The 144179-nt window shown below is 40.7% G+C and overlaps 1 protein-coding gene across 2 annotated transcripts; it reads right to left on the bottom strand.

Moving 5' to 3' along the window:
* Positions 1-59065: 59065 nt before the first annotated feature.
* On the bottom strand, positions 59066-133249 carry ENPP2 (ectonucleotide pyrophosphatase/phosphodiesterase 2). Of its 2 annotated transcripts, XM_040979378.1 has the most exons (26): positions 133128-133249; positions 132809-132911; positions 122158-122313; positions 118564-118689; positions 116972-117032; positions 115257-115354; positions 114959-115038; positions 114010-114129; positions 106438-106493; positions 101944-102009; positions 101270-101342; positions 96722-96877; positions 94677-94785; positions 90056-90181; positions 86227-86258; positions 85393-85520; positions 83318-83405; positions 83074-83161; positions 81799-81983; positions 78907-78958; positions 70304-70440; positions 69206-69341; positions 68455-68532; positions 65469-65601; positions 64239-64395; positions 59066-59667 (listed from the first exon to the last, which is right to left on the bottom strand). In XM_040979378.1, the coding sequence occupies exons 1-26, from the start codon at positions 133158-133160 to the stop codon at positions 59497-59499; spliced, it is 2748 nt and encodes a 915-aa protein (XP_040835312.1). In that variant the 5' UTR covers positions 133161-133249; the 3' UTR covers positions 59066-59496. The 2 variants fall into 2 exon arrangements, with proteins under 2 accessions (XP_040835312.1, XP_040835313.1); XM_040979379.1 differs by lacking the exon at positions 96722-96877 and having other exon boundaries at positions 133128-133247.
* Between the last annotated feature and the right edge of the window lie 10930 nt (positions 133250-144179).

The following is a 144179-nucleotide window of genomic DNA, read 5'->3' as shown; positions in this document are numbered from 1 at the left end:
CGGATTAAAAATGGGGCTAAGGTAGTTGAACACTTTAATCAACCCATTTAACATATTTGCTTTAACAAAAAACTAAATTAATAGCTGAGCCATCAATCTTTCAAATGGAACATTACTAAATACCCTTTTTGGTAGCCATTAAAATCCAAGGATTATCATCTTACTAAGTATGCTTTTTGAGTAAATCTATTTAAACTGCTAGATACATAAATATGTAGAAAATTAATGTACTGGGAAAGTCAGCATGCATCGCTTTGTAACAAATTTGATCAAGTGACAAATTACAAGGAAAACTAAAAAATAGTCCATGCTTGAAAATAAAAACATGACATAAAAACTTCAAGGTTGCACCTAAAGCATTATTTTATTTTATTTTTGATGATGTTTACATAGCTGATCAGGGTGGAAAGAGTCGAGGATCAGGGGAAAGTGGGCAAGACATTGTTTATACATTTGCTTTTTCTTCTTCCTGTATCCGGGGGAGGGGAGGATACAATGGGAGAGACCACGCCCAGCCTCCCCAGTACCTGATGTCATCACAGGCTCCCTGGGTGGAGCATGTTCTGAGGGTTCTGCTCAAGTGTTTTTGATAGTTCTGAGATGCTATTGATATCACCAATCCAAGGATGAGGAAATCTTCCAAGGTCAATTGGCTAACATAGTCCACCTCAATTTGTTCTGCCCACCTTCCTCTGCAAACAATTGGGTGCTGTGGCCCAGCCCAACTCTGCCCACCAAACTCTCAGTCCTCACGTCCACCAGGGGGAGCTGAAGCTCCCAATAACCCCCGATAACTCCCTCTGAACTGCCCCCCAGCTCCTGTTCCCATTGTCCCATATGAAAAGTGCAGCATGTGCAGGGCTCTGGTCCAGTCTGTCCCACATCCCGTTCAACTCTCTTGTACTTCACTGGGAGTTGAAGCCTAAGTCAACTGACCACTCATGCCAGTGGGTGCCACCAGCTGTCCAGCCTGGCCCACCCTCAGTTCTGGTTCTCATATTCACCAGTAGGAGTTGCAGCCCATCAGGGAGGTACCCACAGCCTTCCCACTTGACCCACTCCCTTAACCCGGATCTTGCACTATCCGAGTGGTTCTGGAGTCTAGCTCAACAGTATTTGCCTCTAGTCCCAGCACTTACCAGCTGATGCTGCAGCAAATCCTAACCCACCTGCCATTACTCTGGCTCATGCCTGTACCAGTGGATACAATCAGCCCAGCCTGGTTCTCCGCCTCACCCAGTTCACATGTAGGCTAACAGGTGTTGTAGCCCTGCCCAGCCTGATCTGCCCCCAGGCACAGCTCTCATGCTCACCAGCAGGAGCAGTGGCCCAGCGGGAGTGTTCCCACTACTCTCCCATAGGGCTCACACACCTTCCTCCCCCCGTCCTCCCACCCCTTTGCCCCATCCCTTCCCACCTCACCCCATGGTCTTGTGTGTGCTGGTGGATGCTGTGGCCCAGTCTAACATGGCCCATCTAATCTCAGCCTTTGCCAGCGGGAGCCATCGCCTGACCCAGCCAGGTCTGCCCCATGCCAGATCACACTGACCTAAAGCATTTCGTAAAGAGAAATATACAACATGAAACCTTTTTATGAGAAAAGTAGTATGGCATCGATACTTCAATGATCCATGCTTCCTGCCCAGTCAAGACACAAGCACTCCAGCTGGTACCCACTGCGACTCTACAAGAAATCCCAACTTCTCCACATGGACTATTTCTAAGTTCTTAGAGTACTTATGAGCATAGATCACTGTTTGACTTAAATTTTGTGATCATTTGTGCTGTAATATTGATAGTTGAAAGAAGAAATATACAAAATCATGGATCTAAAGTTTTGACCACAAATTTTAGAAACAGAACATCAAACATTCTTGAATAGCAGTGGTTTTCGAAAAGCTCTTTTGCACTATCACTTTCCTTGAACTTTTTGAAAACTGTCTTTGTGGTAACTCCCTAGCACTTAATTTACACTATGAAAGACTACTCTTAAAACACTCTTGGAAAAAAAAAATCTGGTATCTAGTATATTATTTTTTAAATACAGGTAAAAAAAGATATTTCCAGAGAAATGAAAATTAAGAGATGTTGTTCCTAGCAGATCTACTACACACACCAAGAAAAAAAAATGCTAATGGAAGTTTTCTGGCTGAAAGCAAATAAGCCCAAGCAATAATTGAAACACAGAGAAAAACAGAGTACCAGTACATGTAGTGGCATAGCTACTAAACAAGGTGAGATTGTCAATTTCTTCTCATTCCTACTGATTTATGGACTGTCAGAAGGAGATGTAGTTTAGAATCAAATGTATAGTATGAAAGTAAAAAAGAACAAGAAAATTATATCAGGCAAGCAGCAACCATAAGAAAACCGCCACTATCCTAATTTTAAGCAACAGCAACAAAAGACTTTAAAACAAATATGGTAGTAGAGACAAGAGTATTTCGTAACAATGACAGGACATGTTTATCAGGAAGATGCAACAAAATTCTAAATGTATTCACACCTGGTTCTAGTGTCTTCAAATGCAAGCAATGTTACCTAAGCACTGATATAATTGTAGACAGAGATTAAACAATCAAGCAATGATAGTCAGAGAGTTCACATCCAACAAAGAGCAGGAGAATTAGGCAGAGATCAGCAAGGAAGAAGTGCTGAACATCATCAAGAACTAAGGACAGACATTTACAAAACACTCCACCTACTGAGAGCAGAGCACACAGTCTTCTCAAGTTCCATGGAACACTCTAGAAGAACAGTATGTTGAGCCATAAAGGATCAAAACCACTCAAAATATTTTCAAGCGACAGCAGAGAAAAATTGAAAATTAAACAATGTACTCCTGAATATTCAAGAGCTCAAAAAAATTATAAAGGAAATCAGGAAAGATGTGATAAATGGAAATGAAGACACGAAATACCAAAATTGATGGGATACAGCCAAGATGAGTGCCTTCATCACAAAAGAATTATCTTAAATTAATGTCCTAAATTTCTACCTTAGTGACACAGTAGAAAAAGAAGTGCAAATAAAATACTAATCAAACAGAAGCAGAAAAAGTAGAGTGTAAATCAGGAATCAATATAAGGAACTAGAATAAAGAAAGCTACACTAATATCACATAATTTAACTAAAACAAACAAATTCTTAGAAAGTCACCAGCTACCAATACTAAGGCAATAAGATACATAAGATCTGAATTTACATAAAAAGAAAGATTGGATCATTTTTACAAATACTCACAAAGGAAAGCCCAGATCTAAGTGGGTTGTCTGGGCAATTCTACCAATCAAATGCACAGGTTAATAACAACTCCAAAGAATCTCCAAAAACAAGTAGAACTAGTACATTGAATTCAGCCGAGTTGTAGTATGCCACACAAACATATACAGACCAATTGTATTTCTAAGTGCTGGCAATGAACATGTAGAAACCAAAACTAGAAATACAATGCAATTTAAAATTGCTTAAACAATGAAAGGTAGAAATCTAACACATAGATGATATATATGCTCAAGTCTACTGAACACTATGAAAGAAATCAAAGATCCAGAGAGATGGGTTCATGGATTGAAAGACTCGGCATGGTAAATCTGCCCATTTCCCACTAAGTAATATAAAGCTTTAATGAAACTGATATCTGAATTCCAGCATAGGGTTCCGTGCTGTGGTTTAGTGGCTAAAGCCACTGTCTCTGTGATCAGTGTCTCATATGGGCACAGGTTGCCTGCTAATGTGCATGGGAAAGCAACCAAAAAATGGCCCAAGTCCTCGGACCTCTGCACCCACATGGGACTTCGGGAAGAAAGTCCTGGTTCCTGCCTTCCCAGTGGTACAGCTCCAGAAACTGCAGGCATTTCATGGAGAGCAAACCCGTGGATAGAAGATCTCTATCTTCTTCTCCCCTTCTCTCTAACTCTGCCTTTCAAATAAATAAATAATTCCTTTTTAAAAAAAAAAAATCTCAGTGAGGTCTTTTGACTGGTAACTAAGATATTTTGACAAATAGCTTATATTACTCTAAAATTTACACAGAATAACAAAGGTAAAAGAGCAGCTAAAACAATCTTGGAAAAATAAGAATATTACTTATTATATAGTAACCATAACAACACTACGTGGTGTTGCTGGCAAAAGTGGAGGCATATAAATCAATGGAGTAGAATAGAGAATCCAGACATAAATCCACAAAAATTTGCCAATTGCTTTTTACAAAGATGGAAAAGAAATTTAGCGGTAGAAAGAAAGACTTTTGAACAAATGGCACTAGACTAAATGGATATCAAAATCAAAAGAATAAACACTGATCTCAACCTCATGTCTTCTAAAACATTAACTCAAAAAATAATCACAAACATAACTTTATGGAAAATAGTACACAAAATAAAGTCCTCAGATTATAGAGTTGGCATCAAAAGCATGACCATAAAAAGAGAAAGTTGGTATTGTTGCTCTTGTCAAAACGTAAAATATTTGCTCTGCAAAAGATCTTTACAAGAGAGCAAAAAGAAACTCTACACAATAGAGTAAAATATTTGCAGCATTATTTGTCAAACAAAGAAGTCTCAAAATTGAACACTTAAAAACAGTCCAACTGGGGCTGGCATCAACCTGTGCAGCAGGTTAGGCATTTACTTATGATGCTGGCATCCCACACTGGAGTCCCTTACCTTGCCAGTGCCATGCACCCAGCTTCCAATCCCAGTTAATGTTCCTGGGAAAGCAGCAGAGGGTGGCTCAAGTACTTGAGTCCCCGCAGTCCACAGGAGATACCAGGATGGAATTCTTGGCTCTGGGTTTTGTCTGGGACCAGTCTGAGCTGTTGTGGCCATTTGGAAAGAAAATCAATGGATGGAAATCTTTGTCTCTCTGATGCTCTACCTTTCAAAGAAACAGAATACATCTTTTAAAGAATAGTTCACAGCAGCCTTATCTATAATAGCCAAATCAGGAAAAAGTTTGAAATGTAGTATTAAGTAATTGGCTATATTAAGTATGGTATGTTTATTCAATGAAGTAACAAACTAATGGGGGAAAAAAGTGTTCTCCATTTTACTGCTGTGGTTGTCATGTGGCTAAAGTATTTTTTTAAAAAAAACTAAGACAACTGTATTCCAATAAAAGCAAATTTTACTGCTTGAAAATCTCTTTTAAAAATGCAACCAAGAAGGGAGAAGCTAAAATGGAGTGTAGACCCTAACTTAGTTCAATTTTCTTAAAAATAAATATGATAACCTAACCAGAGAGTATAGAGAGAAATTAGTTAAACTGTTTTTATTAAAAAGGAAATATTTTGACTATATTTGCAAGGTTAAAAGCTGTAGCTAAACACTGCATTCTCAGTAGTGAAATTTGCCTTTTAAAGGGATGGAAATAACACCATTCTGAAACTAGTTTCAGGATATATTCTAGAATAAATCGGAGCTCATGAGAGCCAGAGGGCAAATTACAAGTGAAGGAGAAACATTAGAATCAACCTTACGGCTTTACTAGGATAGAGTCAGAAGTAGCAATGTGGCCACATAATTATGCTAATGTGTGTTGTATATATATACATATATATGTGTTGCAGAATCTACACTGATCCATGTGTAAGTACGTTTACTGGTTATACAAATAGATACAAAAATGTAGATTTACGTATGCATGTATTCATAGACCTGTCTGTATTTCCTAGCTTATTTGTCTGCAGCTAGTGATACCCCAGCAGCAACAAATACTTTTGTGACCCAGAATTTGGTTTCGGAATACCACTGTCTCATACAAGACACCAGGATTCCCAGAAGAAAAGTTTGTTCCAGAACCTGAATGGAGAAAATACAGGTGCCAAAAAAAAAAAAAAAGTGATAAAAAGTTTTAATGGGGCCTCCTGCAAGAGATTCTAATAATCAAAGCAGATATAACATGAATAGCAAAAATAAATAAATCACAACAATTTGGAGCACAACTCAAACAATAAGATGCAACTGGCCATGAGCTACTACTCATATAAACAAACAAATAATTGATAAATGGGAAACCGGAACATAACTACTGCAACACTGGAGTCAAAATTCACTGGTGAATGCTAAACTCTGGTCAACCAAGCTTTAAATCCAACCTCTACAGCCTCATTATCTCCCTGGAAATATTCATTACAATAAAAATGAATATATACACCCAAATCCTTCCTTTTTTACCGAAGGCCAAATAACTGGGTGGAGGAGAAGCAGGGAGAGAAAAGGAAGAGGCAGAGGGAGACAGAGGGTAGGTATTACATTTCCTGATCTACTCCCCAACAGCTGCCAGCAGGCAGGACTGGGTCAGGTTGAAGCCAGCTGCCTGACACTCCATCTTGTTGTACTGTATCTATGTCAGAGGTCCAACCATGTGAACCATTTCCTGTTGCCTTCCCAAGTGAAACAGCAGAAAGTAGAGGAGCCAGGATCCAACTGATACTCCCACATAGGATGCCCATGTTGCAAGCATCAGCTCAACTGGCTATGCCACAAAGCTGTCCCCTGCCCAGCAACTGTTTAATGCCATCTCTCCAGGGGAAGAGCCTAATTGCCCTCATCTGGAGTATGGAGTGACTTAATTGTGTGTTCCTAAAATGGAATAACAACAGGGAGGTTTATAATAGCTTCACAATCAAGAAAACTCACAGACACCATCTGAACAATGGCCAGAGTTGTAGTAAGCTATCTTAAGATCTAGTAACATCACACACGCACAACATCCCCTCCATGGTTTTCCTTCCCCCAAATACAGAGTCCCAATTCAGTCATGAGGAAAATTCAGTCAGCATGCCTAATGGGAGCTCTTCAGAAGTGTCAACTCATGGAGGACAGAGACACAGGAATTGACTGGGACCATGGCAACCAAGCTCAATGTTATATCAAGGTTTGGAACTTGGTATAGAATAAAAGAAGTGATCACTTTTAAAAAAAATAGGTAAATGCAAACACAGTACATAGTAAAGTTAATAAAATGTTACAATACTAATATTCAGTTTTTATCATTGCATTATGGTTCTGTACAATGCTCAAATTGGGGGAAACTGGATATGTAAAAATAAAGGCAAGATAAAGACATAGATGAAGATCAGAAACATTGTGCTAAAAAGCTGGGAGCAGACGAGCGTATGCTGTGTGATTCTGTTCACATGCACTTCTCATCCATGTGAAAGCAACGGTGATAGAAATCTTAGCCACAAATGTCTCCAGATAGGGAAGGGCTGACTTCAAAAGGAAAGAGCGAAACTTTCTGAAGTCATGAAAATGCCACATATCATCACGAGGGTAATGTTTACACGGTTGTTTATGTTTCTGAAATCTCAGGGAACTGAACAGATAAGTCACATTTCTTATATGTCACTTCTACCTCAAATGAAGCTGCTTTTCCTACAAAAGATTGGAACGTGAAGACAAAAATATTTATAAAATACATGGGATATAAATAAAAACACTAACTTGATCAGGGAAAATATCCAAGAACAGGCTTAGGTCTGTTTAAAACTTTAAAAATAATCATAACCCCAGCGTTGACCATAACCTTCTGAGCACTAAAACTGGGAAATGTTCTCAATTTCCAGGAAGCAAGACTGAGCACAGCCTGTTCCCACTCCTTCAGCTAGTTCTGTACTTCATATATATTTGAGATTAATTTATAGCTATTAATATGCTAATAAATGATCAGAACTCATGGCACCACGCAAGGACTCACTTTGAAGTTGAGGCCATTTCCTTCGTCCGTTTGGAAGCACTTGAGGCAAGAAACTGCTGTGTTATCCAAAGAGCCTGTGAAATTGACCTGAAATAAAACTGGGCAGCATTTTCAAAGAGTTAATCCAAGCAAACCTGGCGTCGCCATCATCCACACCTCTAGTCCCAAACAAAATCCCCCAGGGACAGCCAAGCACAGAAACCATGGGCAGAGAATAAAAGATGTGGGACAATTTCTCTCATTGCATTTATTGACTTGATATCTTTGGGGAGAAAAACCACATGAAATTCTTAGTATTCTTTTGTCAGTGGGTATAGAAATCAACTTGGAATAGTATCTGTTGGTAGAGCCTAAGAAATAGGCTTGAGAATAGTGAGAATAGTGAGAATAGTGAGTGCCCACCTCTGATGCCATAGCTACTCCTTGGGACCAGCACATCTGAAATGTAGCTTCCATGAGTGCCCACCTCTGATGCCATAGCTACTCCTTGGGACCAGCACATCTGAAATGTAGCTTCCATGAGTGCCCACCTCTGATGCCATAGCTACTCCTTGGGACCAGCACATCTGAAATGTAGCTTCCGTGGAAACTGTCACAAAAGGTCACAGAGGGGCAAAAAGAAGAGACAACCAAGAGAAAAGCAAAACTGAAATGCTCAAAACAGCAGAGGGATGATAGACTATGATGAAACTTATGACAAGACCACCCACTTGACTTATCATTTCTCCGTCACCAATGGTTTGACTATCTGTTCATCAAAACACAGCATTTCTGAATCTCTTTCAGTCCTGTTAACCCTTTTTGTCAAATGAGAAGGTTCCAAAAGGATTGTAAAAAAAAAAAAAAGAAAGAAATTTAAAAATATATTTATTTTGGGTAGAGAATAATGTTAAGATCAATGTACAGGAAAAAAAAAAAAGATCAATGTACAGGAGACTTTTTAAAAATTTAAGAAAATGCAAATTGTGAAACTTCTGCATGGGATTCAAAACTCTTTGTACCCAAATAACTTTCAATTCTATGCTTCCTAAATTGAAAAGCACTTTGATATAGTCCTTCCCTTGACATTTATCTCTCTCATTCCCTTAAAAAAAAAAAAAAACTTTCCTTTTAAATTTGTTTTATACTTGAGAGATAGAAGAAGAAATAGACAAAGCCCCCATCTATTTGTTTACTCCCCACTACAGCCAAGGCTGGGCCACACCCAGATCCTGGGCTCCATATCTCTTACCCAGACACCAGGAACCCAAGTGCCTCAACCATTATCTGCTGCCTCCCAGAGTACGTATTAACAGAAAGCCACAACACTGACTCAAGAACTAAAACCCAGGCACTGTGATAGGAGATTTGGACATCGCAAGCAGTGTCATAACCTCTAAGCCAAGCACCCACACCCCAGACTCCTTTCTGAAAGGAGTTTCCATTTTCTCACCTCTACTCACTTTTCTCATTTTTGAGCCAGCTTCTTCCCTCACCCTCCCTAAAGCTCTCATTGCCAAGATCAACTAGGACCATCCTGTTGCTAAATCCAACAGACAAATATTTATCACAGACTGCAGATTCACCTTCTCAGCAGCCTGGGGCTCTGGATGCTGCCTCCTCCTGGCTGACATTCAGCCGTTGGCTTGCCTGTCCTTCCTTCATTGCTTGTTTTCAGTGACCTCCACACGGGCCTCTCACTCTCCTGTAAGGCATTCACTGGGTTCCCTCCCCATCCTCCGAGTGCTCCCACCATCTCATCTCCCTGCCTTTCAAACATAGCCAGTGAGCCTCAATGGACAACTCCCACCTGCAGCTTACTCTTGAAACCAGTTTTCTGGATAATACTACCAGGAATGACTCTGTTGTATCTCTGAGCTTTTGCATTGTTCATCTGAGATTTATGATATCAACACTTGAACTCCAGAGCGTCAACACAAAATCTTTACCTCTGACCCCTTTCTATTTAGTGTGTATGGGGTGGGAAGATACCTTCAATGCAATTTACAAAGCCAAAGCCTAGGATGTTCTAGTCTCATCATTTCTCCACCTTTGCATCAAATCTCATTGAAAATAAATCTCATTGAAGATAACTCTGAAATATCACTGGAGTCTCTCTTTGGAATTTCTTCTGTCATTGGCAAGTTCAAACACAACTGAGTCTCTGAAAAAAATGCTGAATGTGTCCTGGCTTGGTGTTTTTTTTTTTTTTTAATCAACCTAGTCTTTTTGACTCTCCAATTAGATTATTTGAATCATGTGCTTAAACGTTTACTCAAAGACTTCCTGTGGCCCACGGAATAAATGGCAAAGTGTCCAAGGTACTTTATGAACATTTACCAATCTCTCAAACTTCCTCCCTCTAGGTTCAAAACCTTGTGTGTAATGATTTAGGATCTCTAAGCCTTTTCCAGCTCTGCCAACAGAGCATGCTTCACACAGTCCCTGGCTTACTGAAGAAATCATACCACTATGATGGGTGTTGGCCACAAAGGTTAAGAATTCATGGCACATTACGCCTTCCACTTACTAACCAGTGTTATGCAGACTTGGTCCACTCAAATGTCACCTTCTCCAGAAAGCCTGTTCTGTGTTCCCCGCCCAGGCTAGATGCCTTGCCTTTCTGCTCCGACACCACCCAGCCTCCCTCTCACAACCATTAAATTGCTTTATGAGTATTGCTCTTCTTGCTTCTCTCCATTTGCAATTCACAAGATAATTTCTCACAGTCTGTATCCAACCCACTGAATCACAATTTTACCCAAGCAATGCTTTAAAATAACATTTTAAATTCATTTCCCATAATAAAAATCAGGAGACGTTCTGTGATATAAGACTTCTGTAATAAGGTATCAGCCTTAAACTCAAGATGTCTGATGTTACATGAAACATCGGGACACAGAGTTCATTTTCCTGAATAGTAACACTTTCTCAAAGTGGTGTTCTGTATGCCTCTTAGCAAAGAGAAATTATTTCCCCAAATTCCACAACCCTCATACAATCTTCTTCCCTCATTGTTCTTACCTGCCCGGTCCCTAGGAAGAGGGGAGCATGGATGTTTGATTTTTGCAAACTCACAACGATGTGCTCCCTAAGAACAGGAATAGCATGTTGTTTATTTTACTATCCTTAGCGCCGCTTAATAATTTTGCTTTATTTTCTGCCACTCACCACGGTGAGCCCAAAAGAGCACTCTGCCTTCAATGGCTGCTAACTAAACAACAGCTGGTAATCACCACAACCACTGCAAGGAACCCAGATGACTGGGTCTGCGGCCCCACACCCACCCTGGCAGATGGGAAAGAGAGGAGCTAGAGACATGTGGGAGAAGTGCATAGACAGGAGGTAAGCCACTGCCTTCCTGCGCTGGCAACGCTGGGCATTCGGTGAATGAACCATGAGCCTTCTTTTCTAAACGCGATCTGGAGAAGGAAAATCCATCTAATGTTTCCCATACCTAGGTCATGGCATTTTTCCTTCTCTTTGGAGAAAAGGTCAAGCTTAAAGATCAGTTTTCTCAAAGAGCCGAAGAGTTTTATAACTGGTTCATACTGAATGTGTGACAGCAAACTGTCTTATTCCAGTCCCAACTTAGTCACTATTATGCAAGAGCAATACTTAAGACTGTGGTTTCCAGAAAGAAAAAAAATTTTTTTTTCCTAAGAATAACAGTGGAATGAGGAACAAATGTTATTTCAAAGGTGTCCCACCTCACCCACCGTACATGCCAGGTGAGCACACGGGCTGACTGGCCGAGTCCAAGCACGAACAAGCCTAAATCTCCCCTGTTTGTCTAAGGGGAGGAGGCTCCCCAAGCTTTGAACTTTCAACTGTGTTGAAGACTCAATGCCCAAATAAGTACAACTCCCAACCATCTTCCCTGACTCGGCCAGCCCAGATAAAACCTATTTTTATACCTTTGTTTTTTTCCCACACCCAACACACACACACACACACACACACACACACACATTTTATTTTTTTCTAGTTCAGACATTTATAATTTTAAATTTATGCCCTATCCTGATAGTGTTACATTTCATTCTTTATTTTTCTTATGTTTCAGAGATGGACATTTTAGATAAACAAAGCACAGTCATTTTCTTTCTTAGGCAAGATTGTCAAAAAGGAATAAACTTTGATGCCAAAGAGAACTGTATTCATATGCCGATCTAACTTTTCCTGAGTGACTCAAGTCCATGCAGTTCATTTTACATCATAAGCTAATTATTATACATCAGTTTGGAAGAAATGTTATACATTCAAATATTATGGAAATTATGAAATAAGAACATTTACAATATTATGAGAACACAAATTTTTTCATCATCAGTAAAACTAACATTTGTAGAATATCCTTTTTCATGTATGCAAATACAAGGGTACCTCAAAAAAATTTGTGGCAAGGTGAATGGAAAGGTAAGCTTATTCTGTGGCAAAACAATTTGAAATCCATATGTGTGATTATGGTGAAATATCAAGGTGAACACAGAAATGAGAAATGGCAAATATCAAGCCTATAGATGCAGCTAGTGATATCTTGGCAGATGAGACAGAAAAGAAGAAAAGGGAATTAATCCATCTCTCATCACATACTGGCAAGCACAGGAAGCAGGGCTGGGGTGGGCCTCGTGGGAGTTATTGGGGTCACTTGGACTAGACTGCAGTTCCCACTGGTGTATGTGAGGGAGCTATGGTTCAGCCTGGTATGGCCCGCCTCACCTCAGCTGGGCTGTAACCTGGCCTAGCCCAGTCTTCACCTGATTCCAACTCACGCTGGTGGGTGTTACAGCCTAGCCCAACTCAGTCAGCCCTTAGTCCTGGCCTTAATGTGAACAGCCTGGTATAGTGGCCAGACCCGGCCCCTCCTGCTTCTCATACTGTCAGTAGGTGTTATAAATTGGCCCAGCTGGCCCTCCCCTAGACCTGACCCACACATATGCTGGCAGGTACTGTAACCTGGACTGATCCTGGCAGCTCCCTGCCTTGGTTCTTGAGCTCAGCTGCAGGGACTGTGTCAGGATAGAGGAGTTCCCCAAGCTCCTTTATGACATCTCCTCCCAGTGTTAGATCTCATGCACACTGGTAAGTCTTTGACCCAGGCTGACTTAATCCACCTCCTGTCCTGACAGGAAGAGTGTCCTTGCCCAACAGGCCCACACCTACTCTAGTTCTTACTGTTGGGTGTAATAGCCCAGCTACACCTGGTCCATGCCCTGACATAGCGCTCACAAAGCTAGAGACCTAGCCCAATCCATCCTACACCCACCCTGATTCTCATTAGCACCATTGGGTGCAGCAGTCTAACCCAGTCTGTACCACGCCCCCCCCCCCCAGACCCAGTCCACAGCCAACCTGAGGAACACTGCAATCATGTCCAGCCAGGCCAGATTGCTGCCCCCATTCCAGGTCTCACGCTCACCATTTGAAACTACAGCCCAGCCAGGGTGTCCCCTTGGCTCCCCAACCGGGCCTGTTTGCAGCCACAGCTCTTGTGCATGCCGGTGATTACTCTGACCCAGCTCAGCATAATCCATCTCCCATCTTGGTCTTTGCCTTCAGATGCTGCAGCCTAACCTGACCTGACCAACCTCCAGTCCCAACTCCTGCTGGCAGATGCTGCAGCCTAATCATTTGCAATCTGCCCCCATCCTTGGCTCACACAAACTGGTAGGTGTGATAGCTTAGGCCAGCATGGTCTGCCCTCGAGCCTGGATCCTGCACATGCTAGTATGATAAAGTTTGGTTTGGCCCTGCCTGGTCCACCACATACTTGCCAATGGGTGAAACTACCTGGCCCAGCCTAACCAATACCCGGGCCTGAATCACATGGTCTCCAGTGGGAGCTACAGCCCATCAGAGGAGTTTCCAACTTCCCCCACCAGGCCCATTCCCAGACCCAGATCTCACACATGCCAGTGGATGCTAGGCCTTTACCTGGCATAGTATGCCTGCTCTGTCCTGGCTTATGTATGAGCTGGTTAATGTTGCAACCCTGCCTGCCCCACACCCTATTCTTAGGTATGCCTGCAGTGTAGCAGTCTGGACCAGCATGGCCTGAACTCAACCCCACTGCCCTTGAGTGTCGAGGGCTCAATGGTCATGCCTAGCTCAGCCTGTCACCACCCCTAGCTCTCAAGCAAACTAGTCGAAATTACAGTTCCACAGAGGTGGATTTTCATATTCCCCACAGAATCTGCTTCCGGACCTGGTTAGTGTTGTGGCCTATCCTAACATTACCCTGTTCCAACTCTCATTGGCAGGTACCAGCCAGCCCTAGCTTTAGTGTGCACCAGCGAGTGGTATTTGGTGGTTGATGTTAACTAGCCCAGCTCAGGTCTCCCACATGGGCTGGTACATTGGTCTGACCCATAAAAGTCTTCCCATTCCCCACCACCAAACTGCTCGGTCTCAGCCCCCACACTTACCTGCATGTACAGTGGCCTTGTCTATGGAAGCCCTCTGGAGTCATTCCTCACCTACAACATACTCCTTCAGTGATCCTCCCTCCCACACATCTCCTCACCTCTTCACTGGGCAATCTGCTCTCCATCCTCTGCTATGGTATCGGATGTCCTCTGCAATGTTTTCTATGTGCATCTGGATAGCATCTGAGTATGCTATCTCCTGTTCCATCTATGTCACTGAGGAGGATCAGATCTGCAGGAACAGTTGCTTTGTTGATTCAAGTCCCTCAGAGGTCATTCCTCACCTTGACATGAGCCCGTAGGTCTCTGCATGCCCCCACCTGTGTCATCCCCAGGTGCCCTGCAGGTCCACATCTCCAAACCCCCATGAGAACACCTCCAGGCAGCCCCTAGGCTAGTCCAGTGCCATTGGCACCTTGATCCACCCGACCCAGGTGGGGCCCCAGTGGGGGGGGGGGGCACCTGGGGCTCATAAGCCTGGCTTTCACCATGCATTCAGGCCAAAGGACCCAGGTCAGGCACTGGCAAAATTGCTATTTCTGTACCTAGTTTAAATCTTGATTCCTCTGTTTTCTGGTTGGGGACATCTATAGGTCCTTAGTTTCTTTTTCTCATATTTTAACCTGTTTCTGAATGCACTGATCTCCCAACTTAGCCTCTCCCTTGAATCACTGTTTCCTCAACTTTTCATATCTCTTCCTTGTTAAACATTCGCTGAGGTTCTATTATTTTCTAAATTATGGTAGAACATATAATATGTGTTACATTCTAAATGGGTTTTGGTGCATACAGAATAATAGGTCTCCAGAATTCATTTATTTTGCATATCTTATATTATATAGCACTCAACAGCAACTCCACGCTCAACATCATTGCACTTTCTGTTTCTATTGAGTTTGACTATTTTACATACTTCATGGAAGTGGGATAACCTAGAAATTCATTTGTAGATGAATAGATAAAGAAAATATGTAATATATACATATAACAAAGCATTATTTATAACAAGAAGGCAGTCCTGCCATGTTGTATGTGACAACAAGAGTAAACATATATATATCTTCAGTATATACTAAGGATTATTATCCTGTCATTCCTCCAAAATTCTTCATGTGGAAATGGACCAATGTAAGAGATGGGGGCTGCTCAACCAGAGCTGCTCCCACTGTAAAAGGGCTTGAGGAATGGGTTCTTTCTCTACAAAATATTTGTCCCCACTTACCCTTGCCATCTCTCCCGCCATGTGAGGTTGCCACAGTAAACACCATCTTAGAAGCCAAATCTACCAATATTTGAGCTTGATTTTCCCAGCCTCTAGAACTCTAAGAACATACGTTTCTCTATTTTGTCAATTACCCAAGCTGAGATACTGTGTCATAGCAAAATAAACAAGCTAACACAAAGACTTTCCAGGAAGTGAAATAGACAGGTTCCATTTCTGTAACACACAAGAGACTTGGAACATGGAAAATCAGCTGAGAAAGTCTTTGCTTCAGTTCTATGTACCCAATATATAGAAGACACTTGCATATATCATTGCATATATCACAGAATAAAAATTTTGTTCTACTGAAATTCTGACCATCAGGACTTTGTTAAATACTAGCCACATGGTGACATTCCTTGCATCCATTCCTAAGTAAGTCCTTATTAAATGGCCTCAGGTATTGTTCCAAATCTTTCACATACACCTCACACCCATTCCCCCACCATCATCTCCCTTCTTTTAGTCAGCCCATTCTCTCCTTTGAAGCTACCTGGTGGGAATAATCTTTGCATGTGATCATTTAAATTTATGCTTCACAATTTCCATTGGCAGAATGCTTTTTCCAAATCACACTATTATGATCAAGCCCACACTTTTTCCTACAAAACTTCTAAAACATGTTTTGAACCACATGGAACTGTTTTTGAGCCCAGTGTTTTCTCACAGAAGTCTTTATTTCTCTCCAAGTTAGGCAGCCTGCACAATGTGCTTTATAAGAAACCAGAGAAAAAAGAATGAAATGCCTATACAAATATATCAGCCAGCTTTAACCTGAAAATATTTTCTTCTTAAAGCCTCCCAGTTTAAAAAAATTTGAGCTATTCCACATCAAAAAATCTCACACATACTTTCTAGGCTCTAAATATCCTCTATTTACCTAACAAACAATAGAAAGGTGGATGCAAGGAAGTATTCACAGAGGGCACACATCAGTCTTTTAAGCAAATATGGAACTGATTTCTTTGGGTGAAAAATTCCTGGCCATCAAGATATTTCCCTGTGTCGTGTTAGGATGGAAGAGGCTTGGGCCAATTCAATATGGGAAAAGGCATTTAAGCAGTTTCATTAAGAATGGTTCTCCAAAAACAATGAGGAGAATTATTTTTTTTTTAAAGATTTATTTTTATTATTTTTTCATTGGAAAGGCGGATATACAGAGAGGAGAGACAGAGAGGAAGATCTTCCTTCCGATGATTCACTCCCCAAGTGAGCGCAACGGGCCGATACTATGCCGATCCGAAGCCAGGAGCCTCTTCCGGGTCTCCCACACGGGTGCAGGTTCCCAAAGCCTTGGGCTGTCCTCAACTGCTTTCCCAGGCCACAGGCAGGGAGCTGGAAGGGAAGCGGGGCTGCCGGGATTAGAACCGGCGCCCATATGGGATCCTGGGCGTGCAAGGCGAGGACCTTTAACCACTTGCGCCACCGCGCCGGGCCCGAGGAGAATTATTTTTGCCAAAGGCTCTTTGCTCAGGTCTTGTTCTCTAGAAGCAGGAATTGGGGTGGCCAGAGAAGTGTGATTTGTTGAAGAAGGAATAATACACAAGGAAGCAAAGAATGTACAGAGGAGACAAACAAGAACACTCAGTAAGAGCTAGCCTTGACCTGACCCTCCAAGTAAATTGTTCTACAGAGTCACAATGCATCAAAGCCAGGGTCAGTCTTTCGTACCACTGAATTAATTAGTTGCTAATTATACCACTGTGTGCTATTCTAGGCCAGTGGCTTCCTTTACCGAAGAGCAAGTAGCTATAAGTTACTAACAGTCAATACCCATACCAGCGTTCAATGAGCAGATGGGAGAATGGGAATTAGTTTATGCCAGCCATCTTTTGCTTAGCACTACACTGGGTACTTAGTATATCTGTAAGCAACTTCCTGTAATCTTCCTATGCCTTTGAGAATGGTATTCTATCCTCATTCTATGAAAAAGTAAATTGAGGCTCGTCTGGATTATGTTAACATTCTGACATTATTTAAGGAGTAGGGGAGGATAGCTGAGCTTGCCTTATGAGGAATTCCAGAACCATTCTCCTCCCCAGAATCTAGGATCTAATCTAATCATCTACAAATGTATGAGAAAGCCTGAAATAATGCTGTGGGAGCCAGTTTTATTCTATCATACACCTAAAAATTGAAACTTCCTGCACTAACAAAATGGGAGTGTCATTGTCCTGGAAACAACTGGGAAGTACATAAACCCAATAAGAAAGAAGAACTCCAGGTTCAAAATGTACAGAAACTCGAAGAATGGTTAGAACTCAAACCGTTTTACTAGCTTATAAAATTAAATTGACCCCTGTGCATAAGGGCACTGACTTAATGCCTCTATCAATAACTGAATTAACATTCTCAACTCGGAAAATTTTGCTGAATGGTTTCTATCAGTCAAACTTGACATACACACTGCTTCACTAGTCCTCCCAATTACCCTATGACTTATATGCTAACATGATCCAAACATGTTCAGTGTGGTATGAAGTTGTGTTATGCCAGTGGGATAATGAGGGCACAGAAACATCATGAGAGTTGCCCCAAATCAGGCAATAAAAATAATGGTAATATCAATTAGCAATAAGAGCAGCCAATCTATTGCAGCTCACTTAAAAATTTCCTGGCCTGTCTACCTACTTTAAGGACTACACAAAAAATGTAAATACTTATTCTGAATTTGCTGCAAAGCTTTAGAAAGTCAACATTGCACTTGCTCTTCATGGAAGCAGTGTAATGGAGGTGATTCCCGGTCAACACCAAACTCTAAATTCAGTTCGGCTATGGGGTTGGGTGAAGGGAACCCTTAGTAGCATGGTGGTTACTAAGGGTACCTGAGCCATGTCAGACTCAATGCCTGGGACTCTGGCCATGACTACCGCTGCCACGCAGTGAGTCCTGGGCTTTGGGTAGCCAGCATGCCAAGTGGCACCAGGCTCCACCTGCTGGCTGCCCAGTGGCAATCTCTAGGGTTTTGGGAGTATGTAATTGATGCCTAGGGACATCCCATGGATAAGGCCAATGGGCGTGTAGGTGAGGAATTAATCCTGTGTGACTCCCAGAAATGGGATCACTGAACTTGCAGGCAAGCATGGGGACTGAGCCCTGGTGGTTTGGAGGGAAGAGTCTGTAAGATCTCTTTGGTTCAAACTGATTCACCAGGCCACATGGGAATCCTGAGATGGGTTGTTACTACAGAAAATTGCTGACTGCCACACACCAAAAGCTAGGCCTGGGGGACCCACACAAAAGCTAGGCCGGGGGGGGGAGGGCTATCTGGCAGGGCTAGATCACAGTACCTGACTGTCAGAACAGGGGATGGGCCACATTAGGTAGGGTCATGACACTAACCAGCACATGAGAGAACCAGGTCCGGGGGTAGATTCCACTGGTGCTCATGAGGACAGGGTAGGTATAGGGTAGGTTTTTGACCCTGCTGAGCCGGATGTGAGCTGTGTCTGCATGTGGACCAGGATTTATTGGGCTTTAACACACAACAATAATTATCAGAATGATTTGAAGGCCAGACAGGAAAGGCCATTGTTTCTGCTAGGTCAGGAGGTGGACTGAGTAGAGCTGGCCCATGGACTCACCGATGTGCACGAGATTTGGCATTGGGAGAGGTTCTGATGGAGAAGCCTGGGAAACTTCTCTGTCAGGACACAGTCTATGCAGGTGAGCTCAAGAACCATGATAAGGAGCAGCCCAGACCAGGCCAGGAAACGGTACCCAGCGGCATACCTCTGGCACAAGTGGGGGGCGAACCAGGCAGGGTCAGTTCACATCACCCACTGGTGAAACCATGCACCAGAATGGAGAGTAGGTCAGGCCGGTTCAGTCACAACACGCACCAGTACACATGAGGGCTTGGACTGGCTTGCCTGGACTAGGCTATAGCCCCCACCAACCTGAGCTGGAACTGCAGATGGGCCTGGCTGGGCCAGGCTACAGCATCCACTGGCAAAAGCTGAGGTGAGGCAGGCCATGTCAGACCTGGCTGCAACACCCAACCAGCACACACAAGACCTGGTGGGGGGAGGGGGCAAAGCTGGAAGGGGTATGTGGAGGGCTCCCCTGCTGGATCACCACTCCCACTGGAGACTGTGAGTTGGGATGGGGGCAGACCACACCTGGCAGAGCTACAACACGTGTTGGCCTCATGTGAGCTGGATCAGGGAAAAGCCAGGCTGGGTTGACTGTTTCTACCAGTGCAAGTATAAGTCAGAGTCAGTATGGGTTAGTTGGGCTTTGCCACAGCATCAAATAGCCATAGAGCAGCTGCTAGCATGGGAGGCTAATTCTGTCAAGCCAAACTGCAGAACTACCTGGAGAGTGCATGATTCAGGAGTGGGAGTAGGCCCAGGAGGGAAACAGTGAGAATTTCCCTCCGGGTTGCCACTCTGTCTGGTGAGCATGAGAACCAAGACTGGGGCAGGCATGGCTAGACAGAGAGTGGCACCCATCAGCAGGTGTGTGGGCTGGACAGTGGGGCTAGTTGGGTTGAACTAGGCTTCAATGCCCATTGACATATATGTGAGCTGAATGGGATGTGGGACAGACTGGACCAGTCTGCTATACATACTGAAAAGCATGGGAACCACGGCAGGGGGTTATAGGGAGTCGCTCCCAACTAGGCTGTAGTTCCTACTGGTTTAAGTGGCCAAGGGTGTGGTGAGCAGGATTTGGATGGGCTCCAACATCCATTGGTTTGTGAAGAAGATGGGGCTGTAGACAGAACTGACCCAGCAATTGCAACTACCAGCATATGAATAGGCTGATGGGGGTGACGGACTGTGCCAGACCCTGAACTGACAAGCACACAAAAGAATTTGGTCTGGGATAACTTCAGATTACATTTCTTTGGGAATCCCCCCAATCAACCTGTCGGACTCAGAACCCTAACCATGAAGAGAACTACAGATTTCATGGTCTGACCATGGAGTACATGTGTCAAAGCTGAGCCTCCTCATTGGCTCAGATGGAGCAGTGGACAGCATATCCAGGTGCATTTGGAAGATACGGCAGTACAGTGGAGTCTGCAGGGGACACCCAGTACCATAACAGAGGATGGAGGACAAAACAAATTGATCAACTACCCCAGTCAAGTGTTGACAGTGAATATCTGAGCAAACAGAGACTCTAAGTTGGACTATGTCAAGTAGTGTATTTGTTAAACTCATCTTCTCTCAACTCCTTCTTGCTCCCACCTTTTCCTTGGTTCACCCTACATTTTGTCTTTAAAAACCACATAGACATCTGCTGAGCTGTGCTGGAAGTAACAGAAGCCGTGGCTGGAGAGCTGGAGCCTAGAGACACTGGAAAGTCTCCCTGGCAAACAAGCACCTACATGCTCCTACATAGAGAGTTTGGTTTCATGGTTTATGCAAAGGCCCTCCAGAAAGTTCATGCAAAATCAAAGTAAAGGTCAAGTTTATTTTGATGCAAAATAGAGTTGTGAAATCATACATATGAGGGACTTGCAAAAAAGCTCATGGAAAAAATGCATATGATTAAAAAAAAACTGTGCATGGATTTCAAACTTTTCTTGTACCAAAATAAACTTCTATTTCCATTTCCCACAAGCTTTTTGAAGTGCTTTCATATGCATTCTCTCTTTCTAGAGTGAAACACTCCCAAATTTCAGTATAGGCATGAGGCACCAGCATTCATGGTGTGGCAGGTTGGGCTGAAATCTGTGCTTGGGCCTCTGCACATCCATGGGAGACTTGGAGAAAGCTGCAGGTAACTCACTTTAGCCTTACACAATCCAGGACATTGCAGCTATTTGGGGAGTGGACCAGCAGGGGAAAGATCACCCTTTATCTGTCTCTCCCTCTCTTTTTCTTTAATTCTGCCTTTTAAATAAACATAAAAATATAATATATGTACTAATATGGCACATGTGTGTGTCTCTAGCCTTTGCTTTTTATCCATTCTGGGACATCAAAAAAGTTTTAATATTGTTTTTATGCTTTAATTGACATATAATAATTGTATATATTTTTGAGGTACAGTGTGACATTCCAAAACATGTATGCAATGTGTAATGATCGAATCTGTGTATATATATATGTTACATATATATATATATCACTTCCAATATTTATCATCTCTCTGTGTTCACCAATAGCATCCCAAATCCTCCCTACTGATCATTTATTTAGCATTGTAAAAGTGAGAGGGCAGACAGAGGGTAAGAGATATGTTCTTTCCTCTTGTTCATTCCCCAAATGGCCACAACAGGAAGATCGCAGTCAGTCCTAAACCTCGTTTCAGGAACTCCATCCTGGTCTCTGAGGTGATAGGGGTACTTGGACCATTGTAGGCTGCTTTCCCAGGTGCATTAGCAAGGAACTGGATCAGAAATGGAACAGAAGGGACTCCAACTGGCACTCTGACATGTGACACTGGTGTCGCAAGAGGTGAATTAGCATGCTAGGCAAGAAGGCCGCCCCTTCGACTGGTTATTTTGAAATATTAAATCAAAGGTTGGAAAAGTGGGGATGATAATGAACACCCAAATCTTAGGGTGATAAGGCCAAGGGATTTCCTCAAGTCATTTAAGAGAACTCTACAGGTCCAGTACGATGGTCTAGTGGCTAAGTCTTTGTCTTGCATGCTCTGGAATCCCATATGCGTGCTGATTTGTGTCCTGTATGCTCCACTTCCCATTCAGCTCCCGCTTCTGGCCTAAGGATAGCAGTAGAGGTACCAAACCTTGGGACCCTTCACCTGCATGGGAGACCAGGAAGAAGCTCCCGACTTGGCTAGTGAACCAGCAGATGAGAGATCTTCCTCTCTGTCTCTCTTTCTCTCTGTAAACCTGCTTTTACAACAAAAATTAAGTAAGTCTTAAAGAGAGAGAGAGAGAGAGCTTTACAAGCAGGTGATATGAACTGTAGAGGTGTTGGGAGCAGAATAATTAACAATAGTATTGCTGGTCACTTCACAGAAATGGTTCAGGTCAGGTAAAAGTAATCTCCAGATGAAGAACAAGGAAGCAAGGAATACAGCATTTTTTAAATTATTCAGCACTTACAAGGGGTCTGTACTGAGTATTGTAATTTTTTAGTCTAATACTTTGCCAGTTCTTTCACATTATCAATAATGACTTCACCCATTACATCTGTAAACAATCAGATCAAGGACAAAATCTTTCAGCCCAAGACTGGGGACTTTCTTCTCCCCTCCATCAGCATGCTTAGATTGCTTTTCCAGCCCTCTAATACCATAAACACATGCACTCAGACTTACTGGGATATATTTTGTGTATGAGAGTGGGAATAAAAAGAAGAAAAAAACATAATTTAAGATCAAACATTGTTTTCAAGTCTAGGTTAGCATTCCTGGAAAATCCATCCACCGTATTTTTCATGCAAGTTAAAATCTCCAAACTGTGACCAAATAGTGTGCCAAGAATATTGTCAGACAGACAAGCTTGGAAAACTGGAGAAGAAAGCTTGTTTCCAATGAAAAGTATAGCGCAGTCACAGCTGGCATCCCAGCATGAAGGCTCTGAGATTAAGACCCTGTCTCAGAGATGAATTGGGGCCTTGGTCACTACCAGAGTACAGCTTGAGTGCTGTGTGGTTCATTTAAGGAGAAAGAACTGTGGTACATTTGCCTCCACCAAAATATTGTCAAATTTTAGAGGTGGCATAATTATGTACTGTATTATTTGGTTTTATGTTTTCTATTGCAGTTAATTTGATTCCCATGACAAACATTGTCCCTAAAACCTGTGAACTAGATAATACTTTTCAAGTGACAGTACGCTTCCTCTTTGTCCTGGGATTCCTAGAAAAAAGGTGAAGAGCTGGACAGGCATATCAAGAGCCCTTCATTTTCCAAGAGCAGTCACAGAAAGGAGTTGGTTTTAGATTTGCTAAGTGGGGTAAGTTGGGAACAGAGGGCATCTAGAGCAGAAGTGAGGAACATCCCTAGACAAAAGAAAGTATCTCATCTGCTGATAAGAATGTTCCCTCATTATTGAACAGATAGTTATTTGCACTTACCCTTAGTCAACACTGGTCTAGAACCTAACACCTCGACCTTGAAAGGATTGTAACAGGTTGGGCTTGCCAGGAAGCCAACTTTAATAAGGAGATTAGTATACAGGCTACCCATTGCAAACAAAACCTGAGTAAGGGAGAAGACAGAAGCACGATTGAGCAAAGGGAGGGGTCTAGCCTCAAGGCACACACATAGAGAACCTCAGCAAACCCACAGGTATTCTCAGAGCTACAGTGGCCCACCCAAATGGATGTCACTTTGGCTGAGACAGCCATGTGGGCCAGTCATCAGATGAAACCACCCTGTGATATGGTAGTGGGCAGGGTGGCCCTTTGCTAACCAGACAGTCACAAAAGGAGACGATAGCTAAAGAGTATCTACCCATAGCACTACCAATATCTGTGGAAACAAGCACATCGTTGGTCAGAGATTTAAAAGGCATCACAGTGCTTACCCCAAGGAACAACGCAGTCCCAGCTTCCAGTAGGATATACACTTCCAAGGTAAAGATGGTAAACTATGAATCCACCAGGGGGCAGTCTCATGATTCAGGTCAGCCAGATGAAAGTAGAATTTGTTGAGTCAGGATGCTTTGTTGCAAACTGCAAGGGAATGCAGCTACTCAAAATTCAAAGGGGCTCCAAATGAGAAACTCAGGTAGGAGCATCTGCTGGGCAAGCATTGGCAGATGCCCACATTCCACCTGCCAAGGCTGAAGGTAAAAATGGATTTGGCCTTTCAGCCATTCACAGAGGGAGGTGAGGGCTTGCCTCCCACCTCAATTCAAGCAGATACGGATTCTCAAGCAAAGATTGTTCCATTACTGCATTGCCTGAAAACAGATAGCAAAACGCATAAGAACAAAGACTTAGTCTGCAGCTTGGCGTGGCAATCCTGGGAAGGGTTAATGAGAGTCATGCAGGTGATGGGGTCTCCAAGCACATTAAGATGATTGAAACAGTAGACTGAAAAAAGAAGGTAAAATAAACACTAAAAGTCAAACTATCACTTGGGGTCAGCACCCATGAAGGAAATTAGTACAAATCATGTAGGTGCTGGGCCCAGTTGGGTAAATGTGGGTCTTGACAGAAGACTGAAATGCACTAGGGAAGCCAAGGCTTAAGCCTGAGTTGGGAAATGGATATTCACAAAGAAACTGAAGCTGAGAGAATGGGCAGGTGCTTATGGGGCACTCTCCTCCTCCCCGCCACCCCCAGAACAGCCTTGGAAGCAAGAAAAATTCCAAGGGCTGGGTCCTTAAATGTAGTCATTTTTGTCCTGGACTGGCTAAAGCACCAAGACTCACAGTCTTTGAGTTGAAAATCATCTAATCCAGTGAAAGAATGGGACTGGCCAAAGTAACACAAGGATGATAAGTAACCCAGAAAGAGGTTTGGATAGATTCCTTCTATTTATCTCTGACTCCTCCAGAGCCTTCCCCCAAAGAGAGGAAATGGCAAGTAATGTTTACTTGGAGCCCATCATACTAAACACTGTGTTACTTTAAAACCTAAGAAAAAGAAATCTGTTATCCTCATTTTGTTCTCTGTAGGAGCTGAATATCACAGATGTTAATAAGTGCCCTAAGTGTTAGGGATTTGGAACTCAAACTCAGCCTTCCCCTGAGCAAAACACACTCACGTTCTCTTATCTGTATTCTCGTCCATCACTTAACTAATTCTAGATTCCTTATCCTAAACTTCTGTCCTTCTTACAATTATGCTTCTCAAGGTGAAATTTATACTCTCATCATAATATGTCAAGAAATATTTGAGGTCACAGGGTTAACATAAAGCACACTCAGGAGAGTAGGGTGTTTTTCAAGATAGAGGTAGGTAAAAGATTCACTTAATTGGTTCAAATTTAAAGATGTTTTGTATTGAAATACCCATAGATGCATTTAATGTGTGAATATTAAGGCAAAATTGGCAATGCCAGGCAAATATAAAGTCATTTTCAGCAACCCTAAAACCTTTCTGAGACACATGGTCATGTTTCTCCATAATTCGGATATATGGATAACTAGCTTAACTGAAAACTAACTGCAAGGAAAAGACCTGGAGAAAATTCAGGTAATGTTACCACCCCTTCTCTAGAGCACTATCAACACCAAATTCTGGGCTTCATTCTGAAAGGTCTCATTTTAGAAGAAGGTAATGTGCTAATGACCATTCAGAAATGCCCAGGTACAAGATAGCTGTGAAATGACCAGCCTTTGGAAAACAGGGACATTTCTAGAGACAGTAGAACAAGTCAAAAGTCCAAGAGTAGAGGAGAAATACTGAGATATGAGATGAAGCAAAGGAAAACTTGAATATGGGGTTGGGAAAATGTCCAAGCAGTAAGACCAGTTAGATGACCGATTCATCAAAATGGGAATGACAAACCCCTGCCAAGGAAGGAGTTCATCGGATGCAGTAGGATTCAGGCAGCCTCCCCTGCAGGGAACACGTAACCCGACTGCAGAAGGTAGCAATGAGAAGACAGCTCATTTTCAGCTCCTATTTCAGTTACCCTATGGAACAGGATGATTCAAACCGCATGGCTTTAAAGCCACTCTTCATTTTGGTGGTTTGGTTGTTTGGGTTCTTTTAAGATATCACGTGACAAAGGCCCTTGTGACAAAACAAAGGCCTCTCACAAACCAAGTTTGCTTCAAACCCAACCCTCTTATCTTCTCTTCCCCATGCATGTAAAGTAATGTGCTTTCTTTTAGAACTCGTTCCAGGGTAAACGGGATTGATGTAGTGCTTTATGGAAAATGTGTGCCAAGGAACAGAAGAATAATGAGAGCTCCCACACTGGGTCAGATCAAATTTCAGGGCAGCCTGGGCTTCTGAAGCTGACAGTGGTGCCCAGGGATATGTGGTTAAAAACACAGCAGTTGTTGTTAACCTCAAAAGGACAGGGAAGAGCCCCAAGTGGACAAATATGCCTATCTGTGGGTAGAAAGTTTTACAATGTCTTACTTCATCTCCAACGTGCAGTAAAAACGACCTCAGCTTCGGAAGCAGAAGAAACTGGATTTTGGCTTACCCCAAACGGACTTGGATGAGTGACTTAATCTTTTCTGAGTTTCATCTGAAAGAACGACATAACAAAACCTACCACAGAGCATGGCTGAGAACCTGAAATAAGATGTGAAAGGTGCCAGTGTTATAGTGCTGTGGGTGCAATGGTAGCATCCTATACAGCTGCTAGTTTGAGTCTCAGCTGCTCTACTTCAGATCCAGCTCCCTGCTGATGTGCCTGGGGAAGCACTGGGTCCATTCCACCCATGTAAGAGACCCAGATACAGTTCCAGGTTACTGGCTTTGGTCTGGCATAGCCATAACCATTGCAGCTATATGGAGAGTGAACCTACAGATGGAAAATATTCTTGTCTCTCCTTCTCTCTAGTTCTTTTAAATAATAAATAAATATTTTTTAAAAAGCTCAAGGACAAAATATATCATGTGTGAGTGCAGTTGGAGACTGTTATGTTTAGTGAAACAGGCATGTGGTAACCAATTTACAGAGTTCCAAAAAATGCGATGGATGAGTGAAATTGACATTTTTGAAATTTGATTCCTTATAGCCCTTATCTGTACTCTTGAGTAACAGTGTTTTTCCTACTTACTAGTTGTTGAATTCTTTATTTAGTGGCAGGTTAAACTTGTGATTATAAAATAAATTGAAAATAGTCATTCTGAAATTAAAAGTAAAATAAGGATGGAAAGAAGAGGGAGGGTGAGAGGTATGGGGAGGCTAGAGTAGGAAGTATTACTGTGCTTTTACAACCAGGCAAATGAAAAACATGAAATTTGTTCCTCTAATACAAAAAACATACTTAAAAAAGAAAATGTGCAATACAACGCACAACGTCTGACACTTAGCAAGTGCTTAATAAATTATAACAAGTATGGTGGAAGATGGAAGTTGTGTTTAAAATCCCTAAAGACTCTATGCTGTTCTCTCAATTTCTGCTGCAATAATACTACATCTTATGCCTGCATAAAGATCCAAGCCAGAGTCAGCACCATGGTATAGCAGGCTAACCTTCACTGGCAGCACTAACATCCCATATGGGTGCCAGTTCAAGTCCCAGCAGCTCTGCTTCCAATCACTCTTTGCTAATGGCCTGGGAAGGCAGTAGAGGATGGTGCAACACCTTGGGGCCCTGCAACCTTGTGGAAGACCCAGAAGAAGCTCCTGATTCCTGGCTTTAGACTGGCTAAGCTCTAGCTGTTGCAGCAATTTGGAGAATAAACCATCAGTTAAAAGTTCTCTCTTCCTTTTTCTCCCCTCTCTCTATAACTCTGCCTTTCAAATATAAACAAAGTAAAAATTTTAAAATATATTTTTTAAAAGAATGTTGAGGCCAATATTAGAATTTTGCTCCTTTGATGATTTCCCTATTAACTAGGAGATGGCCTACCATAGAAAGAGAAAAAGAAGTCTTACAACTGTCAATTCATTATCCAAATGGCCACAAGAGCCAGAGCTAGGCTGGGCAAGGCCAAAGCCAGAAGCTTTATCCATATCTCCCCTGAGGATAGCAGAGGTCTGAGTACTTGGGCTATCTTCCACTACTTTCCCAGGTACTTTTTCAGGAAGCTGAATTAGAAATGGAGCAACATGGGCTCGAACTGTAGGTCATTTAAGATGCTGGCGTCAGAGGCAGTGATACAACCCACTGTGACATAATACTGATCCCCTCCACTCAGTGCAGTTTTAATTACTCAGACTTTTTTTTCTCTCTTCCCAGCTTCTAAGGGATTAACATATAAACTAATCTTCTAGATGTTACAGGCTAACCTTCCTCTTTCATGGATTTACCTAGATTTTTTTAAAAAAAGTATTCTTTTGACATCTTCTATTTAAAGCAAAGATTGCTTTCTTGTTATGGTGAAAATGCAGCAAGAGTGAAAAGGGAACATGAAACAACATGGATTGCCTGGCAGGACGTGGGTCATCATCAGGGTCAGCCAAGCAACCTCTTTTCTAACATTAGTAAAGGTGTTTCCGGATCCCACATAGAATTTCAGAATGCATCTATGTGATTAAGTTAGAATCCTCTCTGATAGGGAGAAGGGCTACAGCTCCACAGCTCCCTACCCAAAGAGGCCCACAAGCTGGTTTGTTTCCACTGATTTTATAGCTGCTGCTGACTCTGAAAGGGATCCTTCAAAATCATCCCAAGCCCATGTCAAAGCAGACCCTTGGTGGGCTCCTCATCTTTCATCAATACAACTGGGGTCTTGTTCATCTTGGTCATATTCCTGGCCACACCAACTGTGCTGATGTCACAGGTAAATATGGAAACCTGAAGAAAAGGCTATGAGGCATGGAGCTGGGACCACAACAGAACAGTTAAGTCCCTGTTACTTACATTAGGAGCTCCAAAATCCATACAGAGAAATGCTTACATGAAAAGATAAGATTATTTCGGTGCAAAAACATTTGAAATCTGAATGGCTTTTCCATAACATGGGTTTTCAATGAACTTGCTGAAGACTCCTTCTATTTATCGTTTCTCCCACTAAAAGATCTAGGGCAAAGGACATGGAAGTTATGTCATCTGCAAATTTCATCTGTATCTGCCTTGCACTGATTGGCCCTGGAATTTAACTAGACACTGGCAACTATCTATACTTCTACGAATACCCTGGAGAATTTGTGTTCTAGGATTTAGGAATTGAAACTAGAGTTATATTCTTTGGAGAACTGAAGCAGAAAAGGAATTGACTTCATAGGTACTATATAAACTTTACCAAGTTGGTAAGAAGTTGTAACAACCAGACTTTGCAGGAACCAAAGGAAAATTTAGCCAAAGTCCTGCATGAACTACAGGTAATTCCACCAATATTCTTCAGCCACCAGATAATGGAAATAATTCTTCCATAGTCTCAAGGAGTAGTTTTTAAGTGGCCATGCCACTCATTCTTCCAGTATTCCAATTTTGATGTTAGGGGCTCTGTGGCTGCCTATGGGTCACATGACATTGCCAAACCCCTAGATGGTTGTCTAAGTATAATGTCAGTGGGGTGAAGCATATAGTGCTCCCTCTCCAAACCAAGCAGGAATAGTGATATCAACAGGCAAATTGCTCCATGTAAAAGCAGAATGCCTTTTAGGACAAGTTACATGTAAGATTCCAGACTGAAGGCCTGGGCTCTGGGCTTCCTGGAAATGGTTGAAGAAAGGCTTACAAGCATTTGTAGGTTTATAAAACATAAAGGAATATACGGGTTGCTGTATGAGATTTATTTACTATTATGTAGAAATAGCCCTTGGGCATCTTGCTGGCCTGTTCTGATAAGCACTTGAACTTCAAGGCTGGAGGGTGGTGCTGATTAGGCTGACAGGTGATCAATTTCATCCTGAGTGAGAGCAAGACTCAATTTGGAATCACTGTGGTTTGTTGTCATACAATAGCTGCGTGAAATTATTCCCTCCATTTCTTCAGAGAAAATAACTTCCCATCAATCTTGGAATTCCACCTCCCAATGTAAAAAGAACACAAAATCCCAAGGAGTAAAAATAAATAATACCCATCACAATCTGCCAGTTTGGCTAATCATTTCCCAGGTCATCCATTCATCCATAACAATCAAAACTCACCAAACAATAACTCTAAAAACAACCATGGCTACTAAAGACAATTATCTTTGTCTTCAGCTAAATGGGATTCTATAATCAATGAGCAAACAACCCAAAATTTTTATTCCTTGGGATATAAATGTCCAAACTCACCCTAAATTCTTTTTATTCTGTAGCAGTAACCATACCTGCATAGGTTGGGCTGTTATTCTCAACAGACTATTGCATGGAAGAAGAAAGATATGGCCAGTTACATCCCTGAAGCATTGTTGGACTCAAATCCATTCTTAACACCTTTATGTTGAACAGGTTTCTTGGTCAGAAGCAATGTTGTTGAAGATTCCACAACACTTTATCAATGTCCACAGGCTTATAAAAGGTAACTCCTGCACAGGGCAGGGAGGCTCAATCATGCCCGTTCTGAGAGGGAGGCCCAAATCAATCAACCTGTTGTCACAGCTCTGGAAATACCAATGTCACCAGCAATCTGGCTAACCCATAGCGACAGATCATGTCCAGGTACGGTGTTTAACCTAACATTGCCACTGACCCTAAAAGACCTCATGGCCTGCTGTTCATCTGTCAGTTATCAACTATCAGGATAAATTAGGAAACACTCCCTGACATCTTGGTTCCTAGATTAAAAATTTCATCCACAGACAAAGTAGTTTGTTGGCAATTGACAAAACCTAGAACTGATTTTTGATACACTATGCTAATATTTAAATTAGTAGACACTGCTTGTATAGCAGTTCTACATATCCCCAAAAATTGAGTAGAAAATACAGGGCTTCCACCCAGATGCCTAGTATATCAACCTGAAGATATAGTTTCTCCTTGGGCTTCCTAAAAGGCAGTATAGTCAATGGCGAAGGTAAACTTTTTCAAACAAGATTATCTGGGTTTGAATCTTTGCTCTGAAACTTACTGGCAAGTGTTACTTTTGAGCAACTTAACTCCCTGTGCCTTCAGTTTTCTCAGCTTTAAAATGGGAATGATAATAACAGCCCTTATGTGCATAATTGCAAGCCGTGTAATTAGTAGACCTTCTCTTCAAAAAGAAGAAAATACTGATTTCAAATAAGCACTAATGTGCCATCAACTACAGATGCACTGTAACTTCAGAGATGGTTAATGGCTCTTATTGCACAAGTCAGGAAGACATGCGAGGATTTTTCACATGCTTAAGGATATTTTTTGGCTATTGGAATGCTTTTAAGTGTAAGACTTCTCCTCTCATATTTAACTCCCCCCTGGGTGTTCCAGAAGCAAACTTTATAGACCTTGAGTCAATAAGGTTTATGTGAGGAGGGAAAAATAAAGGAGAATTGGAATTTTGTAGAAATTAGGATCTCTGACAAGGCTACAATATTTTATTAGGAATGGAAGAGCCATTTCAAGTGGCAATGGAGATACAGTGGAATCATGAGTCAGACACTGATTTCTTCCACACATTGGCATTTTAATCCATAGGGCCTTATGCTATTTTACCATCCCAATGTTAAAATAAAATTAATCAAACTTTAAATCAACCGATTTTGTAATTTGGCAAATCACCGATTCAAACTTTGTATGACTTTTGGCCATTTTAGCCCACAGGCTCTGAAAGATAAGATTTTCTTTCCATAGTCAGAGAAAATAGTTCTACTTCGGAAGACTGTGAGCCAAGAATGCAGGAATTTGGGTTACTCAATCTCTTGAAATCTATCTAGTGCCAATAGTCCAATTGACTCACCATGATCTGTAGGTCCACTTTTCTCACCTTGCTCCTAAACACTGACATCTAAGTGCTACATCAGCCAGTTAACCTTAACCTTCCAGATTTACGCTGGTGAAGCCATAGGGTGCCCAAGGAAGAGTTCATACAGAGAAAGACAATGAAGAGTTTATCCTGGCCCCTCCCTGCAACACTAAGTTAGCAGTGGCTACATTCTTTTACTGAAGTCTGCAGCTCCTATTCTAAAACCCTCTTTCATACCCACAGCAATTGTTGTGTCTGAACTTGGGCTAATAGCTGCTTACCCTTGCTTTATCAGGCACAGAGTAAGGGACTTCGTAGTTCAAGTCTCTAAAGTGCTTCACCATCCTTTAATCCTACCACGACATTGTAAATAGACCATTTTTAAGATCTCAAATGCTTCATTTGGGTGTATCATCTGTTTCCAGCTGAGAACTCAAATAATACACATCCTAAAGCGTAATTCTCCAGTTACTAGGTTCTTCATTCTATACTAAACCACTCAGTGGACCCAAGCCTTGCTTTGGAATGCATGCTTCATTCTAACTTACCAAGAATGATCACTTAATTGAAAGACCTCCAGATATGTGGCAGGGAAGAGACAAAACAGTCAGAACACCATCACATGTATCACTGATGTCATTGCCACTGTTTACTCAACTGCCAACATCAGTGGCACCTGCACTACTGAACTTCAACCCCTCTGGCTACTTAACTCCACTACAGTTGGGCTCCCACATCCTCTAACTTTGACTTTTCCTTCTCTAATCCACTGGCAGCAACATTTTCACACAGCATAAATCAACCCTGGAATTAGGGTCAACATGCAGTTCGGGTCTTTTTTGTTTGATTGTTTTGTTTTGTTTTTATCCTGTTTGGACTCAGAACTCTGTTTCTTTTCCTATCCTCATTCTTTTCATTTCTCCCCTTTCTTAGCATTCCAGCATAATACAGTTTATTCTGTTCCCTTTGACATTGGAGTGAAGTATAGCTCTTATAAGCATTTGCAAATCTGATGTTTATATAGGTATAAACTCATTGCTGCTACATGAATTATTATTAAGACTTCTTTATTGGTTCCATTCAGTATCTAAATTCCAAGACAAATTTGTATTCCTATACAAATGCTATCCAAATATTCAAGCATCACAAAAGCTTTAAGTTTTTTAGTCATCTTGGACACTGTTTATATGTACGTTGAATCGTGAAGACATCAGCTTATTTATAGCCTTTTATAAAAAAGATGAGGAAGATATATGCTCTTAGTTGATTGTTGATGAAACCAAGGAGTCATTTTAAAGTGTTTTCTGCACTAAATTGGATAAAAATAAGGCAAATTCACATTAATTGCAACTACTTGGGGGTATTTATCAAGGCCTGTCCCTGATAATTTTCTTTGTGGAAATAAAGACATTGACTATATGGTAAATTTTCATAGAAGTTAGGACTGTTTAGAAGTCTTTGGTAGAGGCTCCAATGTTTCCATTCTGATGCTCAACGCTGTGTTCTTTTGAAAGAGCTGGGATGACCTCAGTTTGAGTTCACCAAAGGTCTTCTAAAAGGGCCTCACAATAAGCAAAGATGGGGTGAGTACAGAAGACCCAGGTTCAAAAGTTTACTGTTTATAGGAAAGGAGGTGATTTCAGTCAAATGTGAGGTTTATGTTAAAGTTCTCCCTGTTCCACCAGCCATGGAAACACCTTGAATGAAATGCATGGGAATGAACCAGAGACCTGTAACAGTGACAGGTCATCCATGAGACACTTTGGCCCTACACAAGAATAAGGAAGTATGTCTCCCCTGACCTTGAATGATCACTGTGGCAGGCATAAAAATTGGACCAGCAACATCGTTATACTAAGGCAACTAATGATATAATGAGTTTCATATGTTTAAATGAGCCTAGTTTTTTTTTTTAATCCTGAGAGCGTTTTATTATGATTGGTAACAGAATTCATAGAATTCCAAGAACAGGAAACAAAAGAAGGCTAAATACCTCACAGACTACTGGTGCAGGTGATCCTAGAATGACTCTGACTCTTGAGATCAATCTGTGGCCCTTCCCTCCTCAACTGCACTGAAGAACTGCTTTGTTTTGTTTTGTTCTGTTTTTTGATAATCTTACACAGTTGATTAGGGCACAAAGGGTCAAGGACTATAGGAAAGTGGATAAGACCATTGCTTCCACATTGATATTATCTTTTTTCTGTATCCAGGGTAAGGAGAGAAACAAAGGCAGAAGTCCCACCCAACCTCCCACCCATCCCAGGTGCCCAACCTGGGGCGTGCTCCAAGGGTCTTGCTCATGTAGTTTTGATAGTTCAACAGCTCTGAATTGCTATCAATATTGCCATTCCAAAGCACGATGAGCTCTATTCAGAATCCACTGGCTGACATAGTCTCTTCATGGTTGGGGTTCTGAGAACAGCAGTTCAGTTGAATGGATCTCCAAAGGAACTTTGCCTGAGGTGATCCTAGACCTGACTCTTGTGTGTGCTTGTCAGTACAGGGTCCAGCACAGTCTGTTGTCCCAATCAGCTTATGCACATGCTGGTCGTTGCAATTGCTGGGTCAGTTCTGTTTGCAGCCCTGTCTTCCACATGAACCAATGGTTATTGCAGTGCAGCCCAATCCTGTCCACTTCATACTCGGCCCTCATGCAAACCAGTGGGAGCTGCAGCCTAGTTGGGATGACCCCCTATAACCCTCACCAGGCCTGCCCCCTACCCTGATTCCCATGCATACCAGTCTGTCCCACATCCCATTTAGCTTAACTTGTCAATGGGCATTGAAGCCTAGGTTCAATCCAACCTTCCATACTCTCCAAACATACTGGCTGGTGCCTTTCTGTCTAGCTACTCCTGCCCCAGTCCTGCTTTTCGTGCTCTCCAGTGGGAGTGGTTACCCACGAGGGAGGTGCCCACTATTTACCTACTAAGCCACTTCCACTCCCACATTATGCACTCTCCAGGTGGTTCTGGAGTGTAACTTGACAGAGTTAGCTAGCTAACTGCCAGCTGATGCTGGGGCAGAGCCCAACCAACCCTCACCCACTCTAACTTATGCTTTCACCAGTAGGAGCAATTAGCCCAGCCTGGCTTTTCCCTGATCTATTTCCCATGAGGCCCACAGGTGTGGTAGTCCTGCCTGTTCTGGTCTGCCCCCATCCCAGCTTATGTTCTCCAGTGGGAGTGGCTGTCCATCAGGGGAGCCCTCCACATTCCCCCTACTACCTTTGCCCTCTCCCTCCCGGTTCTCAGTTGTGCTGTTTGGGCACTGCAGCCACATCTGATATGGCTCACATCAACCTGGCATTCCACAATGTGCACTGGTATGTGTTGCAACCTAACCAAGCCCGACCTACACTCTGTTCTGGTGCTCAGATTCACCAGCAGATGATGTGGACTGGTTCAATCTGGTTTACCCCTGACCCATGCCTAATGTATGACAGTGGGTGTCTTTCCCCGGCCTGGTCTGGGCTGCTCCCTATGATGGTTCTTGCACTCACCTGCAGGGACTGTGTCCTGCCAGAAGAGTTGCCCAGGCTCCTCCATCAAAACTTCTCCCTATTCCAGATCTTGCACATACCAGTAGGTGCCAGCCCTCCTTAGTTCACCTTTTGTCCTTGTAGTAACAGTGGCCTTTCCTGACTGGCCTTCAATCCACTCCGATTCTTACCGTTGGATGTTCCAGCCCAGCCAAGGCTTGTCCATACCCAGACACTGTTCACACTTGGCTCAGTAGGGGTGGAGACCTAGCCTAGTCCATCCTACATCTACTCTGGTCCTCCAGAGCACGAGATGGTGCTGGAGTCTAGCTGGCCTGGAGCGTCCAGTCCCAGTCCACACTTGTGCCAAGTGAAGTTGCAGCTATATCCAGATCAAAATGCAATCCCCACTCTAGCCCCCGCACTCACCAACAGGAAGCCCAATCCAGCCAGGGTGAGCTCTCACAGCTCCCCAACCTGGCCTATTCCCAACCCTAGATTATATGCATGCATGCCAAAGGTTGCTCTGTCCCAGCTTGGCATAGCCCCTCACCTGTCTTGGCCTTTGCCTTCGATGCTGTAGCCTAGTATTCCCAGCTTACGCAGACCAGTTGGTGTAAGAGCCTAGCTCAGCATGACCTGTGCTCCATCCTGATTTCTGTTCTTCCTTGTGAGTTAAAGTTTGCTTGGCCCTGCCCAGTCTGCTCCCTTCCAGTTGAAGTTCGGCCCACCTCACTTCTTGTTTTAGGACGCACACTTAAGCTGTCAAACTGTCGTCAGCTCCTTTACCCATTAAGTGATGGCAGGTTCCATGGTCACACCTAGCTCAGCCAATCACCACCCCAACTCATGAGCTAACCAGCATGACCTGTATTTCCACAGGGTTTGGCCCACACTTCCCCCAAAGCATCTACCCCCAGACCTGGTTCTCTAGCGTGTTGGTTAGTGTCTTGACCCTGCCAAGTGTGACCCATCCCCTATTCTACCACTCAGTCAGATACTGGTACCTAGCCCTGCCATAAAAGCCTCCAGCCATAGCTTTCATGTGAACTCTTGTGTTGCAGTCAGTGATGCTCTATGCTAACAGCCCATCTCAGGATTCCCATGTGGGTTTGTGAATCAGTGTGGCCCAAATAGAACATAGGACTTTCCCCTCCAAAGCACCAGGTCTCAGTCCCCATGCTTGCAAGCAAGTTCTGTGACCCTGTCTTTGGGAATCACCCAGAATTCATCCATCACCTACAATAACACTGGCCTTATCCATATATGTTCCTAGGCAGCAATTACTACCCTAAGACCCTAGAGCTTGCCATTGGGCAGCCAGCAGGCAGAGTCTGGCACCTCTTGGTGTGCTGACTGCCCAAAGCCTAGGACTCATTCACCATGTGATAGCAGTGACCGTGTCCCAAGTCCTAGGCATTGGGTTCGGCCTGACCTGGGCAGCCCCTGCAGCCACCACACTGCTGAGGGCTCCTTTTTCTCCAGCCTCCTGGCTGAACCAACCTGTTAATATCATTGACTCTTTAAGCATATTATCAGTTAAATGTAATTTATTGCTATTAAGTATTGCTATCACAGTGATCTTCCACAGTATTTATACAGTTATCTATAACGTCTTAGAAGGAGATAGATAGATAGATAGATAGATAAATAGATAGATAGATAGATATAAATGATGAAGTACCATCCTTTGGAATTTGTGTACCAGTAAAACCATGACTTTACTGACAGCAAGATGCACTAAAGTTAAATCCTTGAAGAACAAAGGCACTCCATTTAGTTTCTTTTCTATCTCCCTTCTTCCTGTCTGCCTAAATCTGTGATATATCCATTGCAAAGACTGAGTTGTTTTTCATTCAATGAGTATATTTAAAGTTTTACCAGTAAGACTTCATGATTAGCTATAATAAGTGCTAGACTGGGAATGGACAGGCTAAGTTGATTTCCAGAATTTCCAGACCTCATAAAACATTTAATTATCTGTGCAACTATCGACAAACAAGTTGCTTTTATTCAGTGTTGTCCTCATCTGTAAAAATCCATAAAATGAACAAAGCAAAGCCATTCTTGCCTACAACCCAGGGTTGCCATAAAGCCAAATGGGAGAATGCATGTGATATTGCGTTGCAAATTGGTTTAAACAACACATAAATGTAGAGATGACTTCATTCATCTTCAGATTTTAACTGGTGAATTTGGACTTGGCAAACTCATTTGAAATAACAGTTCCCTAAGGAGTTCAGGCCCTCTGGATCATCAGTTCCCAAAGGCTTTTAAAGAGAGTCACAGGCTAAATCTCCACTGCTACATTCAGAGTATGAAAAGCCCATTTAGCTGTCATCCCCTGCTGTTGGCAGGCGCTCAGGGAATGCCAGCAAAACGTCTGAAATTGGAACAGCAACCCACCAAGTACATCCAAATCTTTCATCAAACTGTGCCTAGTTTAGAAGCAATATTATGTTAACATTACCCCCACCATGGATTATTTCTAATGAAACCAATCTGCCAAGGTGAAATGAGAGCATGTGTCACCAAGAAGCATAGTTGGGTTGACCTGAAAACGAAGTTTAAAAGTAAATATCCTGTCAATTAAAGATGAGCAGAAAAATTCCAGAAAATAATCAACACTCTTAACTCCTTAAAAGCTGCAGCCTGTCCTGTAGAGCACAATATAATCAAATCTTCCACAAGTTTCCCAAATAACTAGCGTAGAAATTTGTCGTTCTGTTTATTGAGTCAGACCTCCTGGTGGTTACATTCTCTTAACTGCAGGCTAGCAAATTTCAAAGGCAGAATCAACTCTTTCAAGCTAAGGTGACACAATTCAGAATGCGGACTTTCGATTTGCTCTCTAACTGTCACCATTTCCTTCACCTCTTTCATTGCTTTATCATCTTCCTTTTGTTTCTATTTGTAACTATGTTCTGTGAGACACTAGCATTTTTACTTTCCATTTTCTGTTCCCCAATAGAAACACAAAGATTTGTACAACATGAGCATCGGTGTTGAACACTGCGCCACTGTCATTGTTTCTTCTTCAAGTCTTTGGTCAAGTTACTTCCTCTTTCATGCGTATCTTTAACGGGCCAGGAGACTTGAAAGCTCTGTGCGATTTAACTTCCCCTTGATCATAGTCTCATTCCAATATTTATGTTCTATATACTCTAATTAAGAGTTTCAAAGTGTCTTTGAAATCAGCAATCAAGTCTTACCATCTAATATTCTAATGCGGTACAAAATAAACACTGAAAATATTTGTTGAGTAAATGATTCCCCAGTCATCAAATCATTTTGCTTCTTACCTGTAATGCTTCTATTGTCAAAGTCCTTTTACTGAACTAGTGCTGTTGCTTAGTGTTGATTCTTCATCACCTCTTATTTTCCAGTTTTATTTTCTATTCTTACCTATTTCATATCTATTTTGTGTTCCCATCAGGAATACCTAAAAAAATATGTCAAATCATCTTATTCACTTTCATCAAGTATTCTCTCCTATTTTCACAATAAAAATACCTGAACTTCTTCAATTTACCCTCTTCAATCTATTTTCAGCCACTCCAGCCAAGCTTTCTATGCTGCTAAATATCTTACGAATTTTTTATATCTCTATGGTCTTTCTTACGTGTTACTTAAGCTCAGGGCTCTTTCCTCTTCACTGCCTGTCAAAAACCTTTACATCTTTAATTTTCTAGCTCAAAGACCATTTAAAATTCATAGACACACAGGCCAGTAAGAACCTGTGTTATAATTAACTGAAGTAGCTTGTCATGATCAAATCTACAGGCAAAGTTAGAAATAAAAGCTGAAGCTCTTAACCCTAGATCTCTTTAAATGACTTTGGTGTATCTCCTGTAAATCAACAGAACCTTAAGATGGACCACATTTGAGAGTTTAAAAAGGCACTATTAATCATTAAACCTGAGCAAAAACATGTAAATCAGCACATACGCTCAACCTACCTAAATCTAATCTGTTTTTGATTGTGGCAAAATTGCCCAAGTTCTAACAAACAAAATGCTCTAAATCTTTCTTTTAATATCAGCCTAGAAAATAATCAAAGTATTTTGAAACATCAACAATTTATTTTGTACCATGGTTTCCTGTTTAAAGATAATAACAGCAACAATAAGCACAGGCATAGGAAACTGTAACAAAAGTTTTACCAACTATTGTAATGGAGACAGATACACCTGTCACACCTGTACAACTCTACCATGTATTGTCTGAGCCTCATTTTCTTCGTCTACAAAGTGAACGCAAAAGATTCTATTTAGGAGGGTGATTGATTCATTAGATGAATGTTGAATATTTACAAAGTGTAACATTTGGGAGGCTGGATCCAGTGCAATAGCCTAGTGGTGAAAGTCCTCACCTTGCACATGACAGGATCCTGTACGGATCCTGTACGGGTGCTGGTTCTAATGCCAGGAGCCCAGCTTCCCATCCAGCTCCCTGCTTGTGGCCTGGGAAAGCAGTCGAGGACAGCCCAAAGCCTTGGGACCATACACCTGCAATGGGAGACCCTGAAAAAGCTTCTGGCTCCTGGCTTCAGATCAGCTCAGCTCTGGCTATTGCGGCCACTTAGGGAGTGAATCAGTGGAGGGAAGAGCTCCATCTCTGTCTCTCCTCTCTGTATATGTGACTTTCCAATGAAAGTAAATAAATCTTAAAGAATAAAAGATTTGGGAGGCTGTTTATGCAATGCTGAATGCTATGGTCAGAATATCTGTCCTCCAAACTTAAGACTTTGCTTTCTAAAATGTGATTGTATTAAACAGCTGAATGTTCGTGCCTATAGTGTGTTCAGAATAGGGCATTTGTGGATGACTGTATTCATTAGGTTAAGGTATGGCTTCCATGATTGGATCCCAGTGGCTTTTATGGACATAAACAGACATGTACACTCTCTCCTCCCACAGGGTGCTCAGCACTGCTTCAGAACTCTGCCAGCAAGAGGGCCAGCACCACATGAGTTCCTTACACCTTGAACCTCCAGAACCAAGAGCCAAAACAAACCTTCTTTCTTTTTAACGTTAGGGTACTCCAAGTGTTTCAGTGCAATAATGGAAAGCCAGCTACACATTGAATGAATGGTTTAATGGTTTTTTAATTGCAATCTAGACAGGAACACAGATTTTAAACCCAATACATGTGCACCACAACATGAATGAGCACTATGACCCTGTACCACCACATAACAAAGTAAGCCTGATCTGTATTGCAGGCTCATGAACTGCTTGCGAACATGATATTTACTTTGAGAACTTAAAAATAACCTAAGCATAAGAGGAGAGAACGTTCATTCTAGGATTAGGGAATAACAATGTGCAAAATCCCCAGCATCCATGTGGATGCCAGTCTAATCTAAGAACACATGAAAGTGTCATGTGATAGGAACGTATTAAAGAGAAGAAAAATTGATGGGAAATAAGACTAAACTGACATATTGAGTGAGAGTGTAGTGATCAGTGACTCCTCAGTATTTGACTGAATGGTGACATCTTTCATCGCACTAGAAGGAAAGCAAGTTTAGGTGATGTTCACACAAGGTATTGGCTACACTGAGTCCAATCTGACTGTGAAATTTGCATGTGATGACATGGAATATAGGTTTTGATGTACAGGTTGGTGTGAAACTCTGCAGTGATATGTGTGCTAGACGCTGAGAAGCCCAACCCAGCTTTGGGTGGCAATTTCAACTATGCATATTAATGAGACTCCTGAGAGATAATACATAGAAAGAAAAAAAGGATGAGACCCCAAACCAGGTGTTGAACAACTTTAATATTTAATAGCAAATTAAAGAATATTAATAACAGTAGAAAGAAACTTTAGCCAACAATGGAAGCATCAGTCCAAGGGGGCAGCCACTGGTGGTGTCAAATATGGTAGAAAGAGTAAGAGACTGTATTGCCAATAATTTTCACTGGACTTAGTATCATGAAGAATCTTAGTGCCTTCATGGGCTGTATTGGAGAGTGGTATGGCAATTCCAGACAAAGGAAGAATGAGAAATGGATGGGAGGTGAGGAAATACAAGTCTTAAGTACAGATAGCTTCTTAAGAAGTTTGAGTCTAGAAATTGGAAAGGTTTTAAAGAATCTTGAAATAAGAATGGTTAGAAGTGTTTTAAAGCTAAGAAATAATATCTGAGTACAAAGAGAATTGTGATGCAGGTTGGAGAATGTTGCGTGTGTTTATTTTTGGACAGACCCAGATGGAGGAGATCTCTTAATTGTGTACACCCTTGTGAAGAGCGAAAAGCAAAGGATCTGAAGTGCAGGCTGGGAGTGGCACTAGGTGAAGATAGGTGTGTAAACACATGCTGGATGCGTCTGAGGAAGTTACAGTCTGGTGGTTTCAGTTGTCTCTGAAGAGAACAGGAAGAACAAGAAGTTGAGAGCGAAGAGGCATTAAACATGGTCTGATGTTAGGATAGAACGACAGTGGTCATGAGGGAGGTTGGGAAGAGAACTGATGAAGCATGGAGATTGCTCATATGAGGATATGAACATGAGTTTATTGGGATACTACCATGCCCTATCATGTGGCTTTCTCTCACATGGCCACATTGCTTAGATATAGTTCTGAAAAAGTAGAAAATGATGTTAGGATTCTCCATATCAATGTGGAAAAAAAAGATAGATTAACAAAAACCTGCCAAAGACCAGAGCAGGGCTGAGAACTGCTGTTAGAGCTCTCACATGGCCAGCAGCAATCACAGGCTGCCAACTGGCTCTTTTACTGGTTCTTGAATTATAAATGAAGCCAGCTCAGCATCAAGTTCTCACATAGACGTCACATTGTTTAAAAAAAAATACATTTATTTTGATTGGAAAGACAAATTTACAGAGAGAAGAAGAGGCAAAGAGAAATAGCTTCCATCCACTGGTTCAGTCCCCAAATGGCTACAATGGCTGGAGCTGAGCTGATCTGAAACCAGGAGCCAGAAGCTGCATCTGAGTCTCCATATAGGTGCAGGGTCCAAAGGCTTTGTGCCATCCTCCACTGCTATCTCAGGCCACAAACAGGGAGATGGACAGGAAGTGGAGCAGCCACGAAAGGAATCAGTTCCCATATGGGATGCCAGTGCTTATAGGTAGAGGATTAGCCAGTTCAGCCATTGCCCCAGCCCCTTGATGTCACATTCTGAAAAGAACCTCCAACACTGGCTGCCAACAATTAGAGTCAGGCTTATACCTTTCTGCCTTCCTCTCACTTCTTCCATCAAGGCCTACTAGGACAAGATAGGCCCAACTACACAGCATTTCACTTCCAAATCTACCCTACTTGATCACCAAATATCCATCCAAACACACTTTATGATTACTTTAAAAAGAAAAGACTGAACAGGAGACTTTCAGAATCGTTCAGAAGCAGTTCCAAAGTTCTGGTCTTTGCCCAAGGTGCCTGAGGGGAGAACTGAAACAGTTACAGTTTATATCTCAAACTCCATTCATCGTCTCCACCTTAACATGTAAGCCACATTAGCTACTCCTGTGATCTGTAGCATGAGTTCATAGGAAGTAGGCATTACACATGGATCTATATTTTTTGTCAACCTCACTCCATTGTTACTTTCTCCCTTGTGCTTTTGTCTCTCTGCTTCCCACTTTCTCTCATATTTCTAAATCAATGTTTCTGTTTCCTCTATTCTCAAACTCAGAAAGTGGAAGAGAGATAAGGGCCGAGATAAGGGCCACAGTTGGAAAATCCTGCCCAGACTGCCATTGGTGCTTGCTTTTCTTCTGCAGCTTCTCTTTGCCCAGAAAAAAAAAACAGCACTGTGGAACAAGGAGCATGGGCTGTCTCCCGTAGGTCCTCTGGGAACTGGGGCTTTTCTTCACAGTCTGGGGGACATGGCACCTCTCCCGGAGTCAGAAAAGAGCAAGGGCTGACTGCCAGCATCTCAGCCCCTCTGGTGCGACGAGATCTTACCTTAGTGCAAATCCATCACTCAGGTCCAAAGCAGTGACTTCCTCTGCCCTGTCCAAAACCAACACTCAACTATTTGATGAGTCATTGGTTCCCTGATTATTTGTAGAATACACTTGAAACGTTCCCAGAGAGAGGAAAGTTATGCTGAAATCAAACCACTCACTGTCCCCTTTCACCTCCCTCTTTCCTCAACCCTTTATAAGCAAAGAGCCTGCAAGCTTCAGGTGGATGCCTCAGGATCTGTTAGATCTTTTTCATCTTGTTGAGCTAAATAAGCTGGTCTGTAGGCTTCCAAAAAGGGAGTGAATCAGGACTCCCTTCAGCCTCAGACAGAATTAGCATATAACTAAGAGCTGGGGAGGAAAAATATGGGGTCACTTGCTAGGTTGATACTATAACGTGTGTGTTACAGCATTTGAGTGGTGCTAGCACATCAGAGGCAGTCAAAGCATTCGTAAGGAAGGAAGTACCAGGAGGGAGCTATGAGGAAGACAGCAGGGATCAGGTGAACTAGCAGGCTGTGAAGAAGGTGAGATGAAGAAGAGCTGATTGTGTGGCAAAGAGAAGTTGCACCAAGGGTCTTAAAACAAAATAGCTGCTGATGGAATTATTCAATATGTATGTGACGAATCAGACATTGATCATGGGAGCCAAAACTTTTCAGGAGGTACCAAAACCCAGCTGAAACTAAAGTAAGTAAAAAACACAGGTGCTGGCCTGAAGGCGTGTGGCTCTGAAGAATGTAGTGGTCTGGCTTAGACAGAGAAGCTGAGTTCTTTCCCTTCACCTTAGCTCTATATCCCCTGTAAGGATGCCACATTTTTCTGACTTGAGAAATAAGCAAGTGTGTCAAAGGCCAGCATCGCATCCTCCTGGGATCAACTCAAGGGGAAATGAGAATCTTTCCATTTTTGAAGTTCCCCTCTCAAGGTGCCACTGTATTTTGTTGGTCTTGACCATGTCATAGGCCACTCATTGTGGCACAGGTGCTACATCGCATATTGGAGTGTTTGTATGAGAACTGGCTAGTCCATTTCAGATGCAGCTTTCCGCTAGCACATGGGGGAGAAATATTGGGTCCCGATTCCAAGTACTTGGGTCCCTGCCACCCAAAAGTGAGATTCAGGAGGCACTCTGGGATCCTAAGTCTGGTCTGGCCCTAGTCATAGCTGCTGTTGGCATTTGGAGAGTCAAGTAGCAAGTGAAAGATTTATCCTTCTGACTCTCCCTTACTTTGATTTTCAAATAATTTTTTTTCTCCCTCAAATCAACTAAATTATAATCAACTAGTCTGACATGTGATATTGTGAATTTTCTGCAATAAACATGGATAATTTTCTTGTCAGACACTAACAGACTCCCTTAAATTCATTTTCATTCCAAGTTAAATGCAAACAAAAGCTTGATTGCCCAGGCAAAATGTCATTGAGTTCTAGAATTCAGCCCATCTGGCTTGGCTGTTTGAATCTGTTTCAGAAGCCAACTGGGGAAGAAAAAACAGAAAGAGGGAGCAGAGGTTGATGAGGAGGTGTGAGGAGAGATGGGTTTTGGAAAATCCAGCAATTGGCAAAGGCCCTGGGTAGCAATAAATCCAAAAGCAAATTTTATTGCATTTGATTAAATAAGGCAATTTTGTTCTCCCCTTCCTACCAAAACAAAAATTTTACAAACACTTAAACACCCTTTTCTTCTGCATTCATTCATTCCTCAGACATTTAAGCTTTTGGTAGACACTGACACAGAATAAGAATTAAAAGCAGTTTGTAATTCAGGCAGGAAAGACTCAGTGGCAAACTGCTAACTAAAGACTGAAAAAAAATAATAACTGCTATCTCTTACTTGGTTAAGTTGTAAGGAGAGCGCAAAGACAGGGCTAAATAATATTGGTTTTGGAACAAACTGTTGATGATAATTATATGAATAATTCCACTTAGGAACTCAGTAGAGTAAAATCTTCAGAGATGAAAGATGGAGAAGAGGGAAATTCAGGGGAAAAAAATTGACTCCAAATTTCCAGTTCTGATCACTGCATCAGACCACATAGCTTCTCTTGGGAAAATGAAATTCCGAGCAGGCAAGAGCACTCTGACAGTCACCAGCAGCACAGAACTAGAACCCGTGTTATTAAATTTATGATTTAAACCAAGTTTCATCCATATGTTTTTATCCAATGTGGTTCAGTTAGTACATATTGAATGTCTGCTGGAGATCACACGTGATTCCAAGCTGTGTGATTGGTAAAGTCATCAGATGACTTTGCTTTTTTGCACCAAGAAGGAAGTGCCCAAATGATACCAGCTACCCCTCATCCTTTCGAAGTTAGAAGTCAGTGGAGCTCTCCCCTGAAGTTTTTCTTAGTTAGTCTGTCACACTTATAACACACACATGAAAATCACATTTTCATTAGTGAACCCCAAGTATCAGTTACTCATTGGGCATTCCATGAATTAGTATCATCTTTAATAACTATTGTTCAGAAACAAAACTACTGAAACCCAAAGCTTCATTTTTTTCCTTCAAATACTTTTATCATAACAGGGGTGGATGTGATGTCAGGAACAAAGCACAAGTTTCAGATTCAGACCCAGTATTGGTGTTTATATCTCTAGATAAAACTTTTGACCTGCAAATACAGAGGAAAGGCTGTTTTATTTACTCACGGGGCAGCAGAACTTTTCATGTCAATAGATAACTGTGATGTAGCTTTATAGGAGCCAAAGAGCTACAAGGGCTCTCTCAGGCCTGAGCGCCGTGCTGGCAGGAAAAGTACAAAATAGAAAAGAGAGTAAAACACGTTTCCATCCTCAATCTCTGTTTCATGCTTAAAATACTTCTCCACTAAGAAAAAAATGCTTTGCTTCTGGTGTTAAATAAGAGATAGGCTTTAAACTGCCACCCTTCCCATCATCGCACAAAAGTCAGTTTAGTGTGAAACTGAGTGCTGGGCTAATTTCCTGCTGTGAAGAAGTCTGCAATTGACAGCCCAACTCTGCTATAGCCTCGGTAGCTGTAAAAGAGAAGAAAACATTAAGTTAACACTGAGAGTCCCTGGATTAGACCATGTACTGACATGACGTCGTTCTATCTCACACGTGTGATACAGGACAATTTACATAGCTTCTCTGAACTTCAGCTTTCTCATCCATTAAATGGGTTCATTAACACAGCTACACAATGTAAGGTGACCTATTCATCCTAATTTGTCCAGGATTGTCTAAAACTCACAGGATTGGCATTGTGTTGTAGCAAATAAAGCTGCTGCCTGCAATACCAGCTTCCCAAGTGGGTCCTGGTTTGAGTCCCAGCTGCTGCACTTCTGATCCAGCTCCTTGTTAACGTCCTGGAAAACAGCAGACCATAGTTCAAGTACTTGGGTACTTGCTAGTCATCTGAGAGACCCAGATGAAGCTCCTGGCTCCCGATTTTAGCTCGGCCCAGCCCTGGCCATTGCAATCATCCAGAGGTAAACCAATGGATGGAAGAGCTTTCTCTCCTCTCCCCTCTCTGGAACTTTGACAATCAAATAAATAAATAAATAAATCTTCCAGGGAAAAAATATCCTAAAAGTCCTACAACCTAGAAATTCCCTTAGCTCCAAGACAGTGGGGTCACCCTGTGTTTTGTAAAGATTGGCTACAATAATACTTACAAAGTATTGCAATTAATGTTTGCAACGTGAGAAACTCAAAATATTAGTGATTTTGCAGAAGTCCCAGAGGTCTGTGGGGGTGTATGTGTGTGTGTGTGTGGTTTTGGTTACCGATAGTCAGCTGAGGTCTGGATATATTAAATAGGTATTCTTTTGAAACAATACATCAGCTTTGAATTGCACATTGTTCTGAGTAGCATGATGAACTCTCCTGCCCTCCTCCTGTAGTCCATCCCATGGAATGGGCCTTTAAGGCCCTTGAAATCGAACTGGCCCTTCCACGACAGGTAGAAGTTCGACTCAAAACACAATAGATTTACAGCAGGCTATTTTGTAAATTAATAATCTTATATGGCCAGTGAATGATAGATATCCAAATTACCCTTGGCAGAACAAAAGTTCCAGCACTACTCACCCTCAGTTGCTGTCTCAATTATCAAATGATCCTCGTAGTATCAAAGTGCTTGTGGCCAAGTAGCCTTTGTCTAGTACCCTAATGCTCTGCGACAGTGCCAACCTCATCCACCTAGTTTATCATCATACATCTCACATCCTTATAGGAAATTAGAATATAGTAAAATAAAATGCTTTGAAAATGAAGCAGATGATATCTGCATAACTTCTATGACAGTATTTTTATAGTCATCCTAGTTCATGATTAGTATACATAGTACTTGATTGCTTAATTTAGAAATTAAACTTTATCATATGTATGAATGCGTAGGAAAAAGCATTGTATTCAACTAAGCACGTCAGTACTATTCCACTTCAGGCATTCACTAGGAGTTCTGGACTCTTCTCCCATCCGGAGAAGGGAGGAATAGCACAACCCCGGCTCAGGCACTCGAGATTTCTTCTCCACGGGGTGATGCTTGCTGAGCCAGGCACTGTGAAGCCAACATCTCTAATGTTCACAAATATCCAGAGAGGCAAATATGACCATTTGTAGTTGTAAATGACCTGACCATGATGTGAGAAACATGTGTAGGAACTAGTATGTGGCTGAGTTTGGACTCGAACCCTGATCTGATCTGAAAGTTTTAGGGTACTTGAGTACATCATGTTGCAGGTTCAAGCTATGTTTTTGAAGGAAACAAGAGGGGTGTAGTTAATTAAGTGGACAACTGAGTTTTAGTAGAGTGGAGATACAGCACACAAATAAACAAACCCTTCAGGTCTCTAGCTGGGCTGTTTCTGTGGTCCGAAAAGAGTATCATGAATGCAGGAGAATAGCAGTGTTCATCCTAGCAAGCCAGACACCGTAAAATAAGGGCTTCTGGATTACCACTTTGTTTTCATAAGCCTAAGGATTTCTACCCTTAGTGACATTAACTCTATCTGAAAGTTAGGCTGATAAGCCATTCAACTTCCATTTCAGGGAAATCAAATGCCTGCCAGGCACTGTGCAGAGTTCTTTGAATAGGCTGATGATTAAAACAAGCTCTGTCCCTTTCAAAACTAAAGAGATAAAGATTTAAAAGTTAAATTCTAGCCAGGGTTACTGCTGAGATGACCAAGTTGTAAGAGAAGAACAAGATGAAGATTATTAAATTATTTAATTGAAATGGCAATGCATGTTTGCTAAGAAAACGCTTATAAAAGCGTAAGAAAATGCAAAAATATTGGGATAACTTTACCAGATCACCCAAATTTTATGCAAGATCTTCTAGTTTTAATGCTAAAATTCTTCTAACCTAGGAGATTGGAGTTGACTAGTCTTTTTCACATAAAGTTCAAAATCAAATATAAGGGGTCAGTGTCATGACATAGCCGGTATCCCTTATGGACCCCGATTCAAATTCTGGTCACTCCACTTCTGATACAGCTCCCCATTTGTGACCTGGGAAAAGAGCAGACTCTTGACCAGGATCTTGGGACCCTGCACCCATGTGGGAAGCCCAGAAGAAGCTCCTGGCCCTGCTCCAGCCTCTGTGGTCATTTGGGGAGTGAACCAGTGGATGAAGGATTCTCTCTCATTCTCTCACTCTCTCTCTCTCATTCTCTCTCTCTCTCTCTTCCCATTCCTCCTCTCCCTCTGTAACTCTGGTTTTCCAATAAAAATAAATGAATCTTTAAGAAAAATTGAATATGAATAGACAAGTAAATTAATAAAGGAAGGAAGCATGAGGGGAATAAAAGGACCAGCATAGTAAAAACTGGCGATTTGTGCTCTGTCTGTGGTAGAAACAAAAGAACTGTGACATCTGTAGCAACAGACACAAGTGAAGACCCACCAGCAAACCCAGCCTGACGCCTGTTTCTGTCTGGTCAACAAGCTAATAATAGCAGTTAAAGGGTTTTTTGTTTTTGATGGCTGAAAAACTATTTAAAGAAGAAAACTGTTTTTTGATGCATGAAAATTCTGCAAAATTCAAGTTTCAGTGTTCATAAATGAAGTTTCTTGCCACAGAGCTCGCTCCCTGACCTATTCTTTTTGGTTGCTTTCAAACATCATGAGCAGGATGGAATAGGGGCTGTAGGGCAAAGCCTGAGATATCTCCTATCCAACCTTTCCAGGAAATCTTTACCACCTTCTACTCTAAAGGCCAATAAGTACCTGCTGACAGTTGGCAGGAACAGCACCCTAGAAGCAGTTATTAAATTTTAAAACCACTTTGATATCTTGAGGCAGTATTGTTGCTGTAGTGGGTTATACTGCTCTGCCTGGGATACTGCCATTCCATACAGTAGGCAGTATCCCTTCCATTCCTGTCCTGGTAGTTCTGCCTCTGAGCCAACTCCTTGCTGGTGGCCAAGGAAAAGCAGCAGAAAATGGGGCCTTGTCACAAGTGTTTGGGTCCTTGCCAACCACATGGGAGAATCAGACATAATTCCTGGCTCCTGGCTTCAGTATGACCCAGCATTGGCAGTTAACCACGTGGGAAGTAAATCCATGGGTGGAAAAATCTCTGCCTGTGTGTCTCTTCCCCTCTCTCTTAAACATCAGCTTTCAAATTAAATAAATATTTTTGTAAATTAAAAAAATAGACGTCTTCAGGAAAGTCAAAACTTGTTAGATGAAGTTTGTTGATTTCACATATTAGGGACTAATTCAATTTTTAAAATATCTTGCGGTCCCTATAGGCCAGACATGGTCTTTATCTAGGTTGCAGGGCTACGTTTTACAAAACCTGATGCAAATCATCTGGTCTTTAATAACACCTACTTTGTGACGTCATTGCGTTAGCACCTGAACTGGGAAGCAAATAAGTAGACATCAGCTGTTTTCAATTTCAAATGTTTATAATTGAATTATTCATCCATCAGTCCCTTTAAGAAATCTTAAAGGCTTCTTCTCAACTGCCTGCGAAAGCTTTTTTCATCCCGAATAAAATAAAATCCTCTTTCAACTCTACCTCCTTCCTACAGTTTTTGTTTATTTCTTCTATCTCCTTCTCAAATTTCTTCAAAGGGTATTTTCTGCTCACTGTCACCCGTGTAATCTCCCAGGCCTTTTCCATCCCAGTACAGTTTGGCAATTTTTCAGGCCACTTTGTTGAATGTGCTTTCAACAAGGTCACCAAAAAGCATCTCATTGCAAAATGCAGTGAATGCTTTGAAATCACTCATCACCCCCTCTTGTTGCAGAGTCTCTGACCTGTGAGTTCACATTTCCCACCGTTTCCAGGTTCTCTCCTACCTCCCTGCTCCTTTTCTTCTCCTTTAATGTCGTTTTTATCTGGTTCAATTTTAGTTACAATTCATTGAATATCCAACATAAAATAAATAATGTGCTACAAATTTCAAATATAGCTGATATGTATGTTGCATACTATCCGATTAAAAAAATCTTCATTTCCTTACATGTTAAACAAATAACCTAAACATCCAGCTTGTATGACTTGTCTGAAGTGTTCATTCAACTTGTTATTGAAGTTTCCATTTCTTTTAATCAGAATCTGGTAAATAGAAAATAATAGAAGCATCATCACGCATGTCTTCACTGTACATGTCTCCAGATCTTTTGAGACTTACTAGCTCTCTATTTCCAAGTCCACTCCTTGAGCCCAAGGCCTGTGGTTCGGCCTCCTTAATGAAATCACACACAGTACTTGGCATGATGAACCACCTCCTCCAACCCACAGACTTCTCTCCTCTTCCATGCCCAGGGAAAGCTTCGCCTGCCTCCTGACATGCTGCAGACAATTTACGCTCACCTCTTCAGGGGATTCAGGCTTTCATGAACTGCAGGGAATCTGTTCATTTCAGACTACTTATGATCTCTATTCCTCGTCTTTAAAGAAAGCAATGGCAAAGCCAAGAAACAGACCCAAAGGTAACTCTTCTTGGGTGACAGGTAGCAACAAAATGCAATGGAAATTTTCCCAATGGATGTTTCAATGAGACTTACCATAAATCTTACACCAACTCTGAGAAATGGACATAATTAACCTCATTTAGTAGATAAGACATTTAGACCCGGAGTTTAAATTGCCAAGGACGCGTTCTGCAAATCTTGAGCTTTTAACTCAAGCACTGCCTAAAGTACCTTGTCTTTGCTTCCAGCTGGAGGTGGTGCATCTCTTTCTCTGGTAAGAGTTTGTAATTATGTATGCATTCCAAGGGCAATGTGACCCACATGGGCCCCTTGCACCAGCACTCACACACCAGGTCCACAGACCCCTCCTTAGTGACCTGCTTCCTGGTCCTCTTGATGAGAATGACCTTTTCAAACTTGAATCTCAGACTGTCCAAAGTTGCATTTATCAGCTTGTTCCCTCTCAATCTTTTGCCTAGAGTTTGTGTTTAGCGGCCTTATCATCTCTACAACCATCAGAATTAAAGCTTCTAAATTACTCGTATTCTTCTCTGTCATTAATCTTCTATGTTTCTCAAAAAAAAATCCATCTTTTCGTCCCCAATACTGGTGACATTGCTTGGATTGTCACCTTTGTGACAGTGGGAACGTGGACAAGTACATAGCCATATTAACCTCTGCATTAAAGGCAGAGCTAACAAAAGACTTAGTTGCTAGTTAACTGGTTAGTTACAGATAAAGAATTGGGAGGGAGGGACAAAAGGAGAGAAAATGAGAGAGAGAGAGACAGAAATATCATGTGCTAATTCCCTCCCAAAATGCACTTAACAGTACAGCCAAGACTGAACAGTCCAAAGCTAGGAGCCAGGAACTCAGTCTAGATCTCGCTGAGTGCCAAGGACCCAATTGAGGTATCTGCCACCTCTCAGGGTCCCCATTAGCTGGTACCTAACAATAGGAGCAGAGCTGGGATTTGAATTGAGTCATTCCAATATAGGCTGTAGGTGTCCTGCTCAGCAATTTAACCGGGACACCAAATGTCTGTCCCAGCACATGGAACTTTGTTTGGAGATTTATTTTTATTGCAAAGTCAGCTGTAAAGAGAGGAGGAGAGACAGAGACGAGGATCTTCCATCCATTGATTCACTCCCCCAAGCAGCCAAAATGGCCAAAGCTGAGCCAATCTGAAGCCAGGAGCCAGGAAACTCTTCTTGGGTCTCCCATTGCAGGTGCAGGGTCCCAAGATTTTGGGCCATCCTCGATTGCTCTTCCAGGCCACAAGCAGGGAGCTGGGTGGAAAGCGGGGATGCTGGGATTAAAACCAGTGCCTATATGAGATCCTGGAGCATGCAAGGTAAGGACTTTAACCACCAGGCTACCACACCAGGCCTGGATAGAGCTTCTTAAGACACGTGCTTGCTCAAGTAAGCCTTCAGTAATACAGTGTTCCATGACGATCGAGTGCAGCAGAATGAAACTTACATTCCTCTTTGTGAACCCATCCTCGCAAGTCTAACCCATACTCCTAGCACCGCAAGTCCGAATCTGGCCTGAGCACGCTACATGAGACCACACTGAGCACACCCAAGGAGTGAACCCTGATCTCTCAGAACTTTACAACTGCTTCTTTAACTTTCTCCATGGAAGTTTTTAATGCTTCAACTATTTTTCTGGCTCACGTGGCTTCATTGGATGGCTTTTCTGATCAGTTGCTCCCCTTTCTTCCTGAAAGACATCAGGGTCTTGTAATTGGAATACGAAGCGAATGCTGCCTTTCTGGCCTGGATACCTAGGACATTAGATAACTAATTTTGTCCAGTGATCCTAATTTTTTTCTCATCCATAAAACAAGGAGCTCAAATAAACCTTAGGATTATTGCAATGGTGGAAGAAATAACTCAAAAATGTAAGATTGATCAGTGGCTCAAAGTTTCACATACAGTAATTGCTTAATAAACACAAATTGCAACACAGAGGCAGAGTTATTTTTCATTCCTGTCTTCACTAAGTTATCTTATACTGAAAATACAGAGAATTTGCAATGTACAGAATTGCTGAGAAGGAACAAACTTAGTTGACTGACACTATTTGGCTTTAAAAATTAATATAAAGCTACTATAATTAAAATATTAGATGTTAGTATAAGAGCACACAAATCGACTAATAAAACAGAATAAGGAGGCCATAAGTACTCCCACAGCTACCTTCATAAACTGCTTTATGACAAAACCATACAAGGAACAATGGCGGGAAAAGGACGGTGCTTTTCTTTTTAAAATATAACTAGAAAAGTGGGTATTTGTATGTAACATAAGAAGTTTGGATACATACTTCTTACCGCATGCAAAACTAACAGAAAATGAATCAGAAACTTAAAGACCAAAAGTAAAGTTTAAAATTTATATAAAGGGAGGAAATGCTGTAATCTTGAGTTAGACAAATATTTCATATTTAGATGAAATACCAAATAAATCATCTATATAAGAACAAGTCAATGAGTTAGGTACCATCAAACATTAAAAAATAAAAACTCTTAATTTTTAAGAGATACTGGAGAGGCTGGAAAGATTTAACTCAGATTGAGAAATATCTTCACAAATGATAACTGAGGCATTTAATCTGGAAAACATTGAGACCTTTTAAAGCTAAATTATAAGGAAACAACTCCATTTTGAAATGAGAAAAATATTTTAAAAGACACTTTCTAAATAAAATATGTAGATGATGAATGATTGTGGAAAATGATGCTCTACAGTGGTGATCATTAGGGAAACGCATGTGAAATCAGCAGTGAGGAAGCAAACTGGAAAATGGGAAACTTGGGGTATCATCCCAGACAAGGATGGAAGGAGGCAGAAGTGTCAAGTAGTGCTGGTGGGAAGGAAAGACACAACCACCACTTGGGAAGTCAGTTACATACATAGCTCTCTACCACTGGATCACGACATGATACAAAGAGGAAAGAAAGCATGAGTTCATACAAAGACAAAAACACACATATTGCCAGGAGTGTTTTGTTTCTGATTAGTAAAACCGGAGCTAACCCAAATGTCCATCAGCAGGTAGACAAAAGTGGTGTGTCTGTACCAATGGAAAACTGCAGTATCCTAATCAATGGAATATTACTAAACATTTGGAAAGCCATAAACTATTGGTACATACATTAATTCGAATGAGAATCAAAATTTTCTGCTCTGGTCAAGGTAGTGGCAAAACAATCCTTTGCCTAGGTGTCAATGTTCCATATAGGCACTGGTTCAAGTCTCAACTGCTTCACTTCTGATCCAGTTCCCTGCTTATGTCCTGGAAAAGCAGTAAACGTATGGCTCAATTCCTTGGGTCCCTGCACTCACATGGGAAACCCAGAGGAAGCTCTTGGCTCCCAGCTTCAGACCAGCCCAATTCTAACCATGGTGCTCATTTGGGGAATGAACTAACAGAAGGAAAATTTCTCTCTCTCTCTCTCTCTCTCTCTCTCTCTATATATATATATATATATATATATATACATACATATATATATTTCAAGTAAAATAAACAAATCTTGAATAATAATAATTAATAATAACCATTCTGCTTAGTGAAGGATTCCAGATATGGTGCAGTATTCCATGTGTGTAAAACTGTAAAAGTGTTATCCACTTTACAGTGAGAAAAAGCTTGGGGATTAACAGAAGAGGAATAGAATGGGGTGGGTATGACAAGGTTGCTAAGGGACCCAAGGAAGTGTTTCAGTATAATGCATGGGTATACCAACTGAAGTGTAGTGATTGATTCATACATAGCAAGAATTATTAAGCCGTGTTGTTTAAAAATGTGCATTTTTTGTCAGTTTCATCTCAATAAATCTGCTTTTCTGGAAAAACAAAAAAAGAGAGAAGATGAAGACATTTCATCTAGACCTGGACATCCCTGCCAAGAGGGGCCAAGAACATATACTTTCTAGAAATAGAGTGCTGGGAAATAGAGTCCTTTTTAGAAATAGGAAGCTCTCGCGCTCAAGGCTGGGCCACCGGCAGGCCCTCTGCACACACTTGAACATCTGAATCTTGTTCATCACTGTCTCATACAACCCCTCTCTTCCTAGCCATGGGAAAATTCCTGACGCCTTTGACCACTTCCCACCACAAGGCGGTCTGATCTTGACTCAGCAAAGAGATATTGAGGAAGACATGAAGAAAGAAGAATACAAACAGCAGGCATCTGGAGTCAAATGTGGTCCACCCTCTTCCAACCACTACAAGGATTAAAAGGCACCAGAAATCGGGGGCGGTGGCTCTTGGCAAGGTTACACAATCCCAGTTGGCACCAGACTCTGCTTTTGTTGAGGAATTTAAAAAGAAACCCCGTTATAAACAATTCAGAAGATTCCCAACCTTGGAAAACCATGTGGCTTGTTTTCTGGTTTTCCCCATCATCATGACTTCATTTTAGAGAGATCGTTTCTGATTCCATGCCCTGGGACAGGACCACCATGCTAGAGAGTGGTTCACGGCTTGTTCCATCAATGGAATCATGAATGGACCAAGGTTTCAACATAAAAAGAAATACCCCAACCTAAAATAGTCTTCTAGACTTTATTTTAATAGAGTCCTTGTCCATTCAGGAACTTCATAAATAACCCCACAATTAATGACATGTGTTTATCGGCAAAGCCACTCACCTGAAATACACAGTGGTTGATGTTCTCTCTGGGCATAGTTTATTTATGAAGAAAAAAGACCTGAACTAAGTATAAAAATAGAGTGGCAGTACTCAACTAAATTTGCAAATGTTCTCCCCAGGAGCCTCGGGTATAACTATTTTGAGGAGAGTTCAATCTGAGGTGATATAGAAATATAGCTTGGCAAGAAGCTCACAAAATTTTTTTTTTCAAAATTAGAGTTAAATCTTCCACTTTGGAAGGCCTCTTCCACCTTGGAAGGCCTCTGCTAGGAAGCGCTGACAACCTTCATTAAGTGTCTCCTCTTACTCAGATGTATTTTTCGTTGAATTTTATCTAGAGCATTGTAAGTTTTGTTGAATATCCACGTCAATGTACTGAAATTTTAAATCAGATCCTGTCACACCCCTTCTTAAGATTTATTTTTAAATCTATTTTACTATGACCAGAATCAAGATGTTTCAAGGGGAATCATTGAGCTTCAATGGGACCTGACCACATCCTTACCAAACTTACGATTGTATTCAAGCATGTATTCACACCCCCAAGATCTTTCCATCCACCATTTCCTGGCCACATACTTCCTGTGACTTATTCTTCAAGAAACCAGCTTTCTCATCTCCCACATTGTCTGCAGTATCACTGACAAGGCCCTTTCCTTTCTGCCTTCTGGGCACCCTTCACCTCCTTGATTCTTTTTGTAACTTTTCATTGATTCAGGTTTATGGGCATAGGGCTCCACCCTTCCTACTTCCCTATTTTCCCTTCCCACTCTTTGTCCCTGTGTTAACTTAATAGTATAGTACCCCAGTACAAGTGACAAGTCTAAGAAAGGTAGGAAAGTATAAAAGATAGAAAACCTAACGTCACAATGGAAAGGTATATTTGTAAGTTTCACTGGGAGTCTTACTTTTATTCAGGAGTAGAAATGCATATTATAGAGTACCCCTACTTCCTAATATGCTAAATCTCCCTTGTAAGTCTTTCACAGCACACATTGTAATTGAACTTCAGAGCTGTTCAATAAAATCTTTCTCTCATTAAAGCATAAGGGTTTTTGTTGTTTGTTTACATAAAGGGGGTGGATTTCATGTATTTCAGACATACAATTATAAGAATATGATGATACTTCCTACCTTCATCCCCCACTTGTTCCCACTAACCATCCTTCTTGCTTACTTTTCTTCTAACGTGTGCCATGGTGTAGTTGCAGTTCACAGTTTTGTGAGGTCAAGAACCATGATCACTCATTGTTTTATCCCAATGGCAAGTATGGGTGGCGGCATAGGTAGATACTCACTGCTAAATAGTAAATTAAGAATGAAGCATATTGCAACTCCTTTCGATCAGTGCTCGCATTCTAGCCCAAACTACAAAGCCTAATACAAACACTCTTGCTTATTCATGTATTCATTCTCTCCACTTAAATAGAATCTTCCCTGAGATTCCCATTTTTCAATGTTTATAGCAAAGGCAGAGGAAATGCTAAGGATATGCCTGGAACATAGTGAGTCCTCGGCAAATGCGGCCATCATTAGTACGAGTATGGTCATTCTCTTCCAATGCAATTGTACAGCTCTGATTCTCAACACCTTGGTAGTTTCCACACTTTGCAGTACCTTTCCTCTTATATTTGGTGTAACATTTTTGATACAATGTTTTCTTTTATAAACAAATGTAATTTTAAAGGAAAATACATAGAAATTAAAACTTTTTCAGCTTGTAATTATAAAGTAAATTTAAAGTGTGCTATCATAAAAAATGAAAAACAAAAAGGAAGGGCCGACACCTAGAAGGAAAAAAAGAATGGAAAGTATCAACATGTGCTTAACATTCTATATGAAGTACATAGAATTCATTATCTTTATATAAAGGACATTGCAGCAAGAGAAAAATAAAATATGAGTAGAAATAAAATTCTGCACCAATCGTAAAAGGGAGCAACTGAAAACATGAAGGTAATGAAAATTAAGCAACTTGCGGTCTTTGTATGTTTCCTTTTTCTAAGAGGAAAAATTGGGAACTGTTAGAAATATGATAATTTGGGCACACTATGATGGCTGAATGTTTAAATTCCTCCCTTGCACAATCCAGGATCCCATACGGGCACCAGTTCATGTTCCAACTGCTTTACTTCCCATCCTGTACCGGTGGTCTGGGAAATCAGTAGAGGATGACTCAAAGCCTTGGGATCCTGCACCTGCACGGGAGACCCAGAAGAAGCTCCTGACTTCTGACTTTGGATGGGCTCAGCTCCATTTGTTATGGCCACTTGGTGACTGAACCAATGGAGATAAGATCTTTTACTCTGTGTTTTCTTCTCTCTGTACATCTGCCTTTTCAATGAAAATAAATAAATATTTGAAGGGAAATTATGGGGTAGAAAGGGGACAGGAAATCCCAGAGCCTATGGAACTGTAACATAAAATAATAATAATAACAATAATAAAGTGAAAAAAGTTAAAAATATGATTTTCCTCATAATACAATCAGAAAGACTGAAACACTGCTATGATTTCCTCACTCAAGCATCATTATTAATTAAAGAAAAACTGTTTCTCTCCAAAAGCACCCTGCTTTCCATTCAGACCATTCTTAGAGTATTGTTACGAACACTTTTAATTTGTTATTTTTTTGTTATCTATTTTGGTGAATCATCCCACCCTTCCTGTTTTTCATGGATCTTAGGGTGATATATCTAATATAGAATAAGTGCTTAATGTAGCTTACGTTGAATCGAATGCCTCAAATTTTGAGCCTAAGTGCTTAGGAGACTGTTCCTGAGCCTAGTGTGATAACCTAGTGGCTAAAGTCCTTGCCTTGCATGTGCCAGGATCCCATATGGGCACCAGTTCTAATCCTGGAAGCCCCACTTTCCATCCAACTCTCTGCTTGTGGCCTGGGAAAGCTGTCAAGGATGACTCAAAGCCTTGGGATCCTGCACTAGCATGGGAGACCCAGATGAAGCTCCAGGCTCCTCGCTTCAGATCAGCCACACTCTAGGTGTTGCGGTGGCCTGGGGAGTGAATCAACAGGTAGAAGATCTTCCTCTCTGTCTCTCCTTCTCTCTGTATATGTGATTTTGCAATAAAAATAAATAAATTTTATTTAAAATAAAGAGAAGAGGCTGTTCTTCCAAATTTCAAAATAATTTAACAAAATGGTTATTAAAGAGTCAGGCTCCACTTTCCCTCTATGGTCTTGATTTCCCATAGATAAGGACCTAACCCATCCCAAGCCAACCACCTAAATATTCCAGAATCAACCAGGAAGAGGGCCTTGGGAAACAGTGTGTTCCTTCCACGCATGCATAGACCTGCAGAAAAGCTTGTCATTTACAAATGCAATAAAGGCCACAGAAAACCAGAAAAAAAACTGAATGTGTGATTTATTATTTTTAAGATTTGGTCTATAAGGCTTAAATATGTCTGTCATAGTTAACAGCAAATAAATGCAACTTTACAAAATCAGCATTTTGATACAGTACAGGACTAAATGTGGCAACTGTGCATTGGAAAATTAGTATTTCCTCAATGCAAATATCAAATCTGCAGCACCGTTAAGAAGCTTCCACTAAAAACTCATGCTGCAGTATTTATTACAAGCTCTACTCAGAACACAAGACTACCTAAATCAAGCATTAGAGGAAAACAGTGGAGTCATTCAGGCTTAATATGTCAGATTTGGTACAGGATTAAAAGACTAACTTTTTGTAATGTCCTGGTTTCAAATTAATAAATACAAACACAATATAAAAATATACACCAGTTGATACGACTGCACACTGCCGATGATTAAAGAGTCAGATCTCGCTCTCATACGTATGCAGGTAGGTCTTGAGCGTCAGAATTTCTGGATAGCTGCGGCTAGTCTTTCGGAAAAAGTCGAGACTGGTGAGATGTTCAATGTCTCGCACCCGAGCTGTATGCATCTTTATGAGGTCTTCTACCCATCTGGACTCATCCTCTGAGCTCTGCGATGGAAATTAAAAAGAAAAAAAGTCAGACTCAAAATTTTCCAGTGGAGATTGTCCAAATGGTCAGTTGGTTCCAAATGCACCGATGACCCCTACATTCTCCAGCACACAGAGCCGATGCCTGTTGCTCCTTCCTGACCTCGCTCTGTCCCCTTATTGCAATCCTGTGTGGAATGTGCTAGAAAGACCTGTCCTTGGCTGTCAACATCTTCACCAGCAATTAGCTGTACCGAATAAATAAGACATGTGGTATGAGAGGTCATTTTGCTCAATAGGCTCTTACAACATAAATCAAAATTAGGAAAACCAAAGACCCTGGAGAATTCAATAATGTGGGTCTTTGCCCAGCTGTCAAATTGCAATATTGAACACACAGAAAACATGTCATTTGGTCTATTCTTCTGCCTCCCAAGAAAAGTAAAGACCTTGTACCTAATGAACAAAAGTACTTGTGTGTGTGTGTGTGTGTGTGTGTGTGTGTGCACACACTCAATTTTGGTGTTTTTATTTTTGTTTTGTTTTGTTATCTAAAGCCCACTACATTAACTGCATCCTCTCTTGTGTGGCCCTGAACTGATGTTCAAACACGGAATTCAATGTGAAGCATCTCAGCAGATACATGTGCAACTTGGGGTTGGAAACACCTGAGCCAAAAATGTGGGTCAGCCACTTCCTGTCTAGCAGACTTTGTTCAACTATTTGACCTTCCGAAACTTTCATTTCTTCACTCATTGGCAAGGTTAACATTCTTTACATCTACAGTTCCCTAAGAAGCAGAAAAGAGATAAAGGAAAAGGGGTAGTTGGGAGAAAGTGAGGAAATGCCATGGAAGAAACGAATCATTTTCCGTTTGAACTGCTAGCCAAAACCACTACCTCTCACCACAAATTCCAGGTAAAAGACATTCCAATGAACTCCATCAGCCACAGTAAACAAAGTCTATCCTTTTATTTTTGAGTGAAAGAATAAGATCCAAGACGTTTGTGAATGAAGGAGTAATGCCTGCCTTCATTAGCAGCCCTGGGGCAGGTACGTCTTTTTTTGAGTAATCCCCTTCCTGAAGGTCCCTATCGTTCACAATGGTCTCCGAGAGTCCCCCTTAATGTTGAAGGTTCAGTGCAAGCCCCAGGGCTAGGAATGATCAGACATGCCTTCGCCCAGCTCTCAATACTGATGGTCTCAGGGAACTGCCCACCAAAATGCAAAGATCTGCACAAGTTTGCTCGGAAAGCTCCAACACACACAGGCCTGGACAGAGAGCTACAACAGCGTGTGGCAGGGCTAAATTTGTACCATGAGGGTGTTGGTTCAGGAACTTGATGCCTGGCCATCCAGGCATGTTGAAGAAATGGGAAGAAATTGCTTTGCAGGCTGAGGAAGTAAGGATTTTAACCTTCCATGCCCTAGCTGTCTCCTGTCCAACCTAACCAAGGTCTCTGCAATTCACAGAAAGGGAAAGACCTAAATATAACTTAATCCACAAGGACGCTGACCAGTCCTCAGAGAGAGCTTGTAATTAACAAACTAGGAGGTCTCTTGATAGGTCAAGACCTCTTCAGAGCAAGCAGAGAATACATGAGGATGTATTTTGGAAGAATTTTTATATTCAGCTCATTTGCTTCATTTTTTTCAACAGTCAGTCAGTCCAATTTTCTCCCTTATAAATACAGTGACTTAAACATGTGAAAAGGAGTGCAAAGGTTTTTCATAATTTATATAATGGCAAGCTGAGAGTTTCAGAATTCAGAAACAAAATCTACCTTTCACTATTGCTTTCCTTGGGAAATGATGTACCCATTTTCCCCAAAGCGACATTCTCATCTCATCTGATACTCACCCAATGAAATCTGTTCCCCAATTTATCTTTAGGAAACACTAGCTGGGGTGCACAGGATGAAAATAATGTCTGCCCTGCTACAAGCTGCTGATTCGCAGAAGTCTTTGCTCATTGAGGCAGTAGTGTACAAGACACAAAAGTGACAAAAAGGTGAACCAATCCAAGAAAAACATTTTAAAGCAACTTGAACTACTGACGTAAACCAAATGTAGCAGCTTGCTTCCTGCCCTTTTTCATGTGGACATATATTCTTTATGTGTCTTTCTCTATGGCTTTCTCCCAAAAAAGTTAGTGAATTTAAGCCCCAGCATCTGAAAAGCAAGGGAAGCTTCCTTTAGGGACAGGAGGTTCTTTGATAAGCAACAAAATGTCAGTGAACTCTGTTAAGAATTCCTGGAGAGGGACAGGAAGACCTCTGTGCATTTCATTTTGCAGAGTTGAAATGTAGTGTTTCAAACTCTCCTATTACCACATTCCCATCATGAAAGATGAATTTGAACATGCTTCTCTCTGTACCTTAAACAGCCTGCAATCTGTAGAAAAGTTTTTCCAGAGTTAGATTTACCTTTAAAAATGCATAATAATTTTGAATTTCACACAATAATATCTATTCGATTTTTGGCAAGAATTTTCTGTCCCCAGAAGTTTTTAGTAAAACTGAAGCACAAAGAAAATACAGTACATTGAACACCACTGGAATGTGGCTCTTATAATTAAACATTTTCCATGGCTCACGAGCGCCTGGCCAAGAAGAACAAACCCTAATGTCCCAAGATTTACCAAATAAAAATCAGGTAACCTGGAAAGAGGATGGGATTTGAGAATCAAAGGTCTTGAACTTATAGCTTTGATGTACTAGTACCCCACCAAGTAACCAGGCGACATATTTTCCTTCTATCAAACAGGGGTTTCTCCATAGTTAATAAAAGGGCAAGGAAAACAAAAGATCTGTATTCCTGCCTCATGCAATGGTGAGACTATTGATCAGGCTGTACGTACAGGCCTTCTCCAGCACTTGCATACTTGGAAATGATGACAACTACTATTGCTGCTGGTACAATCAATGATAACTGTTATTAATACTGTATATTATACTACTTTTTAAAAATCTTAAAAAAAATCTTAAAAATGTTGTTGCCTCCTCTACGTACATTTCCCATGTTCTAGACAAATCCCACTACCTTCCCAGACCGTATTTCAAGTTTCTATTTTTCCTGCACCCTTTATTTCACTGTGAATATTTGTAGCACCAACAGCTACTCACAACTGAAGCCATAGACCAAATGTTACATCGCCCATAAAGGTCATCATCTCCGTGTGATACACTCCTGTGGCTCTTTGCCTTTCAGTACTGCAACTGCCCCAGTCCATAGAGCAGACTGCCAGAGTTCCTGCTATAACTTAGATATTTGAGTACAACTTGTTAAATAAGACTCTTTGTGGATTCTAGCCCTTTTCCTTCTTAGAAGTGAAATAAAACCATAGAAACCATTACTTCAAAAATAAATCTTAGAACAAGGAATTTCAATTGCATTAAAGAGAGTTTTTTAAATTACAAGATTTGTCCTGAGTAGCAGGTGAGTGCGGAACTAGCACACACAGCATAGCTCCTAACTTCCTTCCCAGGAGTTATTCATCAGGCCATCCTGTCCCCAGGGTCTCCAGGAACAAATGGGTCAGAAGTCTTCTGTGCTGTGTGAGAATGGCACGACTAGTGCATCTCCTACATAATGAACAGCAGAAAAAAGGTGATGTGCAAGGCATAGGAAAATGAATATTATGAAAAATTATGTATGAATTTCAATGTTTTTGCACCAAAATAATCATATTTTCATTACATCTCTATTATCGTTTTGAAATACCCATGTATATTCTTTGGTCTCTTTGTTTCTTTGTGTGTACATATATGTATGTGTGTATTCGTGTGTTTTAAAGTTGTCACTGTGGGAACTTCAAAATATGCCCAAAAACATAAAAAATACAACAAATTTCTATAAATTCTTAGCTGGTTTCAATAATTATTAAAACTGTGCTAATGCTCACTTTCTCTTCATAAAATGTGGTAAATATAAAAGGTATAAAATATAAAAGATAATTTCTGCCTTTTGCAAAACGGAAGACATTTGGACATGATTTATTTATCAAAATTGAGCAGATGAATAGTACTATGCTAAATGCACAAACCCCCAACACACCCACATATAAAAACATTGAAACATCAACAATAATTCAAAGTTCCTAAGCATTAATCCAAGTTCTAGTTGATTCTTCTTCCTACTTTGTTGCATAGTCTGAATGCTTTAAAGTAACAGTGTTGTCATTCAACAATGGGAATATGAGTTAAGAAGCAATGATTGGGTGAAACAGGCTAAGCTGCCACTCTAAGGCTGGCATTCAATACTACAGTTTTGCCTTGAATCCTTGCTCCTCCACTTAGATCCAGCTTTCTGCTAACATTCCTGGTAAGGCAGTGCGGGGTGGGGGCGAAGCCCAAGGACTTGAGCACCTCCCACTCATGTGGGAGACCGGGGTGGAGTTCCAGGCTCCTAACTTTGGTCTGATCCCACCCCTATTGTCGCAACCCATCGCAGAGTAAACTAATGAATGGAAACATCTCTTTCTCCCTCCCCATCTCCTTCCCACTCTTTCACTCTACACCTCAAATACACAAAATATTTTTTAAAATTAAGTATGCAAGCCAACCCTCAAATCTCTCCCTCTTTGCACTCACATTGCAGCTCTCATCGTTGTCAGCTCGGTGAGGAAGGATGAAGGATGATACAGAAAGGGGGCCATCACACTTATCTGCAGGCTGTGTGAAGTCCAAACAGCTGGTGATGATACTGTAATAATGAGTCGGAACAGGGATGGGGCTGCCTTCCACATACCTGAAATGGTGGGGGGAATAAAATCCTGGTCAATGAATACTGCCCAAGTCACTAAAAGAAATTCACACGTAGATGGATCTTTAGCACTAAACATCACATTTCTTTTGCCCAGAATCCTCTCTTTCAGTCTTGTACAGTGAGAAAGAGTTTAGACAAGAAAACAATTTCATCCATGACTTGGAGTCAGGAAACGGTAAACAGGTCAGTGTCGTGGAAATGAAAGCCTAGAAAAGCTAATAAAAGACAAATGACAAAAAAAAGAGCAATGACAATGGGTTCCCAGTGTTAAGTTGGGAGTTTGGGGTTCTACTGTTTAGGCCACATCCTTTAAATAAAGGTTTTGGTGTTGGTGAGTCTTATGCTTAAATTCATGTTTCCTAGACTTAAAAAAAGGAAAGAGACAGTGGAGTTAGGAGAATAACAGCTTTCTCAAGCCACAGTGAATTCCCAAGTTTGGTACAAAGAACTCATTGGCCAAAGGCAGCATAAGAACTATTAGGCAAGAATCTACAGGTACAGAAACATCTTTTCCAGTACAGTGGAATACTGAAATTTGCGATTCCTTGCCAGGAATTCTACTATCTTAATTGTAATCACTTTTCTAAATACCAAAATTACTGAGTTAATAATGTTCATTAGAAATTATAGCAATGGAAAACAAAGAGGGAAATGCAAAATAAGATAAAATTTCTTTTCTCAGCATTAGAAAAGGAATATTTTCTGTTACAGTTATCTGTATATCCTCTCTCTGTCTCTCTCCCTCTCTTTCTCCCTGTCTCCCTTTATCACTCTCTGTTACAGTGCCTTTCAAATAAATAAGCTTTTAAGAATTCTTAGACATATTTTCTTTCATGGAATGGAAAAGCACATTTAACATAATTTTGGAATTGTCTCTTCAAACACCAATGCCACTTTAACCAGAAACCTAAAAGAATCAAAGAATTCAAAAGAATGAAAGAAAAAAAAAGTTTAGGTGATATCATCTGCTTTCTAGTATATGAATAATTGAAAAATAGCCCACATGAGATCTTGGAGTTTAAGAACCTATCAGCGAGTGAAAATGAAAGGCTTACTGTTTGATTTTGTCCTCTGTGTCATGCAAGCCGTCGTAGTCATAGTCAAAAATTGGCCCACTTATCACATTAACTCCATTTCTTTCTGAAGCATATTTCTTCACCAGTACTCTCTGGAAATAATTCCAGACCCCTGTGCAAAGACAAACATCAGTTGTTCATGAACTAAACTCCTTACTTTGGCCAAGCTCTCCCATGTAAACATTGTAAAAGGCAAATGAGGAAAATACAGTGAAGATGTTATAACCCGTTATAAGAATTAATCCATTCCAAAGTGTGTGTGTGTGTGTGTGTGTGTGTGTGTGTGTGTGAGAGAGAGAGAGAGAGAGAGAGAGAAAGAGAGAAAGAGAACAGAACCTTTTTTAAAAATTTTTTTTTATTTTAAATTTTGAATTTTATGGTACAATTCTATAAAGTCTGGGATTTACACCCCTCCCACCACCAGAAATTCCCACCCCTGGCTGATTTTCCCAATATTGTTACAATAATATAATCCTTCATAAGGCGTTCGTAGTCTGTTATTTAACCTTTTATACCTTAAGTCAGATTGCAACACACACACACACCCATGCATTTCTAAAGTTCTACATGATTCTTCATTATAATTCAAATAAAATCCCAACTCTCCTCCTGCCTATCTCTGCAATTTGCCTTCCCAACTGTCCTTCAGCTACAGGGCTTACTTTCTTACCCTCAACATTACCAAACTTGTTCCAATCTAAACTTTAATATCTGCTTGCCCCTTTGGTGGAAAACTCATTCCCTGGTAGACATGTTTGGTTTTTATTCTACTATCAATTTCTCACTTTCTTTTTTTTTTTTGTATTTATTTGTTTTTATTGGAAATGCAGATTTACAAAGAGAAGGAGAGAAAGAGAAAAAGATCTTCCATCTGCTGGTTCACTTCCCAAATGACCACAAAAGCAGAAACTGAGCCAAAGTCAGCAGCTTCCTCCAGATCTCCCACACAGGTGCAGGGTCCCAAGGCTTTGGGCCATCCTCTACTGTTTTCCCAGTCCACAAGCAGATAGCTGGAAGGAAAGTGGAGCAGCCAGTATATGAACCAGCACCCACATGGGATTCCAGCACATGCAAGACGAAGACTTTAGCCCCAAGGTTATCGCTGGGCCCCCATTTCTCACTTTCCATGTTATCCAATTCAGAAAACTTCCTTGTCCACATTAACCTCACCCAGAGCATGAGGGGAGCGTAGAGGAAGAGAAGAAGGGCTGGAGAAGAGAATAACAGGATGGGGAGGCAGGCAATGGGCTGGTTCACAAATACTAAGCTCAACTCAGCAACAATTCTTCCTTCCTCTTGACAAAAACCACTGGACTATCTTCCTTGTACAGCATCAACTACACTTTAGATCACCTGACCCTCCACTCCAAACAAGAAGTCAAACAGCCCACAACCCCAAACCCCAGGATCATTATTTGCAGTACAGAGACAAAAGGGACAGTGGGAGAAAAAGAAGCTGAAATATTCATTTAAGCATTAACAAGAGAGACAGAGAGAGAGAGAGACAGAGAGAGAAAGGAAAGAAAAAAACAATGAGAACAGTGAAAAAGTCAAGCCCACAGAAATGCGGCATGAGCCAATCTATTTTGGTAGGGCAGAAAAACAGCCAGCTCTCTGTGCAAGGTCCTTTCCACATCAGCCTCAGGGTGGTACTGTGTGTTTCCTTTATGGTCAAAAGAAGGCACCAATAAAGAAGTTCAGAAAACCCTCATTTGTACAAATTAAATGAAGTTGCATTTCATGCATCATGGTGATAAACATACCAATGTGAGTTTCTAAAATGTTCCTCACTTAAGTTTTAAAAGAAATCAGGAAACTTGCTTGTTAGGGAAAAAAAATTGATTTTTCACTCACAGGCCATAGAGTCTGTCTTTGAACAAAACTTCATTCACTAGCTTGGACATCAAATACACTTCTTCTTTAAGCCATGTGTGCCATTTCGCCAATGTAAAACAGGCGAAACTTGCCACAGAAGTAGCAATCGCAATCACTCTTCCAATTGTGAAAGTCTGTTTCAGCCCTGAGTCCTGGGACAGAGCCCACTCCTATTCTAGCAATTCAGCCAAGGTAATGATGCTTCATTTTCCTGTCATCCCCGGGAACAGAATGATCTATTCACTGTAAATGAATTAATAATAGGTAATCCAGAGATGGTTTCTCAGTTTCTGAAGGCATGAGTGGATGAAAGGATAGCTAGATGGAATTAGTTGTTGACAAGTTTAAAAATGGGTTGTTTTAGCCACTGGACAATTAAGTCATAAATTCATATAAGTCTTACAGGTCACACAATCAAACTTCATAATTTTATCACTGATACATGAGCTAGTTTATCTGTGTCCACACAGCCATTAATAATACTCCAGAGATAAGAACTTAGTCTGTGGGGCCAGGTATTATCAATCAAATTCGTAGTGTCACCACAATCCATAAAAAATGTGTGTTATACATTAATCAGGTGTAAGTGTTCAAAGACTCTAAAATAATAATTCACATGGCCTTAAAACGATCGGAAGGCTTTTTGCATTTCTGCTGGGTTTCAGGGTCAACATTCTGAATTAAATCATCACCTTGAAGGCAAGATGCACTCACAATTTTGACTGTAATGAACCACAGATACAGGTGTGAAAGAATGTCAGCGAGTACCCACGCACTGAAATAGAATGGCTGGAAGAAATTATAAACTCGATCTAGTTCAGCTTCTACCTTGATAGCTTACTCACCACTTGGGATGTCAACTTTTAATTAAATCAAGGGATGAACAGCCTGCCAACTTCCCTCACACATTCAGATTTTATATCAACAGCAGAGAATTTAAACAAAAGGCCTTTAAAAAGTATAAAAGCTCAACACCTGAAAGGCATTATTATTAATATTAAAATCAATACAGAGGAAGAAACGGTAAGTGGTACAGTTGGAGACATTTATTCTCATAAAGAACACTTTAGTAGGTAAATAGTGGACTTACGTTTGAAAGCAGGATACATCGGAACCATATTAGTTACAAGGAATGCATCGTATTTAGCTTCTGGGGAAGAGCTCAGATCTAAACATGGGAAAACAAATATTGTGTGCTGTTTACCAAAATCCACATCAATAGGAAAGTTGGTTGCTACTGGTGTAAATGAGCAAGAAGGAGAGAGATCTGTTCTTGAATGCTGTTCAACGTGTCCTTTACACATTTCCAAATTGCCCTTCCACCCAATAGCTTTTCTTCACTAGGCTGTTTTCTCTTAATGTGTTGATCAAGCTTTATCTTCCTACCTAGTTCCTGAGTCTACTAAGCATTGTATTAAAGAATTCCTTGATTTTGTTAGTGCAATCCAGACAGTAAAGAAATCTCACCAAGGTAATGAGAGATAATTAAAGGGATTCATGTGTTCCTAACAGATCATCTGCCATGTTCACCAGAGGACACTTGTCACGCAGATTTCCTGGTTTGGTTTCAGGTCCCCTTTACTGAAGCGAGAGGGAGCAGACAAAAGATTCCCTTGCATTGTAGAATTCCCCCGTGAAAACCAGCTGTTTTAAAGCTGATTGATTTTCAGCCAAATTTTTTTTGAAAGATTCAATACACGTTCATCTCTACAATCTCTTTTGTGCCCCATTGCAAAGAAAGCTCTAGCCCCTGAATGCCTAAAACAAACTTTCAGGATCCACGAAACCCAGAACTGTACGCTCCATCTGCAGTAATTCGATCTTAGTACCGTGACACTTACACGGAGGAAAGAGGAATCCATAGGACATCTGCTTATCGTTTTTGTAGGCCAGACAGTTCTGACTGAAACTCGGAGAAACACGGACATCTGGTCTCACGCAGCTGGTCAGATGCTCAGGAATGCCAGAGACCTCAGCCTGCACGGGAAGTCAGAGGATTGGTAATGCCATCACAGAGACAACACCAAACCAGCAATCATCCTCAGGCTCTTGTTTTTTGAAGCATTACTCTCATATCAAGTCTTAATAAAACAAAACAAAATAACAATAACAATAAATGCAACAGAACACAAAGCAAAAATCCCATGGTTGAAATAATGAATAGGATTCCATAGAAGCTGAGTGAAAAATAGCACTCTAAGGAATAAGAAACATTCTCCCTAAAAAACCAAGTCTACAAATATGCACCGTTATAGAGGTCTATATATAGGTTTGATATACACATATATGTGTCTATATATAGATTCATTTTATGTATATTTGTTAAGCACTAAAACATTCACAGGTGTACAGAGCACAAACAAAATAAGACATTGTGTCTGAAAATAAAAGTAGTTTTAGTTTATATTCAAAACTTACAAATATTTTTCAACTGGCAAGTAAACTTTTCTAATTCATGATATATATACCAACCTATCTCATCTTCATCAAAACTGAAACTAACAAAACAAATGCTTATACCAGGAGAGGGTGGCCAGGGACTGGGGTGGGGTACGGAGTATATGGGAGCTCTATGTACTTTCCACTTAATCTTGCTGTAAGGCAAAAACTGCTCTAAAAAATATAGCCTATTAAAACAAACAAGCAAACAAACCTTGGTAACTTGTTAATTATTGAGCAGTGACTTACTTAAGCAGAGTAAAATAAACTAAGAGAGCTAGCATGTTCCTTTCAAAACTGAGCATACTGCTATGAAATTATTAGAACACTGAACAAAGACTAGTTCAAAATATCTTGCAATAGATCCAAAGCAGAGATTCTTTCATTAGGAAAAATTAAGCTGTTTTGCAAAACAAAATTCTATTAAGCAAGCAATGATTGGAATAATGCAAGGAATGCAATGGAATGCAGAACATGCAACATCCGATTTCCTTAATGACCTGTTTGGAAACAGTATATGACGTCCAGAGTGGCATTAGGAATATTTCACTGTAACCACTTTCAAAGTCAGTATGATATAAAATATCATATCTAGTCCGGTAAAGCACTGCTGGCCGTCCATAGAGGAGGTGTCTCTCTAGGGAAGAAAAAAAGAATAAACTGCTTTAGATGCAAATGCTACGCAAATATTGGAAGAGGGTCAAGTTGTCTAGAATTTGCTAACTTACTTATTAATAACAGCACCTTCTCCTTAATTTAATCAACTGGTTTTCTTAGCTTTTTTGTTTGTTTGTTTATCTGATCACCCAAGCATGGGTCAGGCTTACAGTTACCAAAAGCATAATGAAAACGCCATATTTCTCTTAATGCTTTCTTGTCTTATAAATACTTGACATCTTCATTAGAAAGAAATATTATATATAATCAATTTTTAAAAGATTCAGCTGAATGAAAACCAACAGTGTTGTATATTTTTATAGAAATAATTAATTTGACCCCTGGAATTCATGGAGTTAATGATTTAATTAAGAGGAAGGCTCAGTTGATCATTATTTGCAAACTACAACTGAAATGTGCATTACTTCAGCATAAGAAATGAGTAGTAATGAGCATTTAACATAAGCAGCTTGGTCACACGTAGTAAAACTCTTTAGGTAAGAACTTAAAGAAACATGTATAGATAAAATAAGTGGACATTCACAAGGGTTCTTTCAATATAGAAGAGGGATTATGCATCAGTTACTAAAGAACTCAGTTGAGCTGCAGATTCAAATCCCCAGGGGTCTACTTTTTCTCAGAGGGGAAGGCCTGAAACATTTACTGTTTGAGGAAGAAAAGATGCAACTTTAACATGCAAAGCTTCTCTTATATATGCAAAATAAGTGCCTGGGAATTGACCTGCACACTTTGGATAGGATAAAGTTAAAACTTTCACAGATTCTTGAAAATTGGATTCCTTACCAACCAAAACATTTAGGGATTGAGGTTTAGGAAACTCATGATTCCCTAAGTGATAATAATAATAATAATAAAAAAAATCATTACTTTTATTAGAGGAACTCAGTTCTGGCAATCACTTATTAAATTATGTATACATGTTGCTTTAATTAAAATATTACCAATCTATGCAAGTAGTGGAGAAAACCTTAGTAGAATACTTTGCAAGTCCCTCCCAAGTAGAACTGCTGATTTGAGGCATAACAGCCTACACTATTACAACACAAGTCTGTTCCGGGTAGTTTGGCTTTGCAAACTACCATTACAGTAAAAGTAGGAGTCTTGGTTAAGCCGCCAAATTTAGGGACCCACCCATAAGCATTAGAACATAACATGACAATATTAAGCAAATAATAAGCAAATAGAAAGCCAGCAAATCATAACAGTAATACTTGGGGGTAGTTGATTAACCCAGGCTTTCCTTCAAAACTCAAACCAAACCTTTTCTAGGTTCAAAATTTCCATTAATGTTTTCCTTGTTTTCATTTTTGCTGCCTCTGAATTTCCTGGTTTCAGCTGGAAGCAGAAGTATCAAAATTCTTTGAGAAGCTCTTCTCCTTTATGATTAACTTTTAATTCTTACCAAATACACTCGTCCAAACTCAAACTCAAGCCTAGCACGCAATTTGTTCCATTAAAAGCACAACAAAGTAGCAGTCACATTTTTGCATGCCACGCAGTCACTGAACAATAATGTTGGACAATGACAAGGCTCCACCATTTGGCATTTCCCTCTTCCCAACCCCATCATTTCTTGACAGTCCTCAACATGACACTCCATTGCATTACAGCTGATTTTTTTGTTCAACCCTGTTCATGAAGATGAATATCAACTCATTATAGTAATGACACATACTAATCCAGCAATTAGCATCATCAATAGCTACTCTATGAGATTACCCATGTTTTTGCTTCTCTCTTTATCCAGAATTCATTTCTTCTTTGTCACCAATTCTGCCACCTAACTCCTTCCAGGTTTATTCACAAATGTACGCCCTGTCATCAAACATTCACTAAGTCCTCACTGTGTGTTTCAGCATTCAGAATGGAAATAGTGGGCAAAGATGATTAAGACAAAGCCCTTACTCTCAAAGAACTATGGTTCAGGGGAGCAAGCAAGAATAACACAAAGTTCAATAAAGCAATAGGCTCTGTATTAAATCAAAGACAACTGCAGAGTGTGGCAGGTACATGGAGGAAGATGAATATCACAGACCTGGGATGGCACCAGTAGTGTTCTGTAAAATGACAGAACTTGAACAGAATATATGAAGTTCAGCCAGCATTCCCCATGTTCCAGTTTGCGCCAGTTGCCCTCCCATCCAAAGTGCAGGGCAAGTAATATGGAAGAACCATGAGGAGAAAAGGGATTGGGGGCACAAGAGGGATAGACACCTGGAAAATCACTTTCTCCTGGAAATATACCCTGATGGTGCATCTCCATCTCTGCATACATGGACAGAATCAATTTGCTTCCGACACTTGGGCTTCCAAGTTTCCAAGCCATTGTTACGATAGCAGTTTACAGCATACATCTAGATCACAAATATGTCATTACATGATTGACTTTTTCTCAGTTGTCACTGAGCATAAATGGTGTACAGAAAAAAAGTACATGAGTTTCAACAGCCTGTTAAAATTCAACCATGATGCTAGTCTACTTCAAACTTCCTGGAGCTTACCAGACTTATGTAAGAACGAGTCGTTAATAGTGTTTGCAGTAAGAAATGTGAATGTTTATGTCCAGAATCAAAAATTTTGATCCTATTTTTGCAGTTTACCCGAGTACCAGAGCCTAGCTCTGCTAGTTTGAGGACAGCTGGGGCAGGATACTCAGTACATTTCTGTTTCACAGAAAATCCCTGCTCAGGCCACAGGATAGGCTGGGATCTCGGTCTGCATATGTTAAAATCTTCGCAGCAGCAGCCCGTGGATCGCATGCAGACCTCTGTCACTGCCACATGTTGCTGCGATTTCGTGACGTGAACCTAATGTAGTCAGTGGCTTCTCAGAATCCCAGACAGGACCTTCATTCCACAACCCGTCGCCTGTTTACAGTACTGTCTCTGGCATTTTCAGACATGCCAAAAGGCCTCCTCCAGATACCACATTTGGCCAAATCCTGGGAGGCAAATCTTTTTAAGTGGTGTGGACTTCCCTAGCACTCATTCTTTTTGTTTTCCAAAATTTGGTCATACAGACTTACGTTTGTGTTTCTTTTCCCTCCTCAGTTTCCTGATTCATATTCCCACAGATTAGCTGGCAAACTTGGAAGCCACATGAAAATCTCTTGGCTTTTTTATTTGGTTAAGTGCTCACTACCATAATAATTCGCTTTTTAGTTTCAGCACAAAATTTCTACCCAAAGTTTTCCTGTTCCTGTCTGGTTTTCCCCCTTTGCTTTATAAGTGTCTATTATGATTCACTGCCATACCAACCTTTCATTGGATTCTATTCATTATCCTCACTTGTGCCCTTTTCTTTTATAATATTTATTTATTTATTTATTTCAAAATCCTAGTCACAGACAGTGGGAGAGACCAACAGAGAGAGAAAAACCTTCCATCTACTGGTTCACTCTCCCAGTTGGTCCCGGTGGCTGAGGCTGAGCCAGGTCAAAACCCAGAGCCAGAAGCTTCATTAGGGTTTCATAAATGGATGGAGGGACCCAAGTATTTGAGGCATCATCTGCTGCCTTTCTGGGCCACTAACAGACAGGCAGATCCGAAGTGGAGCAGCTGAGGCACGATTTGGCACCAGTATAGGATGTGGAAACTGCAGGCAGCTATGCTTTTTTAACAATCAAAACAACATGTTAAAATTCGTCAGCTGCCTACATTTTGCAATAGAACACTAATTTTATGAGGACAGGAGTTTCATGTCAAATCTATCTCTGTATCCTGTCTCTAACAATGGCAACCATATAATATCTTTTTTGGGAACTATTGGGTGACATGAATTATTGTTTTATTATTTATTTTAATCCTGGTTTTGTACACATTACCTGCCTCACCATCATGAAGGCTAAACATAGCAGACCAGTGCCTTTCCATTTCACTGATCAAGGGATAATGGTTTCAGATTTATAGACTATTCAGCTACAGAGAAGCACCCACAGAGGAGGCTTCCCTCCTCAACTCCATTCTTCCCCTAGCCTGTGGAGCCATGTCCAGTTGGATTCTGATTTCCTGATTATTCCAGTGAAAGCTGTATTGAAATGATATCCACAGGATCCTTGGCAAGAGCTCTGAGTTATACCTGCTGAAAAGCTAATGAGGACAGCATCCTGTATTAGCAACAACTTTTAAATCTTGAGATGCTTTGAAATTCTCTCCTGACATGCTTTCTCTCTCTTAGAATAAGAAGCATTTTTCCAGGAAAACATATGGGCTTCAGCGTCATACATAACTAAAGTCAAATCTCAGCTCAGTTGCTCATAGCCCTGGAGCTCTGAACTTAATCTCCCGAAGCCTCCTATCTCCCTGGAATGCTTCACTGTTCCAAGGACAAACATGGAAAGCACCTGGCACAGTCGTGGCCCAGAGAAGATGAAGCTGTAGCAATCGCTGTTGCAATGAACTTTACTTCAACTTCAGCACAGGATAATGATAAATAAGGCTTATTACAATTCAGTGACTGTCATCAAATATATCATGAAACCTTCTAAAAATTGCAGTTATATTATGCATTGATTTCTTTCAAGTCTTCGCACACTTGCAAACACACACAGAAGCATGATTATATTTCTGTCTTCAGTCAACCAGTATTTCCAAAGAAGTAACAAAAATGAGAAATAATTCAGATTTGAGAAGAGCTACAGAATTTCCTTCTCTAGTCATACTCAGTCTTCTGAAAATAACAAAAAATCAGTAAAAAAAAAAATTGCCAAAATATGTGCTAAGGAACCAAACTCAAAGAAACAGTAAAATGGTTTTAATTCCTTTTCTTACAAAGTTGACAGTGCTAATCTAAGAAAATATAAAACATTGTCATATCAATGTAAGTAGATAAAACTAAAAAAGTAATGTAACTATCCTTACAGTAAAAATGATACTAGTTATTATGTCAAAACTGATTGCTGTGAGAGATATAAATTTTCTGTTTCAATCACCCCATTCATCTGCTGATTCGATGTCACAAGGAAATGACATTTCATTGCCCAGAAAGTTTGGTCAAGACATTTGGAACAGCAACATCATGCAATTAAGATCCAGAACTTATCTAGAAATATTAGGGCTTTCACAGCAGTTCAGATCTGTGTTTTTTGAATCTTTATGTTACTGAAGGATTTCCTTCTATAACAGCTTCAATGTTTATAGCAAATCCCTGTGATTAACTAAAGATTCCTATTTTTAACTCCATGACCCTCCTGGGTTTCTCCATCACTGATACGTGCACTGACACCTGTGTTCACACCAAAAAATTCATGGAAAATGGACTTCAAAGTTTACTTAAGTGCAAAAAGACTTTGAAACCCACTCATTTTGTTTCACATGATAAATATTTTCCAGGAAGTAGCTGAGAATATTCTCCAGCTTTTTAAAAATTGCACCAAAACAAACTCATCTTTTAAATTCATTTTTCATTAAAAAAAAAAAATGTTGAAGCACCTAGTAAAGATATCTGAGGTTCTGTTCAGCATATGGCATTAAAAGAATGTTCTAAGTAGGGAACACATAGCAAACACGGCTTACTCCAAGAAGTATCCACTATCTACATATGTGTTTTAGAGCAAATGATAAAAATAATCCAGATTTACACCTGCATAGATTTAAGCCATGTTAAAAGCCTCAACAGGGGCCCGGCGCGGTGGCGCAAGAGGTTAAGGTCCTCGCCTTGCACGCCCAGGATCCCATATGGGCGCCGGTTCTAATCCCGGCAGCCCCGCTTCCCTTCCAGCTCCCTGCTTGTGGCCTGGGAAAGCAGTCAAGGACGGCCCAAAGCTTTGGGAACCTGCACCCGCGTGGGAGACCCGGAAGAGGCTCCTGGCTTCGGACCGGCATAGCATCGACTGTTGCGGCTCACTTGGGGAGTGAATCATCGGATGGAAGATCTTCCTCTCTGTCTCTCCTCTCTGTATATCTGCCTTTCCAATGAAAAAATAATAAAAAAAAAATTCTTTGAAATCAAAAAAATAATAAAAAAAAAAGCCTCAACAGGCCCCCAAAGGTACCCACATAGGGGGCGATTCACATGGGCTCACCCCACAGAGGGTCTCATTCACAAGCTTCTACTCTGCTGGAACAGACGCTGAATATTTGAAATCCTTACAACACAGGAAACAGAAGAAGGCTTGAATGAACCAAAAACAAGAAAGCCACGCTGCACATAAAGAAACGACTGAGAAAAAGACCTGAAGGAGACAGAGTCAAAAACCAAGAGACAAGCAGAGAAACCGAAGAAGTAAGGATGTTGATGTTTGTACACACTGCAGATCAAAACAAGAGCACTCTACACACAATAAAGATGTGTGACTATCAATTCTTCTGTATTTCACACAGTACTTTCGCAGACCCTCTTGTATCATCAAAGTCAGTTCTCACTTAGCTATGAGTAGCCAAGGTCCTGCATTCCCATGATTCTCCCTGCTACTGGACACCACCCTTCTTGGAAGCTCTCAGAGGCCCAGCTGCCTCGGAGAACCCAGTGTTCTCTCCAGAGCGTGCCACAACACATACCTTTGAAGGAGTCCATGAGGATACACTTTCATGTACATACCTAAGTTAGTGTATTAAAGGTTGAGCTTTTATACCAGTGCTGCAACAACACTCTTATTTTCATCTCTGAACAGAACAATGGAGAGGTGATAGCACTAAGGTTCTTCCTAGCACGGGAAGTCTGTGACTCACGGACTTTCATGACTCAAAGAACTTGGAGAACAGTGTTAATGCTGATCGAGGGGCTGGTTCTGTCACCTTTACAGCACTGTTACCCATAAACTAGAATCTTTTTTTTTCTCGGATGGCTATGTTTTCATGTCATGAAAAGTCTGAGTTCAAATCAGGAAAACATGGAGATCCACTAGAAGTTGTCATAATGAACAAGCTCATTCGTGAATTTTGGAAGGGAAGACCTGAGACCTAAATCTCTGTGTTAGTAATGGTCTATGTGGAAAGTGCAAATCACAAGACTCTCCATCGCTTTTCTCTGGAAACAGTCCTATCTTTTAGTTACGGCAATCCAGTCCACCAGAAGTCAGGTAACAAACATTTCAACTTGCTTGTACAGTTGGTGAAGGGTTAGTGCACCCTCCACCAGCAAAATCTTATCCTTAAAGTCAGGTTCATCCCACCACGTGCTACAGCATCTGTGTTCAAAGGGAGAAGGGAGAGGGTGGTAATGCAGAAAAGGAAGAAGGAAACAGATGAAGATCTTTATAAACAGGAAAAATAAGTCAAGTAAATAAAATCTACTGCTTTCCTCTACCTCCACTTAATCAGATTGGAAACAGTGCATGTGATAAACAAAACCATATGTACGCTAAGGACTCAGGAGATGCTCTCAGGGGAGCTGGACCATGCAGCACGTGTGTCTTTACTGCGTGGTTGGAGTTGCTATAATTGAGTTCCATCTGTTTTTTAAACACAATTTTAGGCATTCCTGCTTATTACAACAGGATATCTATCTACTGCAATAACCTCTAGGAGCTTTTCCCTCCCTTTCTATTTTCTCCTAGGGTTGTGGAACTCCAAAATCAGAAGAGACTGATGGTAGATTGTATCAAATTTCCTAATTATTTACCATCTCCACCAACTGACGCATGACTTGCAAGGTAAGAGTCCCTGCAGAAAGTGCAGAAAGATTCTCACATGCTCATCCTTGGCCAGCAAACTGCAAATGAAAGCACCATATGCCTCAGAGAAGCAGAAGAGCTGAGACCCAATACATAGTTTCACTGCTCCTTCTCCCTCTGCCATGAGCAGGGAAATTCAATTCCAAACAGGAGCACCTCCTTCAGCCTGGATTTCAGAATTAAGAACACACACAAAGGACAGAGCTTCACTTGGCCAACAGCATACTGAAATATGAACAATAAATGCATCTTTCTTGATACAAATTTTATTGTGCTATATCACAAGCTTATAAAAATTTCATTACATGCTTGTTATTGGTCATAAAATAAGAAGAGAATGAGTTAGGGCTTTATTGTAAAAAGAGAGGCTTGATTTGGTTTTTTCTTGTTTCTCTAACCCTGGCCCCGGCTATAACATGTGCACTCACTCTTCTAAAAGGTGAGTTTCAACATATGTACCAGTTACTGTTATTTTTCATTATGACTATAATTCCTTTTATGGGAATTCTCATGATCAACCTTTGAGAAGCTATGTTTCCAATGGAAACACAGTGGAGCATCTGTTTTTCAAAGGGTTTAAAGACTGTTGAGTAAAAGACATTAGCTACCTGAATTTTTCTGTAACACAGTTAACACCTTAGCTATGTAGAATAAATGAATACTCTTTACCAAGTAGATACAAAAATCACTTTGTAGTACAAATTTGAATATTAAGATACTATTCTTATACTACAGACACTAGGGAATATCTCTTCAATATTTGAAAGCTAGAAAACAAAACTTATCTGATAGTTTTCCCTAGCACCCACATACCTTCTGTAGACCCTTTTGTATGAAGACGTTTGTTGAGTTCATCCAATTTGTTCTTCATGTGGGAAAACCAGAAAAGAAAAAAGGAAAGCACATCAGAAACATTACTCTCACTCTGAATCCTTCTCCCTATTTAGCTATCTGATAAACCCCAAAAAGCATCCTAAACTCTCACTATGACATAGTATTTTCTGAAATTACTATTTTGTCTCAAACTCACACTCCGAGCTGCCCTTCCTACAAGTCTTATGGCTGTGAACATGTTCTCTAATCTCTGTAACTATTACTTTCCACGCTAGTGATGATGATGCTCTCTCTCTATATATAAATTATATTGGTTCCAAGTTCCTGAAAGTAATTACCAAACCAATTTATGAAATTTCTTTTTCTAAAGCTATAAAGGACATCGCAATTCTGAAAAGTAATGGTTCAGCAACTGCACACTTCACTATACATCCAAGATGTCTACTGACTTAAGTGGACAAAAAGTGGACAAAAAGTCACTTGCAGTATGGCTGCGCAAAACTATTTATAATAGGCTTTGTTGGACTCAACTAGGTGAATGCATCATATCATCATGGTTTATTTATACAGATAAATATTAACTATTAGCAGTAAAAATTAGCTAAAGTTTCATATATTAATAAATGTATCTCAGAAACATAATAAACAAGGTATTTACAGAATATATAAAGTATAATGGCGTTTACAGAAACATTTATAGTATGCAAAACTACATTACAGGTTCTTTTAGGAAGCCACATGTGTATTAATTCTTATTTCTATGTTATTTTAGATATACATGAATAAAGAAATACAGAACCATACATGAAAATGATACACTCTCTGTTTAGGATATATTCACACTAATAACCCTTCAGTAGTAGGAAGAAAGAGGGGCATGTGGCACCTACCCCAATCTGTGACATTTTCTTATGATGTATAGAAGTGCTCATCTGATTCATCTATACATTTTTCAGAATTGCTAAATTATATTTTTAAAAGAAACTTGGACATAGTAAGTGGGTAAAGCCACTGCCTTCAATGCTGGCATCTGAGGTGGGCACTAGTTCATATACTGACTGCTCCACTTACAGTTCAGTTTCCTGTTAATGGCATGGGCAAAGCAGAGGAAGATGGCCCAATTGTTTGGGCCTCTGCTGCCCACATGCAAGACCTGGATGAAGCTTAAGGCTCTGAGCTCCTGGCTTCAGCTTTGCCCAGCCCAGCCACTGATTGTGGCCATCCGGGAAGTGAAACAGCAGATGGAAAATTCTCTCTCTCCCCTTTCTCTCTCTCTCTCTCCTCTTTTTCTTGAACAATTACTTTCAAGTAAACAAATGAATTTTAAAAATAAAGAAAAAAGAAAATGGCATTGCTTTTGTGAAACTCATAGACAAATTCCGAATTTCTCAAAAAGGTCCCTCCAAAATCCTGTGTCTTATCTATGTCACAAGGCTCCTTTCAGTTGACTTGGCAACTTAACTCATTGCCATTAGGTGCTCAGCATTATTAACTTATAGTAATGAGCTTCCTTGGTTCTTGTTAGGGGCATGGGAAGGAAAAAGAAGAAAACAGGGAGTAGGGAAGAACAACAACTGAATCCTTCACGTGCTGAGCTTTCTAGTCTGTGGCTTCCAGGCAACAGAAAAACCTGAAGGCAAGCAAAGGAGAGGAGTAGGAGATGGGGTGGTAGGAAACCTACTTTGCATTTTTCTAAGGCCTCAGACAAAATTCACATACTTACATATAATGAAAGCAAACATGCAAACATATCAGATTTCTTCGCTTTGAGTTGTTATCACTTCATTGTAGTAACATTGTTTAATCCTGCTATCAGAGCCACTGATTGAACACTATAAAGGTATTTTTTTATCAACATAAAATTCAATCTAAGGCAAGATGGGCTTTCTCTGTTCATATCACCACCAAGCCATCCACATTGCATCCTTCTCCCCTTTGTTTTATGATTGGGAGCTGATTTCTAGGGATGCTTCCAAGAGCATTTAGCCTGAGGGGAGGGGTGTCCAAGAATTCTATATCCATATCAGAGTACCTGCATTTGACAATCAAATGTAGGCTCCCATCACTGGGTTCTCACCATGTATATGGAATATGTGTGCTGAGTTCCCAGCTGTGTTGCAGGTGTCTGAGGAGTGTTCATGTGAATGAACTGACTCCTCTATCTCTTTCTCTCTTTCTTTCTCTCCCCCCCCCCCACTTTCTCACACTCTTGCTTGCTGTCTCTGGAAAAAAAAATTAAGAGCACATTTGCTGTCTGTCTGGAAGACACCAATGGGATACACTTGCTGGGAGCTACATGTAAAAGGAGGGTGTTGATTCCATAAAACCCTCCCCAATGGGTTGTGGTTTATTAGCTGCTCTCATCCATCAGATACAGAGCTCCCAATCAAGGTCCTCATCATGTCTAGGTAACTTGCTCCCTTGCCCGCATCCTTCCCATCTTGAAAGGTTTCCTGGTAACCCTATGGCACTTCTCCATTCCTCACTGACTTCCATCCAAATTGCCTAGCCTATGTAAATAGTTCTTTCGTGAAACATAATTGACAAAACATCTTTCTAAGCTTTCACTCCACAGGCCACCATAAGGAATTGTGGCTAAGGACTATAACTCTACAGAATAGCATTGTAAATCCTACATTTCGCCCTTCATTCCTTGCACATATAATATTCGAAATGGGAGTCAGGAAGCACAGATCTCTCTTTAAATTTAGAGTAAATAAATTAAACTTTCAGTTCCTTGGTCACTAGCCAACTACCATGTTGAAGAGCAGAAACATAGAATCATTCACATTATCAGCCTAGAAAGCTCTATTAGACAGTTATTAAATAGGCAACAGTGTTTCATATGACAAGTATAAAGATTGTTTCTACCTTGGGCTCTACCTTATCATCACAGGTGCAGCCCAGATCAAAATCAGACTGAAGGTACATAATCCCTGGATAATTGGGTCTGGTGACTTCCTCAGGCATGGTAGGTCTGAAAGTATTAACACGTAGGAGATGATTCAAGCTTCCATGGGTTCCATTATTAGGAGCTGGCTTCAATCCCAGGAGATCTGACGAAAAGAAGCAAGGTGTTAAATGTTTTGTGTGTTTTTTTTATTAGATATAGGAAGCATCAAAACATTCACTATCCAATGGTCTCAAGACCCTGAATACAAATCAGAACTGAACAAAACCAAATTAGGATGGCAGGTAACTCCTCTGTACTTCCTGAACTGTTCTGACTTGATCATGCCTTGTGATACTTCTCTAAATTAGGCATGTTCATTGTTTGACAATGAATAGAGATAGTTACCAGAGAGAGAAAAGACGCGGTTCCATATTTAGATACCATCTGTGCCTAAGACAGTTACAACTCAACAACTCTCATTGTTGGTATCACCGCCTTTCTGCAGTTCTCTGGCTTATTTTCATGCCAAATCTTGAAATGAGACACAATCGATAAATAACCACAAATCTGCCCTCTACTGCACTCCACAGAAATGTGGGGACAAGAGGAGATTTTGGCTGTGTGCCTCAAATGAGCACTGTGAGCTGAACAGACTGACTTCATAGCAAGTGAAGGGATGCCAAGTGGGCATACAGAGACTTGCCTAAGCCGAGAGGCAGGGCAAGAGAGAGCTAGCAGCCAAGATGGGAAAAGAACCCAGGAGACCCGACATGCAGGCTCCCCCTCTAACCACCAGACTGGCACTCCCTTACTAAATAGGAAAAGTTGTCCTCATTCAGCAACTGGAAGCTCAAGGAAGAAAAATAATTAGGAGTACATAAATAGCTGGCCGGGACACAAGTTGGCAAAATTGTAACTGGGCCACAACACGAGAGCAGGAGGTAGGAGAAAGCTCTGTGAGAAACTCTTGCTTCATCAGGTCCCTGACCAGTGGTGTCAAACTGTAATGCTATGTTGGATCAGCCAGAGGCTGCCAACAGCAACACTATGAAAATTACCCATTAGTCAACTGTTCGAGGAAGACAAGGAGGCCTTAGAAGGGGGTGATAGTCTGCCCTTTGAATCAATGGGTAAGTTACCACATCCTTCTGCATGGAGAGGAGGTGGTCCCAGGAAATAGGCACCTCATTTCTTTCTCTGACATTGAGGAGTTTCACATACTAAGTAAGGATTTGATTAAATAAGTGACTTACCACACATAACATTGTAAAGCTCAATGTTTTCAAATGGAGGCACTTTAGTCTTGTACTTAAATGTTGGTCCATAACCTACAAATACAGTCTTCCAGGAGAAAACAAGCAAACACAATTACAAATCCTTGCTAACTGAAAGCAACTCTTCCTCCTTTATAAATACCACCTAGCTTCACTCATATCATTTCCCATCACATTGAAGAACAACCATAACCCAGTTCCGATTGAGAGTTTGTTATCATACCTGCATGCTGTTGACTTTGTTATCAAATCCATGGTCTCCCTGGAAAAAACATTTTCCTGTTGGCTTCTTATAAACATCCAAAGGTTTCCTACATTGAAACAATTTTATGATCAGCCAGGATTTCTCAGTAAGTCATTCCAGTAAAAATCCAATTTCAGGATACAAAGACTCTCTAAGAAAAAGTTTTGAAAGCCTCTTTGTCTCTATTTTAATTGCATCATTGTTTGGGTCCTGAGAAAAAGACCTTCTGTTCATTTCTCCCAGTATCTCTGTTTTGATTATCACCCAGGAATAAATGAGGATCCATGAAGAGAAGCCACGATGCCCTCATCACACCTCACGATGAAGCTGAGCACAAGATCTGTCACAGATAATGCTCCAATCATTTGTGTATTTGTGTGGCTCACTAGCTCCTCTACGGTACCCTGTGGGTCCACTTCACTTACATACACCTCTCACTGGACTCCATATTAAGACATCTTGGGCACTTTTAAAATATATTACTTTTAATCAATAAAGGGGGACCTATAGTCTATGAAAAATATGCAGCTTTATCTATCAGTTTAATACAACTAAAGTACAACTGAGGGGTCAACTTAACAGTTGCAGCGACAGATCTGTCAAGAGCCTAACCTCACTGAAAAATATCCCAGTTCAGAAATAGAAAATGGAAAGCGTCTTCTAGGGATCAAAATCATTCAATACTCCCTTTCAACCAGCAAAATATCTTTCATAAAACTATCATGTAGCTTTAAGAAATCTTTCTGATATTTATTAATACAAATATTGGTTAAGTATCTACAAGGTCTACAGCATTGAAGTGAAGTACTTGGGAAAACACAAATCAAACAAGTGGTTTTCTACTCACGAGCAGTACCTTGAGGTTAGGATAATAAGATATGTGTATATAATAATTCAACAATTCAAGCACTAAATTAAAAATACTGACTGCTAACTGAAAGGTCTGGCTTTGACCCAAGCTAACTTGCTCAAGTGTCATCACCTTTCACTTCTACTCAGTTTCCATGTTTTCTTTATATAAAACCACAACTGTGCCAAAGTCAATCTCCTCCAAGTTCCTCATACGCAAAAATGATCCTGCAGAAGTTATAGTCAGCCAAGGCAAATTGTCCCTTCCCTGTTACGTTTTCATGAGATTGCTCAAGTGTATTCTAAATGAGTCCAATAATTTCTCATCTTTATAATGTCATATATATTGTAGTCTGTCTACCCCCCATATTGTTATAGTAGGATATTCATCTATGTGCCGAAACATTTGTTTCAGCATCCAGTACTGAAGGAAGCTCCTAACAGAGCAACATCTGCTTCATTAACTTCTCTCCCTTGATTCTCAGTAGTGTCCTTATCTAGAATGTGTGCTTTTGCTAGGCTGATTCACAACACTTTTCTGCAAGAGGAAGTTAGAGCAAGGTTGAGGGGTAAAATAGGACTGCATCCAGATCTGTGTGAAAAACAATAAACTGTGAGATTGAAATTGACTCTTTGAAATTGATAGTCTCCAGATATATTTTGCACTGGATTCAAAAGCAAGAAATGGTCTTTTTAGTACAGGAGAGTCTTCTGCAGATCAAAAGAAGGTAAGCTTAGGAAATACTTCAAGTAATATTTTAAAAATGCCCATCGTAACAGATGTTTCAAGATTTACAACATTTTCTACAGTCTTCTGGAAGCACTGCTGCAGACAACGTCTTGTCAACTTAAACCCTATCAGTCCAATGGGCTAAGGCAATGGGAAAGGTCAAAATTGGACTTTTAATTTCTTAAAGTAAGCAAATGAGGAACAAGAATAATGTAAATTCAAAAACTGAAAGACACACCTAGACACACACACAAAGGTCCTGGGAGACAACAAAGACACTTCAGACCTATGAGAATCAGGACACAGAGACGTCTGGTCACACCACCAGCTTCTTATTTTATATGCACAGTCTTAAAAAAGAGTCAGCATTCTAACTTTGATTTTTTTTATAGACAATGGGAGACCTTAAGACATTCTCAGTTGCAAAAGAGGTGACCATGATGATAGAAACAGGGACAACTGATCCACAGGTTACCTTGCCACGTGCCATCTGCGTTCCACCAATAAATGGATATCCTCAATTCTTCTGTTGTTGGCATAGTGCAAACGTTTCGGAAGGTGCTGCTTCAAGTAAGGCTTAAAGTGCTGATCCGGCTTTTTACACTACAATATAAATGGAAGCAGGCCTTGAGATGGGGTGTCACACAGAAAAAGTCCTGTTTCCTTCTCTAGGAAGTTGAAGGAGGTTCTAAGTCATCCAAAAGGATCAATTCTTTGCCTTTTGGCTAAGATCAAGTGTATCCATCCAAAAGGTTAATTTGTGATTCAATTACATGTGAGCTAGCTCTGTTGGATCATACATGCTGTAAACAAAAGGCTGGAAAGGGGCTAGATAGCTTTGGAGATGACACAGCGGGATATAAGCAAGGAGTGAGGAATTTCAAGACACATCCCTGATTCATGAGAGCGGAACTGAGAGCAATTCAACCTGCAAGGTTTCTCTGGACAGTTTCAATTCAAAAGGTGGGAGGTGAAGCAGGAAGGGATGAACCCATGGGAGCCCATCACATTGCATGCTGAAGCGTTTTAATGTCTATGCCCTAGATGGGGAACAATGGAACAGCAGGGTGGTTCAGAGAAAGCAAACATTTGTTGAACCATGAATGAATCCTTTTCAGTTCTGAAGGAAAGCTCAAGTACTCTGTATCATTGCCAAGACTGTTAGTCTGTAGCCATCCACAGGCCAGGAGTTTTGAAAGATCTTAAGGAAACAGATGCATAACGCTTCTGAGAAATGGGAAGAACATTGTTCATCCTCCAAGGAGAAGCCCACACAGGTGAGTTGCTTCCTAGAACTTGAAACACTTACCGTGAGATTAGCGATGATAGCTTTAGGGTCATCTGTTCAAAGAGAAAAGGAACCTGATTACCAAAGAGATGACAATCAACACAGAGAAATAACTTTGGCAGAGAAAGATTCAGTTATTCCCCTCCCATTCCTCTACTGTCCCACCCACTGCCACCTTCCAGAAAGTGGCTTATGCCACTGCCTGCAGCTCTGAAATCCCATATGGATGTCAGAACATGTCTTGGCTGCTCCCACACACAGTCCAGTTCCTGTTGATATTCCTGGGAAAAGCAGTACAAGATGGTCCAAATACTTGGATCCCTGTACCTAAGTGAGAGGCTCAGATGGAATTTCTGGCTCCTGGTTTCAGACTGGCCCAGCCCCAGCTGTTGCAGCCATTTGAGGGATGAACCAACCAATGCAAGATTTCCCTCTCTAACTCTGAATTTCAAGTACATAATCTTTTTTAAATTTGTTTTTTAATCAGAAATTAAGTTTGACATTTAGGGCTTTGAATGTAACTTCTGCTTATCTATACATCTTTCAAAGAAGTTACTATCTAGCGTAAGATGAATATTCTAATACACTGAGTTTTTTTGTTACAGGAAATTTGTTTCCTTAGTAGTATCATAGGTCTGATCAAATGGGTAGCTGCTCCTTTCCAGCCATCATCGAACACATGGAGGCACCGCCTTCGCTTTCACTACCAGCAAACAAAGGACATTTTAGCCACTACTCTGAACTAGCTGCAAGCAAACAATGCAAATGATGGCTCCACACAAGCAGGATTGTGCTATCTGAAGGTCCACCCCCTTTTCTGGAGGCTGTTAAGAGAAAGAAGAGATTGTAGGCTGTTTGGATTTTGTTTTGTTTTCAAACAATTTGCCTCAGTCTGTCATTATAGAATCAGCAGGGAAGGAAAGCAGAGTTCAGAGGAGACACCAACTGCCAGGATTATAGTCCCTCCCAGGACTATAAACACCAGTGGAGTAGGCCTGCATGCCACCAGAGGCCTCGCACACAGCAGCCAGGCCATAACACCTACTACCACATGTCAACACATATCTGCTCATATGTGTTAAAAAGGAATGGATACGCTTGCCTTGGAGTACAACTATACATGCTCCAAAAACTTTTCTCAGATTCAGTTCTTCATCTTTCATTTGATTATTGTTTCTGACTCTTGCCCATTTTTCAGCTGGACTGTGGTCTTCATAATCTGACTTGTTGGACTCTATCTAATAGACCCACTAAGCCTTTAACTAAAATGTAAATTAAAAATATGCCCTTTTTTAAAAAAAAGAAGAAAAAACATTAAATTGAAACAAAAAAATTTTATTCTAAAACCATGAAATCCAAATGAAAATGTGGATTACATTCTACTTAGATTGGGGTTCAATTTGAATTGCATCATAAAGCAACCCATAGTAGGAACAATGATGAGTCTCAATTGAGTCTACAGCATGCATCAATCTCTTTACAAGCTCGATGGAGACACGTTCTCTCTGGTCATTCATGGCAACCCTTTAAGTTGCTACTGAGTCCTCAGTATGCCAGCAGAGAGGGGAGAGCTTCTACTTGCTAACTCCCGAAACGTCTCCAATAGTCAGAATCCAGGAGCCAGGAAGGCAATACAGGTCTCTCCCACACAGGTGGCAGGAGCCAACGCCCTAAACAACCAGCAGCGCAGCCCAGGGTCTGCACGAACAGCAAGCTGGTTCCAGGAGGTGGAACTAGGTGTGCAACCCAAGTACTCCGACACAGGATGAGGGCGTCTCTGTTGCTGGGCTAACACCTTGCCACCAGTGGGCCTGCAGGAGGTCGAGAAGCTCGCATGCTGGAATTACTCAACATTCCCAAGTGACCTGATGGAATAAACCCTGCTTTAAATCTCTACACTCTTTGGGCTCATGAATTGTGCTCATCAAAGGGAACAAAGAGAGTAAGTTCACGGTGTTTGAAAATGAAGAATAAATGATTTGGGGCAGCAACCTTCTTAGATATATTCCAGAGGGTTACTAGAAAATGAAAAATGGCCAAGTCCATGCTCAGGATCCCAGATTCTTCAGTTGTCAACTCCATGGTCCTTTCCTGCTCGTCCTGATACCATGTGACAGAAGGGCAACCAATCAAAACCTGCACATTTGGGATCAGAGCCTCATTCTGCCACTAATTGTCAGCCTCTTTCATCCTTCTCTGAACCTTGATTTGCACTGTGTGTAAAGGGATAATAATGCATACAGAGGGCTAGTGAAAGGACTGAAGAATATATATTATTTATATTACTCAGTTATATTATATATATATTATATATATATATATATAATCCAGGTGACGTAATGACCATCATCACAGCTAACACCGACACAGTTTGAACTAACCTGTCACACAAACACAATCTCTCATGGAATCTTCTAAACAATCCTTATTTCCAGATGAAGAAGCTGATACACAGGCTGCTGAAGTGCTGCCTGCTGTGGCTGTGAGTACCTGACCCTGCCAGATTTAGAACCCAGACATTCTACCCCCTGGCTATGTTCTGTACCTAGCTCTACCTTCTCTCCCACAAAGGAATCTCACAGGACCATGTTTGGTAACAAAAAAAAAGAAAAAGAAAAAGGCATCTCACCATTAGAACTATTTTTTCATTCCCTCCCATCCCTACCTCCTGCCTTCCCTAGCCCAGCAACAATGTTTTCTCCCCTGAAAATAAACTCCACGTAACACTTCCTGGTATCAGTAATGCTTTTCAAACCAGAAAATATCTTTCTTGCATAAGCCCAAACACGAAAAGATTAAACTCGGAAAGTCTCAGCAATGACTTGGGTTCAGCCTGGCCTGAGGGTCAGCCTCTCTGAAATGAGCTGCGCAGAGAGGACACAGAGGGCAGGAAAAGCCAGGAAAAAGGAAAGCTAGAACACCAACGTTTTGTTTATTTCACAACGTTGCCTGGAGCTGACCTTGGAATGATTCCCAATTGTGTTGACTCAGAAACATAATTTGGGGAAAGCTTAATTTCCCAAAGCCTTAAGCTTAGTGTCAATGGTTTCTTATTCCGAAAGCTAAAAATGTGAAGGGATTATAATTTTCTTTTTTTCTTTTAAAAATTGCAGCATGTCTCCAATAAGTCTATGGACTTCTCAAAAGCCGGGTGGGGTGACTAAAAGTCTCAGTCCATAATTATATTTATGGACTATAATAAACTAAATGTGTAGAACCCGAGAGCCAAGATTTCTATTTGTTTGCTCCTAATCTTCCAAAACAGCTGTCTCTTTGCAAGGACTTCTTGCGGGGGGCCCACATGGGCACTGCCAGTCATTTGCACACAGGGGAAGAACCCACCCCTCGCCACCTTTTCAACAAGGTTGTTAAGAACCTTCCAGGACCACATGGAGTTCTGCCAACCATGTCACAGACTCACCAGTTTCAGCTTAATGAGCCAGCCTGACCCTCTTGTTGAAAATGTTTTTTTTTCACGCAAACAGAAGTTTATGATTATACACATGCCTCAGATGAAGAACAATTTTAACACACACAGACACACACACAAAAAAAAACAAGAGTAAATATTTCTATCATGCTGCAACATGCCAGGAACCACAGTCAGAATTATATATATAGATTAATTGCCATGGCAATCTTATGAGATAGCTACTGTCACCTATCATCCTCACATTTCAGATTAAAAAATAACAACAGAGGCATGGAGGTTAAGTGAGTAATTAAATGTCACTCAGCTAAGAAGCTATGGAGCTAGAATTTTTACCAAAAGAGTCTAGGTTTATAGAGCAAAACCTTATCTGGTCCACAATGTCATCATTTTAAATTCATCTTCTAGCAATCAACTTACATTTAGGATTGTTGCTAAATTTGGATCGAATTCTTCCTAGCGTTCCAGGCACTAAGGTAATATCATCCACATTAGTCAGGTAATTACTCAAAAACTCAGTTCTATCACAAGTGACATCTTCCATTCCTATAAGGGGAGGGAGAGGAAAAAATACTTTGAAGCAACCTTAAAATGACCATATCAAACATTCAGGGACACTAAAAATGACAGTCACAGTATATTTTCTATTGGTTTTTAAGCAACTTAATGGAAAGATCCCTCACATTTGAGATTATATTTGACTTTGCTACATTTTTGAATGTGTCTATACAATTGTTTCACTAGACTTCAGTTCAGCCATATCATCTCACAGCTCTAGAACACTGAGAGTGAATCATCTTGATTTAACATCTTAAGTTACTTAGCAAAAACATCAGGACAAAAGAAGTAACCATGCTTTAAAAAAAAAACAATGTAGAGAGTCGTTATGGAAAAGATCTGTGCTTAAAAGTATAAAAAAAAGTAGATTGCTTTAAACTCTTCCCAGCTGCAAATCAAGTAAATAACTGGACTCTATGGCTCTGTGTCCCTTTCACAAAGTGCCTAACTGTGTCTAATGTCTCTAATGCGCCTCCTGTCTTGAGTGCATAATCATTAGTCCTGCCTGTGTCTCCACTGGTGGCCTTGGATGTTACTAACAAAGCAATACTGGCAACAAGAGATAAAAGAAAAAAATTCAGCTCCAATGACCACCCGTACTGAAAAACAAAATTGAGCAGAAAACAAGTCGTAAACAATGTAATTAGTCAGAACTGAATACTAGCAACTAAAGCACATTGTCTAGGTAGTGAATAAATTTTAACCACCAAACAATCCTCTCATATTTTGTTTTTCTGTCCTTTGTCAACTTTCTTTATCAATATAAAAAAAAAAACAGAAACAAAAACACATGCAACCCAGACTCATAAACTACAGAGGCTACCAGAGACTTCCATTGTTGCTTTGCAATTTATGAGATGACATGGAATACTGAAGGTTCACTATTTGGTAGTTCCTCCAACTCCACAATTTCACTTTCAATAGTTATAGCTACCTGCACCATTTGAAAATATTTATGGAAAGATCCAGAAAAAAATTAGTATGTTTCAAAATGGAGTTCAGAGCAGCATGATGAAATCCGGCATTGTTTGGCTCCACTCTGCTCCAGATACGAATGAGCCATTGGTCCACAGCATTCACATTGTATATGCTACCCTCACCATGGAAGTTGACAAAGACCACGTTTATGCAATTTTTGTTACATTATGGAGTAATTTCATAATTTTCATAATTCTGTTTGGTATTGTGAGAAATTTAGGACTTAAACTTTACTAAATGTAGGCGTATATATTAAAAAGCGATATAGAGTTAGATATTTTGTGCTTTCTGTCGTTTCAGGTATGCGTGGGGCATCTTGGAATATCTCCTTAGGATAAGGAGAGACTGTTATACTGCTCTACTTAGTCCAGGAAATGAATATCTCTTGGAGAAAGAATAACTGATTCTATAAAGAATGTCCTAAGACTTTGGAAAGAAGAAATATAACCCAGAGTGGTCCAGAGTCAGCAAAATTTAAATTATAACTCCTAGAATCCATAACTGAAATATACCACTGCCCTCTCCTTTTTCTTTAAGTAAATCTGGAGTGAAAAGGGGGAAAAAATGAACATCATAACACAACCCAAGAATCATGCATGTTGCCTTTTAAACTCAAAGCCCTCAGGAAGGAAAATTAAAATAAATGAATGAATGAATAAGTAAGTAAATAAATAAATAAATAACAGTTACCATAATTTAGTCCAATGTGAGCTCAGAAAGACAGTATCCACTTATTTATTAATTGAATACTGGAAAATTCTTCCATTTGTTACATGTCTAAGTGATTAACACCAGCTAACGGGTGAGCAGTATCCCAAGCTTTCAAAGACCACCAGGCACTGACATAAGTGGTTCTTCACCCAAAACAACTTTATAGGAATGCTGGCAGTGTCCCCCTGACTCTATAGTTGAGGAACCTAAAACTTAGAGGGGGCCCCCTAACTGGAACAGCATCACACGGCTCAAGTGGCACAGTGAATGTTGAACTCTGATGAAATTCGTTCCGACTCCAAAACTGTACTACCTATTCTGGAAGAGAAGCTGCGATTCTACAAGATCAAATGAATGTACTCGTCTTGGAAGCCTGCCTGTGGACAACACAAAATTTCGATCTCTCCATGACCTTTACAGCGCTCCAGCCTATGACATGCCTCAAATGCTCTCTCTGGTCTGTTGCTTTCCTCTAAGCCAAACTCATGAGGCATGGTTTTGAGAAGAGAAATATTTTAGTCCCTTTGGGGAATCAAGTTAGTACCCACAGCTTTGTTTTCCCCAGTTTCTCATAGATCTTCCAGAACACTCTGGACAGAATTTCTAGCTCAGAGCTGAACTTTGACTATAGAGCTTTGTCTTCACTCTTAACACAACTGGCAAGGAGTCAACCAATTTTCCTCTCCCAAAATTTCCTACAGAGGAGGAGCCCCAAATTCCAAGGCCGCTATTTCAAATGAATATGTCAGTAAGACAGAAAGACTCCCTAGAACTCAGTCTCATGTTTGTGCAATAAGAATGCACTCGAGGGCCCGTCGCAATGGCTCAGTGACTAAAGACCTAGCCTTGTGCATGCTAGGCTTCTGTATGGGCACCAGTGTATGTCCTGGCCACTCCACTTCCCATCCAGCTCCCTGCTGTGGTCTGGAAAAACAGAAGAAGACAGCCCAAAGCCTTGGGACCATGCATCTACTTGGGAAACCCGAAAGAGGCTCCTAGCTCCTGGCTTCAGATCGGCTCAACTCTAGCCATTGCAGCCACTTGGGGAGTGAACCAGTAGATAGAAGATCTTTCTCCCTATTTCTCTGTGAGTCCATCTTTCCAGTAAAAATAGACAATTAAATAAATGAAAGAACATTCTGGAAAGGCATTCAGTCTAGCAGTTAATGTGTTGAAGCTTTATGTCAGAGCACCTGTGTTACACTTCCAACTCTAGTTCCTAGTTCCAGTATTCTACTAATGTGAATCCTGTGAGTCACAGGTGATGACCCAAAGAGTGGCATCCCTGATAACCTTGTGGGGGATCAGAATTGAGTTCAGCCCCATCTCTGCCATTGCAGGTTTTGGAGATGTGGACTAACAGATAAGAATTCTAGCTTTCTGTGTATCTGTCTCTATTTCATTAATTTAAACAAAACAAAACAAAAATAATATTAGTTCTCTGTGAGCCCTGCTACCTGCCACCATCCAGCTCTACAATCACATTTAGGATGTTCTTGGTGACCTCAGGAAGTTGGCCATTTTTTTTCTATTTTATGAAGCCACTTAGAAAGTCTGCTTCTACCAACTGCTTCTTGCCATCAGTAGTAGACTTCTGTACTGGGCTCTCTGTGTTGGCCTGGAATTTCCTCAGCACATTCAGGAAAACCATTTGATATATGCCTGTTCCACAACAACCCTGTTATCAAACTTATATTACTTTGCATTTCATTTCTATTTCTTTCTTTTTATTTTGAAACAGAAGAATTGATCATATCTACTGGTTTAATACCCTATGCTCACCACAACCAAGGTTGGGCCAAGCTGAAGCCAGGAGCTTAGAATTTCATCAGGATTTCCCACATGGAAGGCAAGAACCCATGACCATGAGCCAGCACCTACTGCCTCCCAGAGTGCACTTGAACAGGAAGCTGGATTGGAAGCACAGAGCATTACACCAGGCACTCGGCTGCGGAGTATGGGTGCTTCAAGGATAAGCACTAAACCAACCGCCTGCCCTTTCGTTTATTTATTTTTTTAACCAAATAAATGCTACAGGCATCTTTCAGGGATGGCAGGGATATGGGATAATCCCCTGTGAAAGCACATCACAGAGGAAGCCATTAATATCACAAGGAAATTGTCTGTAACACTTTAATAAGAGACAGATTTTCAGAAAGGCCTTTCCAGCAGAAGCAGGAAAAGACAGGAAGTCTCCATGTTTCATCAAAAGGAACCCAGGGTCATTTCCGGTTGTCTTCTCCTTTTGAGTCAGGCTCTGATTTCTTTCCTCATCCTGAAGGAAAGGGAAAGGCCTCCAAAAACAGAACCTTACAGGGTCAGTGTGCATTGCAGAGGTCAAGACTGCTAAGGAGGCTCACACCCTATGTAAGAAGAGCCAAGGTCATGTCCAGGCTCTGCTGCTGACTTCAGCTTCCTGCTCATACACATCCTAGGGGTTGGGGTAGGAGAAACAGGCGATATCCCAAATCGTTGGATTTCTGCCACCCATGTAGGAGACCTCATTGGAGTCCCCAGGTTCCAGCTTTAGCCTGACCCAGCTCCTGGCTGCCACAGGCATTTGGAGAAGCATCCAACAAATGAAAGGTCCATGTCTTTGTCTTTCTTCCCATCTCCACCCCAGCTTTCCTCCTATCATCTATTTCTCTCTTTCTGCCTCTCAAATTAAAAAATAAATAAAGATCGAAACAAAAATAGAACCTTGGGTGCTGAGGGCAAGGACTCCTCTCCTCATTATCATCAGAAACATTATCTATTTATTTCTCCTATTAGCAAAGGAAAAACAAAGCTTTACCGTGGTCTCCAACAAAGATGACATTTACACACCGATGAAGGTTGAGCTGCTTTAGTCCGTCCATTAACTGTCCCACAGTTTTATCAATTTCCCTCAGAGGATTTGTCATCTGGAAAGAGGAGTTAGTTAATTCCCATGAGTATTTTTCCCCCCTTTTAATGTCTCATTGATCTTCTACCCCTAGAACATTACTGTAAAGAAAACTTCAGGCTCAGAGGCAGAGCTTTGTCGATGGGGAAATTTTGCCTGCCAGGCTTCAAGAAAATCTCGTTGAAACACTTTCTGTGCATATTTTCTCAGGAGAATAAAAAACTTCTCCTCACCCAATCCCTTTAAGGAGTCTTTGATATAAAAATATCAGCAATATGGCTAAGGAAATTCTTTTTCTTTAAAGATGAAATGCCCTTTCCAAGCGCAAGAATATCCTTTAGATCCAAGAGTTTTGAGAGGGAACAGAATGTCAGATGGAGCGTTAAGTCTCCTAAGTGAAAGCACATTAGGCTTTGAACCATGGCAAGAAGATAGAGGCTAAGTGAATCAAAGCAGCTCTGAAGTCAAAATCACAACCTTCCACTGGGTAATAAATTAGAGCATCATTAATCTAATAGGATCCATCTCCCAAAGAACTTAACTGTCGACTTCTGAGTGCCATACAGATTCCTGAAGAAAGAGTCGTCTATGAAAGAAGCTGCCACTTTTCAATTCAGTCCCTTTCCAGCTGATTTTGAGTGAAATAAGAAACTATAAGAATCCTAATTTAAACAGGAGGGAACAACGAAGTTGGTTCTAGTAAGTTTCTTGTTTAGTCTAACAACAAAAAAAAAACCCTCAATTCTTTACTGAAAATCATTTCCAAAACCCAAGAAACATAATCCAGCTTCCATTTTTTAGCTCCAAGTGAAAGTTTCTGACAGCTTGAATGCCCCACCTCCTTGAAGCTTCCCTCCCTATTGTCACCTCTAACTATGCAATGAAGATCGCTTTAAGAAATCTCCCAGCACCCAATAACTGGCAGTACCTTGGGTGACTTTCACCAACCTCATACCCATCACAGCTAAGGTAAGAAGAGAAGAACTGAAAATTCTTTCCACTCAGACACATCCCATCTTCCTTTAACACAGTCTCGGATGAATCAAGACCATTTCTCGTATCATTTAAACAGCAAGATCAGATGTCACTTTGGTTTTCTCTATGACAAGAATCAGTATGCCAAATGCTGTCACAATTGAGAGCTGCAAAATAGTAGAAGGGACTAGCAAAAGTGAGACCAGGTGGCATTGACCTCTGAGAAAACTATGCTTTCCTCGAAGACCATTGTCTACACTGAAAAACACAAAACGCACAACATCTGTTTCTCCTTGGCAATGATTTGTGTCCCTTTACTTGGCAGAACAATTCAGGTAAAATCCATAACTTGCCTCACTTGGACCAGTTCAGACAATCATGCATAGAACACTGCCTCAGAAGCATTGGAAGGCTTCAGGAAGAGGCTCCTCTGAATGAACTGTAAAGAGCAAATACTGCCCCATCATTATGGGAAACCACACACAACTCTATCTTCCTATTGTTTTCCCTTTCAATCTCAGTTACTTGCTGGTCCAGAATCGCAGTGCTCCTCTGATCTCAGAAAGTACAGACCACTAATCCAAGGCAATCTTTCATTGAGTTCTAATCTGTTCTAATCCACATTGTGTTTGTGTGGCCCTCCCTCACTGCCTTGTGGTATTGTTCTCAGGAATCACTGGGATGCAGTTTGCAAGTAAGTTCAAGCAAAACAAACCGGTCACCCTCTTAGAGCCACTCCAGCTTAAACGTCAACGTGAGTTTCAAGGAAAGAGACCCTAAAGAAATAAATGGCTCCTTTCAGAAAAACATCACATCAGTGTTAACCCCTGAACTGCCAGATCCTATTAGACTCAAAGTCAAGGATTACAGATCAGTGTTTTTCTAGAACATGTGGAACCAATGTTCAAGCCAAGGTGCTGGAAAAAACCTTCAACTCAGACCTGCCCGCCACCAAGCTTCAGAACAATAGATGAACTTACTTTGTCCTGGCGAGATTCCGCAGCATCCTGATCGATGCTAGGTAATTTTCTTCTTCTTTTCTTTGGAGGAGCAACTGGTCTTTGCAGTCTCCTCTTAGGGGCAACTTTCCTCTTAGGTCTCTTAGCCGGAGAAAGAGGTGGGCCATAACTACTCTCCTGTACTGGCGGACAGAGATGCCTGGACTCAGAAGTCGCCTGTCCCTTTGGCTCAGACAACAAAACTCACACTTTTCCAGCTGGGATCAGCAGGGTCTTGGCAAAAAAAAAAACCAAACAGGCTCCTTGACTGAAAACAAATTGGCAAATTGGCATGAGGGACTGATTCAGAAAACTCTTATCGAGAGAAGCCTCCTAAATCAATCTCCCTGTTGCTACCACAGCTTCTTCATTGAGAATGAGCATGTAATTTCAGAGAATTGAGTCACGTGGGTTGTTTTTGGCTGAGGAGCCTACTTGTGGACACATGTGAGGGTGACATGGGTTCTGCAGTTCCTAACTCCAACATTACAGACAGGTTGATCCTTGCTTATAAATCACCCTCTACTTATAAGATATTAACTTTAAAAGAAATGGAATACCAGTCACTGGGTCATGTTAACATGATAGTGAGCTTCAGACGGCTCCACTCTAGAATGTGATTGGTCATTTGGACCACATCACCAGATGTATCAAAGCAATGGTCACCTCTATTGACAAGGATCAGAAAGAACATTTTTAGAACCAAGAATGGAATGACGCATGAATAATAAGCAGCCTTCCTTAGTTATCATTAATTCAGAAATTTTCAGCAGGCTAGAGATCTTCCCATTGACTGTTGAGGTTTTTAGCACAAAGGAGCTCTAAGCTCAGGTGTAGGCCCATTGTCCTCGTGAAATTTAGGTAAACTGTGCCAAGCATCCAGATCTCTCCAGCCCAGTGTGCAGATCTAAGAAGCATCTCCTCACACTCCTGCTATCAGGAAGCTCCTTCCTGTGAAAGTGGCAGAGCTACCCCCTTTGTCTTCAAACTCCAGACAGCAATCAAAGCTGACCCATACACTGAGCAAAGAGGGCACCCTTTAGGGATTTCCAAATGCTGGAGAGAAACAGGCCCCTGATTTGTTGATGGTGCAAAGGTGAAGTCAAGCAGCAAGCCCTGCTGTCCGCCTAGCTAACCTCTCTTAGTAGGTCTGTCCCAAGAGCCATTCCGATGCAGGTAGGGGCAGGCGGAGGAACAAAATGTTAGTGAATCCAAGAACATCTGCCATGCGATTTCACTGTTTCCAGGGCAAGCAACTGCACAGGCTTTCCTGAATCTGCCTCATCCTCTTCCTCTGGCAGAGTGATGGAAAGACGAAGCCCCCACAGACTCTGCTTTGGTTTGGTTTAATGCTTCTAGGGAGAGGCAAATGTCCTTGAGAAGAGTAGCAAAAGGAAAGAGGCTTTTTCTAGGTCATGGTCACCGAATACATTCTGCCAGCACTCAGTGTTGACCAAAAGACACTAGGCCAATTGCAAGAGATGTCAACATTCCAAAGACTCCAAAGGCACGCACGCCCTTCCCAAGGCAGCAGGTTAGAGGGGCAGAAGGAAACAGGAGGTTTAGCCAAACTGGGTTTCCATCCAGTGGTTTTATTGCAAGTATTTCCTTCTTGAAATGTTAGAGGGAGTTGAAAGCTAAGTTTTCACTGACCAGCCATACTTTAGCCTGAATGTAAAAGTTTTAGCCTGAGGTTATTAAGAGGATGGGAGGGGTAAAAGGCAAATTTCCCTGCTTTTCAGAAGGATACTTTGCCGTCTGAAGGGAGGGACTAGCCAGCCAAAGCTCTGCCTCTAGGCCTGAAAGAGCAGCCCAATGAGATCACAGAGAAAGCAAAGAAGATCAAAGAGAAAAAGATTGCGCCAATAATCAAAAGCAAGCATATTTTGAACATTCACCATTACACTATGAAACCAGGAGCAATACACCATTTCTTGAAGCTATTTAGCTCACTGTTTGGTCATCTCATTTAATAAAGACTCTGAGAATCATCCTGGAAAAAAATGTACTCTCAAATATTAAGCAATCAAGGACAAACCTGAACTGAGTTCATCTTGCTGTAGCATACAGAATTTGAGAACACAATCTTTCAATTAAACTTCAATTCCCTTTCAAGTTACTATCTGATTATATGCAAAGGATAACAAGCTATTGATTTGACAGGTGGCTACGCAGCTAGCATATATAATCTTTTCCTGGTCTCTCTATAAATTAGCTATGTAAACGTAGAGAAGATATGCAGGTACATAAACCATTTAGTCTGTGGAAGAAGAGCTTCTGACTTGCTTTGATTTTATGTTTTGAAATTGTAAACTACTTTGTTGTTTTTCCATTCAAATTACATTCCTAAAATAAGACCAAAAAATAGTTGAAATTTGAAAATGTCCCCTGCCTTATGAGAATAAAATGAGCAAATTAGCAAGTTACCACTATTGAAGATGCACACCGCAGCAATCCAATTGTCTTTATCCAGTACATATGTGAGAATATTTCAGTTACAAAGCAGTATTACTAGAAAGAACTCAATATGAATACTTCCAGCTTCTACTCTGAAAGTATTGTAGCAGAAAAAATTACATTTGTGCATTTACAAGCAGCCTCGGGAACAGAAACCATCACTGTGGCCAATTAAAGCATCCCATATCATGCTTCGTCTCAACACTGCCAGTGCAGTTTTTAATGTTTTTTCCCTGATGTAGACACATAAACATACACTCTCACAAAAGGAATTATATCTGAATTACACATATTGTGATACCAACGAGGTTCGTAGAGAAGTAACATTTATTGTTAAGGCATACAACTTAAGAGGTAAGTTCTAGCTCATCCATATCATTAAAAGCCAACTTCTGTCAAAAAGAAAACATTCTGTACGATTTGAACATAGCTATTAGCTGACCACTTTGCTTATCCCCTAGATTGAAGGAAGGTTAAATATTCCTTGGGGAGGATTGTGGTCTAGGAGCCAGAAGGTCTGAGGTTTTATCTCCAAGGTCTCCATTTACCAGCTAGACAACTTGAAAACTCCTTAGGTACCAGCATCCTACTTTTGAAATAATGGTTGCCCAACCCCTGTTTCGCCTGTCCCACAGGTTCATTTAGAGAATATTACTCAAGTTAAATGGAACCCTTAACTAGAACACATGGAACTGCTTAGGTGTTGGGTATGTGTGTGTATGTGTGTGTGTTTTAACATTTTAATACAATGTTGTTCCTTTTGTTCCCTTTAGATTAATCTCAAAGAAAGTCATTCTGCAGATAAAACAAGCATTCTAATTTTGGTTACCTTTCCTGACAAAATAAGAGCCATGTTTCATGTATACAGATGGTTTATCTCATTTTATCATTTGGGCTTCATGATCATGCAACACTGATTAAACATCAAAGAGGTAGAGAAAGAGCAATCAGACTTATAAGACTTCAATGATTTAAGACAAACTAAGAATAGTTTCACATAGTCATTAGTTTCTGGTGCCTAAAGAAATCACCACTAAATCGATGTTAAAGCTTTCAGAAACATGCATTTACTGCTTTTGCTTGGATGGCCTGCAATTTTTTCAAAAATACTTAAACCAAGATACATCGTCTGTATCTGTGTGAACACAATAAATCTGATTATGCTCAACAGCTTTGTCATGGGCATTTAGAGAACTGGAGATGGCTTCCATCTGTATAATTTATCAGCCAAAATAAAGTGTTATTATGCCCAAATCACCACCCCCTATTAAGAAATGGAGGTGAAAAATAGTTAACATATTTACAAGAGTTGAAATCTCAAAACCCTATCATATTTTAAAATGATCTATGCTGAAATAGTGGAGAGAAAAAAGGAATATACTTAGTGCCACCATCCAATTCCTGTCTCCTAGATTTCAGGCTGTACCAGGTCCCGTCTTATAAACAGATTGTCTTAAAATGTGTGTGATATAAGGGTGTCATCCTTGAATATTTCTCTTAATCCAGGACTCACTTGATTTGGGGAAGGTGATCGAAATGTTCACATTCAAATGTGGCGATGATTTCACAGCACATTAAGCTCTGCTGAAATGTATGTGAAGAAGTGTCCTACACCATAGCAACCGGACTGTACCTGCTAATGCCATTGGGGGCTACCCAGCTGATGGACCTCTGAACTGTACAATCACACTGAATGTGCTGATTTTCAATTGCAACACTGTACAGATTATAGTTTTTCATCTCAAGATTCTTTTCCACTCTTTTTCCAGTGAGCCAATGACAGCAAGTGCTAACTGTTCCCAAACCTTCACCCTATTACTGATACAGGTACAAGGGGAATAAGCCCATTTCTTATAAACACCAAACTGAGGAATGCTTGAATATCAAATCTGAAGTTTCCTACAGGAGATGTGTACACATTTTTAAGTGTTTTTAGTCTTGTAATTATTTAACTATTATAAATGTTGCAGATACAAATGCTTCCAAAGATGCTGTGCAAATCCTAAAGCAAGGTAAACATCCCAGGCAGGCCAGGGACAGCGGCTCTCCTCAGGCAGACGATAAACTACTAACCTCAGGGCCGAAGGGGCCGTATTTGTGTCCAGAGAAATCAGGTTGTTCAGAATAGAAGGCATAGACTGAAGGCCTATGGAAAAATTGGAAAGTTCAGAATCTCCCTTTAACCACACATATCAAAATATGTCAAATATCACCAAGCATTGAGAAAATTTCCCAGCCATGGCTAGCATTACATGGAAGTTTTGCTATGGCTTTCCATGCCCAGCGCTCCTCTCCATTATGGTAACTACCTAGAATTCCCTTCAGGACTCAAAGGACCCAAAGAAAAACTTGAATATGGATTCAGCTCCTTCACATTCGAGCTATTAGAGACCAAGAATAATCCACATGAACCAAGTGACCTTCGGTCTGCAAATGCAACTCCGCTAAAGTGAAGTATGCTTCTCCAGTCCTTGAGATGCTGTTAGGTCATTTATCCAGGCCAGAAATTTTCTCAGCAATACTATGTGGCCGAGATTAATAGCTATAGTAATCCATATATCAAATGATCCCCAATAACCAGATCCCTGTAAAGAAAATAATGCTTAAGATCAATAACCACAAACTTGCAATAACGAGCTTTGGTTGTGCTTCTCTCTTGCAGTCCATCTAGTGTTTCGCTCAGTTGTCTCCTAAGACGGAAAAGCACTGAAGAAAGAAGAGAGAAGGAGTTAGAGGGAAACAAATACCTCTCGTTGTCTGGCAGGGTAAGCCACTGCAGTATGGTTAATATTCTCCGCTCGTGAGGGATGACCCTGTAGGGCAATAACAAGCAAAAGCAGGTTGTTAGGTTGCATTTCCACAAACTGAAACCTGAAGAGTGCTTACTCTTGCACCCAGGCCAAATGCTCTCTATTTACCACCATCTGTTTTCACTTCATTGTAGTAAAAGGCCCTCTTCGGAATTAGCATTTAAACTTCCATTTTCATTTGCAACATATTATATTGCTCAACTCCTTCCACAGAAGACTAGACTGGAAATTCTGATTCATGGTCAACATAAGGAGCAAGCTTGCTCATCTCCTCCGGGCAGAGGGATCCTGGCTTCAGGATCATTGTTGCAGGGGACCAATCCACTAGCTGGACACCAGTACTTTCACTTCCCTGCCCATGTCTGCTGGCACTGGAACCTCTCTTGATCACTAACCCTATGGCCCTCATAGCCTCTGTTCCCTCTTCAGTGTGATAAAGGTCAACAGCAAAGCACTCTGCACAGTTTTGTTGTAATGAGGAAATGAAACAAGGCAAGTAAGGGCATGCTGGCTGCCTAGCAAGCAGTAAGTGCTAAGAAAACTTCTTATTTTTACTAATGATTATAGTAAGTCATCATTATGTTGGGACACAGCTGTACAACCTTAGAAACACCGTTTAACTTAAAACTTTATGTTCCTCTCCTATAAAATAGTGGGTTAAAGAATATAGTCTTGAAAGGCTCTTCCAACCCTAAAAATCTATCAAGAATAGGCACATATAATTACGTGATTGACAAAAGGGGTATAATCTAAATCCACAATGACTTTTGTGTTTAAGTTTCATTCCTCTGTTGAAATATAATTACCATAAGTCTGGCACTAGCTGTAAGACCTCTCAGCTAAGACAAGATGACTGTGTCCCGGGCTGACTTACAGTAAGATACTCAGAAGCTGAGTGTCTGTACATATGGGGGAACTGTCTTGCTCTTCCTTGGCAAGAAACACAAAATGTTTTTCCATTCACCTATGCTGGACCAGACTCCAGAGGCATGTCCGTGACAAACTCAAACAAAACACCCATGTCTAATTGTGGTTAGGGGAAATGACTGGGAGACACTTGATGAACCATCTACACCTTTACTCTTGGGGAATATGAGCAAGAGACAGAGAGATAGGAAACGGTTGGCTCTCAAGGCCATGGTAGGGTCTAGAATTAGCAGAGGCTTCTCCTCCAAACTCCTCCTCCACACTAACATGGCCCATCCTCATCAGCTCCACACATCACTCGGGATTTGCTCTCCTGTCTCTATCATACAAGATCAGAAAATCTCATTGATCATCAAACAGGTCCTCGCAGAAACCTATTCCAAGGCTGTCAGGGGAAAAAAGTGACTATTTATTATATCCTGTAACTGGAATTAGAAACACGCAAGGCAAAGCCAGGTTAATCACTTAAGGAATTTAATTCTTCACCTCAGAAATCCTTTGTATCTGAACAAAACAATTATAACTGCATATTTTGAATTCTTTCCTAATTAAAAAAGCAAATGTTGCAGCTCTTTCATTTCACCTTAACTCACTCCCTACCTTTAAGCTGCTTTATTTTATTTAAAATTGATGTTAAGACACATACATACAGAAATGCACTATAATGAATCTATTTCTAGTGCTAACAGAAAAATACCACCTAATAGAGTTTATGTCAAGTTCAGATTACCCTTCAGTCTTTTCTTTGGGTAGGGTACTTGAACAAGAGTGGATATATTCTGACAACAGAATGCTTGGCTTTGAATCCTGACTCCTGTAAAGGCTGGTGAGGAAGGTCAGGAAAATTATCTGACTTTTTGGGACCGCTACAAAATGAATACTTACCTATAAAGTTATCCTGAGGATTAAAAGAAACACTACCCATCCATATAAAGTGTTTAGAGTAGCACCTGGTATACAGTAAGGGTTTAGGAAAATGTTAGCTTTTAACATTATATGCTAGATTTACAGGTCTACATAGGTGATATTTGATAAAAGCATATTATTTTCAAGGTATGTGTGCAAACATAAATGAAGATGTAAGATACTCCTACCTAAAAGATGGTTATGGAGGAATCACCACCCTCTCCTTGGAGGATATAAACAGGTGATTATCACGTTCATGGGCAGAGCTGCTCATGTGTGAGTGGAAGAGCCTGGCAGGAGGACACTAGAAGTCTGAGAATCCATCCTGAGTGTGACCTTGACCACAACAGGTAGTCTCCCTAGGGCTTAGTGTTGCAAGTCTATTAATGATGAGTCAGACAACACAGTCTCTAAATTTCATGGGCGTTCCAGATATCTCTTATGAAATAACCTCAGACACCAAAAGGACATGGCTTTCAACTATCAGCGTTTAAATGCAGAGATTACGTACATAAATTTGACCAAGGAAGAGCTTATGTCCAAACAGAAAGGGAAATACAAGATATGTTCCATCCTTTTCTGCCACTGATTGACGTAGAACTTGCTATTTTCCATGGCCAAAGAAAATTTTAAAATGGAACTGATGAAATATTTAATTGTAAGAGAATAATGACTTTAGGACATATATAAGCATTGTATCATCACTATTAAAAGACATAATGTGAATAAGAAAATGAACACCAATTATTAGTTCTTTTCCCCGTGCACTGAACTTTTAGCACTTTGGACAAGCTAACTCATTCTATCTTCACAGCACTTCATGTTGAAGGTACTGTAATTTCCATCTAAAGATGAGGACTTTGATGTTTTGAGAGATTAAGTTACTTGTCCAAGGGGCAATCTTATAACAAGTTGAGATTAGAGTCAACCTAAGCACTTGTGCATTCTGAGAATGACTGCCTTTGCACACGAATTGACATCTAAGAATGCAATGGGGCATCAGCTAGCATGATTTTGGACTGAAATGCTATCATTTAAGAAGCAAGAATATAATTTTAGGCTACAGCACAGGACTGTGCTAAAAGAATGCCTTCAAACTCCAAGTCTAGAGTTGAATCTCCTCTTGGCATTTTCAGAATGTACCATAAATTTCTTTAACCTGCATTTCCCTCACATAACTGAAGGTATGATCACATTTATGTTACACAAGACCCCAAAAATGGGCGGAAATAAATCCAAGCCACTCCTGGGACACTAAGATGAAAGAATTGTCCAAGAAGCAAGGTGAAACTACACATCTTTGGAGCACACAAAATTCATCTTCTTATGAACAGTTTGAACGGGTGGAGAAAACTGTCATTCAAAAGCAGTACACTGGGACTTTTCATTGGAGCTGTCAGCAGCAGTTTCAGAGGATGGGATGAGCACTAAGTATCAATTATATTGTCGGACCCTTTCCATTCTGCTAGGCAATTACATTACAGAGAAAAAACCACTTCTATAAGCATCTATGATACATAAGGGTTAAAGAAATGCAACACATAAGATTCAATTGGTTAAAGAGCATGCCGTTGATGTTTAGTGGTGTCATTTTTAACATATTCACGTTTATTTTTTCAACTCAGAAGCTTCTTATTTAAAGAAAAAAGGAAAAAACAAATCTTTCAAAGGGATGACCTGTTTTAGCTTCAAATCACCAAATCCAATTTCAATTAAGCAACGCAAATCTGGAAAAGCTACTTTTATTTGTAAATTTGAAGAAATAGATGGCACCATTATGAATTAAGCTGAACCTGTGGTTGCTCTCAGCACACTGCTGTTATGGAATAGTCAGATTTTTTGATAAGACCTAACTGGCAAATATGGAAACAGCTTTGGAGGGTTATTTGGGGAAAAAAAGATGGAAAGATCATCTCAGTGGAACAAAGTCTCCACAAAGGTTGAAACAGATTACTTTTCTACACTGATTAAAAATAACCAACAGACTGATGGTTTTATTAGGTAACTCTCATATTAAGGCTTAAAACCATTAGTTACTAATCCTCCTATCACTTCCAATGGGACTTTTTTTTAATTGGGAAAATCAAGAAAATGATTCTCATGGTCTTCTGCCCAGAACCTCCAATTCTCAGACTACTCCATCAGTTCTCCAGCTACCTGAGACCACATTGGATTTCTAAGTTGTGAACCAAGCTAAATATAGCATGCCATAATATATTTACAGAAGACAAGAAAGCAAACTACAGCAAAAAAAAAAAAAAGTCTAGGAGAAATACCCATTTTTCTAACCAGCTACCAAAAAACCTGCAAACAGCAATAGAAACAATCTACAGGACAGCAAGAAAAAGAAGCAAAAAGCAGTCTTCTGTATATACCTTGTATTCTGAAAGGAAGGCAGGAAGGAGAGATGGAGGAGGAAGGGAGGATGGAATAGGAGTGGGAAGAAACACAGAGACTTCAGACAAACGAAACTACAACTATACGAAAATGCTCACATGTTTGCATTTAACTGAAATAAAATCAAAGCTGCGTTGTTCCCTCATAAACTGAATCACAACCGTAATTTCACAAATATTGAAAAAAATAAAGATAACTTACACAGACCAAAAGAATGTTCCAGCTCTCACCCCTTGCTTGATGGATGTAATCCATAGCTAATGAGGAAAATATAAGAGACTTAAAACACATTCTGAGTTTGGTCAAAGAAGAAAAAGACTTGACAATGTATTAGATCTGATATCTTATATTCTACTCACACCCCATCATAAATTTCACAGTATTTGCAACCACTTCTCTTTTTTCACATCTGGAAGTCAGAATCATTATTTCCATAAATGTTATTCAATACATTCTCTGCAAAAGCTCTCAAAAGCTCTGCGTCTAGTGACATTAAAAAAAAAAAACACAACTCTTATTTCACCTCAGAAGTCTCTCTCTCTCATGTCTGTCTTTTCTGATCATTGTTTGCACATTTTACTTCTATGGTAGAAGTCTGCTCATCAAAGGACCCTGGAGTGGACCATATGTTTCCTCGACTATTGAGAGTCTGGTGGAGGAGAGCCCCAATTTGGCACCCAGATGTCAGAATCCTGGAACCTAACTTCTCTTGTTTTCAACTAGACAAATGAGAAAGAAAGGGAAGGGCTAATTTTTAACCCAGATTGTTTCTATATTGTTTACCTAGCCTTTTAGTTACATGGACTTGCTGGGAAAAGTTAGGAGATCCAAACATTTCATCCAGGATTTTTAAATATTCTTTGCAGTTCCTGCTGTACCAGGGCAGCAGATACACGAATTCACAACCCAGGCTGCAGCCGGACGGGCTGGACTTTTTTTTAATCTTGCTTGGGTCATTTACCATCCAGATGATCCTCCCACATGTTGCTTAACCCTTCTCTTCTTGAGCTTTTTTTTTTTTTACAATATAGATAATATTATCTACATAGGAATAACCTAAGCTTTCATGAGTTAACACATTTAAAATTCTTCAACCAGTTTCTTAGCATTTGGTAAACACTCAAACAATTTCAGTGCTTCTTATTATGCAATAATGGAAATAAATATAATCCAGTTATTCTAGGAACATTAAAAACAGCTTAGGATGGCAAGGGGCCCACGGAGCAGACCTCTGAGAGCAGAAACCCCTCACTTAACGGAAAGAACAGAGGCAAACAGGAGGGAGGACTGCGGTTTGCCCAAGACTGAAACAAAACAATCTTGCAATGATAGCCAGCCCTTGGTTGGTTTCATGGTACCCTGCCTTTGAGAGTGTCCTGTGACTATAATAGAAGCCTCTATTTTTTAAAGATTTTTTTTATTGCAAAGTTAGATATACAGAGAGGAGAAGAGACAGAGAGGAAGGTCTTCCATCCAGTTGATTCACTCCCCAAGCTGCCGTCTCCGCCGCAGCTGAGCTGATCTGAAGCCAGGATCCCGGAGCCTCTTCCAGGTCTCCCACACAGGTGCAGGATCCCAAGGCTTTGGGCCATCCTCCACTGCTTTCTCAGGCCACAGCAGGGAGCTGGTTGGGAAGCGCTGCCGGGATTAGAACCGGCACCCATATGGGATCCAGACGCATTCAAGCTAAGGACTTTAGTCGCTAGGCTACCACACGGGACCCAAAAACCTTTATTTTTGTTTTATTTTGCTTTGTTTTATTTTATGTGGAAATGCACAGTTGAGAGGTGTAACACATCCAGGTGCTTAGCCATGGTTTCTGAAGGACCTGGCATGCATAGCCGCAGAAAGTTCTTGAAAGATCTTAGACAACACCACACACCGCCTGTAGGAATTTTCTGGAAGTCCATAGTCCCTGAAATGACAGCTACTGTAGCCAGTGAGTGTGGGCATGGAGGGGTAAGAACACACAGTACTTCCCAGATGGAGTCCTGCTCTTGATCAGCAGTGCTCAGTTCACACACACATGGCTCCCAGTGGGCCAGCACCTCTGATTCCCAGGAGTGGTTCAGATTGTTTTGAGATCCCTGCCTGTTCTTTGCACCAGGACATCCTTCCATTGTAGAGACACACTCTGACTTGGGCAGTTCCCCCCCAGAAAAACCAGGGTTCAAAACGGGTCCTGTTCATTCGTTCTCGTTCTGATGCTGTCACCAGCAGGAAATTGAGCTCCAAGTAAATAATGGACCCCTGAGAATACCTCAAAATCATGCCATTCCCAGAGTCCAGTTTTGTTTTTTCTTAAACATTTATTTATTTTTATTTGAAAGGCAAATTTACAGAGAGACAGAGAGAGAGAGAGAATCTTCCATCTGCTGGTTCACTCTCTAAATGACTGCAACAGCCAGAGCTGAGCTAATCTGGAGCCAGGAGCTTTTTGCCAGGTCTCCCACATGGCTGCAGGTGCCCAAGAACTTGAGCCACTCTCCACTGCCTACCCAGCACATCCGCAGGAAGCTGGATCAGAAATGGAGCGGCCAGGACATGAACTGGCATGGAGAATTAGCATGAGACACCATCATGCTGGTCCCCAAAGAGGCCAACTTTCTTATATTAAGGGATCTATTTTCACAGTAATTTCAATGCCACAGAGCAAAGCTTAGCATATTCATACCCAAGGCCTTGGGACGTGGGCAATATTCATGTCAGCGTATGTGAATCACAACACCATTCTAGAGTGGTCAGCGGGAAAAGCCTTCTAAACACAAATCTGCCAAATGACAATCCTGTGCTTTCGAAAGTCGTACAATAGAACGCATTCTGACGCTGCACTGTCTGGACCCCATGAGTAATGCTTAGCTCAGCAGCTGCTGCAAAGCACAAGGACTGCAAGAGGCCTTTGCCGTGTTAGAAGGAAAGTGTACACAGTTACGACTACAAAGAAGCTGTGTAAAAATTGATCTGTTGGAAAAAAACTGGGGTTAGTTGTACTTCGTACTCTTCTGTACTTTCCAAAATACTTACAGGAACAATAGACGTATTTGTTATCTGGGAAAAAAAACTAACAAAATTAAAAATTCCCTAAAATTTCCTCATAAAATTCCCTTTAAAAAAAAATCAGTTAAGGACCTGGCATGGTAGCCTAACCGCTAAAGAACTCACCTCGAATGCACCCAGATCCCATAAGGGTGCCGGTTCTAATCCCAGCAGCCTGCCTTCCCATCCAGGTCCGTACTTGTGACCTGGGAAAGCAGTGGAGGATGGCCCAAAGCCTTGGGATCCTGCACTTGTGTGGGAGACCTGAAGAGGCTCCGGGACCCTGGCTTCGGATCAGCTCAGCTGCGGCGGAGACGGCAGCTTGGGGAGTGAATCAACTGGATGGAAGATCTTCCTGTCTCTCCTCCTCCGCATATCTGACTTTGCAATAAAAACAAACAAATCTTTTTTTAAAAGAATTTTAAAATCAGTTAATCATTTTTTAACTAATCATTCTAAACTAAGTGTTTAAACTGCCAGACCAAAACTGGGTTTGGGTTTCTTGCCTTTACTCCCGATGCTTCCTGTGCTGTGCTTTATCTGGAGACCTGATTGCAGCAATGGTGTTCCCGTCACTCCGTTTTGGAAAGGAGAACGAATGAGAATAAGGTGAGTTACCAGGACCAGAGAGATTCAGATATGAATTCAACACTCACTCAAATTAAGTCGAGGATGTAAAGAAGAGTTTGGGAAAAGAAAAGCATCTATGGGCAGGCATTTCACACAGATGTTACAGTGCCACTTGGGACACCTGCAGCTCCTATGAAGTGCCTGAGTTTGAAACCCAGCTGTGTTTACAATTTCAATTTGCTATTACTGTTGTATCCACAGAGGCGAGAGAGCAGGTGGTGGCTAAAGACTTGGATCCCTGCCAATACCTGGGAAAACTGGACTGAGTTCTGGGCTCCTGGCACCTGCCTGGCCCAACCCTGGCTGTTGTACACATTTAGGGCATGAACAGTGGCTGGAAAATCAGTCTCTCTCTCATCTTCTCTCTCTGCCTTCTGATATAGATATAGATATAGATATAGATATAGATATAGATATAGATATAGATATAGATATAGATATAGATATAGATATAGATATAGATATAGATATAGACATAGATATAGATATAGATATAGACATAGATATAGATATAGATATAGACATAGATATAGAGATAGATCTTGAATATATATATTCAAGTAACAAAAACAAATAAATAAAAATAAAAGCATTTTTTTTAAATTCATAAGCAATCATGGTAGTCTTTCCAGCATTTTTTAAGGGGATGTTATTCTACTGCATTAAAAATTCCAGAGCCAGGATTTATAGCATTCTGGGACAGGTGACTTCAGCAGCAATCGATCCACTGCTGAAGGCCTGATCGGCTAAGGAGATGAGAATCACAGACCCAACAAACATGCCATGCTTGCAATGACCAGTGTGCCTACTGTCCAAGTGCTTAGGACCAGAAGGAAGGAAGCGACAGAGCTGTCAAAAGATGAGTGAAGCTGCCACAACTAAGAAGAAGGGCCATCTTCGGGTCTGCCCAGGCTAGAGGATGCACAGACCAGACACACGCCAGAGAAAACTGTACAACAGCCAAATCCAAGCACAGTGGTGCACCCCCTGAGTGTTCCTGCAGTCTGGACTGGCTGTTCTGAAGAGAGACACCAGCCCTGTGGGACCCAGAGCCTAAAGCAGATCTGCGAATAATCAGATCCAAAAGGAGACAATAGGAAAAAAATATATAAAATTCCATAGGAGGGGACTTCAGTGGAAAAATCAAGATAAATAAGAGACTCATCGGCAAGTAAGCAGAGCCCATCCCTGAGTGCAGGAAGACACAGCATAAGAAGAAAAGGCATGTGGAAAGGAAACAGCAGAAGAAAAGAAGGTCAATCTTCTCTCACCAGGATGATAAAGAGAGGTAAGCCATGGCCTTCTTTCATCAAGCCAACTGCTTTGGAAATATATTCTTTCCCCTCTTTCTTGAACATACCACCCTTCTGGCATATTTACACTGTGATTCACTGAGATGAACTCTTGTACCAACCTATGCACCACCAGTAACAAGTGGTGTTATAATGAGTGGCACCAACAGAAAGCATTTCAAGGTTTCACCTGTGCCTCTTTTTGAGGTGCATTCCCCAGAACCCTGGCTTCAACAGTGCTGCACGCTCAACTTAAACTTCTCAAAACTCCTCACTTGGCTCCCTACTGCCATAAGCAATCCACACAGTACGAGAACTACCCCACTGAGGTACGTTTCTGTGCAAAATTGCAAGACCACCACAGAGAGAATTTTCAAAGACAAACACACCAAAGGAAGCTCGTGAATATGAGCACATGACACACAGGGTTGAATAGCAGGTGCCCATTTCTAACGGTGCATTCTGTAGAGGAGCAACTTGAAAGCAGGCTACCCTTGGTTGAAGTGCTTTTAGCAGAGTTTTGGAAGGAGGAAATTAAATTTCAGAAATTATTCTTGGAAGCCTAGTGAGATTTGAATTTTCAGATGGAAACTATAAAATGCCTCATCCTATTTATGAAATTTTAAACTAGGATAAGTAGTGGCTTAAATTCATCATTTAACCTGGCACCTCTATTGCTTAAAAAAAGACGTACTGCATGATTTTATCCAGTAAAAATAAATTGGTCTCATTTAATTACCAGCATACCTTTTTTTGTAAATATTTTCTCAACTCCAATTTTCCCGGTGATGACTTTAGGAACTGTACAACTCTCTAAAATAATTGCACAAACGCTTGAGGAATGCTTGTTATTCCTTTTCTTACAGAACTTACAGTTTCTTACACTCTCTCAACAAATGTTTGGAGTTTCTGTCCATAACTGTTCCTTTTTCTATTTATGATTCTTAGGATTTTTACGATGCCATTCTGTTCAACATGACAGATTGAAACACAAATCCGCTGCACCACAAATCCTGGTTAACAGCAGAGAAGGCCTAAACTTGGTCAGATATGTCAACTTTGGGAGTTAGCAGGGAAACAAGCAAACAGTTCAAACAGGGATTCTCTTCATGGGCAAGCTCGCACCATTCCGTCAGCTCGGCTTCTGCAGCAGTTAATGAGCATGTGGGCCCACCTTCTGAGTCATGCGAACCCAGAGGAAACCTAATGTCAACACTCCATGTAAAGTGATCCGGTTTGATACAATTACTATTTATCTCTACATCCTCTGTCATTTCTCTGGCAACTTGGCATCTATGACAGAATTAATTTAAAAGACCAACCAGCAATGACTTGGCTGAGCTCTCATTTCAACCATTTCACTTACTCATAAAATATTCCCCTATCCTAAACCTTGTTTGTGAGATTCACTCCATCAACAGTTCACACTATGATGGCAACCTCAAGTCAACGTGGGCCTTTGCCAAGTCCAGTCGGAGTAAAGACAGGCGGATTACAACATGTAGTATTCAGGGGCATTTCTACCGACATTCAAGAAAGCTGCCAGAAGAATGAAAAGTCTATATCTGGCATATGTTCTGATCACATTTCAGAAACAGCAAGACTTTAAGTAAAAAGAACCTTATATATACCTGTTTTGTCCACAGATCGCAGTAGCCATTTCTAGGGGTAAGATGATACAGGCAAGGTGTATGCATGGCATTTGCAGACACTGGCCACCTCTCCTACACACAGTTCTTGCAGCCCTCTTCCCCGTCAGTTCTGCCCCTAATCAGAGTTGGCACAGAATGGACCAATTCTCCATCCTTTTTCATTCTGTGCACTAGAGTGGTTCCTGTGGCAATTCTGCTCTTCAACCCAGATCAGCACACCCAACAACTATGCCTTTATATTGCTGGCTTCCTCATGCCTGGCCAAATCAAATTATCTAACTATAGATAAAATCATCAAAAAAAAGTTAGGTTGAAATCCACATCCATCCCTCTTTATTTTCTGCCCATCTCTTAGGTCTGAAATAGACAGGGTGATTTCTTTCAAAACATTAATTTCATGTCTCAGAATCAATGTGTAAGACCCTGTTTATTACATTTAAAATCTTTCATTTGAACTCAAAAATTCTAATGAATTAAATATTTAAGTGTATTAAATAAAAGAATTTGTGAATCTACTTTGAGCATCAGCACATTACAATTTCTATATTTGTTGCATTGAGGCAAAAATATTGGGAAAATCATAATGATTCATTTCTCTTTTTCACTGTCCCCAAGTCTTGTGAATCAGTAACATACAGCTATCTATTCCCTCTTCAAAATGCTATGAAGTTTATCCCCATGTCATTATTTCTACAACAGTTGTCCTGGAGAAGACTTTTAGCACCTTGCATTTTTATAATCATAACCTCACACATATCTATGCATATACATACCCATCACACAGAAATGCATTTATATATGAACACACATGCAGAAATATTATTCATGTACATATAAACAGCTAAATATACATACACACAGGAACAATTCCAAATGTTCATGGAAATGTAATTAAAGGATACGTTTATTCGAGAACAAAAAGCTTTTGAAATCCACATATAGTTTCCTCATTTTTCATGAAACATTTTGAAAACCACTAATATACATATACACTATACACAAACACATTTTGTGTGTTTATATGCATACATACATATATAAATAATATCAAAAGAATAAAACAATAGTTAAGTATGAGGAAATTGTAGTCTCTTTTTCCAGGTAGCACATTTGGGGATGAAATGATTCCACCCATACACACACAAAAAAAATGCAAAACTTACCGGCTGTCCTCCCCACCACCTATGGTTAAATTTCTCCCGCCCTCGAAGATGAAAAGTGGCATCAAATACAGGATCATACATTGAATTGCCCACAATTCCATGTGATTCTGGATACAATCCCTGTGTGTAAATGCAAAATTATTTTTTAAGTAACAATATAACAGTCTATATGGGCTGACTCCACCATGATTTATGAGCTGCGTTATAGCACTATTTAACTTGCAGAAATATATTTTATATTATAAAAATGTGTGTGCAATATGGGTATATGTATTCATTTAGATAATATATATATATGAATAGATAGCTTCTTTATTGTGTATCTTACTAGCCAAACACAAACATAACTATGGAATTAATTTAGGCCATATGCTAACCCTAACATGATTATAAGAAATTTACATTTGAATTTTTTGGCTGCTGTAATCTAACAACACAATAATTTTGTTATAATAAATTAACCTTTAATTTGGAACTTACCTATATTCAATGTTCAGGTATATATTTTTTCCTTCTTTGGAAATTCTATTTCTTTCCCCCAAAAATAACAAAAACAATAATAGAATAATAAAAGCGGAAAACGAGGTAAAATTTGGACCCGAAAATTAAAACATAACAGCCCTAGCCAACACTTTCATTTGTCAATTCAGAAAGTAAAGTTAGACCTTTTGGTTTTTGAAATAAGTGTAATGCACACAAGCAAACATATGGATCTGAAACAACGTGGTAGCTTTCTTTTCAGTTTTTTAAGGATTCAGTTACTAAATTTACAGTGAAGTTCAATTGCTTACCAAATTATAAAAGGCATTTGCTATGAACTATGCAGATATAATGGGAGGTGGAAAGAGTTTGTTTGAAAAGTAAGAAACATGTCTTGAAAAGCTTCCCTTTAAGTCATTCCAGGACATAATGAGCCATTCCAATATGAATCGTTTGCAAAAGGACTTACAGTGGCCAAAGTGTACAAATTAGGGAAGGTTTTGGTTGGGTACACGGGTCTCATGTAGGGAGCGTGGGTGCCACAGGATCCTGGAAACAGAATTCCAAAATGAGAACAAGAAAATGGAGAGAAATTTTCAAGCATGAGAATTCATTTTATAAGTGATCAAAGGCACATATGTCTTCACTTTCGTCTTTCAGATAAAATACACGTCCAACTGTGTGGCCATAGACCTTGTGACCCACAACAAAGTGATTAGTGGGAAATCCAGAATCAGACAGCGATACAGACGATAAAAACTACTTACGCAGCTTCTCAATGTTTGGCATGACCTTGCTGCCTTTCTTCATGTAAGATGCCCGGAAACCGTCCACTGAGAAGATGATTAATGGAGGACGAACAAACCTTAAAGAAGAACACATGAAGCCTTAGAAAGAACTGCAAGGGCATTTATACCACAGCCAGTCATTGTCAATCATCAAGGTCAAGCATTTCTGGGAATAAACTCCATCCTGGAAAATCCAGCTATCACCTTGCTCTCCTATAATGTCAGTTGTTCATGCTTCTGTCTGCCTTGCAGACATTAGGTCAACATATCTCTTTCCTCATTCATATATTCATAGTTTCACATTACAGTGCTTATCGTAATTGAAGAACACCTTTTGCAGGCCTGTCGGAAAGTACATCAGTACCTTTTGATCAAATATATCCATGAGAGAATTGTAAAACAAATGGTGCTGGCACTTCTGCAGGTCTCAAAAAATTTCTTTGGGGTGGATATTAGCTGAAGAGCTTCAATCACCACATGGATGTCCATATTCCATATCTTCAAGTCCTGGTTACTTTTTTCCAATCCAATACCCACTGAAGTTCACAGTTGGAGTCAGCAGGTAAAGGCTCAAGCAATATGCCTCCCTCCTCCTATGTGGAAGATTCAACTTTGACCTGCACCTGTCATGACTCCTGCAGGCATTTAAGGATTGAATCAGCAGATCAAAAACAACTCTCTCCATCTCTCTCTGCCTAATAAACACTTAAAAATCTTAAAATACTGTTAACACTAACAGTTTGAAGTTAATAGATCAGGCATAGATTTATGCTTATTTGAAGTCTCATAGTAAATAAGACATTTTAAATGAGTCACCTGTAACACTTAAAATAACACTACATAAAAGCTTCCTGTTATAATTAACATTATCATGTAAGTTTCCATCATATAGTCTACCTATTCATCAAAAATGACAACATATTTTGCATAGCCAGAAACTATCACATTCTACAACCCAAAAAAGTTCAAGTGACTCACTAATGTGAAAAGGAAGTAAAAGCTAAAGACAAAATCTAAACACTTGCATGTTGTGTTCTAACCCATGGTACCTAAAATCAACATTCCTTTAAAGGACAAATACACTATAAAAACACATCTGTTAAAAATGCATTTTCTCCTAAGCATTTTCAGGGTTCATGAATTTTCCACCATTCTGGGAGGGATAATAACAGCTTTGACGCTGGTCACAGCAGAGCTGGGAGAATTGCCCAAGTTAGCTGTCCTGCCACAAAGCAATGCTTTAATAGCTCCTCAAGTTGCTGCAGCATCTGGTGGGGGTTACCACTATACATGATGTGTTTGAGAAATTCTATAGTCTAGCACTTCCGTGCCTCCTTACAGGAAAAAAAAATGGGGAGGGGGTAGCAAAAGCAGAATTTCAGGGAAAAACACCTAAAACAAGTTAGTGCCAGAAATATATCCTCCTCCAGTGACCTCCAGATGCACTTTGGTCATACGGAGTATAGGTAATGTTCAGAATCCAACAAACGTTGAGGTGATAGCAAGAAATTAGAAAAAAATAAACCATCGTTACTTTACTGCCTGGCTTTTGATGGCAAATTAGTTGCAAGTACTCATTCAATTTACCTATAGAATATTTTAGTTTTACACGGTTTCTAATATTTAACCAATCACATTGTGTGTTTCATAAAATAACACCATAAAATTTCAGAATATTCATAGAGCACACTTACCCTGCAGGGCATTCTGGGGCCTTTATTTCCTCACATTCATCGTCTACCCAATGTGATTCTCCTTTTAAGAAAAAAAAATAGCTTAATTTATTGTGAATCCTAATGATCAACAGGATCCAGAACCTCAAAGGATACAGTTCCAAAACTTGTGTCCTATTTCACATGAGAACATGCCTATGAGGCATTATCTAAAGAGAAATTTAGAATAAAATCTTGTGTCTGGTTTGGTTTATACAGCATATCCACACATGGTGAGGAAGCTAAACTCTAATAACCACAAGCAGTGTTTATTCGAGTTCTCTAAGACTAAATGGCTTGAAGATTTATTTTTTAAAACACAGTGGTGTCAGTGAACACAATTTCATGTTTGCATCCCTCCAGAAATAAACTCTTTGATCATTAAATGGAAAGTTCTTTTCTCTGCCACTGAAGCTCTTGGAAACCACAGAAAGCTTGACACAACTTCTCTTCAGGGCTTAGAACATAGAGAAGTTAGATGTGGAAGATGGCAACAGAGAGGTTATTTGCCAGTGAGTCTGTACACAGCCTTTGAATTCTTTTTTTTTTTTTCTGATAAACTTCTCGAAGTACCTCCTATGACTCTGAGATGTAACAGGAGCAACTAGTATTCGGGATGCCCTTGGCTGGCAACCATCTCCACCCAGGGCTGCTACCAGTGCTTCAGCAAACAGCTCACACCCACTGGTTACAAAAAGCATGCCTTCATGCCTCAAGGAACCACTTGGAGCAGTCATTTTGCCCAATAGGCAAGTCTTTGCCTGGGACACCCATACCCCATATCAAAGTTCTGGGGACTGAGTTGCAGTTCTGCTACTGATTCCAGTTTGCTAGTAACACCCATCTAGGAGGCAGCAGGTAATGGCTTAGGGGCTTGGGTCATTGTTATCCATGCAGGAGACTCAGATCTGATTACGCCTCAAGGCTTCAGTTTGACCCACTCTTGACTATTGTGGGCATTTGGGGATGAGCCTAGCAGATGGAAAATGCTCTCTCTCTTTCTCTCCTCCCCATCTCCTTTTTTATTATTATTAATTACATTGTATTATGTGACACAGTTTCATAGGCTCTGGGATTCCATCTCCTTTTCAAATGAAGTTGTAAGAAACAAGAATAACATCACTGTGATTTGGTTTTTAAGGATAGCAGTAGCCTGGCGCAAAGGCGGCTTTGCCTGAGATAGCCTAGCTTGACCCCTACTCCCCCTCCCCCCATCCACCACCCTCAGCCCCACTTCCCTAGCTTGCTTCGTTTGCTGCGGATCTTACTCTCATTAACACCCAAGTCCCAAATACCTGTCTCAGGCACTGACCAAAAATCAAAGCAGAAAATTTAGAAATCTCTTCATCATCATGACCCTATCCAATTATGGAATTTCAGTTTATTTCTTTGTTATTTCAGATCAATGAAATGCAGAGTGGCAAAACTAAAAAAGCAGTATGAGACATTAACACAACCAACGTTTTCTTCCTCCCAAACCCACATCCAAGGAGCTCCGTCTGCCACAGAGCCCTGTGGAGCATGATCAGTGCTTGTTCTTTGAAATCTCCAATCAGTCCAAAAAAAGTTTGTACCTTTGCAAATGACTTGGTAATTGGTGCAGCAGTCTCCCCGAGCCAGGCAGTCCTCGGAGCAGTGGCAGGCGTTCTCCTCGTTTCTTACCTCTCCGCATCTGTCCTTCGTACACTCCCAGCCACGAGCTGAAACGACCACGTCAAAGCACCTTCAGTGATGTGCACAAACCCAAAGAGGCCACAGCTGCTTAAAACAATTTCCAACAAAAAGAGTTCAAACCCCACATGATTTCAGCTGTTTACGAAATCTAAGCTGGCTTGAGGACTGATAGTAAGATAAATTTAAGAAATAAACAAAGCCAAAATGTAATTGGGCTTCTTGGGGAAAATGGGGTTCTTGGAAGGCATGCAAAGTACCCCAACTCTTCATAAATGTCTCTACCAGACTCAACGAAATGTATGCTAAATAAAGGTTATGATAGGGTTATAACTCCATCCTTTCATTTTTTGGACTCACTTGATTTAAGTTAAATTGGAACTAAGTGGCCTCTACCTGTATACGATACATTTAAGGGATACAGTCCTAAACAGATGAAGAGTACAAAGTGGACCTCAATAACTCAATGATTCCCATCACCGGCCAAAACATGGTCCTGCTTACGTGAACAATCCTACTGCCTGCTCTCAAGGAAGACAGCAGAGTGGTTGTACATTTCTGCCTCATTGCAGTTGGTTGAGACTTCACAGTTCAACTCTTTCAAGAAGATATTTTCAGAGAAATAATCTTTTCACTTTAAAAGAAGTGCTATACTTCTTGTCCAGCTTTTTATCCACGAGACTACACATTCCAAGGAAGGAAAATTTATGCATCTCCCTTTTCACCATTGCTTCCCATCTCCAACCACAGATTGAAACTATGCCTGCCACACATGCCTAAGTGTGTAATGAGTATTAAATCTAGCTGGATATCACCATGGAAATAAATTTCCTTGGCATTCAGGTCTGCTTTATCGTGTATTTATGTTATGACATTTTTACCCTGTGCTGGTCATGTTGTTTAGATATACTGAGGAACAAGAGAGACATGATTGCTGGCTTGATGGAACTTACGGACTGCAAGCAAATAAACCAAGGGACAAGGGAGTTTCAGCTAATGTCAAGTGTCATGAGGCAAACAGCAAGAGGCAGAGACAGAGAGCACTAGGGTGAGATGGGAATTCCCAAGAAGGCAGAATGATCAGGAACAAGTTCTCTGAGTGGAAAGACATGGACCCTTCAGGTCTTCATCGTTTAGGATAGGCTCCAAGTGGAAGGTGACATTTTTGGAAAGCAATGTAGCATCTCGGTATTATTCACCAAGAGCAACTGTTCTTGGATACATGAATGGACGAAGAGATTAGCTGTCATGCAAAAGCACTGCCACTGATCATTTGGAAGGTCGTTAGCTAGCAATCCCTGTGACCCCTGTTAGTCCTCATTCTCATGGAGCAGGCTTTGCAGCTTGATCCCATTCCATATTTAATATCCACTGTTTCCATTTCCATCTCTTTCCAAGAAGATTAAGTGCTTAGAATCAGGAACTGCTTCTCCCAATAGTTGGCAATTTTCTTGGGTTTTTTAGCTGATAGTGATTGTGGGATTATAACCCCCCTGCCAGTTCTAGAATAATGCTTTCCACCAGTATGCCTTTATTCCTCTCCTATTTACACAATAAAATCCCTTTACTCACAAGAGAGGATCATTATTAGTAACGTATGTGCACTAGCTAAAACAATTTTTTTGCAAGAATAGAATTTCTTTTTAAAATCAGGATTCAAAGAAAACTCCAAGCATGTGTCAACAAAGTAGTTTACAAAGCAAATGGAGTAAGAATAAAATAGATTTAGCCCTACAGGAAAAGATGATTACTGAACCTAGTAGGAAAAAGGATTTTAAAGATTTTTATTTATAGAAAGACAACACATTTCATTTATTTCACATATACAGTTTTAAGATTATATTTCCTACCTTTCATTCTTCCTTATTTTCCCTTCAAGATACTCTTTGACACATGTGTGTTCACATATTCACACTTGTTTAGGACACATACGTGCACATTCTAAACACATTCACAGAGAGAATGGAGTTCACACCAAAACATGGGACTTGATTCTAGACAATGCTTGGGAATGAACCATAGGACTTAAGGCAATTTTGTTTCTTGTTTCAACACACATTTTTTTATTTGACTCTTGCATTCAGCCTTTATTATATTTGCATATGGCAAAATAAGCACTTTGTAAAATTTTACTATAGTCAATGTGCATTAAATCTGGAAAGAAAGACATAAGCTCCATTCAGAAAACTAAGTTAGAGGCAATGAATCTGTTAGGTTTTCTAAGAAACTCTAAGACCAGGAATCCAGAAAGTTGGGATGACATGTCAGGGACAAGACACTCAAGGTGGACATGTTCATGCCAAGCAGACGCAGAGGGGGCTGCCAACAGTGCATCAGAGCCAAAGACTGCCGCCCAAACACCTGTTTCGTCCATACCTTCCATTAAGTTTGCAGACCCACAACTACAGAGCCTGGGAGGTGTTCCCAAAGAAAGCAACCAGAAAAAGAAGCTAAGTGTTTGGAAAAAAATGTTATGCAAAAAATAGTCTAAGGGAACTCTTCTTATTTGGGAGAAGGGCAGAGAGATTAAGTAAGTCAGAATTAGTAACAAGACTGATTGTCAACGTTCATATAAATCAAGTGTTATGACTCAAGCAAAAGAAAATAACGTCTATTTCCAATGATATCATTAGAAAGGTCAGACTAATAGCAATCATAATGTAAATTAGGTTTCTAAAAGAATCATCAATGCATAAAAGTCCAAAGGCAAGTAATAAACTTTCAAGGAAGTTAAGGAATCTGCATTTGGTGGTGGTAAGCCTTTCCTACATGACTTACATTTTGCCCATAAGCATGATAGTTAATATACAAGTTACATCATAAGTCCCATATGATAGATCAAGCTTTGAAAATGGAACAGATAGGATGGTAAAGGCCCAAATGATGCTCAGAGACACTATTTCAGAAGTGCCTTTGTGCTCATGACTGTTCCAGTATAGGGAAAACCATACAGAAAGTCATGCAAACCTTACAGATGTTTTCAGAGCTATCCAGAAATAAAGCCCAAGATAGAATTCATAGAACTTCCTGATTCACTTAAAGACAGGGATGACATCAGCAGTCACTGTATCATAAAATGAAATAAGACAAATGCCAAAAAATGGGTAGACAAGCAATTTAGACAAATGTATATATTATGTATATATATGTACATATATTTTACCCAAACCTTTAAGAACATGTGTACTTTTAGCCCATGTACCTTAGCAGTGAATGTAATATTTGACAGCAAGAGACAGAAATGATAAAGATGGAGTGGGAGGTAAGAGGAAACCTAGCCACAAACACTCCCTCAGTCAGCACAAGTTGACTACAGCTCTAAAGGACTTGGGCTTGGCTTTGTATGAGAAATGCAGTCATTTATGCCGAGAATTTCAAGAAGTCGATTGATATTGGTGGTTTGGATCCGCCAGAGCAGGGTAGAAGCTCTGGGGGGTCAATTGTAGGGAGTCTTCAAGCTGTGTTCTGGGCTTAGTGAAGAATTGAAAGTTTCATACCTGTCTTCAAGCAGAGTTCATCAAAGTCGTGGCAGCAACTGCTGTAGCTCTTGCACAGGTTGTCACACCGACAATCTGGAGGGCCAACCTCTTGAAGTTCAAAACATCTTCCCTTACAGGATCCAGAGATGTTGGTCCAGGGGGAGTCGGACATCTCTGCAAGAAATGAGAGGCAAAAGCAGTGCGTCAGGAAGTGCGTCATGTCACCATGGAAGAGTGACACCGGGAAGCCACATGTCATAGTTCCAGACCAGAAGCCTGACCCCACACTTGCTACCCATGTGCCCTGACTCCATTGCTGGCTTTCCTGGAGCTACAGTCTCCTCCCTGGTAGAATGGAAAGATCCATAAAAGTAACTCTAGGTTGGAACAAAAATTAAATGAAACAACTCATGTAAAACAATGTCAGACACAGAGCAACAAACGTTGCAACTGGTGTGACTGCCATTTGTTAACTATTAGGTTAAAGTTGTGATGGCTAATATCCTACAGATAGGAAGGATGCCTGCAGAAAATTGTACTTTGATCCACACACTTCAAAAACAAGAGTTCAATTCGTGATTTACAAATATAGTTTCTAGTAAGAAAAGTTGAGCCCAAACATTCTGACAAAAGTTTCAATATGTGACTGATTCAGAAGACTTTTACAGTTGCTTTAACTGTAAAATCAGCACAGACAGCGAATGCTCTGCAAACAGGAATTCAATCTTGCTTTGTCAGAAGCAAACCTTCTATGACTATTTTTCATCTAGCATGATTGTACATATTGAAAGTGACCTGAAATCAACCAAAGTGGCTTTCTCCATCAAGAAAGAATGAGTTACCATAACCTGAAGTGGAGTATTGCCCACCCCTTACACGAATCAGCTCTGCTTAGGCTAATGTGAAAAGATCTACCAAATATAAATAGGATTTTTCTAAACAAGAAAAAAATAAATAATACAGAACTATGTTATATATATATATATATATATAAGATAATGTTAAGTTTTACAACATATTAAAAGAGCGATATGGAAAATATAGAAATAAAAGCAGAACGAGAATCAGACATTGAAGGAGTGATGGGCAGAGGGATTAGGAACAGGTGCAAGTGTGTGGGAAAGACTTTGTGGTGCAGGTGCCAATTGAGGCAGCTGCATCCTGCCTCTGTTTCTGACCCAGCTTCCTGCCAGTGCACCGAGGAGGCAAATAATAATCCAGTATGTGGGGGTCCTGTCATATATGCTGGAGACCTGAATAAAGTTCCTGGTCTCTTGCTTGATCCTGGCCTGACCCAGCTCCAAAGAGTGAAATTCTGTCTCTCTCTCTCTCTCTCTTTCCCCATTTCTCCACGTTTTGGTCATTCTGCCTTTTAAATAAATAAATATAGAATACGTATGAATAAACTCTTACCCCCATATGAAGCCATTTACAAGAATCACTTTTGGTGAACATTACATAGAAAGGCAGAAATCTTTTACCTTACAATAGTTGAAGTTTCTAATATTTTGCAAATCCACAGGTTGTTGTCTGGCATGTTTGATTTCTGTCTCTCATCTGTCTCTCTTCTGCATATTATACATATTTGAGTACATGTGTACATGCATATGTGTGTTTAAATGTATATTATAATGTGCACATCATTATCGTAATAAATGTTATTTGTATGTATACTAATAGTATAAATCATATGTAATAAATATAAGTATATATAAGTATATAGTATGTGTACTATTTATAATTTAATTCTAATTATGTATTTTTCCTTTTTCATAATTCACATTTCTTATTTTTAAAAACCAAGAGGGGAAAGGCAGGAGGAAAACAGATGTCAAAGGACACTCTGAGTCCACTCAATCCATTCAGCTGCACACCCTGTCCATCGCTTGGTCTTTTGTCCTCATCAAAGTAACAGTCACCCCATCCTAGCCTTGACGGCGGCAAATCAATTCAACTAAAGCCAACACATTCACTAGACCATGAGCCTGGCTGACTCTGGGATATTGAAAGATGTGCAAACCACATCAGTCCAGTTTAGGAAATAATGTCATTTTCCAGTGCAGTGTCTTACCTCTGGTTCATAAACCACAACTTTCTGTTGACTTTGGCCAACACATCAGAAGTTGATACTATACCACAGAAAACTATGAAGAGGAGGAGTTGAAAAGGGGCAGGGGAATATCCCATCGTACAAAATAAGGGAGCACTTACAGAATAGTCCTTTTTTGAAGTGATGCTTACATAGGACCATTCCAACCTCTATCTACTCATTATACACAGAAAAACACATGCAGCTCTGCTGGTAGTTACAGTAGGAAGAAGAGGTCCAATGGTACATAGTTTCCAGGTGTTTACTTGCCTTGCCCTTTTTTCTTCATGTGCCCCACTAAACACTGGTCTTACCCTTGCATGCTGGCCCTTGGCTTTTCCCCTCATTATAATCTCTTCCCCAACACTTCTCGTACTTACAGGTCTAAAATCTGTAGTCATTTTTCAAATCTTTCATTATTTACTATGTGTGTCCTTTGCTTCAGTTTTTGAAAGTAATTGTATCTCCTTTAAGAGCTGTCCCCTATCAGTTGAAGTCCTTCCTGCCAAGTCTTAAACTGAAGCCAGCCTTGTTGAGAATCATGCAGATGCAGCTCATAAAAAGTGTTGCATTCATAACTCTTATTTGAGGCTTATCAACAGCTTCAAGTAACAGTTAATTTCAAATAAGAGTTAATTAGAGGATTCCTGTGCTGCAAATTATTCTCACGTGGCTTTAATTAGCCAAGAGTAACAGGAAGGAAATGGGAAGGTAGTTGCAGCCATTTATGAACTCTCTGGGGCTTGTGTCACGGATCAACAAGCTAATCCTCTATCTTCAAGGGTCAGCATCCCATATCAGCGCCAATTCGTATCACAGTTGCTCCACTCCCCACCCAGCTCCCTACTTGTGGCCTGGAAAAGCAGTGGAGGATGGCCCAAGTGCTTGGGACCCTAAACCCATGTAGGAGACTGGACAACGCTCCTGGCTCTTGACTCCCGACTTGGATCAGTTCAGCTCCAGGCACTGCAGCCATTGGAGGAGTGAAAAACCTTTGAGGATGCAAAATCTTTATCACTTTGTCTCTCCTTCTCTCTATAAATCTGCCTTTCAAGTAAAAATAAATAAATCTTTTTTAAAAATAAATGAATTCTTCTAATCCAATGGCCCTAAGAAATGTGAAATGCCATTCCCCTTTGTCTATTCATTTAGTTGAGAGGCAGACAGAGAAAAAATATGAAAGAGATTGTCAGAGAGAAAGTTCCATCCTCTGGTCCATTCCCTAAACGTCTCCTATGGCCAGGGATGCTGAAGTCAAGAGCAAAAACTCGACACAGGTCTCCTCTGCAGCTGTCAGTAATTCAACCACTTCAGACATCATCTCTGCCTTCCGGGGTCCATTTTGACAGAAAGCTGCAATAAGGAGCTAGAGCTGGGTTTCAAAACAAGGCACACCACTGCAGAACACATAGATGCCTAACTGGCATTTTAAACATGAGGTCCAAAGCCTGCCCCTACAATACCCTTTCAAATCAAATCGAGCAACAGATACAAATATTCACTTTGCCTTCCCAAGACCTGGTTCATCCTGGCCATCTTTCATGACAAGTTCTAGCCCATCTTCCTCCCACAGGAATTCTATAACTCATCTCCATCCATATCTTAAAATTTTTAATCCATACCAAACTGTCTTGTCCTTCCCCCTGCACTCAGACAAAGAATAAGTCTTCAGAACTTCTCTTTCTATTTTACCTGAATCTGTGTCAAGATTCCTGGTCTGATTTCAAGTTTGAACTGTAATATCTGCTAAGCCCTTTCTTGACTTAAATCAAGAGAACACTGATCTGAACATGTCAGCCTATAAACTACTGCAAGGCATAATGGAAACGGAAGAACCGCTGAACATGTGGTATCCCATAATTTTCATCATTACTCAACCCTAACTTCAGACTACTAAAGAAAAGATCTAAGAAACAAAAAGTGCTCAGAACACTCAAACCAGAAAAATATGAGACGTTGGATGATGGCTTAGCATCTCTTTATGAGTACTTCCACAAGACTCCGATTTTTGTGCTTTTTAAATTACATATTCAAATGATGTTCTTTTACTATGAAGCTAAATCATTTCCAGAATCTTAAATGTTTCAGGTCTATACAAACACACATTTGTTTGTTTTTTAAAGAAACAACAATTTCAAACTTGACAACATACACATTCACAAATAAGTCTAGTATTTATAACAACTGCTACATACTCCTTGTTTTTCATGGAATCATACTTTTGTAACTTAAAGAAAAAAATTGACATAAAACATGATTTCTTTCACTCAAATTTGCAATTTATAATCCAGCTAGAGAATAGATTTTTTTTATTTACCTAGGTAAGTAAGACTTTATTTCGAAAGTATTTCTGGCAGCAGCAAGCCTAGCTGGGAAGATGCCCGTATTCCCACATTGGAATGCCCAAGTTCAATTCCTGACTCCTACTTCCTGCTAACGCAGACTCCGGAAAGCAGTGATGGTGGCACAAGCATCTCCCTAAGGCGGAGACCTGGATTAAATTCCTGCCTCTAACTTCGGCCTCACCTATGGGCAGGTATCTGACTGTGAGCTAGTGGACTGGAGCATTCTCCTCTCACTCTCACCCTCTTGCTCTCTGTTTCACTCGCTCGCTCACTCTCGCTTTCTGTCTTTGTGCCTCTCAAATTTTAAAACAACTAAATAGAAATATTCCATGTTAACCTACTTACACAAAAATGGAGTTCGAGAAATCTGGGATCATTTAATTCCAGGACATATGGAAAAATATTGCTAATTAGACTATTGGAAAAGACCAAATAGATGAGAAAAGTTACACTCAAGCACAAGTTCATCCTCAGTTTCCCATTGTGTTTTCTTCCAAACTTACTGCAAAGTAGAAATTTTCACACCATGAAACTAGCCAATAAGGAAATCAATATTTATATTTGAAAACATTTAATTCAACACAAAGCTGGAAGGTTCTTCCAAGTTTTGACTGGTTCTGTTTTCAGAGTGTAAGATATTTCTATCTGTCCTTGGTCCTCAACCCAGGTGTTTTCCCATAACTGAGACTGAAGTCTTGAAATGTACTGAAGACTGTGGTTATGCCACCTCCCTCTCTCAGGAGCATCAGAACAAGACGGTTCCCCCGTGTCTGCTGCCCTGTTTGGAATACAACCCACAGAGAAAGCTGGAGGCCAGTGTGGGTGACACTCAAGGTGCCATCCAACTCTTGAATTTAATACTCTATTATGCCTCCCCTGGAGTATGATTCATTCTTTCTGGCATGCTATCTTGTATTAAATTGCTTCTTTTTTTCGCAATGTTTCTGACCTCATCCCTTAGTAAGCAGTACTTCCATAGAGGCATACATGTCAGTTTCTCTGCTTTCTAAGCGTATGACGTTTTATAAATATCCATATGGCATATCACTCCTTTCTTTTCCTTCTCACAGCTGTGGAGCTCATTTTCATATATACATTTGTGTATATCCACCTGGGACATTTTCAAACACCTGTACTTCCAATATATTTATAAATATAATGTCCTCATGTAGAAAGACTCCATAAACTACAAGAAACAGCTGTGTGATGAGACTGAAAGATTTAAATTTCTATGTGTGACTATTCTAACATTTAAGGGTAGGTGATTGGTAGTATAAATCTTAGTAATTTGCAAATCTTCTAATTAACAAGGAAACATTGTCTTCTTGAATCACAAGACATTGGTAACTTGATAAGGTATAAATTCAGACACTGACCTCAGAGGGGGAAAAGAATGTGTCATCCTCTATAGATTTCAATAGCCTTAGCAAGGCATTTGTTCTCAAAATGTTTTTCAGAGAAATAGAAATAAGATTATTCCTGTTTTCCTGGTTGAAATAAAGGGAGTATAAATTTCATTTAAGCTGGCAAAGGCCCTGGCTCTAATTTCAGAATATCTCACTAAAACTATTATGTGTTTTCACTAACACGTAGTTTTTAATTTTGAGTATAAGCTCCAAATTTAAGAAATGGTTTCAAAGTATGATTTTGAAATTTTGTTGCTCATTATTGACTCCAAAATCTGTGAATACCAAGATTCCTGAATACACAGAAAAGACAGGGATGCTACATAATTTTTGAAGGATTTATTTATTTTCCTTGGAAAGGAAGAGTCATAGAGAGAAGGAGAAACAGAGGAAGAGAGAGAGACAGAGAGAGAGAGATCTACCATCCATCCTCTGGCTCACTCCTCAAAGGCCGCAACGGCCATAACAGAGCCAATCCAAAGCCAGGAATCAGGAACTTCTTCCAAATTTCCCATCTGGGTGCAAAGGCCCGAAGACCTGAGCCATCTCTGAGCTTTCCCAGGTCACAAGCAGAGACCTAGATTGGAAATGGAGCAGCCAGAACATAAAACAACACCAATATGAGATGCTGGCACTGCAGGCAGAAGATTTGCCTGTAGAGCCACCACCCCCACGAGATTCTACCGAATGTTAAAGTACATTTAAAAATCACTCCACCAGCAATTGGTGTGTTAGCTCAACTGCTAATCCTCTACCTTGCAGAGCTGCCATTCCATAGGGGTGCCAATTTGTGTCCCAGGAGCTCCATTTATGGATCCAGCTCACTGCTTATAGCCTGGAAAAGTTTTGGAGGATGGCCCAAAGCCTTGGGACCCTGCACCTTTGTGGAACACCCAGAAAAAGCTCTTTGTTTTGGATTAGCTCAGCTCCAACCATTGCGGCCATTTGGGGAATGAGCCAGTGGATGTAAGATCCTTCTCCCTGTCACTCCTTCTCTCTGTAAAGCTGCCTTTCCAATAAAAATAAATAAGTCTTTTTAAAAAATCACTATATTAGGACTGGGCCCATGCCATGGTGCAGCAGAATATGCCTCCTCCTGCGGCACCAGCACCCCATATATGTCGTTTCATGCTCAGCTGCTACACTTCCAATCCAGCTCCCTGCTATGGCCTAGGAAAGCAGCAGAGGATGATGGATGATGATCCAAGTGCTTGAGCCCCTGCACTTATGTGGGAGACCTGGAAGAAGCTCCTGGTTTCAGATCATCTCAACTCTGGTCATTGCAGCCAGTTGGGGAATGAATCAGCTGATGGAAGATGTGTGTGTGTGTGTGTGTGTGTGTATGTGTGTGTAAAACTCTGCCTTTCATATACTAATAAAGTATTTTTTAAATCACTATGCCAAAGCTCATTTAACACGGACCTGCAAAGTATCTACCCTCCTGAGAATGTAACTTAGAGCTTTTTCTTCCCATTGATGTCAAATCCTCAGTCTCTGCATGAGATATAACATAGTGTTACGTTCCGCCATATTTCTTGTGACACTGACTCCCTCTCAGGATGATGGGTGACATCTTTCAGCTATACAGTTCCCTACATTCCCCCATCTCACCATGGAGAAAAAGCTTTTCACTGCAGAATTTGATTCCTAAAAATTTCCCAAATGAGTATGATGCATTTTTTTTTCCTGGTGCAGAGAAAAAAATTCCCTTTTCTCTGTAAGTCACAAGGAAAAGTGTTGCTGTGTGAGAGACACGTTTGATTTCACATTTCCCCACAAATTTCATCTGTAACCATTTAAACTGCCTTTTAAGCCACCAAACTTCATGATGAATTAGACTGAGCTTTCCGATCTCTATTAGGTATTCACCAGGTCACAAATTTCCCTTGTCTTTCAAGCATTAAATTGCTCAAATATCAAAAAAGATATTTCATTTCTACTTAAAGACTGAAAGAACAGCTAAACCATGTGTTTTGCCATAACACCAAAAACACACAGCCAGGCATACACACCCAAGTGTGTGCTCACTTGCATGCACCAAGTCCTCCCACGGTCCCAAAGACAAATCAAATGGGCCAGATCAGACGCTTGTGACGAAGACAACACTGCACTTGATATTTACGTTTTCTTCAAAAATACATTCCCACCATCTCATTCACCTGTATGCCCATTACATTTGCCCAACAGAATTGAAATGACATCTCTTTATTTCATATCTCCTAATAAATCTATATATCCCTTATGATCTGGTAAAGGAAATCATTTCCTCATCACTTCCACCCAATCGTTAAGTCTTGACAACAAATGCTATTAATAAGCATGGCAGCTAATTAATTATGACAGTTTGTTGGCAGTTTCACAGCCTTGGAACTAACACCCCAGACCATAGTGCCGCCAGGGGACAATGAGCATGCGCAGGACTTTCTCTGCCACTGCTACAGACCCCAAGCAGTTAATAGTGCCTGAACAAGAAACTGTTTGCTCTTAAACGAGCAGCTCAAGGTCAGATCAATCTGAAACTAGCTCTGTTTCAGTTGTGGGCTCCTTAATTTAATGAAACAACCTTAAATTCCAAGATTTCTTTTTGTCCTATAAGAGTTGCTGAAAACAGGCATGGCTCCTTCCCTTTCAGGATCTAATTCCAACATGTACAATACAAGTCACTCAATGACTGCTGGTTGGAAGTTCTTACTAACAAAACAGCCCATCACTTGTATTCTTTGAGAGAGGGGCTTTCCTAAGCACATGTAGCATTTAAAAAAAATGAAAGCTCTCTGCACTCCACTTCCACTCCGTTCCCACAGTAGTGTTTATTCAGGAGCAAGCAACTACAGGGCCTACCTAAAAAGCAAGCTGTAACAAAACAAAAATGGAAAGCACACAGGCTCACCAAAACTCAGACTGGGACTTCCACTGCCTTGTTTTCTAAAGCCAGGCTTCACCTAGCCAGCAGGTTGGCCCATACATTATTTTAGATGATATCATAAAGCCCTAAAACAAGCAATGATTTAATAATTCAGGAAGCAAATCTCTTCGAGTGGTTTAAAAGCATTTGATGCACAGATTACCAGACTACACTGTTTTCCCAGAGCTAGCATTGAATCACTAATCTTATAATTATTTCTTATGACATATGGAAATAATTTATTGCCCAAAAATATACTCAAGGATTAATAGATCTAGTCCTTTTCCTGCACGTGTCCATGTAAAAAGCACAAAGATTTAAGACACAAGGCAGAGAATCACAGACTTTTCTTTTTCCATCAAAATGGAACGTGAGAAACCCACTCAGCTTCCTCCTCACAGGACAGCTCAGTTGTAGAAGAGACTTGTCCCGGACCACAGGCACACCACACAGATACAAGGTGCCACTCTGGTACTTGCACAAAAATTTTCCAAAAAGGGATCAACTTTGAAATCGACCCATGACTTGATTTTACAATTCATTAAGGACACAGTGCTTGATTCTGTTGGTATCAGTTTTAGCCAAAGTCAGGAAGATAAAACAGTAGATCCTTTCTAGGGTGTGTTGGAAAGAACCAGCAGATGGCTCTCAAGTTCCTAGCTTCCCACAGGAGGCTCACCACCTTCCCTGTTCAGGCGCGGTCAGCAATGAATGGGGGTGAAACAGAGGCCTTTGAAGAGAGGTTTGCCACCAATAAAAACCATAGTCTGACGCCCAGAATTGCCCTCTCCTCTTTCTCTTCAGCGAAAGACAAGTTAATTTTGTCCATTCGGCTCTCAGGGGATACAATGTTTATGATCTGTTTTTCTCACGTCTACCCCAATGACACCCTCTATGTTAACTCAGTAACCCATTTCTAATGTTATTCTTTCAACTTTCTGGCATGACTCCAACATGATGCGTCACTGTAGGCTTCACCACTTGGCTCAAAAGAAAACTCGGTGCTATCTAAGCAGAGACAGGTGATAGAGTCTTTTACATTGAACTGATCTTAAAAAATACAGAGAAATAGTAAATGCACAGGAAGACAGACACACACACACACACTACAATGTCCGACATCCGGGAAAGTCAAGAAAATATTGCCCCCTAAAGTAACTGCTGCTTAAAGGGTAATTTTTACTTCTAAATCCATCAGCGGCTCCAATTTCCAGGAAATTAACCAACTCATTGCTTAAGACCTGGTCAGTTAAGCCTCCTGCATGTGCACAAGGAGCCCCTTCATAAGATTTCTCACACTGCCTGTGGTGCAGTATATTGTAAAAGAAATGTCTTTCACTCCGGTTCTATTAGGTCAAAGTGTGCTGTGACTTACCTTCCCTTAATTACACCACAAGAAAACACAAGAAATGCATATGACCCCTGGAAGCTTAAAAAGCAACACATATCTTTTTACATTTTTCCAATTTTGGTTAAATTTGGAGCTTTGACTAGTTTCATCAAGATAGTACATTGCCTTTTATATTTCCATTCCTTTATGCTAGATCAAAGCTTTCTGGTGGCCAATATACAATCACCATCCTATACTATTACAGCAAATCAGCTTTGCTTATCCCCAGTGTTAAATCAGTGCCTCTACTCTTTGGTCTTGGCTAAGGGCAAGAGTTTTGGTTGCATCTCAGCATTTACAAATTTTACAATACAAAGATACAAGGAGCCAGTTACTATGAGGCCATCATAAATGTGGACTAAATTGAAACTACATTCTCTTGTCTAAATGCTACAAACAGGTTTCTACCTCCCAGAGAAATCTAAAACTAAGTTATAATGCAGTATCACCTTAAAGATGAATTTCTTGGTGGTTGATTTCTTTCCGCACAATATTTTTAAAGAGCTGAAAAATGCAAACATTTGAGCCATTTACCTGTAGGAAGGCCTTCATCCCATCCTTCTGCCCTCTTAATTCGACTTGCTGTGAATCCTAAGCATATATTGACTCCAAGGGCAAAAGTGAACAGGGACATTATCTAAAGGAATAAAGAGATCAAGTTGTCAAACACGCTAACAAGACTAAATCAAACCACATAAAGCCAGTTCAGATCACTTCACCATCCCCAGCCCCACAACTCCCCAAATGCAACCTCAGCCACTACCTTCACGTTCACCAGAAGAAAGAAAAATGCAAACTCAAAAGTAACAGTCTGAAGCCTCTGTGCTCCCCTTGTCGTCCATCACTCTCTTACCTGATAGAAGCACAACGAGCTTCTCCCTGCCATGCCAGCGAGTTCTTGGAAAGCCTTCCCACACCGCGTTAGCTCTGCCGGTACTAGATGCACTGCTCTTGGGGCTGTGAGTTCAGTCTATTAACTACAAGCAATCCCACCTGGGAGGTTGACAGGCTCATCTGATTTGTCCGGGACTTGATTTCATCACGGTTGGTTCACAAATCACAGCCCTGAGCCTAAGAGGCTTAAGGCAGCCTCCTCCTCCCCACCTCTGCGTGGGCCCCTCCCCTAACACACAGACACTTTCATGTGGTATCTTCTGGCAACATGAGGGCTTCTTATGTTGCTGTAGCCAATAACAGTGCATGTTCGTTTTCCTTCCCTCACAAAAACATGGCTTGTCAAAAAGAAACCAAATGTGTTTTATCCGATAAAAGTGAAACAGAACTGCAAGGCTTTCCACCAGCCTTAAGCCTTTAACGTTTACAATGCAGTTATTCAATGCCACTTCTGAAAAAAAAAAAAAGAAAGAAAGAAGAAAGGAAAGAAAGAAAGAAAGAAAGAAAGAAAGAAAGAAAGAAAGAAAGAAAGAAAGAAAGAAAGAAAGAAAGAGAAAGAAAGAAAGAAAGAGGGAAAAGGAAGAAACAAAGGGGAAGTTTTATAATTTATAAACCTAATAACTTTCCCTGTCTTTCCCCTTTATTTCTTTTTCTGGAAGTTTGGACGACATGTCCCTATTACCACTTCCTCAGCTCCTTCTGACTGCTCAAATGTTTCTCACGATGAAATCTCCCAGAATTGCAACTAGCACTAGCAGGAGAGATAGCAACACGGTCCCCGTGTTGTTCTTGAAGTTGAAAGTAACTTTTATCAAAATACAAGGAATGCCAGCTAAGCAGCATAAAGTCCTCCAGCCTCTGCTCCTTCTTGCAGAAGAAAAAAAAAACTGGCAACTTACTTAATAGTGGGGTATTTTTTTAGGGGGGCAGAGAGAGCACTTCAGGGGGGCGGCTGGGGGCTTGATGGGAGGGTCAATGGCAGAAGGAAGCTGTAGAGGAAAATACACAAATTTTTTTTTAAATGTGGGAATTTTATTAGCAATTGAAGTTAGGAAGGAAATCTCAGTGGCATAAGAAATTAGATCTAAGTAATTATTTTTCTGGTTATTTCCTAGTTAAAGTATTAGTTACCAAATACTGCCCTTTGAGTTGGAGTCTCTGTATGAAGCAATTTGGCAATCAAAATACTGAGGGTTTTTTTGTTTTTTTTTTTTTATAAGCAGGACACGTTTAACAGAAGAAATTAAGGCCTTTCAACTTGAGAGTTGTTTAAACATTGAACGCCTTCAGGATCCAGAGGAGGGAAGGTTTGTTTTGGTTTGTTCCCCTGCCAGGCCCAGGGCTATCATTCTTGCACGGCGCATGTGTGCGTCCATAAACAAATGCAGGGCTCACCATGCAGCAAATCACGAGGGGAGCGGTGGCTCTGCTCAAGTAAAACACGGACACACTAAAGCAAGATTTGTTTATAGCGGATTGTGTCGTGGGCCTGGGTTTCATTATAAATTCTAGAATTGAATAACAGCTGGATGAAACAGAAACTGCACTGCCCAACTTTAAGTTGCCGTTCTCAGACCCTCTCAGTTTTGCACTCGCCCGGGGGTGTGGGGAGCTGATGAATTAGGCTCATGAGTTTTTCCATTTAGGGCTCTGGCCTTTAGTGCATATGCTATTCTGTACTGCTTTGGAGTTGCGTATTAAGCAGGCTTATAAAAGATGTGAACTTCATGTATGATTCTTCTACTCTTCATGTTAAATTTCAACAACCAGTTTGCCACATCGGAGGAAAACAGTAAGACAGAGGAGAATCTCAAAGAAGCCCTGCCATGTCACTGCATGCCACAGGCTCCAAATATCCCAAAGCTCTAGCCTCTTCCTCTCTCCCACCTCCGCGGATTTGGTTACCACGGTCCAACAACTTCAGACTCTGCCTGCTGTAGAAACCCAGCTTGAGGACAACAAAACCACCTTTGAAAGAGGAAACTGGAGTTCAGAAGCTAAACATCATCTATTAAGTTATTTTGATGTGCAGCCTAGCTGTGCCGGGGTGGGGAAGCTGTGTAGTGTAATCACAGTTCATCCATAATTGGCTTGTAGACAGCACTTATTACTCCTTATTCCAAAGGATTGAGCTCCGCCACTATGTCCACGAACTGCTCTGCTAAAGAATTTTAACTTCTACCAGGTCAATGTGCATAAGGAATCACTAACACGTGCACACATACACATCTACACACGAGACAAACATGCACACACACACACAACTCCTAGAGACTAAGCAGAATTCTTCTGCTAGTTCAAAATCCTTGTCAAAAGCATGACCAAAGTCCCTAGCTCAGGTATTCAATAGACTGGAAAATACAAATACTCCTCCTTATATGAAGTTGCAAATACCAAAAAGCCTGAGAATGCATAAAGTAGCTGGAGGAAATCAGTGCAAAATGACTCCAATAGGATCCAGAATCTTCCACTGGAAAATCAAATGAAGAATGCTCGCCTGCTGTGGTGTCAAAGTGGCTAGCTCAGCAAACAAGACAAGGTCTGGACAAGGCAGAGGAACTAACATTTCAGAGAACACTGCCCCCTGGCAGAAGAAAACCTAGAACAGCCTTAGCCCCTAGAAATTAGACTGTGATTCTGGAGCTCTGTGGGCCCTCCCCCGTTATCCTGAGGACTTTTTAAAAACATTACTGTGTTTGTCTTACTCTCCCAGAGTTCTGATTCATGAGTTCTAGGAAGGGGGGGGGGGGGAAGAAAGGGAAGCATGGAGACCAGAAAAGAATAGCACAATAGATTATTCTAATGCAAGTCATAGAAAGACCACACGAAGAAAAACAACATTCAAATAAATCACTCTGCATTAGTTTGTCTCTGTCTTGCATTTTGTATTGTTTGGCTTCAGTAATAATTTACCTGCACTATTGATGGCCTTCTCCACTAATTGGGCATGAAAGTGCAGATCTTTTCATGATAAATTAGGACTGCTCCTCATCAGCAAACTGCACGTTGCAGAGTGGTATTTTTCTTCCCTTTGCTGCTGGTACAAAGCAGCAGTGTGCGTGTTACTTAATTGCACTACAGTGGTTGCATTTATACAAATGCACAGTCTATCTTTTCATGAAATGATTCTATGAATCCTTGTTCCCAAATCCTGAGGAAGATAAGAGGGCTAGAGGTTTGTACTGAGATTTGAAAGATACATGAAGGCAAGTTTTCATTCTTGTTTCCTGTAGTAATAGCAAAACTGTCATTGACTAGCCTATCTACTTCTAATCTCTCATCGTCCAGAACTGACAGTGTTGAACTTGGTTCACCATCAGTCCCAGCGTCATTCTTGGACCATGTCTTGATCTAGACAATTGCTGACCACGTGATTTTCAGTCGTATCATTGAGCAGTAACTATAACACAGGATCTACAAAAGTAAGAAAACAATATTCATGTAGATTCCTCATTTTCTGTTTCAAAATTCTTTCTTAGTCTTGTTTCCAAATTCTGTTACATTAAGAACAGAAACTTCAGAAGAAAAAACTTGACAAGTATCTTTGCAAAAAGGATTTACTCATCTACATTAAGCAGAAGACTAAATTAAGCAGATGATTTTGACAGTTAATAGAGAGACAAGCTGGCTCAATTGTTCCCACATTCCAGAACTAGAAAAATATAAAGAAAAAGGAGATACAATTTAAGAGTCTAAACAGCACAAAGTTGTATTGGCAAGCTGGGATTGGAATGAAGGAATGACTGTCCAGATGCCAACAGGAGTTATACTATTAGTTATTATGAAACTGAAAGGTGAAATCAATGCCGTACATTATTCAATGACCACAAATTACATCACAAACTTCCATGCATTACCTTTTCTTCAAATGGAATCCAGGCATAAAGCCCTACACTAACACAGCCATCCCTCTACTAACATTCAAGCATTGCACAGGTACTCAGTAGCTCCTATGACACATCATAGCCTGCTCTGAACACCAGCCATGCTACATAGGGAACCGAAACCAGCACTGTCTTTGCCTTCCATGTTGATCACATACAAACGTAAATGGAAAATTGCCACTGTAGTAATTGCAGAAGTATAGAGGTAAATTATTAGGAGTACATATAATTTACATTTGACCTCGTCAGGGAAATTACAAAAAACTGCGGAAAGTGTCGATTGAGCTGTACTTGGAAAGGTAGGTGGAAATAATTGGATTAAGAGAAGAAAAAGAATTACAGACAGAAGGAATAGAACATCCAAAGATTCTATATACAATCAGAGGCTTGACCAATCAGAGGTTGGCCAAGGTAGGGAGAACAGAAGAGAGGCACAGAGAGAGACTGTGGTCAGAGGCCTGTCCTATACTCGGGACCTCATCAGTCCCCTTATTCAGAATTATCTGTATCCTAAAAACAATGTCTTGAACATGCAGACATGGGATCTGACTCTAAAGAATTCATCTCCACACAGTGTGAAGATGAACTGGGAAGAGTCAAGAATGGATAGATGAATCAGTTTGCAAAGTAGAGCAGTAAAGGTTACAGCAGCTTAGGCGGTGGGGACCCTGATGGTGGAGAGGAAAAGGAATGGGAAGATAAGAAACCAGTGAGCAGGCGATGGGCAATAAGACTGATGAGGAGCAAGAAAGTCTTAAAGGTGACTTCTGAGTTAGGCAATATTAAAAATTATCATGACCAAATCCATATTCAGTGATGCCATACCCTAAGTTTCACTTGTGATATAACAAAGATACACAAATATTTTTCTGTAAACCATTTGCTAATACCCTAGAATTAAACAGTGAAAATCAAAGACATGGCTAGTAGCTTTAAAATCTTCACCAACAGCTTTTAAAAATTACCTAAGCTAGTTGATTTATAGTCATGTTCCATTGGACTTTAAAATAATTAAATGGGGCCTGATGCAGTAGCCTAGTGGCAAGAGTCCTTGCCTTGCATACCCAGGATCCCATATGCATGCCAGTTCATATCCTGGCTTATCTACTTTCCATACAGCTTCCTGCTTGTGGCCTGGGCAAGCAGTAGAGGATAGCCCAAAGCCTTGGGAGGTAGAAAGGGTTGGAGGGAGGGAGGGAAGGAAGGAAGAAAGGAAGGAAAGAAAGCAGGCAGGCAAGCAGGCATGTGACATTTTCAAATTGATACTAGAATAATAAGTGTGGGAAACCCAGAAGAAGCTCCTGGCTCCTGGCTTCAGATCGACTCAGCTCCAGCCATTGCAGCAACTTGGACAGTGAATCGTTAGATGGAAGATCTTCTACTCTGTCTCTCCTCCTCTCTGTATATCTGACTTTCCAATAAAAAAAAACAATAAAAATGAATGTATTCATAACTGAGACTTTAAATTATTTAATTTCCAAAAATCATTCAGCTTCGTCCCAAGTTCTCACTCAAAGTGAAACATTTATTTGAGATTTCTGACTCAGTTTGCTGCTTTTCAGCTGCTGTTAAACCTTCATTGTAAAGTTCAGGCAAAAGGAGAGAGAGATTGTACCAGTTAGGAAAGCCGGGTCACCAGCAGGTGTGTGGACCTGGCGAAAGTTTCCATCTTTAAATTCACTTTGAATTGTGATTATGTAACAGACAAGCACAAATGGGTTGGTAAGTAACTTGAGAAAATTATTGGATTAAAAGTTTACCAAGTGATTGAGGTTCCACCCTTTGCCCTTCAGTCTCACACCGGCACATGGACATAAGATGGTCAATCCTATCAGAGAGCACAAACCCAGAGGGGCAGGGACATGTGTCTGGGTCAGTGGTTGAGATGCCAGGGGCATGTCCACTTCCCATTGCAGAACACATAGATTCGAGTCCATCTTTCTCCCAGTCACAGCCTCCCCTGAAAACATACCCTGGGGAGGAGCAGTGAGAACTGAAATTGTTGGGTCCCTGCCACACACATGGAAGACCCAGATTCAGTTTCAAAGCTGGTCCGAGCCAGCCCTAGCTGCTGAAGATCTGTGGCCTGTCTGTATATCTCTGCCTCTCAAATAAGTTAAATAAGTAAACTAAAGAAAAAGAAAGAGAAGGGAAGGAGGAAGGAAGGAAGAAAGGAAGGGGAGAAGGGGGAAGAGGGGAGGGAAGGGGGGAAGGGGGAGGGGGAGGGACAGAGAGAAGGAGGAAAGGGGGGGAGGGGGGAAGGAAGGCAGGTAGGTGACATTTTCAGATTGGTATAATAATAAGCGATTAAGCCATGTCTAAGCACCAAGTCTCCTAACCCAGCTTAGGCAGCTTGCAGGGAGGATAACTCTATTACACCACATGAGGGCCTCAACTCAGCATCTCCAAAATATGGCTACCTAAACCAGCAGCTTGCCCTCTCCACTTCTTTTCATGAAAGCCTTAAGACCACATTTTGTTCTAATACAGGCTTTTCTTGTTTTGTTTCTCATCAGACACCATGTCTACAAATTCAAGTTATAAATTACAACTGTTCAATTGTGCTTAGTTCAACTTCCCTAGCCAGTCACATCCTGGCTTCCAATATTGTACAAATTCAATATCGCGTGTCTTGTGCAGAACTGTTGTTCTAAAGGATCTTATTTTGTATACTGTATGTATGAGTAGTATATGCTGCCATGTAATGTAAAAGGGAAGATCTATGAACAATGCAACCAGCTATCCAGGTGTCATGCCAACTGAATCCCCAAATAAACCTTGAACACCGAAAAAAAAAAAAAATTACAACTGTTTCTGTCATTTATCAGAACTTACTGAGTGCTTCTAGTACTTAAACTAACTTCCTATGTGACCGCTCTTATGATCATCCTTTCACCTTTCTTCTTATGCTTGTGCTTTAGAAGGTCCTTTAATAACTTCATCCTGCCTGTACCCCAGGTACCATTTCATTGACCTCCCTTTTATCAAGCTGCCGTTCACTCCCATTCATTACTGCACGAGCACTAAATAAAATGCAGAGGCTGCTGCGGTGGCAAATCAGGTTAAGCAGCAGCTGGAACACCTCCTCTCATGTTGTAATGCTCAGCTTGTGTAACAGCTGCTCTGCTTCTGATCCACTTTCTGCCAGCATGGTCTTGGTGGGGAAATAGGTACCAGCTCAAGTGGTTGAGATCCTGCCATCCACATGGGAGACTTGGATGAGCTTCCATAGTGTAGTGGTTATCACATTCGCCATCCACATGGGAGACATGGGAAGAACTGTGAGCTCCTGGCTTCAGCCTGGTCCAGTCCAGCTGCTGTTAGCATTTGTGGAGTGAATCAACACATGAAAGGTGCCTCTTTCTCTGTCTCTCTCTTTCTGTGTGTGTGTGCATGTTTATCTGTCTTTTGCTCTTTTCTCTCCCCCTCTCCTTCTCTCTCATCTTTCCTTTCAAATAAGAATGCAAATCTTAGCCTGCCCTCCAGGCTTACAGTTTTGCAGTTCTCAAAGTGCAATCCCAGAGGGGGCCTGGAAGCCAACCTGAAATCAAACCCTTGGAGCCTGAATCAGACCTGAATCAGAAACCTGGGGGTGGATCCCAGAACATGAGCTATAACAAACTCCCAGGTGATACTGTTGCAAGTTCAAGAACCACTGACCTAGAGGGTAAAATCCAAACTGCTTAGCAAGGCACATGGGGCCATAGATCCAAATCTAAGCTCTCCGTAATCAAATCTCAGCTCCCCCACAGCTCAACTCTGAGACCTTACATGACTCTTAGGCAAATTCTTTTTCCATCGTAAAGCTCAGTTTTCTTGTCTGTATCCATCTCACAGGATTCTTTAGAGTATTAAGTGAACTAATCCATGTAAATCACCTTGCACAATGTCTGAGACAGAATAATGCTTAACAAAAATGAAATTTTATTAATTAAAGAACTATCTGCTATTCCTTGAATAAGTTATGCTCTTTCATATCTCCATTCCTTAGCACATTTTGCTGCTTTGTCCTAGAATGACCTTACAAGCTAATCTCTCTGGCAAATCCCAACATATTTACAAACATTTGAGTCAGGTGTCACCATACTGTGATGCTGAATGGCCTCCTGTTGGCCTCCCCCTGCAGAGCAATGGCTGGGTTCCTCCACTCTGCTCCCAAAGCAGCTGTAATCTTTGTTTCCGCAGCTCAGTCTCTTGTGATTTCCTCTAAGACAGGCACTGATCGTGCTTGCACTCCACCGAGCTGCGCCTGCAGCCTGCAGCCTGCAGCCTGCAGCCTGCCATATGATGGGCAGGCAACAAACATGTGTTGAGTGAACTTTCTGGCACCGAGGAACACAGCTGTAGTCTTGCTCTGACATTCACCAACTCTGTTACTTACAGCCCCTGTTTTATCACACACGTACACCACGATTACTGAGCTAAGTCTGTGGTCTGTAGCCCTTTTTTAAAACGTGGAAATTCTCTTATCAAATAAAATCATAAAATGAATACAAGCACCTACAGTCGGAGCTTCTCTACTTCAGATTGGGGGGGAGTCAGAGCCCAATGAACATCTCCGCCTAACGGCCTCATCACAGAAACCTGGCCATTGAAGAGGTGCAACTTATGTAGACAAAGATCAATAAGTTAATTCCATGCTTGCACTAAATGCAGTCTCTTTCCTGTAACATTTAAATGCTCCCTGACTTAGATACACCAAAACCTGATTCCTTCAGGCCGGATGCTTCGCTGGCAAGTGACACAGATGGTCTCTGTCGGTAAAGCCTCCTTAACAAAGAGTTCAAAGTTCAATCCTGCATCAACTTCTGCTCACACCATTCTTCCGCCTAAAAGGATTTCTTGTTTCTGCGAGGAAAGGGTCAAGTCCCACAGAACAGGAGAAACAACCTCTTAAGGAGACTGGGAGTTAGGACTCTAGAAGCCACACATGTGGGTCTCTTGCTTTCAAGCAGAAGAGCTTGCTTAATTTGGCTAACGTACCAGCTTGTTTTGAAAAACAGGAATAGTTCGCATCATGCAGGGTTGAGAGAAAGAAAGATGACACAACGCTTGTTAAGCAAGAAGCTCAGTGCTTAAGACGGAAGTCACACAAACACTAGCCAGAAATCTCACTCAAGAGTAAGATGTGTGTCATTCGCTACCATGTCCCTCAGCATCCTACAGAAAACTCATCATGCAACAAGTGCTTGATCGTAGCGCTGGTTCTACAAAAATCCACAAACTCACGGAGAAATTATATGCTGATTTAAGTCAAGAACATTGTAAGCCAGTATTTCTGCATTCTCTGTAATATCGAGAGAAAGAGAGCTGTCCTTATTTGGCAGAGGGTGGAGCGATTCTGGAAACTGCTGGAAAGCACAGGTTTCAATTACAATAATAAAGACACTCTATTAGTATTGGAAAGCCCCGGGGAAGTTGAGTTTCAACTCCATATATGTGTTTGAACTCTAACCTACAGGAAGTTTATGCTTCTACTGGAATGGCATTATCACATGCTTACCAGCACAATGATACTCTCTGGAGAGGAAGCAAAACTGCCATGTCTGTTATTCCCCTTGCAACTAAGCAGCCGCTAGTGATACTGAACAAACAAGAAATAGAAGAGAACTTCCTCTACCAAAAAAAAAAAGCTTCTACCAAAAAACCTCACAACTAACATCATCATAACTAATGCAAAAAACAACTGCATGCTTTCCTCCTAAGACTAGGAGCCAGACAAGAATATCTGCTCTCACCATACCAGTTTAACATTGTATTTCCAATCAGAGCAATAGGCAAATAAATAAATAATCAATCAAAAAGGGCCATGCAAGCTGTAAGGGAAGAAACAAAATTATCTCAGAGCATGTCTGTGACTTGCAATGAACTACTTCTTGGGATGCCCCAGCATCCCATTTTGGAGTGTTTGCTTTTGCATCTTGATTCCACTATTGATTCAAGCTTTGTGATTCTGAGCTCCCTAGAAGACAGCAAGTGGTGGGCAAAATAGTTGAACTCACATGGGAGATCCCAGTAAAATTCCTGACTACTGGCTTTGGCCTGGCTCCAGACCTGGCTGTTGCAGGCATTTGGGCAGTGAACCAGCAAAAAATGGAAGATGATTTTTCTCTCTCTCTCTCTTTCTCTCTCCCTCTCTCCCTCCCTCTCTCTCCCTCTCTCCCTCCCTCTCTCTCCTTCTCTCTCTCCCTCTCTCTCTCTCCCTCCCTCTCTCTCTCTCCCTCCCATCTCTCCTCTGATTTCTTTCTTTGCCCCTCAAAAAATAAGTGCATAAACATTTGTAAAAGAAATAAAATCAGAATATATGACTGTGTATACAAACTCTTCATAAAAAGACATACATGGATAGAAAAAAACTGCCAGAACTATGCAGGTTGGTTGATAGAAGACAGAAGTTTTGCTTGGTAAGTGACAAAAGTCATATGGGGGCCAGTTTGAGTCCTAGCTGATCCACTTCCAATCCACATGGATTGGGCCCCTGCATCCACATGGGAAATCTGAAAGAAAAAAAATTCAGGATCCTGGCTTTGGACTAGTCCAGTTCTGGCCTTTGTGACCCGATTGGGAAGGAGTGAACCAGTGGTTGGATAATATCTCTGTTTATCTTCTTCATTTTCTGTAAATCTGCCTTCCAAATAAAAATAAATAAGCCTTAAAAATAAAAGAAATAAAATATTTTGCACTAAGAGCAACACAGAAGCATATTACATATTACAAAAAAAAAACTGAATGGGAAGACATTCATGTTCATGAATTGGGACATTATCGCCAAGATGGCAAGAAGCTGAAAATAACCTACAGAATGGTTGACAATATTTGCAAATCGTATATCTAGTAAGCATCTCATATTCACACTATACAGAAAATGTTCACAGTTCAGCAATAGAAAGACATGTAGCCCGTTTTTTTAAAACTGCCAAACAATTAGAACAAACCTTGTTCCAAGGAAGACATACAAATGGGCAATGCGCACATGAAAGTTCACTCAACGTAATTAGTCTTTAGAGAAACTATAGCTCAAAATGACAAAACTTTATTATACACTCACTGGGAAGGCTAAATCAGAAAAGACAGAAATTACAAGTGTTAGAAAAGACATGGCAAAATCAAAGACCTCACACTTGGTG

Source organism: Ochotona curzoniae, unplaced genomic scaffold (genome assembly GCF_017591425.1).
Source record: "Ochotona curzoniae isolate NIBS_2020 unplaced genomic scaffold, NIBS_Ocur_1.0 contig_3190, whole genome shotgun sequence".
Classification (NCBI taxonomy): Eukaryota; Metazoa; Chordata; class Mammalia; order Lagomorpha; family Ochotonidae; genus Ochotona; species Ochotona curzoniae.
The sequence above is the reverse complement of the archived record's forward strand: the minus strand, read 5'-3'. Positions and strand labels throughout refer to the sequence as shown.

Coding starts and splice junctions, on each gene's coding strand:
- ENPP2 (XM_040979378.1), bottom strand. CDS start 133,160: ATGGCAGGGAGAAGCTCGTTGTGCTTCTATCAG. Junction 118,690..122,157: donor TGAACTCTGCTTGAAGACAG/GTATGAAACTTT, acceptor TGGTCGTTTCAG/CTCGTGGCTGGGAGTGTACG. Junction 86,259..90,055: donor ATTTAGCAACAATCCTAAAT/GTAAGTTGATTG, acceptor CTCTTTGAACAG/ATGACCCTAAAGCTATCATC.